Below are 142681 nucleotides of genomic sequence, written 5' to 3' on the forward strand. Positions count from 1 at the left end.
GACTGTGAATGAGGGAGGTGGAGAGAGGTGCTGAGGCCAAGAGGGAGGCAACAGTAAGAGTGGAACAGGAGGCTTTGCTCCTCTCCTGTGGGGGAGATGGGGTGCATGTGGGAACATGAAGACAGGGAGGTGGGAGAACCAGGCGTAGGACTTTCTGTCAGCAGCAAAGGAAGGCACAGCTGACCAGGCTGCATGGTGCCTTGCTGGGGCCTGGGTGACAGTAGAACACTGGGAAGAGGTCCTAGGTGTCTGATGCCCAGCACAAAGCAGTCAGGACAGAGTTAGGCCACATGTTCCAGGCCCTTCTTCAGCCTACTGCCACTAGGCCCTATCTCCTTGACCCAAATCCCAGCCATTCTTGCGGTTCTGCAGGGCCTGGTTGAGAGCGTTGGCAGGTATCATTGAGGGAGGAATCCTTGGAGGATATACCTCGGACCTCAGTGGGAGGGGTAGGAGGACAACATGTTCCCCACAGGCTCTCCACAGCTCATTCTGCCAGGAGAGTCTGCTTTACACAGACGAGGTCTGGAGGATGGAACCATGTGGTCTTCGGGGGACAGTACTTGGCAGGCTAATCCCCGTCCCTGGAGCCCCAACCCCAGAGAGGACCCAGGAAGGGTCCCGGGTTTCACTCCAGGACAGGGAAGAACTCTATGCCACTCAACAGCCTCAACCCTGTCCTACCATAAAGGACCCTGCCCCGCTCCAGGGGCTCTACCTCACAGCCCCGCCTCCGCCCCGCCTCCGGAGGAGCTCTACCTCAGAGCCCCGCCTCCGCCCCGCCCACGGAGTAGCTCTACCTTAGAGCCCCGCCCCGCCCCGCCCCGCCCCGTCCCCGGAGGAGCTCTACCTCAGAGCCCCGCCCCCGCCCCGCCCCCGGAGGAGCTCTACCTCAGAGCCCCGCCTCCGCCCCGCCCACGGAGGAGCTCTACCTCAGAGCCCCGCTTCCGCCCTGCCCCCGGAGGAGCTCTATCTCAGAGCCCCGCCTCCGCCCCGCCCCCGGAGGAGCTCTACCTCAGAGCCCCGCCCCCGCCCCGCCCACGGAGGAGCCCCGCCCCCTCCAGGTGGAGCTCTAACCCGCGGGCGCCGGCACCGGCGCCCTCTACTTGCAGGTGTGCACGTCGTAGACGCGCGCGCACTCCTGGCAGCTCACGTAGCAGCACCAGTGGAAAACGCAGTGGCACTTCTCCCGCCGCTGCTCGGTGCGCGCGTTGTGGCCGCGGCCGCAGCACAGCAGGTCGCAGCCGTCTATGCCGTGCGAGCTCACGTTGCAGGTGCGGTCTCGCGTGCCGAAAGATCCCGTCTCGGGGTTGGGCTCACAGAAGTTGGGTGACGCCTCGTAGTAGACCAGGTCGCGCTCTGTGGGCACCTTGAAGTAGGTGTAGCGTGGCCGCAGGGTCTCCACCCAGCCGCGCGACTCGCGGTGCTTCTCCACCACCATCTCTGAGGCGCTGTCATACTTATCCTTGAGGAAGTCACCAATGGCGCGGAAGTCAGGCTGCGACCACCAGCAGGTCTTCACTTCACAGCTGCCCGAGAGCCCATGGCACTTGCATTTGAGGTGCATGTGACTGGCGATGGCCTACAGAAGCGGGCAAGCGGTGGAATCAGGGCAGGCCCTCAACCTCCCCACCTCCCCGGAGACTGGCTGTGCTCCTTGCCTTAGTCTTCCTTCCACTCATCTGTCAAACAATCCCCTAACCTGCTCCAAAAAGCGCTGGGACTCCCGGGCGGAGCAGACACCCTCTCCCAATGCCACCCTTGATGTGGTTCCCCTGGCAGACCCAAGATCCCTGGAGGGCAGGGACTGGGAAGCCCCCTTCTGGGCTGAGTCTACTTCTAGGCCATCTATGTTCAGTGAAGGAAAGAAGGGGCTGTAACATGTGACATGTAAGTGCAGGGGTGGAAAAGGGGAATGGTTCCTTCTAAGGGAAATACAAGACTTTGGTCTAAAGGATATGCACATAAGCTGGGTGGCAAGCCTGGGGGCTGACCTGAGCATGAATAATGCGAGTGGCTTGAGCACAGTATCTTCAGGGCCCAGAAAACTGGGTTTATTGCATTGTAGGGGACTGCTGAGAATTACATTATGTTTCTCCTGTGGGCATCCCAGCAGCAGGTTCTCTTCCCTTCTCTTTTTGGGGGAAGGAGTGGGGCTGGGGGTGAAAGGTCCTGTGATGTAATCAGAAATAGTCACCTGTGAGATCGTGAGATGTGGATGGTGGTCCAAACTGAGAAGTGCTGTTAAGTGCACACTGCATGCTGGGTCACACTAAATCCCCAGATTTCATAAGAGGATGTAAAATATCTCATTGAAAAATTTAATATTGATTGCATTACTGTCATGGTAACATGTTGGTTATATTGGGCTCAATAAAATGTATTATTTAAAACAAATTTCACCTGTTTCCTTTTAAAGTGTGGCTACTAGAAATTGATACATACTGTGTGGTTTTCATTACACTTCTATTGAACAGTGCTGGTCCAAGACTTCAGGTGGGCTCTGTGCCCAGATGCTTCCTCCACCCTGTTCCCCTCTCCTTGCTGTTTCTTCAACCCTTCCTTCTCATCCTGGAACTTTTTTAGGGGCTTCGTAAATTACACTCCCTCACCAAAGTCCAGTTCTGTCTAATCTTCATTTTCTTCTCTTTTGTGACCAAGCTTTTCCAAAGAGGAGCTGCCACTTCCCCATCTCTGCCTCCTAAGTCTTTAGTTTTAATTTTACTTTTGATCAAAGTTATATATGCATATTGGAGAAGGCAATGGCACCCCACTCCAGTACTCTTGCCTGGAAAATCCCATGGACGAAGGAGCCTGGTAGGCTACAGTCCATGGGGTCGCTAAGAGTCGGACACGACTGAGCGACTTCACTTTCACTTTTCCCTTTCATGCACTGGAGAAGGAAATGGCAACCCACTCCAGTATTCTTGTCTGGAGAATCCTAGGGACGGCGGAGCCTGGTGAGCTGCCGTCTATGGGGTTGCACAGAGTCGGACACGACTGAAGCGGCTTAGCAGCAACAGCAGCAGCATATATGCATATACTTTAAAGAGTCCAAGAGTTCCTAAGACCTGTTAAGAAAAACAGGAATTCTGCTCTCACAGTCTCATTAACAGCACTTTCCTGACCTGCTAGGGGCAGCACCTTGCACCTCTGCACTTCTAATAAGATGCTTGTCTTGACCCAGGTTTGATCCCTAGGTTGGGAAGATCCCCTGGAGAAGTGAATGGCTACCCACTCTAGTATCCTTGCCTGGAGAATCTAATGGACAGAGGAACCTGGTGGGCTACAGTCCATTGGATTGCAAACAGTTGGACACAACTGAGCAACTAACACTTTCACTTGTTACTTCTTGATATTTCAGTGTTTGGCATTGTCTTATGGACCTATCACCATGGAGGTACCATGGGGGGACCTTATGCCACAACTCTGATGCACAGTTTTCGCAAACCCCCTCCCTACCCTAAAAACTATAGATAGTTCCAGTTAGATCAAAACTTAGTGCTGACAGTGCTGAAAGTGAAAGTCACTCAGTTGTGTTTGATTCTTTGTGACCCCATGGACTATACAGTCCCTGGAACTCTCCAGGCCAGAATACTGGAGTGGGTAGCCTTTCCTTTCTCCAAGGGATCTTCCCAACCCAGGGATCAAACCCAGGTCTCCAGCATTGCAAGTGGACTCTTTACCAGCTTAGCCACCAGGGAAGCCCAAGAATACTGGACTGGGTAGCCTATCCCTTCTCCAGTGGATCTTCCCCACCCAGGAATCAAACTGGGGTCACCTGCCTTGCAGGCATATTCTTTATCAGTTGAGCTACCAGGGAAGCTGACAGTGTTGGGGCTGTGTTAAATGTTATACTTGGTTGAGCCACACGATGTGATTGCTTTTCTTTTTCTACAAAATGTTTTGTTGTTGCTGTTTTTAATGTGACAGATGAGACAGATTCAGTCTCATACACTCTCTAGTCATGTAAATATTCTCTTCAAGACTTTCAAACACACCAGATGTTCCATGGATTTCATTTTCTTGGAGACATCTTTTTCAAAGCCCTTCTGGTAAATTTTGTGAAATGTGCATGTCTGCAAACAAACCTTTTCTGCTTGAAAAGTTGAAAAGATGATTTAGCTTGGTATAAAAGTCTTGGCTTAAAATATTTCCCCCTTTCAGGATTCTGAAAGTATTGCTCTATTTTATTCTAGCTTTCACTGTTGTTCTTAGAAACACTGATGATATTTTGATTCCTGATCCTTTGCGTGAAATTAAATCTTTTTCTGGGAAGTTTGGAAGGCTTCTTTGTGTCATAGGCTGTGATTTTCACAATAAGTTTTCTTTTAAAATTTTTATTTATTTATTTTTGGCTGTGCTGGGTCTTTGTTGCTGTGAGTGGGGGCTACTCTTCATTGACATGTGTGGACTTTTTCATCGTGGTGGCTTCTCTTGTTGCAGCTCACGGGCTCTAGAGCACAGGCTCAGTAGTTGTGGTGCATGGGCTTAGTTGTACTGCATGTGGAATCTTCTCAGACCAGAGACTGAACCCATGTCCCTTGCACTGGCAGGCAGACTCAACCACTGCACCACCAAGAAAGCCCTCACAGTGAGTTTGGACATGGGTCTTCCCCTTTCTTGTGCTAATCACTTACGTGGCCTGTTTGGTCTGAACTTCTGGTCATCAGCTCTGGGAAACTTCTCGTCTTACTTCTTTACCAAATTTTCTCATCTTCATGTTCATCATTGTCTTTCTTGGACAGATCTTCTATATTTTCTATTCTTTCCTATTTTCCAGGTCTTTGTCTTTCTTCCTCTACTTTGTGGGAAGGCTGTCTCAACTGTCTTCCAACTTTTCTGCTGACATTTTTGCCATTCTATTTAAATTTCTAAGAGCCTCCTTTCCCCCCTAAATATTCTTTTAAGTTAACAGTTTATTCCAGTTTTATGGATTCAATGTATTAACTCTCTGGGGATAGTGATGGTTTTTTTGAAGTTTTCATCTCTCTTTATAACGTCTCTTTCCCATAAGTTTGGTTTTTGTTTATTTATTTTGGTCTTTATCTTTGTGGTTGTAGGAAGGCATCATGTTCAATGATCCCTAACTACCTGCTATATTTAAAAGTGGGGCACCAAAAACTTATTGGAACCTCCTGTATGCAGGGGAGACTCATGTACTTGGATCCTCACTGTAGAGTGATCTGGCCATGTTGCTTTTAGGGGAAACCTCACATCAATATCTTCAAGTCTCTTCTCTTGGATTGGTCTGATTTTCAGGGGAGAATCTTCAATTTTCCCGCCTAGAGCATACAAGATTCGCTGTGACACTAGGAGATTAAGAAGAGAAATGTGTATATAGACAGACTCCTTTCACTTGGGCAGCCTCACCCTCAGCAGTCCAGACATCTTCTGCTTTACCCTCATTAGGGAATAAGCCTCCAGGCTTCTGCCATGGTGATGGAGGGGTGTTGCAAGAGGTTGGACAGACTAACTGATAGGTTTAAAAGTACATTTAAAATAGATTTCAACCAATCTTTCTGTTTCCAAGCCCTATATCTATCTCTACTTCCCAAGATATCGGATACTAGAAATTCCTAGGTTGATTGCTTTAAGATTGGCTTTAGGTTAAAGTCAATCTAGTTTAAGAGTTTCTATTGGGGCAGGAGGAGAAGGGGACGACAGAGGATGAGATGGTTGGATGGCATCACCAACTCGATGGACATGGGTTTGGGTAAACTCCGGGAGTTGGTGATGGACAGGGAGGCCTGGCGTGCTATGATTCATGTGGTCGCAAAGAGTCGGACACGACTGAGCGACTGAACTGAACTGAACTGAACTGATTGGCTTAAGATTCAGCTTTCTTGACTGTACTGAGATATTGCTTTTTGCTTTCAAAGTTTTATTGCCTTTGTCCCCTTTTCTGTTTTCCATGTTCTCTATAGTTTATTTATGTATTTTAAAATTAATTCATTGTCATTTTAGTGATGTTCTAGGAGACTGAAGACAAAAATCCCTCGTATTTAGTTTGTCATTTTTTTAACTGGAAGCTCCCATTCAATTTTCGGGTCTACAATTTGTTTGTGATTCTTTCCCAAATCTATTATATTACATTTTAGCTTTGTGAACATAAGTAAGCATATTTTTTTCTCATAATCTGTGTCTAATAACTTCAGTATACGACTCTTGTTTCTGTTTTTGTTGTTGTTCTTGTTTTGCTTTATTTTGTTTGGCTGGTTATCACTCATTATGTCACCAGCTCATTTAATAGGTTATATTTGGTCATGTGTTGAACATTGTGTTTGAACAATTGTTTGTAGAAAAAAATATCAGTCTATCATAAGGTTATCATTCTCCGAAAAGGATTTGTCTTCTTTTTCCAGGTGCATGGGGATACCAGCAATTTGGGATCACCTTAATCCAGTTTTGAGATTTTGCTAGCCTGCACATGTGCACAAGGGCTTGTCTACTTCTGGTTTTCTTTTACTCCTCAGGAGCCCGCCTAAACTGAGGAATTATTTCCCAGACATAGAACCTCTGATGGTCCCTTTTAGCTCGGTGAGGCTGTTGAAAGTGCAGCTCAGCATATATACTTTTTTCTCAGACCAGCAAATGACCCCTGGATAAAAGCGGCCCTAGGCACCAGGCTTGGAGTCTATAGTCTCCCTCTGAACTTTGAACTGCTAATTCCTCACTATATGGTTAGCTATCTGACACTTAACAATTATTTTTTTTGGAAGTGTAGTATACATGTAAAAGTTTATATGTCATAAGCATGAAATATGACAAAATTTCACAAATTACCAGCCTCAGAACACCAGCTCCACCAGCCTCAGACACTAGCTCCTCAGAAACTCCCTTCATGCTCTCTTCCAGTTGTTGCTGTCTTTCCTGCCAGGGCATGTATTCCAACAGCATTTCCTTGATGACTAGTGATATTGATCACCTTTTCACATATTCACACATATTGGTCATTTCTAGATTTTCTTTTGTGAAGTGGCCAACTTTCTATTGGGTTATCAGTCTTTTTCTTATTACTTTGTAGAGTTCTTTTTATACTATAATTTTAATATACAGGTTGAGTGTATATATTGTGAATCTCTCCTCCTGTATGGATTGCCTTTTCAGTTTCATGGTGGTGCAGTTTTATAAATTTTAATACATTCTGCATTATCACATTTTTCTTTCATTATGAGTGCCTTTTTGGCCTCTTTAGGAAATCTTTGCCTACTCCAAGGTCACAAAGATATTTTCTTATATTTTCTTCTAAACATTCTTTGTATACTCTTTCCTATTGGAAATGGGAAATTGATTTTTTTTTAAGTATGGTGTGAAGTAGGGGTCAAGATTAATTCTTTACCATATTGTTATCCAATTGACTGAGCATACTTTATTGAAAAGACCATTTCCCCCTTTGCACTGCACTGTCTTCTTCCCTGTGATAAGTCAAGTAACCGTATCAGGTGCGTATTCTATACTTGTAAAGGGTGCTTTTTAGTTTCATCCTACATTTGTACTTGTCTTTAGTCAGAAGATTAATGTGAGTCACCAAGTTCCCTGTTGTCGGAAATTAAATGTTCACTCTTCAGCCCTTTGCAATGCCCCAGTTTCACTGGCCAAGGTCAGAGCCAGCTCTACTGGACATTTTTCAGCCCCTACACACATCACTTCCTATCAGCAGTTTCCCACTGACCCTCTAATCAAGTTCTTTTTTTTTTTTTTTTTTTAAAAAAGGCTCACAAAGCCTTTTACAGCTTGGTCTCTGGCAGCCTCTCCATTCCCCACATCTTTCTTTCTCTCTTCTCCGTATTCTGCCTGAACTAACTCATGTGCCTTCTTTCACTATGGGTTACCCAGCGGCTCTCCTGGCTTCCCCTCATCTCACTTCAGTTCAGTTCAGTCGCTCAATCGTGTCCGACTCTTTGCGAATCCAGGCTTTGCGAACTGCAGCACGCCAGGCTTCCCTGTCTGCCAATGATTCTGCTTGTCTCCACTCACCACCTCTGTCAGTAGAAGTCTTTTTGGAAACTGCAGTCTGGGTCTGACCTCTCCTCTATGCCCAGATCACCTTGCGTGTGTGTGTGTATGTGCATTTCTTCATTGGAGGACTTACCACACTGTGGTGTAGCAGCCTGGCTGTCTCCCTCCTGGAATGTGCAGGAGCAGGCCTTTCTCCCGTCCCTCCTTCCTTGTGACCCCCAACATCACAGGCAGACCTGCCATCCTGTGAGAATGCCCTAGACCTCGTGGAGCAACTGGACAGCCCTGTGTTTCAGACACTCCTGGGCAGGAGGTGAGCAGACCTCCAGTTTGGCCATCAGATACATCCCTCCCACGGCCCACCACTCTGCCTCCAGCAGGCCCCAGCCCTCACGGGGCCAGGGCACACATCCTACTCAGAGAGCTTCTGTTTCCCAGAGACCCGCAGGGGTGTGGTCTCAGGGATTTCTGCTTCACCCCAGGACTGAAGTGGCCACAGACGTACCTGGCGCCCAGCCTCATTGTTGTGTCGGTTCATCGCGGAGCGAGCGTCCGGGCGGTTCTCCCGCGCATCTGCGAACTCCCGAGACACCATCCCGCCGAACTCGATGTCTTCGCTGCAGCCGCCCCACTTCCAGCCCTCACCGGGCGAGCCCTGATGGCGGCCGCTGCAGCCGCAGATGGCAGCGGAGCCCTCGGCGCAAGAGCGCGTCACCGCGAAGGCAACGCCGGCAGAGGCGATGGCGTGCACGAAGGCGGACTCCCGAGTAGCTGCGAAAAGAGATGACTTGCTTGGCAGGACCCGGCATGGCTGGGTGGGGCTGGCCGTGGGGGGCGTGGCTGCCTCTTCCCGGGCTGGGCCCTGGGCAGCCACAGTGGGCGTGGGGTGCTAGACTCGCAGCGCGGTAACCGCGGTACAGTGATGGGGAGGCAGGGCTGGTGGGACAGGAGCGCGCGTCCCCGAGTAAGGACTCAAGAAGGGGAGAGAGCTTCCCCAAAGAAAGTATACGGAGAGCTGAGGAGCCAAGGTAAGATGCTGGACATCACTTGTCATGGAGAACCGCAGGGACGGTTGAAACCAGAATAGTCAGATCATAACCAGTTTTGGTAAGGATGTAGAGAAATCAGAACTTTGTAGACTGCTGGCTGGAAGGAAACTGGTGCCTCCCGCTTGGAAATCGATTTGGCAGCTTCTTGAAAACATATACCTACCCTATGACCTGGTCATTCGCCTCTAAAGCATTAACCCTGGAGAAAACCTGTGTGCATGTAAAGACCAGGAAGCAAATGTCACTGCAACTTTATTTGTAATAGTCCTAAACTGAGTTCTAACGGAGAAGGCAATGGCACCCCATTCCAGTACTCTTGCCTGGAAAATCCCATGGACGGAGGAGCCTGGTAGGCTACAGTCCATGGGGTCGCTAAGAGTCGGACACGACTGAGTGACTTCACTTTCACTTTTCCCTTTCATGCACTGGAGAAGGAAATGGCAATCCACTCCAGTATTCTTGCCTGGAGAATCCCAGGGACGGTGGAGCCTGATGGACTGCCGTCTATGGGGTCGCACAGAGTCGGACACGACTGAAGCGACTTAGCAGCAGCAGCAGCAGCAGCAAACTGAGTTCTAAAATGTCTATCAATAGGTGAATGGATGAAAAATAGTGGCATAAGGTAAATAAGTCATGGGTTACAGATGGCAACTAGAATTAACATTGTATATTTGGAAGTTGTTAAGAACATAGATCTTAAAGTTCTCATCATAAGAAAATGTCTTGTAACCATGTGGGGTCATGGATGTTAAACTTATTGTGGTGATCACGTCACAGTGTGTACAAACACTAAATCATTATGTTGTAGTTGTAGTAGCAGTAGTGTTAGTCATTCAGTTGTGTCTGACTCTTTGCAACTCCATGGACTGTAGCCCACCAGGCTCCTCTGTCTATGGGATTTTCCAGACAAGAATACTGGGGTGGGTAGCCATTCCCTTCTCCAGGGGATCTTCCCGATTCAGGGAATGAATCAGGGTCTCCTGCATTTCAGGCAGATTCTTTACCATCTGAGCCACCAGGGAAGCCCATTACTATTTTGTACACCTAAACTAATATAATGTTATATGTCAATTATATTTCAATTAAAACCTGTGGCATATTTATGAAGTGGAATTCTATTTAGCATACCAGGAAAGACAGATTGGATGAATCTCAAAATAATTATGTGGATTGATTAAAAGGGAGACAAAAAGGCAGATACTCCTTCTAGTGTCCTCCTAACCCATGGTGGAGCCCTCCTACCCAGATGTCCTTGTTGGAAGCTTCCAGCAGCCCTGCTCAGGGTGCGGCTCCTGGTTCACATGCTGCCCACTTGTGCCTCTTTTACTGCCTGCACACCCTTCCCTTCTTCCACTTCAGACACTAGGTACTGAGAGACCCAGCAGAAGGGTCACCTCTTCTGGAACCGTCTGAAGGTCAGTGCCTTCATGTGTACTTTGCCCTGTGCTGGCCCCTCATGTTTGGGTCTGGAACGGAATGCCTCTCAGGAACTGGCAGACTGCTTCTGACCTGATATTGGAGCTGCTGGGCCCCTGAATGCTGCCTTCTCCTTCTCTACATGGAGGAACTGAGTCAGGGGATGTGGCATTTGTTTTTAGAAGGCCACTGGGGGATGGCTGAAGCTTAGGAAGAAAAAGCCAGTGGGGCTGAACTGGATCAGACAGGCATGTGAGGGAGTCAGCAGAGGCCTGCCTTGGAGAGGCCAGCTGCAGGGGGTTGCTGAGTGTGGGAGGGCTCGCCTCACCCTGCAGACAGAACCCTAGAGGAGCTGGTCTCAAAGGACAGGCAGGAAGTCAGCAGAGGAAAAACAGGAGGCAGGGGTATTCTGCATGGGGGCTCACGAAGTCAGGGCCCCAGGTGGGGAGGGGCTGGGCTGGCAGGACCCGAGGGAAATACAGGGCATGTGGGGGACAGCCTGGACTTTGCAGAGGCTGGATCCTCAGCCAGGCTTTCCCAGACGATATGAATGAATGCATCAATGCATCATGCCTCCTGAGTGTGTGCAAACATTTCTTCAAGGCACCAAGCCATGATCTGCTCCAGGTGGAGGACAAGGTCCTGGGGGTACCCTGGGTCCTGTATGAACTCATATAACTCACTCACTCCTCAAATCACCACTCCACACGTGTGTGGAGCACCTGCTGTTTGCCAAACCCTACTGGAGAAACAGCAGGGAGCAAGATAACCTCATGAAGCTTACCTGCTGATTACCAAGAATTTTAAAATCCCAGGTAAAAAATTGCTATGGACTGAGGAGTGAGCTGGAGAGACACAGGAACAGGACCAACCAGGGCCTTCTGTGTCTGTCAGGGGGTATATGCCCCACTTTCTCCCTGAGCTCTTCCTGGGCAGAGGCCCCACCGCAGGCCTGGACAGTGCAAGGGCTCGAAATGGCTACAGGAGAGTCGTCCCAAGGGGCTGCTATCTCCTCACCCCACATCAGTGCTCAGGAGGCTTTTTCCTGGGAGGGGGATGGAGAGGGGCTCCACCCTGGGGAGCAAGCAGAGGTTTGGGGTTTCTCCCCACACTTCCTCCAACTGCATGGTCTTACCTGCTCCCAGGTTTACAGCCAAGGATGTGTGTCCCAAAACTCAGGCAGCAGAGTCAGGGAAGTGGTAAGATAGGGTTCCAGCCAGCAGTGTGCACACACTCAGACTCACCCACACATCTTGGTACACATCCACACACACCTGCCACTGAGAAAAGCACATTGACTCCTATACTAGGAACACACAGGGTGGGATGTGTCTGAGAAAGCACCCTAGGCACCAGCCTATTGATAGCTGCGAGGCTCCACCCTGCTTTTGGTGACTTTTTTCTGTGGATTTGCCAACACTTCTGAATGGTCCTCTGCAGACCACAACCAACCTATGTACTCCCCATGTTTTCCCAGAGCAGGCCTGGACACCTGCTTCTTTCTGGAAACGCCCAGGTGGCAAGCACCCAGTCACAAACCTAGAAAGGGACTCCCCATTTCTCCCCCATCAGCCTCCCACTGACAGCTTGGTTGGGATCTGCCCAAGTCTGAAGGCTGCTCTGGTCTCTTGAAATGGCCGTGGCCCATCTTGCCTCTCCTGGTTCTCAACCATGAGTCCAGACCTCAGAATCTCCCACTTGCATCAGAAGAGGATCCTAGTTGGGACAGGCGCCTCCAGCTTCCAGCTTCCCCTCACCCCCATACACACACACAAACACACACACACACACACAAACACACGCACATATATATATATATATATAGACACTCTCACCTCTCATACCCATATATGCATGCACACACAGACACACACATATATGCACACACTCACACAAGTATGCACATCCCCCTATACATACTGTAGGAAGAACGCTCTGTCCAGAGCCCATCGGGCCCTGCCAAGCCCCTTCTCCAGTCCTTGCCACTGTGTCCTTGCTTGACTCACACACAGGCTGACTCTGCTCCACCTGCTGCCCTTTCAGCCCCGATCACCACTTCCTGGCCTCCAGCCACACTCAGCCCTCGTCCTTCCCCTGGGTTCTTTCCAGCTGCTTCTCTGCTGATGTGCGTCTGCTGTGTCCCCATCCCTGCTCTTTGGGGATCCTAGGATGCAGTCTGGGCTTGGGCCACGCCTGGCCCTGGAGCCCTAGGGCTCCCCAAGGACTTCAGGAGGACCCTCTCATACCCATTCTGCCCGAAAGCTCCCTGAGGTGGGGGCTGTGTCCTGTTCACCTTTTGTTTCTAATCTGTAGCCCCAGGCCTCCCACAGATGGTTATTGGTGAGCGAGGGCCTGGTCAGAGGAGAGGGCAGAGGCCCTGGGCTGGGGCAGGGAGTCCAGGAGGGTCTGAGCACACCTGGACAGGCCCACCTCATGGGACTTGGCTCTCTGCCCCTCCCTACTCAGCTTGTCCTGGAACAAATTCAGGACAGCTCCCCTCACTGTCCTCTTTCCCAAACATCAGCCAGGCAGCTGCCTCTCAAGCCCCTGTCCTGTTACCCTTTTATAATACAACTGATTAGTTTCAGGGCGGCCTGGAGCCGCTTCCTGCTGACTCAAGGCACACATGACATGGACATAGACCCCCTTCTTTCCTGTTCTTCCACTCAGCAGAGCCCCCACCCTTATTTTGTCTTCTCAAGGCCTCAGGTTGTCCCTCAACTCCAACTCTTTGGAGGCTGGGCTAACCTGATTCTCACCCCTCCAGGGTCCTGGTCTGGTGTCTCCCCTCCTGCCCATCCAGTGACCCTGGGTTAAGGGCTGTGAGCTGGAGGTCTGGGGGTTCCTAACCACCCCTCCCAGGGCACGGTAGAGCCAGTATGTCCTGGGCATTCCTGGAACCCACTGCACACAGCCTGATGCCTCCCCTACCACGTGCTCTCTGGTGGCCCTTCTCAAGGGCCAAGTCTCCAAGTCCTGAATATGCTCCCCCAGGTCCCTCTGAGCCTGTCCCCAGAGGGCCCACAGGGTGAGCCCTGTAGGAGGATCCTGCCTTCTGTCTCTGCCTCTGCTCTGCACCCTCTACTAGCCCCTGTTCCCCTCCCCTCTCCAGCTACTGAGATAAGGAGAGAGAAAGTGGGCCTGGGGCTTTGCCCTGCCCTGAAAGGGCTTGGAGATCTCTGCTTATCAAGCTCAGGCAAACAGTCCAGGGCTTCCAGAGAACTTGAGGGGAAGGGTGTGCGGGGATTGGGAGGGGTGTTCCCCCTTGAACTTAGAGGAAAAATCTCATTCCTGCCCTGCTCTGTCACCAACTAGCTGTGTGAGCCCGCACACTTCTCTCTCCTCTGGGTACCTCTGTTTCCTTTTCTGTCAAATGAGGAGAGGGTCTCCTCACAAATAAAGATCTGAGGACCAAGGACACTTTGGAGCAGGCCTTCAAATTGCTCATGAGGGAAAGAAGCCTTACGAAGACCATAAGCCAAAAAAAAAAAAAGTAAGATGGTTCTTTCTGGCAAAGAAAATCCTTTTAAAATTGATGATGACACAGGTCTTTAAGCAGTTACCAGAGAAACTGATCAGTCACAAAGGGAAAACCTGAAACTTTGCATTGGGGAACTATGATAGGTCCCTCCTCACCAGAGAAATTGGGGTTGCCATCACCAGCAACGGGACAGAAAACAGACGGATGGATGCCATGTGCCTCCTAAGACGATGTCCCAAGGAAATTCCACCCTCTTTGAGGCGTTTTAAAGATCTAATTATCAGGAAACATCAGACACCCCCAAAGGCCTAACCAAATTCCTCCTGGTTTCAAGGGCATGAAGGGCAAGGCCTGGGCTGAAGAGCCCATGGACCTGGGCTGGGACCCTGGACAGGTAAGGGACATTAGTGGAAAAATGGATGAGATCTGGGAAAAGCCTAGAGTTTAGTTAGTAGTGACGGATCTTGGTTTTGATGGATCTAGCTGGATTTGTGTCATGTCAGCAATGGGGAGGCCTGGGAGGAGATCTGGATTCCTGTAATGTTTCTGTAAGTCTACACAATTATTTTCAAAGAAAAAGTTAAAACACATTCTGATGCTGTGCAGAAGACCCCTAGAATGCCCAGATGACATCCCACAGCTGTGGGGCTTTTAACCCAGGAAACCACGAAGGAAACACTCAGGGTGTTCATTCTTGTTTGTTGTTTTAGTTGCTCAGTTGTGTCTAACTCTTTGCGATCCCATCGACTGTAGCCTGCCAGGCTCCTCTGTCCATGGGATTCTCCAAGCAAGAACACTGGAGTGGGTTGCCATTCCCTTCTTCGGGGGATCTTCCAGACCCAGGGATCAAACCTGAGTCTTCTGCTTTGGCAGGCAGGTTCTTTCCCACTGAGCCACCAGGGAAGCCCACGTGTTTGTTTACTCTATCCCTAAAACGAGGTTTATTGTAGACTTATAGAAGTCTTTCAACCTAAAGTTCTTGTCAATATGTAACAGTAATATACCAACAAAGTCCAGAACATAACCCTCCCAAAATCATGAGCTGAATTTGGGGGTGTCTGATGTTTCCAGAGCATGTCTGAAAACTCGTGTGTTTTTCTGGATAGATTGTTTTTATCAGATTTCCACAGGGGTTTGAACCAAGAAAGTCATGACCTTCTGGAGAAGCCTCAGTTTAGAGAGGAAGGGGCAGAGGGCTCCCCTGAGGTCATGGGCTGGGAGGGCACAGGAGCAACTCCAGTTACAGCAAAATTTTAGCCACAAACAGCAGACACACAGATAGGGAGAGAGAATCATTCTGCCTGTGGGAAGAGAAATTGCTTCTTGGAGATGAGACTGGAAATATCCCATCACCAGCAAAATGCTTTCTTTTGAATGGACTATGGCAGGTCAAGAGAGGAGGAAGGGACACAAGCTATGGGAGGGGGGTGCATTGCTAGAATAGAGGCTACATGAGCTGTTAGGGCTCCTCAAGCCTGCTATGTGCCAGCTTAGGACTCTCATTCCCACACTGCAGTCTGGGATTGGGAAAAGGAAGAAGAAAGGGAATCTCCTAAAAGAGTCTTTTTGTAAGACAAGTGTCTTCCATCAAGAAAATCATATTCCCCAGAAGCTTGATATTTTTTCATTGTTGTTCAGTTGCCCAGTCATGTCCGACTCTTTGCGACCCCATGGACTGTAGCACGTCAGGCCCCCCTGTCCCTCACCATGTCCCAAAGTTTGTCCAAGTTCGTGGCCATTGCATCGGTGATGCCATCCAGCCATCTCATTCTCTGACACCCTCTTCTGCTTCTGCCCTCAATCTTTTCCAGCATCAGGGACTTTTCCAATGAGTAAGCTATTTGCAATCAGATGACCAACATACTGGAGCTTCAGCACCTAACGAGTATTCAGGCTTGATTTCCCTTAAGATTGACTGGTTTGATCTCCTTGCTGTTCAAGGGACTCTCAGGAGTCTTCTCTAGCACCACAGTTTGAAGGCATCAATTCTTTGGCACTCTGCCTTCTTTATGGTCCAGCTCTCACAACTGTATGTGACCACTGGAAAGACCATAGCCTTGACTATATGGACCTTTGTCGGCAGAGTAATGTCTCTGCTTTTCAATACACTGTCTAGGTTTGTCATAGCTTTCCTGCCAAGAAGCAATCATCTTCTGAATTCATGGGTGCAGTCACCATCCTCAGTGATTTTAGAGCCCAAGAAGAGGAAATATGTCACTACTTCCACATTTTCCCCTTCTATTTGCTGTTAAGTAACAGGGCTGGATGCCATGATCTTAGTTTTTTAATATTTAGCTTTAAGCCGGCCTTTTCACTCTCTTCCTTTACCTCATCAAGAGGCTCTTTAGTTCCTAATTGCTAATAGTTGTTTCATTAGCAATTATTTATTCAGCTCATTCAAAGGATCAATGAGCTACCCTTTTTTCATTTATCCACAATTCATCCATCTACAATCAACCCATCCATCCATCTATTCATCTACCATCCCTCCACGATCTATCCATCCATCCATCCATCATCCATTCATTCATTCACCACCCAACATCCATCTATCAATACAGTCATCCACCCATTCAGGACCCAAGAGTCTATAATGAGCCATACACTAGGCTCACAACTAGAAATACAAGATAAGTAAGATGAAAGGTGCCCATTCTCAAAAACCAAAGTAAGAAATCTATAAGAAAGTAGATTGCTGCTCTGATGAAATTTCTAACAACCTAGACTTTCTGAAAGTTGAAGGAGCTACCTGTTCTGGTGATAATTAAGCATAAACTGAATGACCCACTGTTAGTTGGAGGGAATCTCTGCACTGGGGAGGAGAAGGGTGAACCAGAGGAATCTTTGCATTCCTTTAGTGGGAGGCCCTGCTATTGCAAGTCAGGTTCTTTGCTTTGGGCTGTACTGGGTCACTTGCCTTTGGGAGATTACAGTTTATGATGAAGAGAGTAGGGGGAAAGGACACACAATAGGCTTGGCAATGTAAGCTCTGGGGCAGGTTTTGGATGGAGGGGTGGCTGAATGAATGGACGGTGGATGGATGAATGAATGGGTGGATGGTGGAGACTGGGTGCATGAATGAATGAATGGATGAGTGGGTGGTGGATAACAGGTGGATGATGGCTGAATGATGGATTGATGGATGGATGGATGAATGGTGGATGGATGGATGGGCAGAGGTAAAATCTGGGGCAGGTTACTATGTTGTAAGAGCTTGGAGTCCTGGTGGGGGTGAGGGGGGAGGGACATGCAGGGAGAGTTGCCTGGCATGGCTGCGTCATCACTGAGACCAGTGCAGCCTTGGGTACCAGGGTCGAGTGTCACATGTGAGATGGGCTTTGGCGGTCACTTTACTTCCCTGGGTCTCAGAAATTTAGAACACTAGTTCTAAACTCTAGAGGGATTTTGATAAATCCTGTTTCCAGATTTGGGTTTCATAGGCTTGGAAAGTACTAAAAATTACTTGGGGACTGACATAGGACTGTGAAATTTTGTTACTTTTTTGAGAGAATAAGATACATAAGAAATGACAATCATAATTTCAGAAAAGGACCTTTTTTACATCAAAGAAGGATTTATTTCCAAAGTCCTATATGCTGAAGAAAGTTGAAAAAAATATCCCAAGGTCCTTGTCTTTAACATTTCCCCAGGGGTTAGCAACTACGTATTAAGTGTTGACTGTGGTCTGAGTGGACAAAAAGACTGTGGCCTCTGTCCCAGAGATGATTTTCCCTCTGGGAGATTACCCAGAAGGCCCTTTTATTAGGGATTGATAGGAAAGCACCACCCAGACGCTTCCTTGTCCTAAGCCTTGCATATCCTTTTATAACTGGTCCAGACCAAAAGAGGGGCCTCCCCTCTGCTGAGCCACCATCACGGGTCCTGCAGGCCCTCTCAGCCCCAGAGGTGTGTAGAGGCTCAGGAGAGTCAGCCCAGGTCCCAGACTGCCCAGCCGTGAGCACTGAACCCAGACAGAGGCTCCTGCGTCTCCCAGCAGTGGGCTCCATCACCACCAGGCTGTTTCCATAGTTGCAGCTTTCAGGAGGTGGAGGGCCCACCTGCCCTGCTAGGCTGGCCCCATACGTCGCGGCCACAGGGCCTGGGGAGAGACCTACCAGTCCTCTCCTGGGAGGGGAAAGCTGTAGGGGGCTGGTCCTGGATGAGAAGGAGGGGATGGCCCAGGGTTCCTGGGATGGACCCATTGACCTGAAGGGGCCATGGATCCCTTTTTTGAGGAATGAGTGTAACTTCTCAGGCAGTGGAAGTTCCTGGAAGGGGACTGTGGTTCAAATTTGACCACTGACCAATGAAATCAAGCTCCTGGGGCATTCTGTCTATGGGGTCCACACAATGGGCCCTTTGAGAAGCTCTGCAGGTAACTAGATGCCTCAGCAATGGTCACTGCAGACCTACCAATGGACCCAGGGCTGCAGTTCTGGGAGGGGGGCATGTATATCTGTGAAGAATCCTTGGGTGATTCTGATACATTCCTGAGCTGAACTCAAGCTCCATTATGGTCTCAGATTCCTAAGCCCCTCCTCTGGAAGGTGGCCAGACCCAAGAGGCAGCTGGAAAGGAGGTCCCAGGACAGGGTTCTGAAGGGAGAGGGTTTACCATGGCAAGGGTGTCTCTGACATACTCCCTGCCTTTGGAGGGACATGGAAAGGGCTAATACAGAGGGTGTCACCTACTCCCCCTTACTCCAGGCTCCTGCAGTGGGCTATGCATCTCTGGCCTGGCTTCTATGTGAAGTGAGGCCCTGGGTCCCTGGGGCTTGGCTGCTATCATCTGGTAGCTGGGTGGGGACTCAGCCTGGGGCAGGGTGGGATGTGACTCCTCCTTTAGAGCTGTAGGACCTGCCTGTCAAAGCCTCCTGGCTGAGTTCTGGTCTGAGAGACAGCCCTCTCTCACCTGGGCATGCCTCCCCTGTGGTCCCTTGAGACCTGGGGCTCTACTTCTTCCATGGGCAATGTTGACTTCTGGGTCAGACCTCCTGTCTTGATGCTGGAGTGGATCAGCAGAGGAGTTGCAGGTATGAGGCAGGCTTCCTTGCCTCCATGGAGACCCCTTCCCCCTGCCAGGACCATGGCTGCAACCACAGTCACCTGCTCAGGGTGGGGAGTCCTGGACCCTCACCCCACCACTCCACTATGCTGCAGGGAAGCTTCTCTCTCACCAGCTACGTGAGGCAAATCCCCCCATCCCACAGGCTTGCCCTTACTCAGCTAGGGGCCCCTTTGAGTCTGCCCTGGTGTTCCAGGTGAGGAGTTCTTTGTGGAAGGTGATGGTGCTCAGTGGGAGAGGCCTGCAGAGAGGCCAGCTTGGGGCAAACAGCTCCTGTGGACACTGAGACTCCACGGGAGCTTCTGTGGGGGCATTTCTCTGCCCCCACCTGCCTACAGAGCATCCCTGGCAAGACACAGAAAGAACTCAGTGCCCTCACTCATGCCACATACCCAGCACACACTCAAAGGCAGTGACCGTGGCTCCCTCTCAGCCTCCCTGGGCCTCTGCATACCTGGCAGGTGAGAGGCTGCAGGAGGGGAGGGGTGCAGAGAGGCAGGTCCAGGGAAAACCAACCCCCCGCGTAGACAAGCAAGTCCTACAGGGCCTGTGCAGGTGCAGAGAGGTCAGCAAATGCTCCGTGTCTGTCTCCCTGGCCCACCAAGGCCTCAAGAGCACTTTTAGAGCATCCAGAGGTTGTTCCCTCTTCCCCCTAGCAATGCTCCAACATGAGGAAAGGAGAGACGACAGACTGGCAAGAGCCCCTAGCCTTCAGTCTGCCCCCTTCCCACACAGCCCACCTTCCTTGGTCTCAGAGCTAGCGGGGTGGCTAGGAGGGGGTGTCGCAATGGGCAATGGCATTTGGTAATCCTGTTGGCCCGTCCTGCACAAAGGATGGAGCCACCTGAGAGCGGAATGCGGCTTGTGCCCCACTGTAGCTGCGGCCCCTGACACTGCCCGGCCGCCAGCACGGCCGGCGTCCTGATTACCTGCTGGGGCTAATGAATCTGGCTTTGTGAGCCACTGTCACGCCGTGTTAGGCCCACAATGGCCCTCGATATTTTATATGAATTTCCCCCTCGTTGGCGATTAGGCCATAGCAAGCCAGTCATAGCAACCGGGAGGTATGCGCGGCCCAGGAGCCTGGGGCACGAGGGGAGCTCACTATTCACACGCTTTAACACAGCGCTCCTGAGGGCGTGTGAATCGCCAGCAGCATTTTCACTTTTCTCTTGTGCTTAATCTTGTCGTCTTCGTGGGGACATTGTTTTCAGAGCTGGGCACGGCAGGGTGTCACCGGGGTCTCTCCTGGCCCCTTTACACACACCCCCAACTGGGGAGAGTTAATGATATACAGGGGCGGCCGCAGAGACGGTCGGAGCCCCCCAACCACCATGAACCGAAACACTTTCCGATGGGGGTCAGGGGTTGCAACCTGGATTCAGGGATGCCGGTTCTCTGGAGGCCCCCCTTCTCTCTGGCCCCTCCTGAGCCCCGTGGTTTGTGCCGGCCCGGCTGTCCTGTCCTGGCCCCGTGCCTGCACTACGGCCCTCCGAGGATCAGGCCAGGACACACAGCGAGGTGGACAGACCACCCCCTGGAGCCTGGCCAAGGGAAGGGGCTCTGCCTGGGAGGGGACAGGCTGTGCCATCCCCCCACGGTTCTCTCCAGCCCAGCCCCGCAAGGAAAAGGGGGTAGAAGGGAGGCAAATGTGGGTGCTTGTCCCAGGGCTGCGCAAGGGCATGGACAGAGGGCTACGAGGGGATAGTTGGGCCAGAGCAGGCCTCAGGCACCCAGAACACACTTTCTGAGACTTCAACTGACACCACAGCCTATACCTCAAGTAACCATCCAGGATTCTGACATGATGTGCTTTGAGAGGGTCAGCCAGGGCCCGCAGCTCAGCTGTCACTGGGTGAGGTCCAGTGGCTGAGGACTCAGGTGAGAATTGGCCCACCTCTACCAGCAGCGAGGCCCCCTTTGCCAAAGAGGATGCCCCACCAGAGTGCAGATGTTCAGGAACTATGTCCTCCAGGTCCTGAGACCCCTAAGGGACCCTTAGAGGCACATAGGCTGGAATCAGAGGCAGGGTTGAGCAGCTCCTCCAGTCTCTTCACTAGGGAAGCCTCTGAGGCCCGGGCTTAGGGGTGCCTGGGAAAGCCACTGGCAAGGACACTATACCAAGGGCACTAAACTAGTGGATGGACCCAGGCTGAGGCTCAGCTTCTTAGGAGTCATGGATGATGAAACTGGGGCCCTGCCCCACCTGTTCACGCTGACGTGCTGGGACACCAGTGGGAAAGACATCAAGGGTCCTACTTCCCACCATGGATGATGTACCTCTTTACGGCCCCCTCCATTTCTCTAAGGTGCAAATGCCCCACCTAGCTGAAACATAGGCCCCTCAAAGTATGCGCCACCCACAAACCCACTGGCCTGCACCTAGGACTGGCTATCGCACTTCCTGAGGGGCGTGGTCCCGGTGGGGCTTCCTCTAGAATGTCTGCGAAAGCGCTGAAGTCTGGGACCTGCCTTCCCTGCCTTTTGGCCTCCTTTCCCTTCACCTCATTGGAGGTCAAGAGTGGGTGTTGGCCAGCTCTCCGGGAAAGCTGGTGCTCCAGGTGTCCAGGAGGGACAGATAAGCCGCATCGTGTGCCAGCCTCCATGCACTCAAAATTCTTCAAATACTTTCTGCCCAGTGCAGGTTAAATTGTCCTGCTACTGTGCAAATGAGAGTGGAGGGCACTTCTTCCAAGCCCAGGCTCGTCTCTGCTGCCCAACCTCACGTTCCTTGGTGGCAGCTTCTCAGGGGTCCACCTGGCCAACGAGTCTCCAGTCCCAGGCCAGGCAGGCAGGTAGTGGTGTGTGTGGTGTGTGTGGTGTGTGTGGTGTGTGTGTGTGAGAGAGAGAGACAGAGAGAGAGTGAGCGCGCTGGAAGCGGGACATATGAACACACTCTTTCCCTCTTATCCTCCCCCCCACACACATGCTCACACATGCACACACTCGCACACCTCCACATGGGGCTGGGCCCCACTCCTCAGCTGGCAGTGTTAAGCTTTGTTCAACTAGGCCGCCTCAGCAGGGGTGGTCAAGCGCCCCATGGACCCTGCCACAAAGCCTGAGTGACCTCTGACACGATTAGGGTCGCCCTGACCCTAATCCAATCAGATTGATTACTGTGAGTGTGGCCTGGTGGGCAGGCAGGGGCCTCCACAATGGCCTCCCAGAGCTGGCCTCTCTCTGGGGCCCCTGGCAGGCTCCTTCCTCCTGGGCCATTCAGCTCTGCGCCACAATGCATCCGGCCATTTCTCAGCCCCGTGGCGACTGACGGGGGGAGAGGTCTTCCCTTTCCCGTTAGACCAAGTGAGGAGGACGAATGGAGCTGAGGTGACTTTCATCCAGCTGAAAATGGAGGCAGAAAGAGGGAGAGCGACTGAGGGGAGGAGGGAGGAGAGAGAGAAGAGGGAGGAGCACAGAGATGGGGGAGTGAACATGAAGGGCAGAACACGGGGGACGGTGGACCTGAGGGGGAGAGGACAAGAGGGGAGAGTGGACATGGGAAGGATGGATGAGGGGGAGAAGGGGTGGGGACACCAAGGCCACACGAGGGGCCAGGAGGTCTGCTGGAGACTAGAGTCCCTCTGAGAGGTTTTCGAGGAAGGGAGGGAGTGCAGAGGAGGGGGCACTTCCTGGGCCTCCAGCCCTGAAGCTGGTGGCTCATCTGTTCCTCGAGGCAGGCCCTGGGCACCTTCAGGGCTGCTCTCACCTGAATAGCCTCTACAGAACCCCCCAGCCCCGCTCAGGCTGGTGCTTTCTGAGGAGTCCTGGCCCAGCCCATCCTTTGTATCTCAGTTTCCTTAACTTATAACCGTAGTGCTGGCTCATGAGATGGGTGTTAGGATTCCATTTACTGCTGTGTGTAAAACACTTTAACACATGGCTTCAAAAGCACTGTATACACATTTTAAATAAAAAGAAAGCTCTATAAGATCTAGCTTAGGTTCCCCCTCCCCAGAGAAGCCTGCCTGCATGGGCACCCTCAAGCCTACGTGCTCATCCTTCAGTCATTCACTCAGCATGTCCTAATGAAGGAACCATTCTGTGCCACAGCAAACGTTGGTATTGCCCTATGTGCCCGCCACGTGAACCTGCTGTGCATGGCAGAGAGCCCCACACCAGACTGGAGAGCACCCTGCAGGGCTCAGCTCTTGTCCTGGGAGAGTGATGTTGAGGGTGGAGCCAGGAAACTAGGAGCTGCCCTGGAGGATAGGAGCTGTCCCCTAGGTGGGCCCCATGGACTGAGAGCTAAAGAGAAGATGGATGTGGACAGGATGGAGGTTGCAACAATGGGGGCCACAAAGACTGATCCCATTTCAGACTGTGGGGCCCAGGAAGCAGCAGGTGCAGGCAGCTCTGGACTGGCAGGGTAGGTCCGTCTACAATGGAGACTTGGAAAAGTCGCCAGGGAGAGGGCATGGGTGCTGTGGGCACCCTGGTGTGAGTAACACAGAAGGGAGTGAGGGTCCTGACTGTCACCACAACTGTCCTGACTAAGGTGTTTGTGTGTTTGATCATGGCTGGAAGATTGCAATTTGGGGTCGAGTATGACAGGATCCTTTGTCTGAATATACAGAAAAGGGACAAAGCCTGTAGGCCAGTGAGGGTGATGCTGTGCCCCAAAGGTCTCCAAGACAGGTTCACATATCCCTAGGGGTACATAGGGGTACATAGGATGGCATGGGTCATTCTAAGGCATCCTGACTGTCATTCTTGCCTGCATCATTGCTTTTTCTCTTGCCTTCCCTTCCAGGACCACCCATCTGCCACTTGACCCATGAAGACACTCCCAGTTTTCCTGGTACATGTCCAGCCCTGGTGTCAGCTATAAAGACTGGGACACCAAGACCTGTGTAAATCAGGTGTTTCCAATTTCTTGTTTCAGAATGAAAGAGGACCCAATAGAATGATGAGCTGACAAATTTTAAACATGTTTTGATAATACATCCCTGTGAGATTTTTGGCATATATAACTCAGAAAATATTCAAAGAATCGAGACACATTCTATCAAAACTCTCCCCCTTTTATCTATTTATTTTTGTGAGGGATAATTCTCATATCTAGATCTTTAAATCTTAAGAACACAATGGGCCCTGAAAGCCTCTAAGATCAGGAGGAAATCAGGGGCACCTGCTCTGCTCACTGCTTTTCAACATTGTCCTGGAGGCTCCAGCCAGGGCAACTGACCAAGAAAAACATAAATAAATAAAAAGGGTCCAGATTGGAGTAAACTGTCTCTATTAGCAAATGACATGAAAATTCTAAGTAATGCATGAAACATCTATTAGAATTGATAAACTTTCATCATAGAGTATGAGATCTATATTTGAAAATCAACCATAGAGTTCGAGAGGTCAATATCTGAAAATCAACCATATTGCAATACACCAGCAATGAGCAATGCAAAAATGAGATTAAGAAAACAACTCCATTTATAATAGCATCAAAAGGAAAAAAAATGCTTAGGAATGAATCTGACAAAATAAATATAAGATTTGTACGCTATGAGCTGCAAAATGTCATTGAAAGACATTAAAGACCTAAATAAATGAAAATATTCTATGTTCTTGAATCAGAAGACTTAAAACTGCTAAGGTGGCAATATTCCTCTAAGTGATCTGCAGATTCAGTGTAACCTCTAAAAAAGCAAGTTTCCCCCCCCCCCCAGGAGTTGACTAGCTGACCTTAAAAGCCAAATAAGGGGCCCTGAAGAGTTGAAACAAGCTTGGAAAAGCAGACAAAGTTGGACTCACACTTTCCTGTTTTCAAACTTATTGCAGGGCTGCAGATATCAGGACAGTGTAGTCTGGGCATAGGACAGACATGTGAACCAATGGGGTAGAATAGAGCCCAGAAATAAACCCACACTTCCTTCTCTGGCTTCCAGCAGAGCCTGACCCCACGTGACACAGCCTTCCTACACTATCAGGATGACAGCCTTTCCAGATGGGACAGGCTTCTGCCTTTTTCCTGAAATCTCTGATATTTCTTCTTATACGAGAGCATGGGAACCTTAGACATCCACATTAGGTTCTGGAGCCAGGAACCCAGATGGCACCATGCTCCTGCCTGGACCCTCCTGGGCATGGTGAAATTGATGATCATACCTTCCTGCATTACAACACCACTGACCATGGCACAGCATAAAACCCTGCACCACACACACGTACATAAATGCACATGCACAGTTCAGTTCAGTCATTCAGTCATGTCCGATTCTGCAACTCCATGGATTCCAGCATGCCAGGCCTCCCTGTCCATCACCAACTCCTGGAGTTTACTCAAACTCATGTCCATGGAGTCGGTGATGCCATCCAACCATCTCATCCTCAGTTGTCCCCTTCTCCTCCCGCCTTCAATCTTTCCCAGCATCAGGGTCTTTTCAAATGAGTCAGTTCTTCGCATCAGGTGGCCAAAGTATTGGAGTTTCAGCTTAAGCATCAGTCCTTCCAGTGAATATTCAGGACTGATTTCCTTTAGGATGGACTGCTTGGATCTCTTTGCAGTCCAAGGGACTCTCAAGAGTCTTCTCCAACACCACAGTTCAAAAGCATCAATTCTTCGGCGCTCAGCTTTCTTTGTAGTTCAACTCTCACATGCATACATGACTACTGGAAAAACAATAGCTTTGACTAGATGGACCTTTGCTGGCAAAGTAGTGTCTCTGCTTTTTAATATGCTATCTAAGTTGGTCATAGCTTTTCTTCCAAGGAGCAAGAATCTTTTAATTTCATGGCTGCAGTCACTGACTGCAGTGATTTGGAGCCCCCCAAAATAAAGTCTGCCACTATTTCCAGTGTTTCCCCATCTATTTCCCATGAAGTGATGGGACCAGATGCCATGATCTTAGTTTTCTGAATGTTGAGTTTTAAGCCAACTTTTTTCACTCTCTTCTTTCAATTTCATCAAGAGGCTCTTTAGTTCTTCTTTGCTTTCTGCCATGAGGGTGGTGTCATTTGCATAGCTGAGGTTATTGATATTTCTCCCAGCAATCTTGATTCCAGCTTGTGCTTCATCCAGCCCAGCATTTCTCATGATGTACTCTGCATATAAGTCAAATAAGCAGGGTGACAATATACAGCCTTGACGTACTCCTTTCTCTATTTGGAACCAGTCTGTTGTTCCATGTCCAGTTCTAACTGTTGCTTCCTGACCTGCATACAGATTTCTTAAGAGGCAGGTCAGGTGGTCTGGTATTCCCATCTCTTGAAGAATTTTCCACAGTTTGTTGTGATCCACACAGTCAAAGGCTTTAGTGTAGTCAATGAAGCAGAAGTTGATGTTTTCCTGTAATTCTCTTGCTTTTTCGATGATCCAACAGATGTTGACAATTTGATCTCTGGTTCCTCTGCCTTTTCTAAATCCAGCTTGAACATCTGGAAGTTCACAGTTCACATGCTGTTGAAGCTTGGCTTGGAGAATTTTGAGCATTACTTTGCTAGCGTGTGAGATGAGTGCAATTGTGTGGTAGTTTGAGCATTCTTTGGCATTGCCTTTCTTTGGGATTGGAATCACATGCACACTACACACAACTTTGCACATGCACAAATGTGAACACATACACACTTATGCATATGCGCACACATGACTCCACATGTACATGCACCACACATCACAATCATACATATTTATATGCATGCACACACACATTTGCACACACTCACACACACATGCCCCCACACCCAATGTGTCACATCACCCAGTGGCCCTAACTTCTCCCACTCATGGCAGTGGCCATCCCCACAGGACCTGCTGTGTAATTACCCCAGCCAGTGGCTCTGTGAAGTTGGCTGACTGGCAATTATTCTCCCATTTTATAGATGGGGACGCTAATGCTTCAGGAAGTGAGTTGACTTGCTGGTCAAGGTCACACGGTGTGACTCTCCCCTGCCCCTTCCTGACTCTAGAGAACATAGGCCAAGCTGGAGGGGCGTGACCATAATTGTCTGATGTCGAGGAGCCCTGACCCCTTGAACAAACACCATCGAGCCCCACCTGCTGTCCATGCAATGCTCAGTTGCACTCTCAGGACCTCTGTGCACATGCATGCCATCAGTCTCAGAGCCTGGTATGTCCTCCTCCCAGATATCTTTTGTTCTTCCTTTCTCTGCATTCCAGCTACCAGGGCTGAGCAAGGCCATTTGTTCCTCCCAAACATAGTGGCCATGTGCTGGCAAGACAGAAAGGGCAGCTGGGGAGGGTCTCACAGTGCTCTTGGGGAGGCTGATGGATGTGATGGTAAAGGACTGAGGACTGTGAGAAGCAAGATGTGATGCCACGTGATCGGGAGAGAGAGGCCAGCATGAGGCTATGTGATATGGAGACAAGGTGACATTTAGAAGGAGACAGAGGGAAATGGACAGGGAAAATCATACAGAAGCAGAGAAAAGAGCAATGGCAGGGGATCTGCAAGAGCAAAGGTGGAGCTAGAACTGTCCTCAGTGTTTGGAAGCAGCCAAGAGGCCAGTGGGATGGAGAGGGGCACAGGAAAGATGAAGAGGAGGAGGGAAAAGAGGCAGCAGGGCCAGAGAGTTCAAGAGAGCTGGGAGCCCTGGAGGGCCCAAGTGAAGGAAGAGTGTGCTTGACACAGCTCTTTTGGCTTTAGGGACATTGGAAATGGCTCTGAGCAGTTGTATAGGAGCCACTTTGATCATACAGGCTGTCAGGGTGTCTGGGCTTGTTGGTAGATGGCTGGATTCAGGATTGAATCTGAGGGTATTGCTGATTGCACTTGTGATGGAGAGGAATCACAAGTAAGTCAAAGTAACAGAAGGATGGGGCTGCCCTTTACAAAGATGGGAAAGTGGGTGTGCGGGAGAGGTACATGGCCTTGGCCATCCTATCACCAATGCCCCTTGGGACTTCAGCAGGAGCCCCCAGCAGATCTTCGCTGATGTGACCCACCTTATCTCTGTCCTAGTGGCCTTTCTTTGGCATCACTCTCTTCTTAGGTCTTCCATGGCCTAGTCTAGCTACTGACAGCATGCTCAGCTATGGCCTCTGGGGACCCATCTCAGCCATCAAATCTCTGTTGGCCCATCCTAGAGTGGATGGTATGTTCCAGAGGTGGCCACATGAGGGGATGTCCCATTTTCTAATGTGACCTTGATGTGCCATCAAGGGTGGAACGTGTCGCTACCCTAGAATCTGGGGGTGGGGAGGTCTTTGTATCTACCTCAACAAACAGAATGTGGGACTGCACAGCCTTTGAGGCTAGGTCTCAAAAGATGATACAAAGCAGTATCAGCAAAACGGCAGAGTGGGAGGGTTTTTCTTGTTGTTATTCCAGGATATTAAGGAAATCTCTGCTAAATCATTAGCTGATTCTAAGCTAAAGAAACAGAGACTTTGGAGAACCATATATAATGTAGAATACAGTAATTAAACATAGTTTGGAAAAGTTACTGAACAAACATACAGTAACAACCCATAGCAACAACAACAACTAACCCTGCAGAGGAAGAAGAATCTAATTTCCCAAGTTACCGTATGATAATATTCAAAAGGTACATGTTTCCACAAAAAAATTACTAGGCATGCAAAGAAACAAGAAAGTATGGACCATCCATAGGAAAAAGAAAACTAAATTAACAGAAACTATCTCTGAGGAAGCACAAATACTGAAAATTCTAGACAATCACTCTAAATTAATTGTCCTAAATATTCTCAAAGAGATAGAGGAAACCAGAAGAAAAATGTCTCAAGAAAGAGAGAAAATCAGTAAAGAGATAGACATTATAAATAGTATCCAAATAAAATTTGTGGAGCTGAAAAGTACAATAACTGAAACAAAATGTTCGCTTGAAGTTTTCAACAGCAGAGTTGAGCAGGCAGAAGAAAGAATCAGCGAACCTGTGGTGCTTTTCAGGTACACTACACCCTTCTACTTTTCTGTATATTCATTCTATTAATTTTTGAGAGTTTGTTATTGAAACTCCAACCAAAAATCTTAATTTATCTACTTAAAAAATAATTGTAATATATAGTGAAACTGTATGTAACTTTGTTCTGTATTTTCCAAGTCTCCTGTGAATGTGTTATCATATTTTCATAATTTTAAAAAAAAGGAATAAAAAAAAGAATCAATGAACCTGAAGACAGTTCAACTCAAATTATACAGTCTGAAGAGAAGGAAGAAAAAAGAATGAAGAAAAGTGAAGAGATCTGTGGGATACCATCAAATGTAGCAACAAACATATTATGACAGTCCCAGAAGAAGACAATAGAGAGAAAGGAGCAGAAAGAATATATTTCAGGAAATAATGGCCAAAGTTCCAAATTTCACTTAAGAAGATTCAAGATACTCCCAAGAAGCTCAACAAGCTTCAAGTTGGATAAGCATAGAGAGCTCCAAACTAAGACATTTTAATCAAACTATCAAAAGATGGAGATAGAAGGAAGGAGCCAAGATGACAGAGAAGGAAGACTAAGAGTCCATGTCTCCCCACAACTAGGACATTGAATAGATGCTGGTGGGGGACCTCAGATACCCAGGTAGAAGGGAAGAACCCCCAAGCAACTGGCTAGGAGTTTGGGGGGAGCAAGGGAGCAGGAGAAGCAAGACCTCACAGGACCAGGACAGCTGAGGGGTAACTTGGGGAGGGGAGGGTTTCATATGCTTGGAGAAGTACACTTACCTTAACTCCTGGGAATTCAGGGGACAGGAAGGGAACCTCCAGGGTTGGAGGATGAAGGAAGCACCTGGAGTTCTCCACCCACTCAACCCCTGGGAAGCCTCCTAAGGTCCCAGGCCTGATCTTACACACTCTGTCCTGGGCTGGGCTAAGCCTGGACACCACCCTGTACCTCCACCCAGGGCCTTTCCCAGAGCTGTGGGTCCTGAGCTGAGACCCCCACCCCAATCTGAGCCCTGTTCTGCCTAAGCCCCACCCCTCCAACCAAGGCTTCTGCCTTTTTCTTCTTCTTCTGTTCTTTGCTATTGGAGTTCTGTTTTACCTTCCAGTGGTTGTTTCACATATATTTTTATTTTCTCTAAAACATCTGTTAGTTTTCTAAATTTATTTTATTTTTTATTCTTTGTTATTGCTCTGCTTCTTTTTTCTTTTGCCATACTCTGTGGCCTGTGGGATCTTGGTTCATGGGCTGGAGATCAGGCCTGAGCTCCTGTGGTTGGAGCAATGAGTCAGAATCACTGGACTAACAGAGACGGTTAGGCCTCAGGGAATATTAATTGGAATGAGGTCTCCCAAAGGTCCACATCTCAACACCAGGACCTGGCTCTACTCAACTGCCTACAAACTCCATTGCTGGAAACCTCAGGCCAAACAACTAGTAAAACAGAAACAGTCCCACCTATCAATTAAAACAAAAATTGAGAAAACAAAAAAATATCTTACAGATGAAGGACCAGGGTAAAAATCTACAAGATCAAATAAATGAAGAGGAAATAGGCACTCTATCTGAAAAAGAATTTAGAGAAAGGATAGCAAAGATATTCCAAAATCTTGAAACTAGAATGGAGAAAATGCAAGAACCATTTAATAATGACCTAGAAGAACTAAAGAATAAACAAACAGTGATGAACAACACAATAACTGAAATTAAAAATATTCTACAAGGAATCAACAGTTGAGTAACAGAGAGAATGAATAATAAGTGAGCTGGAAGAGAGAATGCCAAGGAGAAGAATAACGAAAAAGAATGAAAAGAATTGAGGACAGAATCAGAGACTTCTGGGACAGTATTAAACTCACCAACATTCAAATTTTAGGCGTCCCAGAAGAAGAAGAGAAAGAGGTCTGAGAAAATATTTGAAGGAATTACAGTAAAAAACTTGCCTGGTATGGGAAAGGAATAGCCACCCAAGTACAGGAAGTGCAGAGAATCCCACACAGGGTAAACCCAATGAGAAACATGCCAAGACACACGTCAATCAAACTAATAAAAATTAAATACAAAGAAAAAGTGTTACAAGCAAGTGAAAAGCAAAAAATAACACACAAGTGAATCCCCATAAGGCTATCAGCTGATTTTTCAGCAGAAACTCTGTAGGCCAGAAGGAAGTGGTAGGATATATTTTAAGTGATGAAAGGGAAAAATCTACAACCAAGATTACTCTACCCAGAAAGAATCTCATTTGAATTTGATGGAGAAATCAAAAGCTTTATAGACAAGCAAAGACTAACAGAATTCAGTACCATCAAACCAGCCTTGAAACAAATGCCAAGGGAATTTCTCAAGGCAGGAAACAAGAAAAGAAAAAGACTCACAAAAACAAACCCAAATCAATTAATAAAATGGTAATAGGAGCATACATATCAATAATTACTTCAAATGTAAGTAGATTAAATGTTCCAACCAAAAGACACAGACTAGCTGAATGAATAAAAAAACAAGTCCCATGTATATGCTGCCTACAGGAGACCCACTTCAGACCTACGGACACATACAGAATAAAAGTGAAGGACTGGAAAAAATATTCCATGCAAATGGAAATCAAAAGAAAGCTAGAGTAGCAATACTCATATCAGACAAAACAGACTTTAAAATGAAAACTATTGGGCTTCCCCGGTGGCTCAGTGGTAGAGTCCAGCTGTCAATGCAGGAGATACGGGTTTGATCTCTGGTCTGGGAGGATGCCATATGCCACAGAGCAACTAAGCCCATGCACCACAACTATTGAGCCTGTGCTCTAGAGCCTGTGAATTGCAACCATTGAGCCCACACACCACAGCTGCTGAAGCCTGCATGCCCTACAGCCTGAGGTCTGCAACAAGAGAAGCCACAGCAGTGAGAAGCCTACACATTGCAATGAAGATTAGCCCCTGCTCACCACAACTAGAGGAAGACCTGCACAGCAACAAAAACCCAGCACAGTCAAAAATAAACAAATAAATAAAATTATTTAAAAACCTATTGTATGAGATAAGGAAGGACACTACATAATGATTAAGGGATCAATATAAGAAGAAGATAAAACAATCAAAAATATTTATGCACCCAACATAGGAACACCTCAATGCATAAGACAAATGCCAACAGACATACAAGGGAAAATTGATGGTAACTCAATAATAGTAGGGGATTTTAACATCCCATTTACGCCAATGGGCAGATCATCCAGGCAGAAAATAAATAAGGAAACACAAGCTTTAAATGACACAACAGGCTAGATAGATTTAATTGATATTTATAGGACATTCCACCTGACAGCAGCAGAATACACTTTCTTCTCAAGTGCACATGGAATATTCTCCAGGATAGACCACATCTTGAGTCACAAATCAAGCCTCAGTACATTTAAGAAAGTTGAAATGGAAAAAAAAAAAAGAAAGTTGAAATTGTACTAAGCATCTTTTCTGACCACAACACTATGAGATTAGAAATCAATTATAGGGAAAAAAAACCCCGTAAAAACCCACAAACACATGGAGGCTAAAGAGTGCACTGCTAAATAACCAAGAGATCACTGAAGAAATTAAAGAGAAAATAAAAAACGACATAGAAACAAATGACAATAAAAACATGATGACCCAAAACCTATGGGACACATCAAATTCTAAGAGGGAAGTTTATAGCAATTCATTTATACCTCAAGAAACAAGAAAAATCACAAATAAACAACATAACCCTACATCAAAAGCAACCACAGGAAGAAGAACAAAGAAAATCCAAAGCCAGTAGGAGGAAAAAAAATTAATAAAGATCAGGTTAGAAATAAATGAAATAGAAGTGAAGAAAACAATAGCAATAATAAATAAAAGCAAAAATTGGTTCTTTGAGAAGATAAACAAAATCGATAAATCTTTAGTCAGATTCCTCAAGAGAAAAAGGGAGAGGACACAAATCAATAAAACTAATAATGAAAAAGCAGAAATCACAACTGACACCATAGAAATACAAAGGATCATAAGAGACTACTAAAAGCAACTATATGCCAATAAATTGGACAACCTAAAAGAAAAGGACAAATTCTAGAAAGGTACAACCTTCCAAGACTGAACCAGGAAGCCTGAGAAAATATTAGCAGACCAGTCACATGGAATGAAGTTGAAACTGTAATTTAAAATCTTCTAACAGATAAAAGTCCATGACCAGATGGCTTCATAGGCAAATTCTATCAAACATTTGGAGAACAGCTAACACTGTACCTTCTCAAACTCTTTCAAAAAATTGCAGAGGGACAAACATTCCCAAATTTGTTCTGTGAGGCCACCATCATCATTCTGATGCCAAAATCAGACAAAGAGATCTCACAAAATAAGAAAATTACAGACCAATATCACTGATGAACATAGATGCAAAAAATCCTCAACAAAATACTAGCCAACATTATGAAGGTTGGCCACCAAAGGCTCAGATCAAATTCAATTCTTTCTTACTACTGGTTAGAGAAAATACTGAGGAAAGAATGGGTGAAGGAGATCAAGAGGTACAAACTTCCAGTTGCACAATAAGTGGGTTACAGGTAAGAAATATACAGAGTGGGGAATATATACAGTCAAAAGCTATGTAATATCTTCGTATACTGACAGATGGTAACTAGACTTACTCTAAGGATCATTTTGAAATATATAGAAATACCAAATCACTATGCCAGGTAACAGGAACTAAATTTTTAAATTGTTTTTACCTTTTTCTCCTTAAAGTATTTATAATGAAAAGGAAAATACATTTTAAAATTGGCCTTCCCTGAGAAATTGTGGAAATTAAGGGAAATATGGAAATTAACTATTTGAGTCAACAATTATTTTTAAATTCCAAACTGCCTGCATTCACATCAATACCAAGAAAAGCTCATTGCCTCCTGTTTAACTATTATTAGAATCATTTTATGTAAATGTACTGTAGTTTGAAAATTCTTTGGCATTGCCCTTCTCTGGGATTGGAATGGAAACTGATATTTTTCAGTCCTGAGGTCACTGCTGAGTTTTCCAAATTTGATGGCATATTGAGTGCAGCACTTTAACAGCATCATCTTTTAGGATTTGAAATAGTTCAGCTGGAATACCATCACCTCCACTATCTTTGTTTGTAGTTATGCTTCCTAAGGCCCACTTGACTTCACACTCCAGGATGTCTGGCTCTAGGTGAGTGACCACCCCATCGTGGTTATCCCAGTCATTAAGAAAATAACTTTTTGTATATTTCTTCAGTGTATTCTTACCTCTTCCAACAACACAAGAGATGACTCTACACATGGAAAACACCCGATGGTCAATACCAAAATCAGATTGATTATATTCTTTGCAGCCAAAGATGGAGAAGCTCTATACAGTCAGCAAAAACAAGACTGGGAGGTGAGTGTGGCTCAGGTCATGAACTCCTTATTGCAAAATTCAGAATTAAATTGAAGAAAGTAGGGAAAACCACTAGCCCATTCAGGTATGACCTATAATCAAATCCCTTATGATTATACAGCAGAAGTGACAAATAGATTCAAGGGATTAGATCTGATAGACAGAATGCCTGAAGAACTATGGATGGAAGTTCGTGACATTGTATAGGAGGTGGTAATCAAAACCATCCCCAAGAAAAAGAAATGCAAAAAGCCAAAATGGTTGTCTGAGGAGGCCTTATGAATAGCTGAGAAAACAAGGAAAAGGCAAAGGAGAAAAGAAAAGATATACCCATCTGAATGCAGAGTTCCAAAGAATAGCAAGGAGAGATAAGAAAGTCTTCTAAAGTGAACAGTGCAAAGAAATAGAGAAAAACAATAGAATAGGAAAGACTAGAGATCTCCTCAAGAAAATTAGAGATACCAAGGGAACATTTCATCCAAAGATGGACATAATAAAGGACAGAAACAGTATGTACCTAACAGAAGCAGAAGATACTAAGAAGAGGTGGCAAGAATTCACAGAAGAACAAAAGAGATCTTAATGACCAAAATAACTAGAGCCAGAGTGTGAAATCAAGTGGGCCTTAGGAAGCATCACTACAAACAAAAATAGTGGAGGTGATGGAATTCCTGCTGAACTGTTTCAAATCCTAAAAGATGATGCTGTGAAAGTGCTGCACTCAATATGTCAGGAAATTTGGAAAACCCAGCAGTGAGCACAGACTGGAAAAGATCAGTTTTCATTATAATCCCAAAGAAAGGCAATCCCAAAGAATGTTCAAACTACTGCACAACTGCACCCATTTCACATGCTAGCAAAGTAATGCTCAAAATTCTCCAAGCTAGGCTTCAACAGTATGTGAACTGAGAGCTTCCAGATGTTCAAGCTGGATTTAGAAAAGGCAGAGGAACCAGAGATCAAATGGCCAACATCCGCTGGATCATTGAAAAAGCAAGAGAGTTCCTGAAAAACATCAACTTCTGCTTCATTGACTACACTAAAGCCTTTAACTGTGTGGATCACAACAAACTGTGGAAAATTCTTCAAGAGATGGGAATACTAGACCACCTGACCTGCCTCTTGAGAAATCTGTATGTAGGTCAAGAAGCAACAGTTAGAACTGGTCATGGAGCAACAGACTGGTTCCAATTGGGAAAGGAGTACATCAAGGCTGTATATTGTCACCCTACTTATTTAACTTGTATGAAGAGTACATCATGCAAAGTGCCAGGCTGGATGAAGCACAAGCTGGAATCAAGATGGCTGGGAGAAATATCAATAACCTCAGATATGCAGATGACCCTTATGGCAGAAAGCAAAGAACTAAAGAGCCTCTTGATGAAGGTGAAGAGAGTGAAAAAGTTGGCTTAAAACTCATCATTCAGAAAACTAAGATCATGGCATCTGGTCCCATCACTTCATGGCAAATAGATGGGGAAACAATGGAAACAGTGACAGATTTTATTTTCTTGGGCTCCAAAATCACTGCAGAGAGTGACTGCAGCCTTGAAATTAAAAGATTCTTGCTTCTTGGAAGAAAAGCTATGACCAAACTAGACAGCATATTAAAAAGCAGACATCACTTTGCCAGCAAAGGTCCATATAGTCAAAGCTATGGTTTTTCTAGTAGTCATGTATGGGTGTGAGAGTTGGACCGTAAAGAAGGCTCAGTGCAGAAGAACTGATGCTTTTGAACTGTGGTGTTTTAGAAGACTCTTGAAAGTCCCTTGGACTGCAAAGAGATCAAAACAGTCAATCCTGAAGGAAATCAGTCCTGAATATTCATCAGAAGGACTGATGCTGAAGCTGAAACTCCAATACTTTGGCTACCTGATAGGAAGAGCCGATTCATTAGGAAAGAGTTTGATGCTGGGAAAGATTGAAGGCAGGAGGAGAAGGAGACGACAGAGGATGAGATGGTTGGATGGTATCACCGACTCAATGGACATGATTTTGAGCCTACTCCAAGAGATAGTGAGGGACAGAGAAGCCTGGCATGCTACAGCTCATGGGGTTGCAAAGAGCTGGACATGGCTGAGTGACTGAACAAAAGCAACAAAACTCTTGCCACCTCTTCTTAATCTCTTCTGCTTTTATTAGGTCTTTACCGTTTCTGTCCTTTATTGTGCCCATCTTTGCATGAAATTTTCCCTTGATATCCCCAATTCTCTTAAAGAGATTTCTAGTCTTTGCCATTCTATTGTTTTCCTCTTTTTTTTTTTTTTTGCATTGTTCACTTAAGGAGGCCTTCTTATCTCTCCTTGCTATTCTCTGAAACTCTGCATTCAGTTGGGTATCTTTTCCTTTCTCCCTTGACTTTCGCTTCTCTTCGTTTCTCAGCTATTTGTACAGCCTCCTCAGACAACTACTTTGCCTTCTTGCATTTCTTTTTCTTTCAGATGGTTTTGGTCCCTGCTTCCTGTACAATGTTACGAATCTCTGTCCATAGTTCTTCAGGCACTCTGTTGACTAGATCTAAGCCTTTGAATCTGTTGGTTGCCTCTATGGTATAATTATAAGGGATTTGATTTAGGTCAAACCTGAATGGCCTGATGGTTTTCCCTATTTTCTTCCATTCATGCCTGAATTTTGCGATAAGGGGCTGATGATCTGAGCTGCAGTGAGCTCCAGGTCTTGTTTTTGCTGACTGTATAGAGCTTCTCCATCTTCAGCTGTAAAGAATATAATCAATCTAATTTTGGTATTGACTATCTGGTGATGTCCACGTGTAGAGCCAAAGACTGTTCAAACTACCTTACAACTGTGCTCATTTTGCATGCTAGAAAGGTTATGTTCAAAATTCTTCAAGCTAGCTTCAGCAGTACATGAACCGAGAACTTCCAGATGTATAAACTGGATTTAGAAAAGGCAAAGGAACCAGAGATTAAATTGCCAATATTTCTTGGATCATAGAGAAAGCAAGGGAATTTCAGGAAAACATCTAGTTATGCTTTATTGAGTATGCTAAAGTCTTTGATTATGTGGTTCACAACAAACTGTGGAAAATTCTTAAAGTGATGGGAATACCAGACCACCTTACTTGTCTCCTAAGAAACCTGTATGCAGGTCAAGAGGTAACAGTTAGAAGCAGACATAGAACAACAGACTGGTTCAAAATGGTAAAGGAGTACGCCAAGGCTGTATATTGTCACCCTGCTTATTTAATGTATATGTAGGGTACATCATGGGAAATGCCAGCCTGGATAACTCAAGCTGGAATCAAGATTGCCAGGAGAAATATCAGCAACCTCAGATATGCAGATAATACCACTGTAATGGCAGAAAGTGAAGAGGAACTAAAGAGCATCTTGATGAAGGTGAAATAGGAGGGTAAAAAGGCTAGATTAAAATTCAACATTCAAAAAACTAAGATCATGGCATCCAGTCCCATCACTTCATGGCATATAGAAGAGGAAAAAGTGGAAGCAGTGACATATTATATTTTATTGGAGTTCAAAATCACTGGATGGTGATTGTAGCCATGATAATAAAAGATGCTTGCTCCTGAGAGGGAAAGCTGTGACAAACCTAGACAGAGTATTAAAAAGCAGAGACATCATTTTGCTGACAAAGGTCCATATAGTCAAAGCTATGGTTTTTCCAGTAGTCATGTATGGATGTGAAAGTTGGACCATAAAGAAGGCTGTTGTTGTTGTTTAGTTGCTGAGTCATAGCTGACTCTTTGCAACTCCATAGTCTGTAGCCATCCAGGCTCTTCTTTTCATGGGATTCTTCAGATAAGAACACTGGAGTGGGTTGCCATTTCATTCTCCAAAAAGAAGGCTGAGCACTGAAGAACTGATGCTTTCGAATTTTGGTGCTGGAGAAGACTCTTGAAAGTCCCTTGGACTGCAAAGAGATCAAACCAGTCAATTCCAAAAGAAATCAACTCTGAATAGTCATTGAAAGGACTGATGCTGAATCTGAAGTTCCAATACTTTGACCACCTGGTGTGAAGTACTGACCTATTGGAAAAGACCTTGATGCTGGGAAAGATTGTAGGCAAAAGGAGAAGAGGGTGGCAGAGGACAAAATGGTTAGATAGCATCACTGACTCAATGGACATGTATCTGAGTAAACTCTGGGAGATAGTGAAGGACAAGGAAGTCTGGCTGCTGCAGTCCATGTGGTCACAGAATTGGACATGACTTAGCAAGTGAACGCACATACTTATCTACCTACTATGTGTTTTTAAGTTATTAATGTCTTAGCAACTGTATTGACTGTACTACTGTTAATGGTTTTATTTATTTCTTTCCTTTTCCTGTTTTTACAAATAAATTGATTTAAAATCATTGGGAAATGCTTAAAAACATACTAGCCAACAGAATCCAATAATACATTAAAAGGATCATACACCATGATCAAGTGGGATTTATCCCAGAAATATACACAAATCTTTCAATGTACACAAGTCAATCAGTGTGATAGTCTATGCAGTGATAGACCATATTAACAAATTAAAGAATAAAAGCCATATGATCATCTCAATAGATGCAGAGAAAGCTTTTGACAAAATTCAACAACCATCTATGATACTCTCCAGAAAATGAGCATAGAGGGAACCTCAACATAACAAAGGCAATATATAACAAACATAATTTTCAATGGTGAAAAACTGAAAGCATTTCCCCTAATAACAGGAACAAGACAAGGATGTCCATTCTCATCACTCTTATTCAACATTGTTTTGGAAGTGCTTGCCATGGATATTAGAGATGAAAAAGAAATAAAAAGAATCCAAGTTGGAAAAGAATTAAAACTGTCATTGTTTGCAGATGACATGATATTATATGTAGAAAATCCTAAGATGCTGCCAGAAAACTACTAGACATAGTCAGTGAACTGGTAAAGTTGTAGGATACAAAATTAATGCATAGAAATCTCTTGCATTCCTACACACTAACAACAAAAGAGCAGAAAGGGAAATTAAGGAAATAATCACACTAACCATCACAACAAAAATAATAAAATACCTAGGAATAAACCAACCTAAGCAGGCAAAAAACCTGTATTCAGAAAACTATAAAACACTGATGAAAATCAAGGAGGACACAAACAGATGGAGAGAAATATGATGTTCTTGGATTGAAAGAATCAATATAATGAAAAGGAGTATATTGCCTAAAGCAAACTATGGATTCCATGGAATTCCTAGCAAATTACCAATGGCATTCTTCATAGAATTAGAACAAAAATTTTTACAATCTGTTTGAAAACACCCCAAAGAGTCAAAGAAATCTTGAGAAAGAAAAATGGAGCTAGAGGATTCAGGCATCCCAACTTCAAAGTATACTGCAAAGCTACAGTAATCAACACAGTATGGTACTGGTACAAAAACAGAGAAATAGATCCATGGTACAGGATAGAAAGCCCATAAGTTAACCCACACACCTATGGTCACCTAATCTATGACAAAGGAGGCAAAAATATACAATGGAGAAAAGATAGCCTCTTCAATAAGTGGTGCTGGGAAATCTAGACAGCCACATGTAAAATAATGAAATTAGAATACTCCCTAACATTATACACAAAATAAACTCAAAATGGATTAAAGACCTAAATGTAAGTCCAGACACTATAAAACTTTTAGAGGAAAACATAGAAAAAACACTCTTTGACATAAATCACAGCAAGATATTTTTGCAAAGCAGTTCTTGTACCTTCTAGAATAATGAAAATATAAAAAGAAAAATAAACAAATGGGACCTAATTAAAGCTAAAAGTTTTTGCACAGGAAAGGAAACCATGAACAAAATGAAAAGACAAGCCTCAGAATGGGTAAAGGAAAAAAAGTGTTAGTCACTCAGTCATTTTCAACTGTTTGTGATCCCATGGACTGTACTGCCAGGCTCCTCTGTCCATGGGATTTTCCAGGCAAGAATACTGGAGTGGGTTGCCATTTTCTTCTCTAGGGGATCTTCCCAACCCAGCGATTGAACCCAGGTCTCCTGCATTGCTGGTGGATTCTTTACCAGCTGAGCCACAAGGGAAGCCCAAGAATACTGGAGTTGGTAGCCTATCTCTTCTCCAGTGGATCTCCCTGACCCAGGAATCAAACTGGGGTCTCCTGCATTGCAGATGGATTCTTTACCAACTGAGCTATCAGGAAAACCCTCCTGCATTGCAGGCAGATTCTTTATCATCTGAGCCACCAGGGAAACTCCAGCAGAATGGGTAAAAATATTTGCAAATTAAGCAACAGACAAAGGATTAATATATACAAATAGAGCAGAAAGGGAAATTAATATATACAAATATATTAATATATACAAATATTATCTATATATAATAATTAATATATAAAAATAATATCTCCAAAATATAGTCCTGGGTGTTCATTGGAAGGACTGATGTTGAAGCTGAAACTCCAATACTTTGACCACCTCATACAAAGAGTTGACTCATTGGAAAAGACCCTAATGCTGGGAAGGATTGGGGACAGGAGAAGGCGACGACAGAGGATGAGATGGTTGGATGGCATCACCGACTCAATGGACGTGGGTTTGGGTAAACTCTGGGAGTTGGTGATGGACAGCGAGGCCTGGCGTGCCGTGATTCATGGGGTAGCAAAGAGTCGGACACAACTGAGCGACTGAACTTAACTGAACTGAACTGATACAAACAGCTCATGGAGCTCAACATCAAAAAACCAAAAAATCCAATCAAAAAATGAGTAGAAGACTTAAATAGACATCTCTCCAAAGAAGACATATAGATGGCCAAAAGACACATGAAAAGATGCTGAATATCACTAATTATTAGAGAAATACTAAATCAAAACTACAAGGAGGTATCAACGCACACCAGTCAGAATTGTCACCATCAAAAAGTCCATAAGTAATAAATGCTGGAGAGAGTGTGGAGAAAAAAGAAGAACTGGTATAGCCACTATGGAGAACAGTGTGGAGTTTCCTTAAAAAATTAAACATAGAACTACCATATGACCCAGCAATCCCACCACTGGTTATATACCCTAAGAAAACCATAACTGGAAAAGACACATGTACCCCAATGTTCATTGTAGCACTATTTACAATAGCCAGGTCATGGAAGCAATCTAGATGGCTATCAACAGATGAATGAACAAGAAGATGTGGTCATATTATACAATGGCCTATTACTCAGCCATAAAAAGGAATGAATTTGAGTCAGCTGAATTGAGATGACGAACCTAGAGCCTGTTATACAGAGTGAAGTAAGTTAAAAGAGAAAAACAAATACTGTATATTAGTGTGTATATATATAAAATCTTGCATACATATATATATATATGTGAGAAAAGTAGAAGAATGTGCACTCAGTTTCCAGATAGAACACCAAAATTGCAACTAGCTGCTGAGCAACCATCAACAGGAGAATGTTGGAACCCACCAAAAAAAGATACCCCACGTCCAAGGACAAAAGAGAAGCCACAATAAGATGGTAGGAAGGGTGCAATCATGTTTAAAATCAAACCTCATACCTGCCAAAGACCCTTGGAGGGCACAAACAAAACCTTGTGTGCACCAGGACTCAGGGAAAGGAGCAGTGGCCCCCACAAGAGACTAAGCCAGACCTGCCTGTTAGTGTTTGAGGGTCCCCTGTGGAAGCATGGGTCAGCAGTGGCCAGTCGCAGGGACAGGGGTACTGGCAGCAGCAGTCCTGGGAGGCATGGCATGTGGCATAAATCCTCTTGGAGGAGGTTGCCATTAATCTTACCAAAGAGCCAATGGGTGGGCAATCTACAAACTGGAGAACAATTATACCATAGAAGTTCTTGCACTGTTATGAAAGCTCTAGGCCCTACAACAGACTTCCCCAACCTGGGGATTCAGCAAAGGGGCTGAATATTCCCAGGGAATTTGAAGGTCAATGGGATTTGATTACAGAACTTCCAAAGAACAGGGGAAACAAACTCTTGGAGGGCACAAACAAAACCTTGTGTGTACCAGGACTGAAGAGAAAGGAGCAGTGACCCCACAAGAGACTCAGCCAGACTTGCCTGCGAGAGAGTTTGGGAGTCTCCAGCAGAGGCATGGGTCGACAGTGGCCAGCCTCAGGATTGGGGCATTGGCAGCAGTAGTCCTGGGAGGTGCAGCATGCTGGCATAAGTCCTCTTGAAGGGGGTCACCATTACCCCTACCATAGAGCCTAGAGCCTACCATAGATCCTAGAGCCGACCATAGAGACTACGGACTCTAGGACTGGACTGTCTCAGGCCAAACCACAGGGAAGGAGCACAGCCTCACCCATCAGCAGAAAATTGCATTAAAGATTTACTGAGCATCACCTTACCCACCAGAGCAAGACCCAGTTTTTCCCACAAGTCCCTCCCATTAGGAAGCTTTCACAAGCCTTTTGTCCTCATCCATCAGAGGGCAGACAGAATGAAAACTGCAGTCATAGAAAACTAACCAAAATGATCACATGGATCACAGCCTCCTTGGGTAACTCAGTGAAACTATGTGAGTCAGGCCGTGTTGGGCCACCCAAGACATATAGGTCATGGTAGAGAGTTCTGATAAAATGTGGTCCACTGGAGAAGGGAATTGCAAACCACTTCAGAATTCTTGCCTTGAGAACCCCATGAACAGTGTGAAAAGGCAAAAAGATATGACACTGAAGGATGGGACCCCGCCCCGCCAGGTCGGTAGGAGTCCAATGTACTACTGGAGGAGAGTGGAGAAATAGCTCCAGCACTCAGGAATGAAGAGGCTGAGCGAAAGCAAAAATGACACCCAGGTGTGGATGTGTCTGGTGGTGAAAGTAAAGTCCGATGCTGTAAAGAACAATACTGCATAGGAACCTGGAATGTTAGGTCCATGAATCAAGGTAAGTTGGAAATGGTCAAACAGGAGATGGCAAGAGTGAATATCAACTTGTTAGGAATCAGTGAACTAAAATGGACAGAATGGTCAAATTTAATTCAGATGACCATTATATCTACTACTGTGGGCAAGAATTCCTTAAAAGAAATGCCATGTGAACAGAATGAAAGCAAAACCACATGATCATCTTAATCGATTCAGAAAGAGCATTTGATGTAATCTAGTACCCTTTTCCCGAGAAGGCAAGGGCACCCCACTCCAGTACTCTTGCCTGGAAAATCCCATGGACAGAGGAGCCTGGTAGGCTACAGTCCATGGGGTCGCACAGAGTCAGACACGACTGAAGCGACTTAGCAGCAGCAGCAGCAACAGCAGTAGTACCGTTTTCATGATACAAACACTCAACAGATTAGGAATAGAAGATAATCTCCTTAACCCGATAAAGGGAAGTTATGAAAAATTCACAACTAGCACCATATACTCTATGGTGAAAGACTAAAAGCTTTCCCTCTAAGATCAGGAAGAAGACAAGGGTGCCCACTCTCATTGCTCATACTCAACATAGCTCTGGAAGGGCTAGCCAGAGCAATTAGGCAAAAAAAAAAAAAAAAGAAAAGAAAAGGCATCCACATTGGAAAGCAAGTAGCAAAAACATTTCTATTCACAGATGACTTGATCTCATATATAGAAATTCTAAAGAATCTACACAAACTCTCACAGCTAATGAAAAAATTGATCAAATTTGCAGGATACAGGATCAAAACACAAAAATCAATTGTACTTCTATACATAGGCAGTGAACAATTTGAAAAGGAAGTGAATGAAACGATTTCATTTATAATAGCATCAAAAGAATAAAATACTTAGGAATGCATTAACCAAAGATGCCTAAGACTCGTTCATTGAAAACTATAAAACACTGCTGAAAAATTAAGGAAGACCTAAATAAATGGAAAAATCCCATGTTCATGGAGTAGAAGACAATAGTGTTAAGATGGCAATACTTCTCAAATTAATATACAGATTCAATGCAATCTCCATCAAAATTCAAAAAATCTTTTTTTGCAGAAATGAAAAATCAACCCTAAAATTCATATGGAATTGTAAGGGATTCTCCAAAAGCCAAAACAATCAAAGCCAAAGCAACTGTAAAATAAAAATAAGTTGGAGAACATATACATCCCAACTCTAAAGCATACTATAAAACTATAGAAATCAAAATAGTGTCATATTGGAAGAATGGTAGACATACAGATCAATGGAATAGAATTGAAAGTCCAGAAATAAACCCAGACATCCATGAACAATTGATTTTTAACCAAGGTGCCAATACTATTCAATGGGGGAAAGACTAGTCTTTTGAACCAATGGTGCTGAAATAATTGGTTTCCCACATGCAAAAGAATTAAGCTGGACCCTTACTTCTCACTATATACAAAAATTCACTAAAAATAGACCCGAGACCTAAATGTAAGAAGTAAAACTATAAAACTCTTAGGAGAAAACACAAGTGTAAAACTTTATAACTGTAGATTAGGCAATGTTTACTTTGATATGATATCTAAATAGGTAAATTGAATGTCATCAAAATTTAAAACTTCAGTACATCAAAGGACCCTGTCATAAAAGTGAAAAGACAATCTATAAAGGGAGAAGATATTTGAAAATTATATTTCTGATAAGTGTCTAGTGTTGGGTATATAAAGAACTCTGACAACTCAACAATAGAAACACAAACAACCCAATTAAAAACTGGGCAAAGGACTTGCATAGACATTTCTCCAAAGAAGACATTCAGATGTTCAACAATCCCGTGAAAAGATGCTCAGCATCATTAGTCATCAGAGATGTGCAAATAAAAATTACAATGAGATATCACTTCAGATCCACAGGGATGGCTAAAGGCAAAAAAAAGAAAAAGACAGAGAATAACAAACATTGGAAATAATGTGGAGAAACTGGAACCCTCTTGTGTTGCTGGTGGGAGAGCAAAATGGTGCAGTTGCTGTGGAAAAAGAGTTTGGTAATTCCTCAAAACACAGAATTACCATGCAATTCTACTCCTAGGAATATAGCTAGAAGAATTGAAAAACAGGTATTCAGACACTTGAAATATCAGCATTATTCACAACAGCCAAAAAAAAGGCTTGAAACAACCTAATTGTCCATCAACAGATGAATGGATAAATAAAATGTGATCCATCCGCACAATGGAATATAATTCAGCCATAAAAAGGAATCAAGTACCCAAACATACTACAGGAGGATGCATCTTGAAAACATTATGCTCAGTGAAAGAAGACTCTCTCTCTCTTTCTCTTTTTCTTTCTCCCTTCCTCTTTCCTCACTTGCTGGAGAGCCCAGCCACTACATTTAAGGGAACCCAGGTCATGTGTAGAAGCAGCAGTGGCCACCAGGCATGTAAGAGAGATGAGGACCAGCTCATCTCTCTCTCTCTTTAGCAGAGACCAGCCCTGCCTACTGCATCTCCCTACATCTGCAGATGTTGGGACCGACAACACATGATTATTATTGTTTAAACTACTATGTCTTGTGTAAATTTGCTCTTCACCAAGAGTTAACCAACACCCAGCCTGCCAGATCTTCCTCTTCTTCCTTGGCTCCAGGACCCTGGATAACTTCTGCTGTGTGCCTCTGTGATTCCCAGCCCTCACCCTTTTTTGTGTGTTTTCTGTTTGTTTTTGTATTTTCTAAGACCTGCCTGAAGTCCTGGTTCCTTCAGGAAGACTGCAGTGGTTAATCCTGTCCCCATGGAACTGTGTAAATGTTTTTTGGGAAAGGGGAAGAAGGAGGAATCTCTGTGTGATCTTATACCCTTCCCAAACTCCAGGAGCACCCTCCAGAGTGGGTGAGTATTGGAAAGGACCCACATGGGAGATCCCTATAGTAATGAGCACTGCCCCCTTACTGGAAGTGCTGCTCCTATGCTTGAGCACAAGTGAGAGACAGAGGCAGAAAATAAATGAACTGGCTTGTGCCCACTCCCACTGAGGAGGAAGCTGGTTTGAACCCTGCTGCGTCCACATCCCCGGGCTGCCACCTCTGCCTGGTTAGCCATGATGGGTACCATGTGTACCTTTGTCCAGCACGGGGCCAAAGATGGCCAGGCTGTTGTTGATAGTGGTGCAATTCCAACGGCGGCCACGGAACTGGTGTTGGCACTCCTGGATGCTGATTTTGATGCCCTCTGCCACGCTGGGCATGATCTCCACGTAGTTCCGGCAGAAACGCAGCTGCTTGGGTACTAAGCCTGGGATGCTGGCGCAGAGGATGGGCTGTGTCCCCAGGGATGAGTACTGGGGCCCAACAGCCAGGGACCTGGGGGAGGAGGACAAGGAGGCCTGGTTAGTAGGGGAAGTGCTCTTCTCACCCATGAACCAGGAGCAGGAATCAGGCCTGTCCTAGGGTAAACTTTCTTTGGAGGATGCACACAGGCCCTTTCCTTCCAGATATTTGTGCATTCCAGGGCAAGATGTGCTTCTACCATGGAGGAAGCCTGTCCCTATCCTGTACCTGAGACTTAGCACAAAACATTGTGATGTGCACATGGATTGACAGAAAAGAAATCAAGGAAGTGGTGGAGGCCTCCCTGCTTCTCTGTACAACTGCAGGGGTCTTGGCTCCAACGGGGTGGAGATAGCAGCACCCTAAAACTGTTCAGGAACACAGAGAACAGAACTCAAGGATACAGGTGATGCTGAGTCAGTACAGGGGCTACCCAGAGGAGGTGCTGCTGGGTCTGTGGCAGGAGGACAATCACTTCTAGAGCAGTGTGAGATAGGGCATGTTGTTGTTGTTCAGTAGCTGAGTCATGTCCAACTCAGGACCTGCAGCATGCTGGGCCCCCCTGTCCTTCACTATCTCCTGGAGTTGCTCAAGTTCATGTCCATTGAGTCAGTGATGCTATCTAGCCATCTTATCATCTTCTTCTCCTCCTACCCTCAAATTTTCCCAGCATCAGGGTCTTTTCCAGTGAGTCAGCTCTTCACATCAGGTGGCCAAAGTATTGGAGCTTCAGCATCAGTCCTTCTGATAAATATTTATGGTTGATTTCCTTTAGGATTGACTGGTTTGATCTCCTTGAAGTCCAAGGGACTCTAAAGAGGTTTCTCCAGCACCACAATTTGAAGGCATCAGTTCTTCAGTGCTCAGCTTTTTTTATGGTCCAACTCTCACATCTGTACATAACTACTGGAAAAACCATAGCTTTGACTATATGGATGATTGTCAACAAGGTGACGTCTTTGTTCTTTAATATGCTGTCTAGGTTTGTCATAGCTTTCCTTTCAAGGAGTAAGTGTCTTCAATTTCATGGCTGCAGTCCCTGTCCGCAGTGATTTGGGAGCCCAAGAAAGGAAAATCTGTTACTGCTTCCACTTCTCCCCCTTCTGTATGCCATGAAGTGATGGGACCGGATGCCATGATCTTAGTTTTTTGAATGTTGAATTTCAAGCCAGTTTTTTCACTCTCCTCTTTCATCTTCATCAAGAGGCTCTTTAGTCCCTCTCTGCTTTCTGCCGTTAGAGTGGAGTTAGAGATGGGGCACCCTAGAGGAGGGCATGGCAACCCACTTGAGTATTCTTGCTTGGAGAATCCCACGGACAGAGAGGCCTGGTGGGCTACCGTCCATGGGGTCACCAAGAGTCAGACACGACTTAGCACGCACGCACACACATAGAGATGGGGCACAGCAGTGGGTAAATAAATCATACAGGTGAAAATCACTGCTGAACTCATACCCACCATTCCAGCAGGGTTTTGGCTATTTATTCAACAGATATAAAAGCATATGTACACAATAAGATGTGCTCAAGAATATTCACAGGGCTGTGATCATTAGAGAAAAACTTGGAAACCACCAAAGTATGCATCCACAGAAGCGTGGATGAACAGACAGTGTTTACTCTTGCAGTGGAATGCTACATGGAAATAGAGAGGAGTGGCCTGCTGGTGCAAAGACAGGGAGGGAGCTTAAGAGAGACCTGATACAGTGTGGGTGGCCATGATTCCTCTGATGGAGACCAAGGTGCAGCAACACTGGATAGATACAGAAATCAGGACAGTTTGTTTCTTCATTCTCATGGGAGGTCTGGCCTGACCAAAAGGCAGCATGAGAAAATGTATCTCAGGCTGTGCTTTGCAAAATGGTTCCCACTCACCACATGTGCCTATTTAATTTAAGTAATATGACAAACAATGCGAGAAAAATTTGGTTTCTTAGTTACACTAGTTATACATGATCTGCGGTTACCATGTTGGATGGTTAGATATAAGAACATTTCGGTCACTGTGGCAAGTTCTACTGGACCACTAGGGTCTAGGGTGAAGGAAGTGCTCTGTGTTTGATGGGGCTGTTGGTTACACACATGTTTATGTGTCACAACTAATTGAAATGTGGTCATGTTACTATTCATGATTGTTGTTCAGTCACTCAGTTGTGTCCGACTCTTTGCAACCCCATAGACTGCAGCATGTCAGGCTTCCCTGTCCTTCACTATCTCCTGGAGTTTGCTCAAACTCATGTCCATTGAGTCAATGATGCCATCCAACCATCTCATCCTGTGTCATCCTCTTCTCCTCCTGCCCTCAATCTTTCCCAGCACCAGGGTCTTTTCTAATGAGTCAGCTCTTCACATCAGGTGGCCAAAGTATTGGAGCTTCAGCTTCACCATCAGTCCTTCCAATGAATATTCAGAGTTGATTTCCTTTAGGATTGACAGGTTTGATTACCCCTTGATTTCAGAGGAAGAACCATCAGGCCCTTTTCAGGGCAGAGGGAAACGTGTCACCAATCCCACTGTGACACATTGTTATATCTGCCCAATCTGATGGACAACCCATGGTTCTGTCACCGTGGAAGCATCTGTCTTTGTAGTGGGGTGATGGGCTCTTGTCGGCAGAGCTCTGCTTGGTTCCTGTGTCTCAATGCTTCCTTCACCCCTGGGTGGAAGCTCCATGATAATGATTGTGTGGCTGCTGCTACTTTTCGGGGCCATCTGTTGAAGCCTGCCTCCCATCAACCACGGATATCACAAAGGCTCTTCAGGGTCTCTCAGAAAGGGCCATGTCTAGGATCGTAGGAGAAGACCAATGTGTGGGAGGCCCTGTGGACCCAGCAGGACCACTGGGTGTGGGGTGGCTCCATGCTTTCTTACTTGGTCCCCAGCTCCCTCTCTTGGCACAGAGTGGCACAGGTGCTGCCCATGCTCACCCAGCCTTTAGCCTCAGCGCTCTCTCCTCCTCCTCTGAGAGCCCCATCTCCTCCCGCCACTGGGGTTTCTGGTGTGGTGTGTCCCGGACCCAGACTGACTCCTCTGCCTGGCAAGATGGTCCCTGCTTATCTGGTAGGTTTCTCTGGTGGGATCCAGGTGGAAATGTCTGTTTCCCTTTCCTTTATTTGGTGGGTGACTTTGTAAACGTTTCAGCTGGGCCCCCAGAGTTTCCTCTTGTTCAGCATCTCCCCTCTCCTGGACGGTTAGGCACCCCTAAGAACATTGAACAAAGGTTTCTGTGCTCCTCAGCAAGCCACACACGTGCACTATGATGCTTTCAGTAAATCCTACTCTGAGTCTAACCCAGATCCATCCAGCTGTGGCGAGAATGAGAGGAAACAGGAATCACCATCTCTCAGAGAAACAAACCTACCCTCTGGAAATACAAATCAGATCTTAACATCTTTCCCTCTTTGTCTCCAAAATCTCCCGAGGCCACCTTGCCTCTAGGCACACAGCCCACGCCCTTCAGCACCTGGAGACTCCTCGTTGGATGACCCAGAGAGAACATTTCCTTATTGCACAGTCCTGTGAGATCTGCCCTGGGAGACCTGTCCAGCTCCATCCCCTCATGCTCTGCGAGCCCCCTGCTCCTGCTGTGACAGGCTCTGGGCACAGTTCCTGTCTCCACCCATCTCCCAGTCAGTGTGGCACTTTGTCCAGCGCATCTCTGTGGCCACAGTTCACTTCAGTTCAGTCACTCAGTCGTGTCCGGCTCTGCAACCCCATGGACTGCAGCATGCCAGGCCTCCCTGTCCATCACCAACTCCCGGAGTTTACTCAAACTCATGTCCATTGAGTCAGTGATGCCATCCAACCATCTCATCCTCTGTCGTCCCCTTCTCCTCCTGCCCTCAATCTTTCCTGGCATCAGGATCTTTTCAAATGAGTCAGTTCTCCACATCAGGTGGCCAAAGTATTGCAGTTTCAGCTTCAACATTAGTCCTTCCAATGAACACCCAGAACTGGTTTCCTTTAAGATGGACTGGTTGGATCTCCTTGCAGTCCAAGGGACTTTCAAGAGTCTTCTCCAACACCACAGTTCAAAAGCATCAATTCTTCTGTGCTCAGCTTTCTTTATGGTCTAACTCTCACATCCATGCATGACTACTGGGAAAGCCATACCTTTGACTAGATGGACCTTTGTTGGAAAAGTAATGTCTCTGCTTTTTAATATCCTGTCTAGGTTGGTCATAGCTTTTTTTCCAAGGAGTAAGCGTCTTTTAATTTCATGGCTGCAGTCACCATCTGCAGTGAGTTTGGAGCCAGAAAAATAAAGTCTGCTACTGTTTCCACTATTTCCCCATCTATCTGCCATGAGGTGATGGGACCAGATGCCATGATCTTTGTTTTCTGAATATTGAGCTTTAAGCCAACTTTTTCACTCTCCTCTTTCACTTTCATCAAGAGGCTCTTTAGTTCTTCTTCACTTTCTGCCATAAGAGTGGTGTTATCTGCATATCTGAGGTTATTGATATTTCTCCCGGCAATCTTGATTCCAGCTTGTGCTTCATCCAGCCCAGCGTTTCTCATGATGTACTCTGCATATGAGTTAAATAAGCAGGGTGACAATATACAGCCTTGACGTACTCTTTTTCCTATTTGGAACCAGTCTATTGTTCCATGTTCAGTTCTAACTGTTGCTTCCTGACCTGCATACAGATTTCTCAAGAGGCAGGTCAGGTGGTCTGGTATTCCCATTTCTTTGAGAATTTCCCACAGTTTGTGGTGACCCACATAGTCAAAGGCTTTGGCATAGTCAATAAAGCAGAAATAGATGTTTTTCTGGAACTCTCTTGCTTTTTCAATAATCCAACAGATGTTGACAATTTGATCTCTGGTTCCTCTGCCTTTTCTAAAACCAGCTTGAACATCTGGAAGTTCACGGTTCACATACTGTTGAAGCCTGGCTTGGAGAATTTTGAAAATTACTTTACTAGCGTGTGAATGAGTACAATTGTGTGGTAGTTTGAGCATTCTTTGGCATTGCCTTTCTTTGGGACTGGAATGAAATCTGACCTTTTCCAGTCCTGTGGACACTGCTGAGTTTTCCACATTTGCTGGCATATTGAATGCAGCACTTTCACAGCATCATCTTTTAGGATTTGAAATCGCTCAACTGGAATTCCATCACCTCCACTAGCTTTGTTCATAGGGATGCTTCCTAAGGCCCAGTTGACTTCACATTCCAGGATGTCTGGCTCTAGGTGAGTGATCACACCATCGTCGTTATTTGGATTGTGAAGATCTTTTTTGTACAGTTCTTTTGTGTATTCTTGAAGGAGAATATCCCACGTGGGATAGGAGATACCCCACGCCCAAGGGCAAAGGAGAAGCCCCAGTAAGATGGCAGGAGGGGCGAATTCATGTTTAGAATCAAACCCCATTCCCACCAGAGACGCTCAGAGGGCTCAAACAAAGCTTGTGCACACCGGGACCAGGGACCCAGCAGAAACTGAGACAGAGCTCAGTGTCCACACAGAGCCCCTTTGATCTCCCACAATCCCCCTCCCATGTGAGGGCCACCCTCCACGCCTCCCCACTGCAGCACTCATGTGGTCCCATGTGAGGGCCACCCTCCACGCATCCCCACTACAGCGCTCATGTGGTCCCCTGTGAGGGCCACCCTCCACACCTCCCCACTGCAGCACCTATGTAGTTCTGTATTCAGTCAGCTGGCTAAGGAGAGGGCGGCCTCCTGAAGCCCTGAACACAGGGTTCCCCAAGTTTAGTATCCTCTCACCCTGTGCCCATTCTGCCCACCATTTCTGGGCAACCTCTGTCCTCGGCTTCCTCTTCCTTCCTGATCCAGTGCATCTCTCATGAGTTAAAACCTATCTTTCCCCGGGGAGTGTCCATGACACCATGCATCCATGTGCTCAAGTGGAGCTGAGCCTTCTTTTCACGGGTGGCCATCTCTAGCACCCCCATTTCTAGGGAAGACCTGAAGCCTCCACACCAGACTCTTGGTCTCCTGGGTCCCTCTTGCGTCTGTGCCCTAATATCTGACACTCCTCCCTGGGTGCAGTCTCCATCCTATACATCCTCATGCCTTGATGAGCCAAAACCCAGCCATGACCTCACAGCACATATCACAGACATCCCCATGGCCCTGCCTGAGTCTGTATTCCTGGAGTGGCATTCCAACTGTGGGGCTGGCTTGTTCCCTCACTTGTTCATTCATTACCTGCAGAGCCTATTGAATCCTGGGTGCCTGGCCAGGCCTGACCCTCCCCAGCTTTCTCCCATCCCCACCCCAGAGTCTGGGACCTCAAGGTTTTCAGGAAGGGCAGCCCTCTTCTTTCCCCCAGCTGTGAGGTCTCTTCTCTCTAGGAATTATTCTGTGATCTGAGCCTCACTGTCCTGCACCCTGTCTTGCACAGTGGAGACTGCAGGGGCTGCTGTTGTCTCTCTGGGACCCCTGTGCTGACTGAGGTGTTTAGCTTCCTGATGGACCAGCATGGGCCGAATGCACAGATGGGAGGATGGGGGGAAGCTGGCACTTGGACTGAGAGGTGGCATGCAGGCCAGGGTCAGCAGTCTCTGCTCTTGAGGGCACCCAGTGGGCAGGGGGAAGACTTCAGGGTGGAGATGATGGGCCAGCTCTGTGCACTCCAGGCTGAGTTCAGATGTCCCGGATGGGTTGGTGAGGGTCAGCGGGTGAGGTAGACTGTGTCTAACCTGCATGTCTTCTGCCACTCTCAGTCTGAGCTTCCGTGGATAACCTCCCACTTCCCTGGTGGCTTAGGTGGTAAAGAATCCACCTGCAATGCAGGAGACCTGGGTTTGATTCCTGGGTTGGGAAGATCCCCCAGAGAAGGGAATGGCAACCCACTCCAGTATTCTTGTTTGGAGACCCCTGGACAGAGGAGCCTGGTGAGCTAGAGTCCATGGGATCGCAAAGAGTCGGACACGACTGAGCAACTAACAGTTCACTTCACTTCCCACTTATAAATCAGAGAGCAGAACTCCCTGGACCTCAGTCTCCTTCAGAACATTGTCACCTCCACTACCTGCCCGACTTACTTCAGCCGACCTCTATGCCCTCTCACCCACTGAGACATCCCTGTCTTGGCCCCAGTGGCCACTCTGCCTATATCGGCGTATGTGGCTGGCTCCGACTGCTGCTGGCTCAGGCTAGCCATCCGTTTCCACCATGTGGCATCTCTCACAGCGACCCTGACTGTCCTTGCCTCCCACCTTTGCCCAGCATCATTCTCCGACTCCACTCAGCACAAGCAGGGGGTAACTTGGAACCAGCAACATAAGTCTCAGATGACAACCTCTGTAAAGAGTGGAGAGACTCATGGGGAGGGGACCATGAGAACTGAATAGCCAGGTGGCCTTGTGAAGATAGCAGGTGGAACACAGGTCAAGAGCTAGGTTGGGGAAGAATCAGGACTCTGGCTCAGGACCCTCCAGCACCTGCTACTGTGCTTCCCATAGCTCGGAGTCCACCTCTGGCTAGCCTGGCTGGTCACTCACCTCAGGCAAAGAAAGGGCTGCTGTGGCCAGTTCTGGAGGCCTCGATGGAGTACCAGGCCAGAGAGATTGCTGCGGGGGCCAGGCTGGTGGTTTTCAGTGTTCCTCAGAGCACCCAGGACGCGCACCAGGGATGCCTCAGAGGCCAGCAGGTCAGGTGGGGCTGGGACCAACTGCCCTGTTTGCCTGGGGCTGAAGGGGCTTTCATTTTTGAAAAAAAGGACTTATTTATCTTTGGTTGCACTGGGTCTTCGTTGTTCTGAGCGGGCTTTCTCTAGTTGCAGCAAGTGGGGGCTCCTGTCTAGTTACAGTGCATGGGTTTCCTGTTGCAGAAGCATGGGCTCCAGGGTGAGCAGGCTTCCTTAGCTGTGGCTCGTGGGCTCTAGAGTGCTGGCTCAGTAGCTGTGTGCAACAGTCTATCTGTTCTGCGGCATGTGGGATCTTCCCGGACCAGGGATTGAATTGGTGTCACGTGCATTGCAAGGTGGATTTTTAACCACTGGACTACCAGGGATTTTTTAAGCAGGAATGAGCTGTCACTCCAGGTGAGGCTGCCCTGATCAGCTCTGGCTCTTCCACTGTGTGATTCAGGATGTTTTGCACCCGTCTGTTCCACATTTTGACACTCCACATGGGATGTGATTTGCAAACAAATGTTGAACTCTAGTTAATGATGAGCCAGCCAAAGTGTTCAGGGAAAGAGTGGATTGAAGCCACATAAAAGCACACAATGAATAGATGGGTGAATAGAAGGGATGGTGAGGTATGGAATACACTGGGTCAAGCAAAATGCGCATTGTGGGTACATAGATGTTCTTTGTTCAAGTCCTGCATCTTTTTGGATGTTTGAACATTTCCTGATGGAACATTAGGGTAGGGTTTGCCCTTCATGGCTCTGGTCTTGGAGCCTTTCTGAAGGAGGCTGACTCCTGAGGTTTGTGGGGTTCTCTCCTTCTCTTCTGTTGCTGGCAGCTGGGCTCAAACTGGAGAAGGGATGAAGAGGGTCTGTCAGAAGGAAAATCCACTCAACTGATTTCTGAGTGGATTTCTTTTTACTGGATGAATGTACTTGGAGACTCAGAACAAGTGGAAAAACAAAGGGCCACTTAATTCAGACAGAAAAAAAAAAAAGCCGACTCCATCTCTCTCTGTCCTCACCAGTCCCAGGGTGTTGTCCCCCTTCCAGATGCCAGATTCTGGGACTCACCATGGGTGGGGGCTGAGTTGCCCATCCCCAGGACCCCACAGCCTGTCCCCACCTTGGGCCCTCCGGCCGCTTCTCACACTGCCAGGCCACAGCTCCAGGGAAAGCAGAGTGGGGCTCCCGCACTCACGGCTTCTCCCCAGGCTCGTCCCAGGTTGCAGTGCTGAGTCAGTGCCCCTGCCCCTGCCCCTGCCTTCTCCTGGCCCTCTTCCCAGTCAGGTCCCGTATTCCACTCCCCCAGCAAGGCCAGAGTACTGGCAGCCAGCTCCCAGCCCAGAGGCCACTCCAGCTGTTCTGGCCTCCACCAATCCCAACTGGATCCCTCTTCCACCCACGCTAGACCTAATGGCCCCTTAAGTTCCTTGAATTATTTCCAGAGAGGTTCCTCTGTCCCAGAGCTGGGCAACCAAGAGGATCCTGGTGATTCAGACCCTGCCCATGTAGAGCAGAAAGTTGGGGGGACCTGTCAGACATGGGAGGAGTTGTGTGTGGGAGAAAGGGGGCAGAAGAGGGTCACAGGGGCCCAACTGATGTCACTGAATTTTGGTTGAGCCTTCAAGGATAAATTGGTTCATAAAAATTTATATTGAATATCCAAAGTGTGTTCACCAACCTTACTGTGGTAATCATTTTGCAATATATACATCATAATTACATGGACATACATCAAATAATTGCATTGTACACCTTAATCTTACACAATGTTATATGCCAACTATATCTCCATAAACCCGGAAGAAAACTCCAAACTGGACATGTGCTATCTTCTCACCACTCCCAAGATTCAAGTTTCTAATCCGAGGAGGAAGTAGGTAGCCTCAGTCAATTAATACTTGGAAGATGAAGATTTGTAACTCCTTCCTCCCATGGTCTTCTGGGAGGAGGTGGAGGGTGCATTGACCTGGGGCTGGGGGCTGGACAGGCTGGTGGGGAGCAGCATCCACCAGGACTCTGAGCCCCAGACCCAAGGAACAACCATGCACTGTCCTGTTTAAGGGTATCTCCAGGAACCAGAGGCAGCTTAGTGGGAGAGGGATGCTGTAAACGGAAAAGTGCTGCAACTGCAGGGCACTGCCCCCTTGGTGCTCTGTGCTCCCCAAGTTCTCAGAGCACATAAGATGCAATAACACCAAATGCAACCTGGACTCCTGAGTCAGATCCTGGAATAGAGAAGGATGCCCATGGAGGGACTGCCAAAGTCAGCCGATGTTTGGCTGTGCACTAGCAAGGTCTCTATCCTGATAAACAGACCAACTCTGTAAGGTGTGAGCACTAGGGGAAGCAGGTTTGGCCTCAGAAACTCTCTGCTGTATAGTCAAGTCATCATCCCAGATCCAAGTGGAGAAGAAAGAAACAGTTACAAGCAAACAAGCAGACTGACATTGGGTTACAACAACAGGGAACAAGCTTGTGATTCAGGACCATGAGTTTCTTTCCTGAGCCTATGAGGTGGGCTGAGGGCTCAATGACATTTTGTAATCTCTGCACAAACTGCCATCACCTTCTGAGATGAAAGTATCTGCTTTCCCCTGGTGAGAGCATCTCAGAAAACCACAAAGGCTGCTGCAGTTTTGAATGTTATGCTGTCACCTCCATTCATAACTGAAGGTGAGTTCGACTGCATTTAGTGGTGGGTACAAATAAAGATGTCATTTTCTTGTCCCAGGGGACTGGCACCCAGAGGGAGATGGCTCAGGAGCACTTGGGAAGGGACATGTGGTTTGAGCTTCCCAGGTGGTGTCAGTGGTAAAGAATCTGTCTGCAAACGCAGAAGACATAAGAGACATGGGTTCTATCCCTGGGTCAGGAAGATTCCCTGGAGAGGGGCATGGCAACCCACTCCAGTATTCTTGCCTGGAGAATCCCCTGGACAGAGGAGCCTGGTGGGCTCCTCCTTGAAGGAGGTGGCTGCTCTCCTGCTCTCCTACCCACCAAGTCCAGATTCTCACTGGGCCTCAAGAGTGCCCATCTTCCTGTCTGGGACTCTGAATACAGACAGATTGCACTTGCTATATCTGCAGGACATGCAGTGGAAAGCAGACACAAATCAGGGCCACCAATCTGGGTTAATCTAACCAAGAGTATGCTTTCAAAGCAGAGTCTTCACCTGGTAGCAGAAGTCAGAGACATCAACAGTGCCTGAAGCTGTTGCTGGCTCTGAGATGAAGGTGCTGCATTCGGAGACCAGAAAGTAGCCTCGAGGAGCTGAGACCCACCCTGGCAGACAGCTGCAAGAACATGGAGACCACAAGGACCAGAATTTGACAGCTGGGTGAGGTTGGGAGTACATTTGTTGCCAGATTGGCCAACACTTTGATTTTGGCCTCTAGACACCATGAGCAGGAAACCCAGGCAAACCACCAAGATCTCTGAGCTGCAGAGCTGTGAACTAACGCATAGGTGCTGTTTGAAGCCATAACTCTGGTCGTTTGTTACTCAGCAAAGACTAAATATTCCCCGACTCTCTCCTCTGCTCATGCTGGCTCTTTTCTCTCGGCCTCAAAGCTGCTTGGGCCTGGAGGGACAGAACCTCACAGGGAGGCAGCCCCTCTGGGCCCAAGCCACTGCCACCTTCGAGGGCTGGTCACCACAACCTGCAGACAGCTCTTCCCTTCCTCTGCCTCTGTCCCCAACGCCACTCCTCCTCAGGGACCCAATACCACTCTCTCGGAGGCTGGTTACTTCCTCTTCTCAAGCCCCTGAAATCTTTTCTTCCTCCATCTGCCATTAGCCACTGCCGAGCTGCTTATCTGGCCCACCTGCCCCACCATCGTCACCTGTGTGGTCCTGCACCTGGCCCTGCTGACTATATGACTCTCTCCAACCCATGAAACCTGGTAGGTGGAACCCCAGGGAACCTCTTGGACCAAGAAGCTGGGGATAGAGAAAGACACCTGACCAACATCAGTGAGTTAACATGGCAGGATGGGGTTTTGGCATGTTGGCTCCCCCTTTCCAGCATGCTATTATGCTCTTAAAACATATTAAATACCAGTACATACAAGATAACATTTATGAACAGTTATCTTGGTGAGCGTGGGCCACCACAACAAAGAGCAGAGATTGGGTGGCTGAAACAACAAACATTCATTTCTCACAATCCTGAGATGAGGGTGTGGACAGGATAGGGTTCTGGTGAAGGGTTCCTGGCTTACAGATGGCCAGCTTCTTGCTGTGCCCTCGTATGGCAGACAGAGAGCTCTAATGCCTTGTCTTCTTCTTTTAAGGAAACTATTCCCATCATGGGGACTCCACCTTCATGACGTCATCTAACCCCAATTACCTCCCAGAGGCCCCACCTCCTAATACCATCACACTGAGGAGTTGGGGGATCAATGTAGAAATCTAGGGGAACATGAACATGCAGTTTATGGCAGAGAGTAAGGTAAATGTCATATTTATGAACAAACCCCACACAGAAACCACTAAACCCAGAGACAAGGAACACTATGGGTCCCCTGCATTTGATATGACACTGTTTCTAGCACAAAACTATCGCTGAGGGGCAATGTGTGTGGTGGCTCCCGTCTGCCCCTTGGCTGGTCCACTCTGCCTATCGCTGTGCCCTTTGCACCTTGGTTTCCCCAGCCAACACACTAGGTAGCTGGAGGGAGAGCTGGGCACTCTTAGGGTGGCCCCTGGGTTGGCAGCATGTGTACCACAGAACCTGTCAGAAATGCAAGTTCCCCAGCAGTGCTGCCCCAGACCTGCTGAATCAGAACCTCGGGGCTAGCACCTGCTTTGACAGGCCCTTCAGAAGTTTCTGGTTCTTGCTCGTGTTTGAAAACCACTGATTCTGGGATCACTGAAGGTGAGCCTAACTTTGAGTCCCAGGACTTTGAGTCCAGGAAGCCTCCTGAGGCTTCAAGTCCAAACCCTTTGGTCTGGCAGTCAAGGTTTCCTTTGATTTCTGCTTCTGAATCCCAAGGCTTCCAGAAACTTCTGGTGCTGCTCTCCGAGAACATGAGTTCCATTATAGTGGCAGGGGAGAGCATGCTCAGCCAGACTCAGGAGTGGGGCCAGGAAGTGTGTCCTCGCCCTCCACAGCCCCATCTGTCTCCATGGGGCTGGCCACTTGCTTCTCTCCAGCCTAGTATCTCAGAGCCAGCAATAAGCGAGATCACCAGGAGCCAGACCCCAACTCTCATCTGAGGGTGGTGAGGATCCTAAAAAATGCCAGGTGGTGAGAGAAGAAGGAAGCAACAATGGTGAACATTCCAGAAGTGTTGTGGTGGGAAGGATGATGTTGAGGCAGGGCACTGACCACCCATTTCCAAACCCAGTTCAGTTCAGTTCAGTTCAGTCGCTCAGTCATGTCCAGCTCTTTGTGACCATATGAACCACAACACACCAGGTCTCCCTGTCCATCACCAACTCCCGGAGTTTACCCAAACTCATGTCCATTGAGTCAATGATGCCATCCAACCATCTCACCCTCTGTCATCCCCTTCTCCTCCTGCCCTCAATCTTTCCCAGCCTCAGGGTCTTTTCAAATGAGTCAGCTCTTCACATCAGGTGGCCAAAATATTGGAGTTTCAGCTTCAACATCAGTCCTTCCAATGAACACCCAGGACTGATCTCCCTTAGGATGGACTGGTTGGATCTCCTTGCAGTCCAAGGGACTTTCAAGAGTGTTCTCCAACACTACAGTTCAAAAGCATCAATTCTTCGGTGCTCAGCTTTCTTTATAGTCCAACTCTCACAACCATACATGACTACTGGAAAAACCATAGCCTTGACTAGACAAACCTTTGTTGGAAAAGTAATGTCTCTGCTTTTTAATATCCTGTCTAGGTTGGTCATAATTTTCTTCCAAGGAGTAAGTGTCTTTTTATTTTATGGCTGCAGTCACCATCTGCAGTGATTTTGGAGCCCAAAAAAATAAAGTCTGACACTGTTTCCACTGTTTCCCCATCTATTTCCCATGGAGTGATGGGACCAAATGCCATGATCTTTGTTTTCTGAATGTTGAGCTTTAAGCCAACTTTTTCACTCTCCTCTTTCACTTTCATCAAGAGGCTCTTTAGTTCTTCACTTTCTGCCATAAGAGTGGTGTTATCTGCATATCTGAGGTTATTGATATTTCTCCCAGCAATCTTGATTCCAGCTTGTGCTTCATCCAGCCCAGCGTTTCTCATGATGTACTCTGCATATAAGTTAAATAAGCGGGTGACAATATACAGTCTTGACGTACTCCTTTTCCTATTTGGAACCAGTCTGGTGTTCCATGTCCAGTTCTACCTGTTGCTTCCTGACCTGCATACAGATTTTTCAAGAGGCGGGTCTGGTATTTCCATCTCTTTCAGAATTTTCCAAACCCAGAGGAGGCAAACTCAGGGTATTGCTGAGAGGGGCTCTCTGGAGGGGTCACAAGCATAGATGAGATCTCATTAATCTCGCAGGAACCCACTCTGAGTTCTTACCTGGTGTCTGAGGCTACAGGTTAATTTTTCAGTCTCCCCCTCAGCCTCTCACATGTTTTACAGGGGCGCAAACTGAGGTCCAGATGGAGATGGTAGGGGCCTGACTTAGGGCCACAAACAGGAAGTGGTGTTCAGGTGAGCCCTGGGTGTGGGAACCCTATAACCAGTCACTCCTCATTTACCCTCCGGCCCATGGATCTAGGTCATTATGAGGTCTTGACCTTTTCTAGCGATCTCTTCCTCCTCACGGCCATTGCCAACGCAGGATGTTCTAGCCACTGATGACTTCAGGTGTCAACGGCCCTGCCCTGATGGACAAAACTATGTCCTGCGGCCCCAGGGAAAGGCAGGCAGGAGGGGGTGTGCTGGTCTTCTTTTGGGAACCACCAGGGCATGAGGGCCCTGCTTATCTGCCCTCACTGCACCCATTTCCTTCACCCTGCACCTGGCCACCATGACTCACCCAGTGAGGAATTTGTTCCATTTCCCTTCTTACTGCCAACCCTGAAGTGCAGCATGGCAACCCAGGAAGTGCCTGCATCCCCACTATCAGCCACCCCCTGGCTGGGAGCTAAAATCTTAAAAGCCCAGCTGGATGTCACATCTGCTGTCCCAAAGGCCCCTGAAAATCAGACTGTCCCAAACTGAATTCATCCTTTCCCCGCAGATATGAGGAGGGTCCCTCTCTGAGCCCTGAGCCTTTACCCTAGGTTCTAGCTCTGGAGAGATGCTCCTTGCAGGGCCATCCATACAGCAGAAAGGGGCAATGGTCAGGCAAGGAGATTACAGCACACCCACACCACAAGCCTGAGTAGCTGCTAGCACCATCGCTGAGAAGGTCCCACAGGTGCAAAATATTTAGTGGAAGACAGTAAGCCTTAAAAAACAGACGGTAGTCTTCTTTGCACACTGTTATTATGATCATGAAATATGTGTAAGTGAAATGAGAAGAACCTAAAGTGAGGAAATGCCTGTATTAAGTTGGTAAGATGAAGAGCTTGTTTGTTTTCCAGGGTTTTGTGAATGCTATTGTTTGGTTAATTTTTAGTAATAATTTGTTTGGGGGTGAGGGCATCATTTTCAACCCAGAGCACACACTTGTACAGTTTGCAAAGTGGCCCCTAGACTCCAGTCCCAACCTATGGCTGGGGCCACGTGAGCCACGCCTGCCGCCCAAAAGCACTAATGGTTTTTCTCCCTCTGCCCCTGTTCGCTTCTGCTGAGTACTGCACAGTCGCACTGTTGAAAGGCCAGGCGCCTTGCCAGACGGTCTTACTCAAGATAGAGGAGAGGCGCTGGCTGTGACACGTAGGGGAAGGAGGCTACTCAGGACCCCGTCTGGGCCAGCTTTGCTCCCCTGGGCTGATGGCCTTCACTCCAGCAGAGTTTGCTGTAAACGTGCGGTGAAAGCTGAGGACAGAAGCCACATCTCATGGACAGAGGCTGGGGGCAAAGGCAGGACCTGGAGCAGAGCTCCTCTGCCCCTGTCCCTGCCTGGGTCCTTTGGGGTGGGCCCTCAGTCAAACAGCCTTAATACTTGTGCTCCGTTACCTGACAGATCAGAATGGAGTCACAGGCTCTTAGGTCTCTTGAGTTCTGGTTTGATTTCTTTTTGCAAGATCAGCAAACACAGGGTACCTGTGCACTGTGGGCACAGCTCTGCTCTTGCTTATGGCTGTGTGCTGAGGGCTGGGACCTCACAGCAATTCTCAAAGAGAGAAGGGCTCTGTGGGGAGGAGGGCTTGGCCGGGTCTAGGGGAGAGGATGTGATCACCACCTCTTGTTATTCACTGAATTAACTGTTCTTGCTCTTCTTTCCTGGGCCTCAGTTTCTCCATCTGTCCAAGGAGGTGGCAGGCCACATTCTATCAGAGGCTCCTGGAGGGGGAGTGAGTCACAGGCATGGCAGGTTCATCCGCCCCTTGGGGAGTGGGTGGGACACATTCTATCCACACATCATCCAGGGTCACCTCTCCAGGAAGTGCTCTGTGCTCTCAGCGCTCCTGGCTGCCCTCTCTGTACCCTGCTGAAGCTTGCCACTCCTCCTGCCCATCCTCCCACATGGGGGCCACCAGAGGCCACCCCCAGAGAGCAAGGTCTCATTTTCTCTTGTCCTTCAAGGGCACAGATCTCTGCTCATTCCTCCTCTGGGGGCCCCTGTTGCCCACTCTGCCTGTAGGGCCTCTGCGGAGGAGGACCGTGGTTGGTCCCATGGACCTTCCTCGTAACACCTGAGGATTCCAGAGTGCCTGTCCCATTTTAAACTGCTGTCTTCTAAGGTCAGGGCCTCTCCACAGCTGGACCAGGTTCCTATCCTCAGCCTGGAGGCCTTGAGTATGGGCTGGTTGCCTTATGGGTTGATGGCTACCCAGCATGATGGGTAGGCTCTGTCATTTCTGGATGGAGCTGTTCAGGAGGCTCATAGGACCCAGACTCCCCCAAGAGTGCTCATTTGCCCCAAGGCATTCCAGACTTTGCCTTCTCTCCCTACCCACTATGACATCTCCAAGAGGGACCTACATGCCTCCTTGCTCTCTCTATCACCTGGAAGACCCCTCCCCAGCAGCTGGAGCACTTTTGGCAATGGGAGAGCCCATGAGGAGGGGCGTCCCAAGACCTGGATCCCTGGTGTTGGGGGCCACCTCTTCCCAGCTCCTGGGCTGCGTGGCCCTGCCTGCAGCCCTCCCAGCACCCTCTCCTGCCCCACCGGGCCGAGCCGGGATTACTGACACATACTTTGCGCAAGTCCCAGCAGGCGGGCAGAGGCTCCCGTGCCCGCGGCCATGCATTTGCCCGCTTCCCTGGGCGGCAGCAGCACGTTTCGTCGGGGAAGGAATGTGGAAGCACCAAAGTGTGAGACACCTCCAGGGTGTCACCTGGAGAGACTGGGAGGGAGACCGAGGCAGAGCTGGCCTGGTACATGGTGGGGACCCAGCCCCAGAGCCAGGGGTTCCGTCAAGGGGGGTGTAAAAACAGTCAGCTATGTTTTCATGTCACCAAGCACAGGCTACCCAATACAGTTTCTGTTTTTCATAGGAAATATTCCACCCATTTATTCCTTCATTCACTTGTTCAACAAAGTCTTATCTAACAGCTACAGGGGGCGAAGGGCCAAGGTTGGGGAAAGGATAACACATACCCAGTAGGATGTCACAGCCTGATGATATAATGCTGTTCTTATGACAATTCCACAAAGCAGGGGGACAGGTTTCACAGGGATCAGGCAGCCTGGCTGGAGTCAGGGCCTTATTCTCCACCTCTTCATGTTACCCTACACCATCCAGCCCAGTCTGGTGAGGAGTGAGGAGTCATGGTCAGATCTGGGATCAGCTGAGCAAGGCTGGAGAAAGTGTGATGGGATGTAGGGGCACTAGGAGGGGAGGGCATGCTGTTGGGGTGTAGGGGGCAAAGGCATGCCAGGATGGGCTCACTGATCACTGTGTAACTGTGAACTATCTCAACTGTGCCTAGTGGAGTTTAGGGAACTTACCAGGAGGACTATGCAGTGCTGAGCTGGGAGACGGTGAGGGAGGAGCTGGGTCTTGTAAATCTGGGATTCTCAGCTGCTGTAGTGTCTGTGGGAAGCCCCCCCCAACCCCTCCACCAAGGGGGCTGTTCCTTCCTCAGCCTCTGCTTCTACCGCTTCATGGATGGGCAGCTCACTACCGCCACTCTCAGATTTAGGAAGCCTTTCCTATACTGACCCAAAATCTGCCTTCTGGCTACCTATAGCCTCTGCTCCCAGGGTTGCTGGAGCCACACAGAAGTCCAGTCCTCCTTGCCCAACAGCTTCTCACACACCAAACTGCAGTGGGGTGTTCCCCCAACACTTCTCAACAACAGGAGGCTCCAGTCTTTCAATTGCACTTGAAAGGGGTAGATATAAACTCTAAGACTTGGCTCAAAGATGCAAATGACAAGTGCTAGGTGATGGAGCCTCAAGGGGAATGATCCTTGACTTGGGCATGGCAGAAGTTGCCCATTGTGGGGGCTTCGGCTTCTCAAACTAGCTACAGAACTTGGGTTTGGGGTTTTTTAAATTCCTAATTCATTATTATAAATTACATTAAAAGTCTGCTAAAATAATACATAATACATTTTTAAAACTGCCATAATTCTTCCTGAACACCTATTTTCAACTTCTGTTCTTATTTCTTCATGAACAACCATCCATGGATGGGTTCTGGTCTGTGGACTACAGTTTGAATATAACCGATACTTTCAGGGACGGGAGGTATACCCAAACCCTGCCTTCCCTGTCCTGGCCTGCACGATGGTGGCAGAGCCCCTCTGGAACAAGGCAACTTCCATCCTTACATGCTGGAGATTTGTAAGTGAGACCCACCATGAAAAGTATGATTTTATAGCCTCTCCAGACTGTATTCCTCCTTGATTGTATTTACTCACCCTCTTCACTGTCACAAAGAATTCTAGGAGATTTGTGCAAATAAAACAGAATCATTTAAAAAGATGACAAGAAGCCCAGTGAAATGCAGGGTTAGCTAGCATGGGAGAAGCTGCCCCATCTGAGTCCCAGATAGAGTCCCGAGTGTGTAGGTGGCCAAGTCATATCAAGTTGGATGTGAGAGGTGGGTGATGCTTTTGCATTCTGGATGGAGTGAGTACCATGGTGAGCTTTCAAGGGATCAAGATGATGCATATTCAACTTGGTGATATAAAACAAGATTTCTGGTCATACATATTTTACCTACGGTCATTTCTAACATTGTTCTTCAATAAAAGGATATCCATTGGTGGTTCTGTGGAGGAACATCATTCCCAGTACCCTGAGATCCTACAAGAAACACCAAGAGTGTCGAACTGGCATCTGGATTTCTCTAGTTTCATAGGGTAGGTGGTACCATCACCAGCTTCAGGGCTGCAGGGAGAGGCAGAGAGAGAGAGAGGACAGACAGACACACAGAGAGACAGAGAGACAGAGAGGTAGAGAGGCGCACGCACACACACACACAGAGGGACAAACAAACAAGTTAAAGTGAGAAGGAAGAATTGGAAGGAGGGACAGGGCTGCCCTGGGGAGGGACTCGCAGTGGGCCAGGCTCACAGAGGAACAGCAGCTCAGGAAGTCTGGCTTGCTTGGGCCCTTCCTGCTTGAGAAGCCTCAGAGCCTTGCTCAGCCCTCCCAGGTCCCGGGTCATCTGACACAAGCAACCTCTTCCTCTGTGTGACCGCTCATCTCTCCCTTCCTCCTCCTCCTCACTATCCCCCCATACACCCTTTGAGGCTGCGGGTCCTGCACAGTGCCTTTAGAGCTCTCTTTCATTCTCCCTGAATTCTACATGCACCTCTGCCCCACAAATATCAGGGTCCACTGGGGGAAGCCTGTGTTCCACCTGGGACAGAGAAAACCCCTGTGTGTGAAGAACCAATAGAGCCAACACCAGGGAAGGTTGTGCAGAGAGAAAGTTCTAGATTGTGTGGTGATGGCCAAGCTGGCCTTCCTTAGAGTCTGGATACATGCTCAGAGCAGGGTGTCTGCATACAAATGCGTGTGGGGTGCAGTTGGCTGGGGAGGAGGGTGGAGAAGCAGTGAAAGTGGGGAGAACCGAGAAGCCTGCACTGGGAGTCTGTCTCAGGCTGCTGAGCTGGCTCAGGGGTGGGAGAAGACCGGACATGGCCTCACAGGGAATTTCCTGGGTCAGCTGGAGTGACATCCACTCCAGGTACCACTCAGTGCTGGGGAGCTCTAGGTACAGCAGAAACTTGTGAGGTGCTGAGTGGCAGGAAAGGGGTATCGACAGGGAAAGGACGGCCAGGCTCTCTGTGCAGGTAAAGACACTGCTGCTGGGACTCCAGGAGGGTTAGAGGGGAAGGTGGAAGGGAGGTGAGAACAGAGGCAGAAGGTGGTGGGATGAGGCATGGCAGTCTGGTGCAGGAGATGAAGGGGTCTGGCTTTGTGGGGAGGGGGCAGGGGAGAAAACAGGCTGACCTCCAGGGTCAGCCCCAGGGAAGGGGAGGGGATCACAAGATGCCATCAGCCCAGACACGCGAAGTGGGCGGCAGGTGCCTGTAGCACATCATCAGCTGTGTACTGAGTATAGTTCTTCAAGGTTTCTATGTGTTCCCCTTGACCATGCTGCCTCTTCTGCGTTCACATAGATCTTTCTGATCAATTCTAATTAAACAAGAATTCAGTCTGGATCAGGGGCGTGAGGGGGAAGGGGCTAGCGCCTCCTCGCAGGTCTGCAGTACATGGCCCCGTGGGATGCTGGTGGCTGGCCTCTGGGATCTGTCACCTCCCCGGTCCCTTCTCTGGACCCCTCTGTCACACGAGGAGACCAGAACACGTGTTCTTGGAGGTCTCTGCAACTTTCAACGTTCTGGTCTTAGGGCTGTCTCTCCGTGCCTCTGCTGGGACCTGTCTTTGGACCTTGAACATCTAGGGTGAAGGACACTTCCAAGATGGTCCTGGGGAGGCGGGTTGGCTCTTTAAATCCCCACAGGATGCGGCACCACCTCCTCCTCTCCTTCCACCCTCCCACCAAGACTACACCAACTTCAAAGCCTAATTACTCCCAATTTGGGCTGTTTCCTTGTTTCTCCAGGTGAGGAAGTCCCTGTCACTTTCACTTTCATATGCAAGGAGTTGGGGGTGGGGTGGGGAGAAGTGATGAGAGCAGGGGCTTCATTCTGGGGAGGGAAGGTGAAACAGAATACCAATTAGGGAGGCTGAGTGTGAAGGTGAGAAGTTATAAAGAGAAGGCCCCCCCCCCACCTCCAAGGCCTCACTGAGGGGTGGGGAAGCAGGAGAGGGGGTTGGCAAGAAAAAAGAAGGAGCCACCTGTGGGAAACTCCATCAGGTTGGATATGAAGACAGAGAGCCTTCCTCCTGCTCTTAAAGGCCATTTCTTTCTTTGTGAGCCCTCCTTTTCATTACGCTCATGTGCACCGTGGAGAGACCACATGCTTGCTGTGTCCAGATGGCCTGGGGCAGAGGGAAGGAAGAGAGAAAAGTGCTGGTCCTCAATGAGCCCTGGGGTTGTGGCCACCAAAGATGCTTCTTCTCAAGAAACAAGAGAGCCACTGAGTGTGAGAATCCTATGGAAAGCAAAGGGGGGGGGGCGGACGGCGGTTCCGCGGCACCCTCTTCCCTTTGGGGTTAAAGAGTTGCTCTACACTCTTGATTGGGTGGGTCATTGAAGGGGAGAGGGTGGGGACAGGACGCCCCTCCCCACTCACTTGGAGAATGCCGGAAGCACCAAGCACGCCCCAGGATCTTTCAGATGGAACACGTATGGCCCTGGTGGAAAGGGTGGCATAGGTGTGTTGAGGGGAGCAAGGCCAGGGACGCTCAGGGCTGAGAGGAAAAAGATTCAACGGCGTTGGGTGGCCAGAGGCTGGTGACAGGGCCCTTCTTTATGGAAGAAGCGCGGGGGCGAAGGCGCTTCCTCTAGCGCCCAGGAATGCAGCGGCGGCGGGTTCTAATTAGAGGCCCGCGCGGCAGCAGGCGGCCGAGGGCTCTCTCCGACGCGCTCCCCTGGCTCCCCGGGAGTCCGTGTGCCCGCGTTCGTAGGCACGCCCGCTGCAGCCAGGAGCTGCAGGTGCCGCGCGAGTGCGGGGCGCGCTGGGGTCTCCGTAACACTTCCCCGCCGCCCCGCCACCTCTCCCAAGCCCTCGTACCCGCCGGTGCCTCCTTCTTGAGCCCCGCCCCGTCCCGCCAGGCTGCGCCTGGACCCGCGCCCCACACCTAGGGCGCCCCCGCTCCTGAACAATCTCGAAGAGAAAAATTATTATCGGATTAGATGTACTTCGGCTCACTCAGTCTCCCCCCGCCCCAACTTCCCCTCGGCATAATTATTATAATTCCAGGCAAGCCGTCGGAGAGAGTTCCTGGTGTGTGTGTGTGTGTGTGTGTGTGTGTGTGTGTGTGTGTGTGTTCGTGCGCGCGCATGTGTATGTGAAGGCTTGTCTCTGATCTGGGTCTCCTCCAGTGGCGCGTTCAGGCCCCTGGGCTCCCCCCGCTGTGTTCGTCAAATCTTGGCTATCTCTGAGCGCTCCTGCCCTCTGCCCTGGGGAGCTGGAGTGACCCTTGCCTGTGGGGGCTCTACCGAAGTAGCTTCCCTCCTCCCCTCAGGATTTGTGCTGTAGACGCTCAGGACCTTCTCTTGGTTCATCTGCACTTCCATCACCAGGTTTAGGAGGGTTTCACGGTAATGTGTCTTGTCTGGGGTGGAAGACGTCTCCGATGTGGGTTTGCGGAGCCTCTCACTAAGGAGCCCTCAAACTCGATGCTTTCTCCCTCTTTATCTCTCCCGAAGCCCCTTCTTCCCATCTCGGTCGGGACCGCAGCAGGAAGACACAGCAGGGCCAGGTGCTGGCCCCGGTGCGCCCGCCACTCCCGGCCGGGTCCCCGCAGTCTTTACGTAACTACGCTGCTTCGAGCTGTTCGGTCTTGTCTCACTGACTTTGCTTTAAGGTGTGTGTGTGCGTGTGTGGTGTGTAAGACATGTCCTTAAGGAAAGTCTCAGGCGGATCTCCCTCTCCCAGCTCGCCCTGCTGGCTTCTCTTGACCTCGGGCTGCCCAAGCGTTCGTGCCACCCGTGTGGATCCAGTTTCTGCCTCTCGCAGCTCACTGCTCGCCCCGTCCGACGCCGTGAGCTCCTCTATGCCCGAGAGATCAATGTCCCCGGAAACTCCGCCACCCGCGTCCCAGCCCCGGCCCGAACAGGTCGAAAGTAGCCGCCAAGGCAAACAAACCACCCGCGGAACAGGAGGGCAGGGCAGAGCGCGGGCTCCGGGCCACCGCGGGGCCCTGCCCGAGGGGATAGTGACTGGGGGACGCACACAGGCCGGGGAGAAAGTGAGGAAGGCTCACTCACCACCAGATCGGGTAGCTGCCCAGCGCTTGCTTCAGGCCGTAGAGGAATATGAAATATCCGAGCGGGGCCATCGCCGGGCGGGAGATCTCGGAGGGCCAGGAGTCCGCCCCGAGAGCGCGGGCGCCGGAGCGGGCCGGGCCCTGGGAGCTCGCGGGCGGCGGCGCTGGGCCCTCCTGCGGCCGCGGGGTGCGCGGGGTGCGCGGGTGAGCGCGGGTGCGCGGGCTCCGAGGGCGGCGCTGAGCCAGGTGGGCCGGCAGCCGGGCGGCGGGCCGGGGCCCGGGGCAGCGCGGGACGGCGGGGGCGGGGCAGCGCCGCGGGGGGCGCCCGCCGGGGCCGGGGCCGGGGCGGGGCAGGCAGGGGGCGGGCGGGGCCCTGGGAGCCAGCTCGGAGGCGGCTGCGGCGCTGGCCCCTCCCGTGGCCGCGGGGAGCGCGGGGGTGCCAGGGGTGTGCGGGGGTGCGCGGGTGCGCCGGCTGCAAGGGTTGCGTTGTGCCGGACGGGCAGCTGGCCAGGCGGCGGCCGGACAGAGGTTACATAGTCCGCAGGTATCCCCTCCGAGCTGCCGGGCCGCGCCCCCTCGGGGCTCATGGACGGTTCCTGAGGTTTGGGGCCTCGCGCTCCCTGCGCTCATTGTGCGACGCGCTATGCCGCTGTCGCTCCTGCTCCTGTGTCGTCGCGCGCTCTGCCCCTTGCCCTTAGGTGGTTAGGCTGCGGCTCCATTTCGTCCATCCCCTTACTGGGGGTCCGTTCGTCCGAGGCTTGGCTCCTTGAGCGGCGCCTTGCGGCTCTGCTGGGAGCTGGGCCAATGGCGAGCGGCCAGGACAGGGGGAGGCCTGCCTGGGGACAGCTGCTGGGTGGGCATCTAGAGTGCAGCCACGTTTCTGAAGGTCACTATTGGGAAACAGTCCAGCTCTGTTTAGGGCCCAGGTATTGATGGCTCCAAGTTCTCCCCCACACCCCACTAGGGAAGAGAACAGCAGTCCTGGCGCTTCTGGGCCCCAGGAACAGTGTAGCCGATTGGTGCCCAGGCTCTGGGGCCACTGACTGTGGAGTCTTCCCAGGGCTGCTGACTTCTTCAGCCAGAAGGGATTTCTGACAACACGGGTTAGCCTTATGATTTTTGCTGATGGGGAAAGGGAAGACCAGAGAGGGTAAGTGACTTATCCAAGGTCACGAAGAGTGGCTAGCCAGTTCTCTAGCTCCTAGTCCACTGCAAAGCTCTGTTTGCATATTCATCTGTAGCCCAGGGAGACAGGAGCCAGAGTTTTTGGGGAGAGGAAGATCCAAGTCAAGAGGTCTTCCCAGTTTCCCTTCCCTCCCCCACTTTGTGTATTAGCAGGAGACCCAGTCAGTCTCAATGACTGTGAAGAAAGGGGAGCAGGAATCCATGCTACTGTTTTGCAGTTGAGAGGAGAATTGTGAATAAAAATCCCAACTCCAGGCTCTTCTGTGTTGTCTCTTCGTGTGGACCATCTGCCTCTCCAGAGCCCCTGAGCCTTGCCTTACCATGTGATCTGCAGAGTGTGTGGCTCCACTGAGAGGCCTCTGGCTGGCATGTGGCTGCTTCTCAGGGCAGGGAGTGAATTAGTGACCCTACAGGTTTAGCGCTGGCTGGAGAACTAGAGGCAAGCCATACCCCATGACATGCTGGCCCATCCACCTTGGTTTTCCCATCTGTAAAGGGTGCTTGTGGGGTCCTGTGGATGTGGAGCTAGAGCCATTCTATTTCAAGGAATGTTGCCTTTTCCCGGCACTGCCAGTGGGATCCAGTTGAGTCTATGCATGCCTGGTCCTTCTACCCCTCCTCTGAGTCACTGTGCCCCCTCACCCGCAGAGGGAAGGAGGGAAGAATTTTGGAATGAGACAGGTTGGGGAGTTAGCTCGTCCTCTTCTGGACTTCCCCTCTCTCTCAGTGAAAATCCCACCCAATTATCGCATTACTGGGGACCTGGGCTGTGGGAGTAGGGTGGGGCCAATCCTGATGCAGCAGGCTCCCACTCCCCTCCCCGACTGTGGGGCCCTGGGATTAGAGGCTGCTGGCTCCTCACACACAAGGGGAGTGGATAGCTGTGTCCTATCCAAAGACTGACTGTCCCACTGTGACGGGCTCTGTAGAGTGGGTGATGGTGGGTGCTGTCTCCGGAGTCCTGCCTCCTGCCTCCTCATCTGCCACGCCCCTCCTAACTTCCTTTGCTTGGTCCCTGCTTGCTGCTGTTGCTCTTTAGTTGCTAAGTCATGTCTGATTCTTGTGACCCCGTGGACTGTAGCCCACCAGGCTCCTCTGTCCATGGGATTTCTCAGGCAAGAATACTGGAGTGAGTTGCCATTTCCTTCTCCAGGGGATCTTCCTGACCCGGGGATCGAACCCATATTTCCTCCATTGCAGGTGGATTCATTACTGCTAAGCCACTGGGGAATGAATCAGCCCATTCATTTGGTCCCTGCTCTCTGCCTAAGCTATGTGGTAGAGAGGAAGAGAGAGTTGGGCACCCTGAGCTTGGGAAGCCTCCTATGGTGCAGGGAGAGAGAGAGAGATAACTGCTCTGATTCCTCTCCCACATGAAGACTCCCAGGTCTTTAGAGTTCCCTGACAAATGTTCATCACAGCATGCCTTTGGGAGAGCTGCAGCCAGGGCAGATTGCATGGTGGTGCCGCGCTTTGGGCTTCCAGAGCTGGCCCTTCCCACATGCTGATCTTGCAGAGTGCTTTTCCTTTGCTGCCATTCTGTAGTTTTTTAGAGACTTGGACCTCAAACAGCCCATGTAAGTGTAGAGAAGAGGGGGAACAGCGATCCCTAGTTGGGTGGCAGGACCTCAGAGAGAAGTCTGGAGAGCAGTGCTACCTGAGTCCAGATGGCGAGGGCCACCAGCCCTCCACAGACCCCGTGAGGCTCTCATGGGGGTTGTGGCATGTGGAAACGGGGACCGCACTGCTTTCTCTGGGCATCATAGAAGGCCCTTGAGGAGCCCAGGATCGTGGGGATGGGGGCCATCTCCAGGTTGGGGTAGTGAAGAATACAGGGGCAGGAAGAGGATGTTTCTATCATAGCTGAGTCAGTGGGATTCTTTCCTGCCCCCTGATGTTCAACTGGAAATTCTGCAACCTGACTTGAGGACAGAGTCAACGTTGTGGTGTGGCATGTCTGCTCTGCGCTGCTGCTCGCTGCTCACGCTGGCCATGGCGTCTGGGTTCCTTCCCTGAAGGTGAAGGGGAGGATGCCTTCCTGGCAGCGCCCTCTGCTGTCACACAGAGGGAGCTTCTCGTACTGGCCCATGGTCACAGGTCTAATACAACATTCTGAAGAATTATGGATGCCCTTGGAGAAAAGATTTTTTTTTTTTTCTCACCACAGATCTTCCGGAGGCCCCTTGGGGCTGCGTTCCTTCCAGAGTCGTCCCAGAGGGGAAGGAAGGTATAATCCCAGGAGCTTTGGAGGTCCCTGCTAGGAATGGGGAAGGGAGGGCAAGGACCCAGAGTGGGGGAAGGGGCCCAGATGAAAGGGCAGCTTGCCTTCTGAGCCAGTGAACCCTCCTCCGTGGTAGCATTTGAATCCCAGTCTGGTAGGTATCAGGTAGAAATCCTTCCGGTACTGGGGAGAGGGGAGCCAGGCTTTCAGACACTAAATACCTAATCATTCTCTTTCTTCTTTTTCAAAAAGTTCAGGGATTAAAAAATAAAGTGGCAAAAAAATTTTTTAAAAAGTTGAGGGGAGGCAGGAGAGGCTTTGGGTAGCTGAGAAGCCCTACAGCTGTGACTTCAGAGGGGCTACAAGAGGACAGGGTGAAGGTCTAAAGTCAGAGGAGGGGTGCTCTTTCTACCTCCAGGTAGGTACCTCCGTTTGGTTCTAAGCTCTTTCTGGCAGCTTCCCTGGCTTGCCATGGGGCTGTTATTACTGGGACACCTGCTCTTCAGAGGTGGATGCTTACACTCAAAGGCAGAATTTCTCTCCATTTTCTGTCATTTGTTTTTTTGCTTCAGGCCAAAAACTGCATAATAGTTGTGTTTAGCAAGTAGTTAGGTCCAAATAATGTATTAGTTAGTAGCTCTTGGGAAAAGAAATTTATGTAAGTTAAAAGAAAAAAATGCTATATTTATTTCATCCTCACATGACTGCAGTCACTTACCCATGGGAAGTGTGTGCCTTCAGCCTCAGGTAAGACACTTTGCTTCCTGTTTTTCATCAGTTTTCACTTGGTACTTGCTTTTTAATCACAGCAAAAGCCAGAAACTGAGCTTCACAAAGGAAGATGCCGCCGTCCAAGCTGAAACAGAATTACCAGGAGCTAGTAATTACCTACCGGAGAAGGCAATGGCACCCCACTCCAGTACTCTTGCCTGGAAAATCCCATGGACGGAGGAGCCTGGCAGGCTACAGTCCATGGGGTCTCTAAGAGTCAGACACGACTGAGCGACTTCACTTTCACTTTTCCCTTTCATGCACTGGAGAAGGAAATGGCAACCCACTCCAGTGTTCTTGCCTGGAGAATCCCAGGGAAGGGGGAGCCTGATGGGCTGCCGTCCATGGGGTCGCACAGAGTCGGACATGACTGAAGCGACTTAGCAGCAGCAGCAGTAATTACCTACAGATGACCATGTTGCTTTAAAATAAAGAAATGACCATTTAAAATATCCTGCAATGCCCTGGGAATTTGCTGTGGCACTCCACGGTGCCTTGGCACACACTTTGGGAACTAGGATTCTTAAGTGAGCAGCTCATGAGATGCATGAGTCAGCTTGGCTTTTCTGCTGCCTCCATCCCTCTCCTTGCTGCAGGTACACCTCTTCACATGTCCTGCCTCGTGTCTAATCCTGCTGTGTGTTTGTGCATTGGCCCTTACGATTGGCCCACATCTTTTCAACTTAGTTTGTAGTTCTGTTAGTGTTCTAAGAACCTCTCCTCTACAGTTCAAACCTAGTGAATTTTTCACCTCCTCTTGTCCCTCTGGAAGATTCTCCTGGTAAAGGCAGACAGGCAGATCAGATGACTTCCCAAATGCTCTTTAAGATAGTGACAACACCACATGCTCTGGGTGCCCAGGGCTCTGCCCAGTGCTGTGGGGCCGTGGTCTCATCCAGTGCCCCCTGGAAACATCTGTCTCTGAAGGAGACAAGGAGGCAAGGAGGCTCAGTGACACTTATAACACAGCTCTCCCCAGATCCCCAGAAGGAGTCAAGGCAGGACTGGGGTCTCAATCTCTCTGAAACTTGCCTATCTGCAGATAATGTAAGTCCTTCTGAGATTCGATTCCTAGTGGAGGGACTCATAATTCTGAAGGCTGCATGGCAGAAGCCTGAAAAGTTTATGGCTGGGATGGAGAGGGGGTCCCAGGTGGTAGCTCAGCAGGTAAAGAACCTGCCTGCAATGCAGGAGACACAGGAGATGCTGATTCAGTCCCGGGGTCGGGAAGACCCCCCGGAGGAGGGCATGGCAACCGACTCCAGTATGCTTGCCTGGAGAATCCCATGGAGAGAGAGGCCTGGCAGGCTACAGTCCACAGGATCACAAAGAATCGGACACGACTGAAGTGACTGAGCACACACGCGCGAGATGGAAAGGGCACGCATGGGGGCGTGTGCCCACAGGAGAGCAAACTTGGTCTGTGCCTCTTCATCTCTCTGAGCTGATTCCTGTGAATGAAGGGTGGTGGGCTGGGTTCCCTGCCTTCTGGAGTCCCTGGAGAGAGCATTTGCAGAAGTTTACTGCAGTCTCTTTGAGAACAAATCCATCTGTCTCAAGATAGCATACCATAGCTGGCTCTCCCCTCACATGGTTACCTCTTCTAAATTCCCCCGAGAGTTCCATTTTGATTTTGATCAGAGGCTCTGATCTGTGACCAGAACCTTAGGTCAGCTCCCTCCTTGTACAGAGCAAGTAGGCTCAGAGTGAGTGGCAGAGGGTGAGCGCAAATGGATTCTGATTTCTAGACCTCATACCCCAAGGATTCTTCATGCCTTTCAGGACATCTGCTCCTGGATCACCAAGAGCCAAGGCTCTGGATGTTGTATGGGAAGCTGTCATCAAAGGCTGGCAAACATCCCCAGTAATGTAGACTTCCGTGTGCAGCCCTCCCTCATGTGTCTTTCTGTGTGGGGACCCTAACTTTCCACCCCCTCCATTTAGGACTTGGAGTGCAGGAGACATGGCTGAGCCTGTTCTGGTTGCAGGTTGCACTCTTTCATTTTTGACCACACCTTGCAGCTTGCAGAGTCTTAGTTCCCTCCTTGACCCAGGGATTGAACCTGGGCCACTATAGTAAAAGTGGTGAGTCCTAACCACTGCACTTCCAGGGAATTCCCAGGCTGTATTATCCTTGAGCTTGCCCTCCTTGGGTGGCAGAGGTGGCCTGGTGACGTGGGAATTGTGGATCTCTGCAGAGGGATGCGGGGAGGAGGAGGATGGAATCCAAGAGTCAAAAAGTAGGGCCACTGAGTTTGCTAACTCCCTAAGTAGCCACATGGTAAAGAACCTGTCTGCCAACGCAGGAGGCTTAAGAGACACAGGTTCGATCCCTGGGTTGGGAAGATCCTTTGGAGGAGGGTATGGCAACCCACTCCAGTATTCTTGCCTGGAGAATTAAATGGACAGAGGAGCCTGGAGGGCTCCATTGCATAGCACCGCAAAGAGCTGGACACAACTGAATCGACTTAAAATGCAGGCAAGTAGCCACATGCTGAATTCTGCTTAACAGAATGAATGAACACTGGCATCACTCAGTCACAGAATCATGGGACCCAGAGCTGAGCCATCGGATCTTGGCATCACTTGATTCTCAAAGCAGGGAGCCACATATGGAGTCTTAGAACCATAAGAAAAAAGAATTTTAAAATCAACACCTTGGACTTTCTGGAATCCTAGACGCTCATCATGACCATTAGGATCTGCACGTTAATTGTCCCGGAATCTTGGCTTTCTGTGAGGCCTAGAATCCTGACTCTGAGGTTTGCTCACTTGTAAAGTGAGGGTGTTATGTTACCCCAGCCATTCTAACGTGCTAAGTTTTGCTGTGATAGCTTCCCTATGGTGCCATTAGTGTTCGAGTAGCCACCTGCCAAAAATCCTCTTCTGGGACAACACTGCCACCGTGTGGAGATGTCTAGCGAGGTGGCCTGGGTAGGACACTTGGGGCCACTTTTAGGTCTATCACCCAGAGGCAGTGAGGCTTGGGCTCAGCTGTGGATGGAACAAGCCTCAGCACCTGCCCAGCCTTTGGCGCCCCCAAGACTGAGTGCAGCTGATCCTCCTCCTGGGAATGGCAGTGACCTCAGTCCCGGCTGGTCTGAGTTAGGCAGGTTGTGAGAGTCACCTGATCCCAAAACCACTTGAGACACGGTGTAACTCTCCTCAGGACGTGAGTCAGAACTGAGGCCCAGAGGAGCTGAGTGCAGGATCCATAGGGCTGGCATTCAGAGGCTCAGACTCAGGGTCTGGATGCCTCCTCCATGGCATCCTTGCTGCCTCCCTGTCACTCAGCCTCTAGCTCCTTCTGCACTAAGATTGCCTTTTCCTTTGGTGCACTGAATCCTCTGCATCATCTCCAGCATGTCCACCGGTGTTGAGGGGGGAAGCATGCTACCGTTGGTCTCCATCTCCCTGGGTCAAGAGAGGCTGGGTTGTTGCCTTCACACACCTCCAAGTCAGGGTTAGCGGGTCAGAAAGGGTGAGGCATGGTCACAGGAGAGTGTGAGTAGGGAGGGCAGAGGGGCTGAAGCTGTCCAAGGTCCTCACTGAGCACTCCCTTCCCCTTTTGCTATTCTCCGGCCCCAGTGAGACTTGCCAATGTGTCTCCCACGAGTCCACCAGCCTCTTGGTAGGCCTTCTCCCTGTCTCCCTGCTCTGCTGAGACTCTCCACCTAGCATCCCCACCTCCCCCACCAGCACAGCTCCTTCTTCCTACTTTCAAAAGGCATCCCCCTTCTCTCGTGTTGTATAGCAGGTTTTACAAGGAAATTGATGCCATCAGCTTTCCCAATACAACCTGCTATGGGGCCTTCATCTTCCCTGCCTCGGAGGACGAAATTTCCACCAACCTAGTTCATCCAGAAGATTCAGCAAGCATTTGCTCTCATTGTCTCCAGGCTAAGCCATCATCTCTCCTCTCTCCTAAGTCTTCAACTTGCCCTCTAGACCAGCTGTTTCTTTTTAGTCTAAGAGATAGATGCTGTTTTAAATGATATTGTTTCTTTCATTTTCCATTTCCATTATCCATTACTAGTATGTAGAAGTACTACTGATTTTAGTACACTGATCTTGTATCCTTCCTAAACTCACTTGTTAGTTCTAGCAGTTTTTTTTCCCCATAGATTCTGTAGGATTTTCTCCATAGACGTTGGTGTTATCTATGAATAAAAACATTTTTGCATCTTTCTTTCAACTCCAGATAACTTTCTTTTTTTTTTTTTTTTTGCCTGTCACATTGGCTAGGAGCTCTAAGACAATGTTGAATAAAAGTGGTGAAAGTAGATATTCTTGCTTTGTTCTTGATAAGGGGGAACAGACACACAGCGTTGCATTCAATGTTGGTAGATTTTTCATAGATGCCTTTTAAGGACTGAGGAAGTTCCCTTGTGTTCCTAGTTTGCTGAAAGTTTTTATCCAAATGTCAGAATTTGTTAATTCTTTTGCATCTATTGAGACAATTATATGGTTTTTATTTTCCAGTCTGTTAATATACTGAATTATATGACTTGATGTTCAAATGTCTTTACCTTCGATGTTCAATCCTCTTTACTTTGCATTTCCAGGCTAGATCCTACTTGGTCATGATGTATTGTTTCTTTACATACTGCTGAATTGGATAGCTGAAACTTAGCTAAGAACTTTTGCATTTATGTTCATGAGGGATATTGGTCTGGTATTTTCTTTTTTGATATCTTTGTCTGATTTTGGCATCAGGATAATGCTGACCTCATACACTACTCATGAGTATTTCCAGTTTTAATTATCTAGAAGAGTTTGTGGATTATTTCTGTCATTTTTCCTTGACTGTCTGGTAGAACTTAACCAATGAAGCTATTTGGGCCTAAAGTGTTCTTAGAAATAAAAGTTTTCTCTAGGAAGATTGGTAACTATACATTTAATTTCTTTAATAAATGTAGGGCTATTTTGGTTACCTATTTCTTATTGAGTAAGCATTGATAGTCTATGTCTTTTAAGGATTTTGTCTGTTTCATAGATCTTGTAGAATTTATTGGCATATAAGTGTTAAACATATTTTTTATTTTTGTCTGGCTGTTCAACTACATATATGAACTCTGCATGCATGCTCAGTAAAAATATTTTTTATTTTTAATATCCGTAATATGTGTAGAGATGTAACCTTTCTAACACTTGATACTATCAATCTCTCTCTCTTTTTCCTGATTAGTCTGGCTAGAGTGATCTTTTCAAAGAGCCCATGGTTTGAACCTGCCTGTGATCTTCTTTTCCTGAATTTCTGTGGCTTTTGGATGTGCTCAGCCTCTACAAATGTATAAGCAATTTCTACCTTCTGGGACTCCAGTTATACAAGTATTAGTCTGCCTGAAGCTCTCCCACAACTCACTGACTCTCTGTTAATATTTTCAGCCTTTTCTTCTGTGCTGTGTCTTCTAGTTCACTAATATTCTTTTCTGCTATAACTGACCTGCACATCCAGTGTCTGTGTCATCTCAAATATTGTAGTCTTCCATCACCGAATCAATGCACATGAGTTTCAGCAAGCTCTGGGAGTTGGGGATGGACAGGGAAGCCTGGCATCCTGCAGTCCTTGGTGTCACTCACAAAGAGTTAGACATATCTGACTGACTGAACTGAATTGAACATTTCCCAAAGGAGAACCTTAGGAAAATATTCTGGTGAATTAAATAACACACCCTTTTATTTTCCTTAAAAAAAAAAAATATTGTAGTCTTCAACTTTAGAAGTGTCATTACCTTAATATACTCCTTGTCACCACACAACCTGTTCAGCTTTTCCTCTACCTTCACAAATATGTGCAATCCTTATGGTCATTGTGTTGATGTGCTTGTCTGCTACTTTTCTGATCTGCCTCATCTTTGTGTAGCTTGATTGCTTTTTCTCTTCACTATGGGTCCTTTTTCTACTTACTTGCAGGTCTGATAATTTTCAATTGAGAGTCGGCCATTGTGAATTTTACCTTATTTGGCTGAATACTTATATATATATATTTTTAAATTCTTAAGCTTTATTCTGAATACAACTAAATTACTTGAAAACTTCTTCTGAGGCTTTCTTTTAAACTTTGTCAGGACCTGAGCAGGATTTAGTCTAGGGCTAACTTTTCCCTGGCATCAAGGCCGTGTACTTCTGATGACGCTGTTTGATGTTCTCTGAATTATGAGGCTCTTGGAAATAGAAACTGTTGCTGCCCTGTATAAGCTGTGGAGACCATTTCTCTAATTCTTTCAGGTGTTTCATCACACGCATGTGCTGGTCAGCACTCGTGGCTGGCTTGAGGGAGCACTCTGCAAGTCTTGGGGACCCTCTGCATGCAGCTCTCCCCTCTCCAGTGCTCTGTTCTGTGAACTCCATCCAGTCTGGATCGTTAGACTCCTGACTTTGCATCCTCAGCTCTGGAAGACACCAGGAAGATCCTCCTCCTTGCCTCAGTGTGAAATCTCCCCAGACAGCCCACTGGAGATGACCTTGCTTGCTTTCCCTTGTTTAGGAATCACTGAACTGTACTGTTTGGACACTCACTATTTGTTGTTTTATGTATTTTGCCCATTTCTTCTCTTTTCCATTCTTTGATGCTGTTGTTTTAGATCGGAAGGTAAATCCATTCCCTGTTACCCCTTGGAAACAAAAATGCTGATGTTATTCACTCATTTAAGCTTTTGTTCTGGTAGTGGGTGTGAAGTGGTAGCTCACTATGGTTTTACTTTGCATTTTTCTAATAACACTTGTCTATCTTTTCACTTTGAGGTATCTATTTGAGTGTTTAACATGTTTTACTGAGATCATTGTCTTTTTACTTTTGATTTGTTGTTGTTTAGTTGCTCAGCTGTGTCCAACTCTTGGCAACCCCATGGGCTGAAGCACGCCAGGCTTCCCTGTCCTTCATCATCTCCTGGAGTTTGCTAGAACTCATGTACATTGAGTCAGTGATGCCATCCAACCACCTCGTCCTCTGTCATCCCCCTCTCCTCCTGCCTTCAATCTTTCCCAGCATTAGGGTCTTTTCTAATGAGTCAGCTCTTTGCATCAGGTGGCCAAATTATTGTAGCTTTAGCATTAGTCCTTTCTTTTTTTTTTTTTTTTTTATAAATTTATTTATTTTAGTTGGGGGCTAATTACTTTACAATATTGTAATAGTTTTTGCCATACATTGACATGAATCAGCCATGGGTTTACATGTGTTCCCCTTCCTGGACCCCCCACCCACCTCCCTCCCCATCCCATCCTTCTGGATCATCCCATTGCCCCGGCCCTGAGCCCTTGTCACATGCATCGAACATGGAATGGTGTTCTGTTTCACATATGATAATATACATGTTTCAGTGCTATTCTCCCAGAACGTCCCACCCTCACCTTCTCCCTCAGAGTCCATAAAATTGTTCCATGCATCTGTGTCTCTTATTCTGTCTCGCATATAGCATTAGTCCTTTCAATATTCAGGACTAATTTCCTTTTAGTATTGACTGGTTTGATCTCCTTGCTTCCCAAGGGACTCTCAGAAGTCTTCAACATCACAGTTCAAAAGTATCAATTCATTGGCACTCAGCCTTTTTACTGTCCATTTCTCACATCTGTACATGACTACTGGAAAAACCATAGCTTTGTCTATGTGAACCTTTGTCAGCAAAGTGATGTCTCTGCTTTTTAATATGCTGTCTACATTTGTCATAGCTTTTCTTCCAAGGAGCAAGAATCTTTTAATTTCATGGCTCTAGTTACTGCCCACAGTGATTTTAGAGCCCAAGAAAATAAGTCTGTCACTGTTTCCATTGCTTCCTCATCTATTTGCCATGAAATGATGGGACCAGATACCATGATTTTAGTTTTCTGAATGTTGAGTTTTAAGCCAACTTTTTCACTCTCCTCTTTCACTTTCATCAAGAGGCTCTTTAGCTCCTCTTTGCTTTCTGCCATAAGGGTGGTGTCATCTGCATATCTGAGGTTGTTGATATTTATCCTGGCCGTCTTGATTCTAGCTTGTGCTTCATCCAGCTCAGCATTTTGCATGATGTATTCTGCATGTAAGTTAAATAGGTGTTTATACAGCCTGGATGAAAGACCTTTGTCACACACACACACACACACACATATAATTGTGAACATTTTTTTCTTTCAGTCTAATGCTTTGCATTTTTATTTTCTCAGTACTGTCTTTAGGAAGACAAAAGTTTTTATCTTTTAAATTAATTTTTTTGGAGTATAGCTGCTTTACAAAGCAAAGTGAACCAGTTATACATATACATAAATCCACTCTTTTTAAGATTCTTTTCCCATTTAGGTCACCACAGAGCACTGAACAGCATTTCTGTGTAGGTTCTCTCAGTAGGTTCTCATTAGTTATCTGTTTTATATATAGTAGTGTACAGATGTCAATCACAATCTCCAGATTAATCCTGCCTCCTTCTCATGGTAAATATAAGCTTGTTTTCTACATCTATGACTCTATTTCTGCTTTGCAAATAAATTCATCTGTACTATTTTTCTAGTCTTCCCATATAAATGATATCATAAGATATTTATCTTTTTCCGACTTATTTCACTCTGTATAACAATCTCTAGGTTCATTCATGTTGGTGCAAGTGGTATTTTTTCATTCCTTTTTATGGCTTAGTAATATTCCATTGTACTTGGGCAAATTCTGGGAGATGGTGAGGGACAGGGGGCCTGGTGTGCTGCAGTCCATGGGGTCACAAAGAGTTGGACACTACTTGTTGACTAAACAACAACAATATTCCATTGTATACATGTACCACACCTTCTTCATCCATTCTTCTGTTGTGGCGTTTAGGTTTTCCCCATGTTCTGGCTACTGTAAATAGTGCTGCAATGAACACGAGGGTGTGTGCATCCTTTCAACTTAAGGTTTTCTCTGGATATATGCCCAGGAGTTGGATAGCTGGATCACCTTGTAGCTCTATTTTTAGTTTTTAAAGGAGCCTCCATACTATTCTCCATAGTGGTTTTACCAACTTACATTCCCACCAACAGTGTAGGAGGTTTCCCTTTTCTCCACATCCTCTCCAACATTTGCTGTTTTTAGATTTTTTTTTTTGTAGATTTTTTTATAATGGCCATTCTAACTGGTGTAAGGTGATATCTCACTGTAGCATTGATTTGCATTTCTCTAAGGCCTTACAGATAGCTGGGAAGAGAAGAGAAGTGAAAAGCAAAGCAGAAAAGGAAAGATATTCCCATCTGAATGCAGAGTTCCAAAGAATAGCAAGGAGAGATAAGAAAGTCTTCCTCAGGGATCAATGCAAAGAAATAGAGGAAAACAACAGATTGGGAAAGACTAGAGATCTCTTCAAGAAAATTAGATACCAAAGGAACATTTCATGCAAAGATAGGCTCGATAAAGGACAGAAATGGCATGGACCTAACAGAAGCAGAAGATATTAAGAAGAGGTGGCAAGAATACACAGAAGAACTGTACAAAAAAGATCTTCACGACCCAGATAATCACAATGGTGTGATCACTCACCTAGAGCCAGACATCCTGGAGTGTGAAGTCAAGTGGGCCTTAGAAAGCATCACTACGAACAAAGCTAGTGGAGGTGATGGAATTCCAGTTGAGCTATTTCAAATCCTCAAAGATGATGCTGTGAAAGTGCTGCACTTGATATGCCAGCAAATTTGGAAAAGTCAGCAGTGGCCACAGGACTGGAAAAGGTCAGTTTTCGTTCCAATCCCAAAGAAACGCAATGCCAGAGAATGCTCAAACTACCGCACAATTGCACTCATCTCACATGCTAGTAAAGTAATGCTCTAAATTCTCCAAGCCAGGCTTCAGCAATATGTGAACCGTGAACTTCCAGATGTTCAAGCTGGTTTTAGAAAAGGCAGAGGAACCAGAGATCAAATTGCCAACATCTGCTGGATCATTGAAAAAGCAAGAGAGTTCCAGAAAAACATCTACTTCTGCTTTATTGACTATGCCAAAGCCTTTAACTGTGTGGATCACAATAAACTGTGGAAAATTCTGAAAGAGATGGGAATACCAGACCATCTGACCTGTCTCTTGAGAAAGCTGTATGCAGGTCAGGAAGCAACAGTTAGAACTGGACATGGAACAACAGACTGGTTCCAAGTAGGAAAAGGAGTACATCAAGGCTGTATATTGTCACCCTGTTTGTTTAACGTATATGCAGAGTACATCATGAGAAACGCTGGGCTGGAGGAAACACAAGCTGGAATCAAGATTGCTGGGAGAAATATCAATAACCTCAGATATGCAGATGACAGCACCCTTATGGCAGAAAGTGAAGAAGAACTAAAGAGCCTCTTGATGAAAGTGAAAGAGGATGGGGAGGGAGGTGGGAGGGGGGTTCAGGATGGGGAACACATGTAAACCCATGGCTGATTCATGTCAATGTATGGCAAAAACCACTGCAATATTGTAAAGTAATTAGCCCCCAACTAAAATAAATAAATTTATTAAAAAAAAAAAAAAGAAAGTGAAAGAGGAGAGTGAAAAAGTTGGCTTAAAGCTCAACGTTCAGAAAACTAAAATCATGGCATCTGGTCCCATAACTTCATGGGAAATAGATGGGGAAACAGTGGAAACAGTGTCAGATTTTATTTTGGGGGGGCTCCAAAATCACTGCTGATGGTGATTGCAGCCATGAAATTAAAAGACGTTTACTCCTTGGAAGGAGGGTTATGGCCAACCTAGGTAGCATATTTAAAAGCAGAGACATTACTTTGCCAACAAAAGCCTGTCTAGTCAAGGCTATGGTTTTTCCAGTGGTCATGTATGGATGTGAGAGTTGGACGGTGAAGAAAGCTGAGAGCCGCAGAATTGATGCTTTTGAACTGTGGTGTTGGAGAAGACTCTTGAGAGTCCCTTGGACTGCAAGGAGATGCAATCAATCCATCCTAAAGGAGATCAATTCTGGGTGTTCATTGGAAGGACTGATGTTGAAGCTGAAACTCCAATACTTTGGCCACCTCATGCAAAGAGTTGACTCATTGGAAAAGACCCTAATGCTGGGTAGGATTGGGGGCAAGAGGAGAAGGGGATGACAGAGGATGAGATGGTTGGATGGCATCACTGACTCGATGGACATGGGTTTGGGTAAACTCCAGGAGTTGGTGATGGACAGAGAGGCCTGGCGCGCTGCAATTCATGGGGTTGCAAAGAGTCGGACACGACTGAGCGACTGAACTGAACTGAACTGAACTGAATAACTAATGTTCAGCCTTTTTTCATGTGTTTTTTGCCATCTGTATGTCTTCTTTGGAAAAAATGTATGTTTAGATCTTCTTTCCATTTTTTTTTATTGTATTATATTGTATTTTTTTTTTTTTTTGTATTGATCAGTGTGAGTCTGTTTCTGTACTTTGGAGATTAATCCCTCATCTGTTGATTTGTTTGAAAATATTTTTTCTCATTCTGAGAGTTGTCTTTTCATTTTGTTTATTTTTCCTTTGCTGTGCAAAAGCTTTTTAAGTTTACTTAGGTCTCATTTGCTAATTTTTATTTTCATTTCTGTAAGTGGTGGATCAAAAAAGATCTTCCTGCAATTTATGTCAAAGAGTGTTCTGCTTATGTTCTGCCCATATGTATTGGGCTATACATTTAGGTATTTAATTCATTTTAAGTTTATTTTTGTGTATGATGTTAGGGAATATTCTAATTTCATTCTTTTCATATACCTGTCCAGATTTCCCACAGTGCTTATTGAAGAAGCTGTCTTTTCTCCATTGTGTATTCTTGTCTCCTTTGCCATGATTAGGTAGCCACAAGTGCATAGGTTTATCTCTGGACTTTCTGTCCTATTCCATTAAGATATATTTCCCTTTTTGTGCCGTTTCCATGCTATTTTGATTGCTGTAGCTTTGTAGTATAGTCTGAAGTCAGGGAGCCTGAATCCTTAAGCTCTGTTTTTCTTTCTCAAGATTTCTTCGGCTGTTTGGGGTCTTTTGTGTTTCCATACAAGTTGTACAATTTTTTTTCTAATTCTCTGAAAAATTCCATTGGTAATTTAATAGGGATTGATTGAATGTATTGATTTTTGTGTGTAGTATAGTCATTTTGACAAGACTGATCTTTCCAGTCTAAGAGCATTTTTCCATCTATCTTTGTGAGTTTCTGTTTCCTCCATCATCATCTTATAGTTTTCTGACTGCAGGTCTTTGCCTCTTTAGGTAGGTTTATTCCTAGATATTTTATTCTTTTTGATGCAATGGTAAATGAAATTGTTTCCTTAATCTCTCTTCCTGGTCTTTCATTGTTACTGTATAGGAACGTAAGAGATTTCTGTGTATTAATTTTTTTGCCACGCAACCTTATCAAATTCATTGATGATCTCAATTAATAGTTTTCTGGCAGCTTCTTTAGGATTTTCTATGTATAGTATCTGCAAACAGTGACAGTTTTACTTCCTCTTTTCCAATTTGGATTCCTTTTATTTCCTTTTCTTCTCTAATAACTGTGGCTAGGACTTCCAAAACTATGTTGAATAAAACTAGTGTGAGTGGACATCCTTACTTTATTTCTGATCTCAGAGGAAATGCTTTCAGCTTTTCACCTTTCAATATGATGTTAGCTATAAGTTTGTCATATACGGCCTTTAATACATTGAGGTAGGTTCCCTCTAAGTTCATCTTCTGGGGAGTTTTTTTTTCCATTATAAATGGGTTTTGAATTCTGTTAAAAGCTTTTTCTGCATCTATTAAGATGATCATATGGTTTTTATTCTACAGTTTGTTAATGTGGTTGTTGGTGTTATTTAGTCACTAAGTTGTGTCCAACTCTTTGAGACCCCATGGACTGCAGCTTGCCAGGCTTCCCTGTCCTTCACTATCTCCCAGAGTCTGCTCAAACTCATGTCCATTGAGTTAGTGATGCTATCCAACCATCTTATCCTCTGCCACCTCCTTCTTCTCCTGCCTTCAATCTTTCCCAGCATCAGGGTCTTTTCCATTGAATAGGCTCTTCTCACCAAGTGGCCAAAGTATTGGAGCTTCAACTTTAACATAAGTCCTTCCAATAAATATTCAGGGTTGATTTCCTTTAGGATTGACTAGTTTGATCTCCTTGCAGTTCAAGGGACTCTCAAGAGTCTTTTCCAGTACCACAAGTTGAAGGCATCATTTCTTCAGTGCTCAGCCTTCTTCATGGTCCAACTCTCACATCCATACGTGACTACTGAAAAAATTATAGCTGTGACTATATGGACCTAGGTAATAGCATCATGCTACTTCTGCTTCAGATGGTGAATGGTGTCCAGTAGCCTTTATCCCATTCCTTGATTCTCACTTCCATAAATAAACTAATCTCAGGGCCATGCAAAAGCCATGCAGGGGAGGATTAAGCCCAGATTACATCTCTAGGCAGGTAGAGGTGGCTTCTCCCAGCCCCAGGTTCCATGAGTGTCGAGTGCCTTCCATACCACCAGAGCATGGAATGACAGCGAGTATAAATGGTTCACAGCGGCTTTTGGGGGTCTGGAGCCTTCGTTCTGGAGCTCATCCTATGCTATCTTCTTAAAATCATGAATTGACCCAGACCAGTGTTGCCTCTGACCTTTTCATTCTGAGATGGGTGGCATTTTCAACTCTTTGTCCTCTGGGGATTCCAGCTTTCTGCCAAGGAATCAAGATTGCAGGAGAAATATCAACAACCTCAGATATATGGATGATACCACCATAATGGCAGAAAGTGAAGAGGAACTAAAGAGCCTCCTGATGAAGGTGAAAGAGGAGAATGAAAAAAATTGGCTTAAAATCCAACATTCAAAAAACTAAGATCATGGCATGTTGTCCCATCCCTTCATGGCAAATAAAAGGGGAAAAAGTGGAAGCAGTGACAGACTTTATTTTTGGGGAGGGGCTCCAAAATCACTGCAGACTGTGACTGAAGCCATGAAATTAAAAGACACTTGCTTCTTGGAAAAACAGTTATGACAAACCTAGACAGTGTATTAAAAAGCAGAGACATCACTTTGCTGACAAAGGTCCCTATAGGCAAAGCTGTGGTTTTTCCAGTAATCATGTATTGATGTGAGACTTGAACCATAAAGAAGGCTGAGCACTGAAGAACTGTTGCTTTCAAATTGTGGTGCTGGAGAAGACGCTTGAGAGTCCCTTGGACTGCATAGAGATCAAACCAGGCAATCCTAAAGGAAATCAGTCCTGAATATTCATTGGAAGGACTTATGCTGAAGCTCCAATACTTTGGTCACCTGATGTGAAGAGATGACTCATTGGAAAAGCCCCTGATGCTAGGAAAGATTGAAGGCAAAAAGAGAAGCGGGTAGCAGAGGGTGAGATGGTTAGATATCATCACTGACTCCATGGACATGAATTTGAGCAAACTGTGGGAGATAGTGAAGGACAGGGGATCCTGGCGTGCTGCAGTCCATGGGATCACAAAGAGTTGAATATGATTAAGTGACTAAGTCACAACAACGAAGTATAAGTTGAGAAGGGTCAAAGGCAGTATTTGTTAAGGCAGTATTTGTTGTTGTTCAGTCACTCAATCGTGTTCGACTTTTTGCAGTCCTATGGACTGCAGCATGCCAGTCTTCCGTGTCCATTACCAGGGAAGTGAAGGACAGCAAAGACAGCATTGGTCTGGGTCAATTCATGATTTTAAGAAGATGCTTAAAGAATGTTTGCACATGTGGAAGATGCTTTAAGAAGATTCTCCAGAACAAAGGGCCCAGACCCATAAAAGCCACTGTGAGCCATTTGCACTTTCTGTCATTCCATGCTCTGGTGGCATGGAAGACACCCAACTCTCAAGGAACAGAGGACTGGGAGGAGTTGCCTCTACCTGTCTAGAGATGTAATCTTAATCCTCCCCCTGCATGGCTTTTGCATGGCCCTGGGATTAATTTATCTATGCATGTGAGAATCAAAGAAGGGATCCATCACTGATCTCTGTGTCCAAGAGGCAGGTTTAGGAGGTGGGAGAAGATAAGTTCAGAACATTCAAAATGCTCCTTCTACCTGGTGATAAAGTCTGGTAGATAAAGACCACCAGGGGCAGCCTCATAATGGAGCCACTTTGGGTGCATTGACTTGCCAGGGAGGCCTCTTGCCAAGGGAAATCTTGAAGTGTCCTAGGGAAGAGGAGGGTCCTTTTAAAGGGCCTGGTGTAGTGTTGAGCAATTCTGAGAGGGTTTGGAATATTAGGGTCAGCTCTGCGTGCTGTCAGCAATTGGGGTTCCCAACATCTTTGTGGGGTTGGGGCAAGATAGGGACTGGAGGGAAGGAATAATGGTCACTTGAGAATGGATGGCACTGTCTGGGGTGAAATATTGCTTATACAGCCTTCACCTGCTGGAACCCATAAGTTTGGATTGATGTGGAAAGTCGTGTCTGAAGAAACCCTTTGATCTAAGCTTTGTAACAGATGAGTTAGTTTTCTTTTGCCACATAACAAATTAGCACAGGGTCAGCACTTAAAACTTGTGCATCATCTCATTCTGCAGATGGCATCCGGATGCATGTGGCCTCCGATCAGGGTCTCATCAAGCTGAAACCAAGGGGTGGGCAGGCTACGTTCTCACTTGGGGGATGGGCTGGGGACGAGCTACTCCAACACCCCAGGGGCCACTGGCAGAAACTTTGCCCTTGTGGGTCTAGGGCTGAGGCTCCTATTGTTTTACTGCTGTGACTGGGGACTGCTTTCAGAAGCCAGTGAGCATTCTCATATCCTGGCCCTCCCTGGGCCCCTTGCACCTCCAATCTATGTGACCTCAAAGAGGAACAAGTCCATCTACAGGTTCACCTGATTAGGTCAAGCCCACCTAGATAGTCAGGCTTCCCAGGTGGCACTAGTGGTAAAGAACCCACCTGCCAATGCAGAGGCATGAGATTCAGGGTCAATCCTTGGGTCAGGAAGATTCCCTGGAGGAGGGCATGGCAACCCATCCCAGTGTTTTTGCCTGGAGAATCTCATGGACAGTGGAGCCTGGTGGGCTATCATCCATAGCGACGCAAACAGCTGGACACAAGTACAGTGACTTAGCACGCATGCATGCACTTAGGTCCTCAGCCTTTTCAATGCCAACTGGTCAGTAACCTGACCCCATCACAATCGTGGGTTCATTCCCATTCAAGGGTTGAGGCTTATGCAAGGTGTGAACACCCGTGAGTGGGAATTGTGGGGGGTACCCTAGATTTCTGCTTGCCATACCAGGTTTGGAACCCAACTGCTTGTCCATGTCAGTTCAGTTCAGTTCAGTTGCTCAGTCTTTATGACCCCATGGACTGCAGCACACTAGGCTTCCCTGTCTGGAGCTTGCTCAAACTCATGTCCATCGAGTCGGTGATGCCATCCAACCATCTGTCATCCCCCTCTCCTTCTGTCTTCAATCTTTCCCAGCATCAGGGTCTTTTTCAATGAGTCAGTTCTTCACATCAGTCCTTTCAATGAATATTCAGGACTGATTTCCTTTAGGATTGTCTAGTTTGATCTCCTTGCAGTACAAGGGACTTTCAAGAGAATTCTCCAACACTACAGTTCAAAAGCATCAATTCTTCAGCGCTCAACTTTCTTTATAGTCCAACTCTCACATCCGTACATGACTACTGGAAAAACCATAGCTTTGACTAGATGCACTTTTGTTGGCAAAGTAATATGCTTTTCAATATGCTGTCTAAGTTGGTCACAGTTTTTCTCCCAAGGAGCAAGCATCTTCTAATTTAACGGCTGCAGTCACAACCTGCAGTGATTTTGGAGCCCAAAAAACTAGTCTGTCACTGTTTCCATTGTTTCCCCATCTATTTGCCACGAAGTGATGGGACTGGAGGCCATGATCTTAGTTTTTCAAATGCTGAGTTTTAAGCCAGTTTCTTCACTCTCCTCTTTCACTTTCATCAAGAGGCTCTTTAGTTCCTCTTCACTTTCTGCCATAATGTGGTGTCATCTGTGTATCTGAGGTTATTGATATTTCTCCCAGCAATCTTGATTCCAGCTTGTGCTTCATCCAGCCCGGCATTTCACATGATGTACTCTGAATATAAGTTAAATAAGCAGGGTGACAATATACAGCCTTGACATACTCCTTTCCCAATTTGGAACCAGTCTGTTGTTCCATGTCCAGTTCTAACTGTTGCTTCTTGACCTGCATACTGGAGAAGGGAATGGCAAACCACTTCAGTATCCTAGCCTTGAGAACTCCATTAACTGTATGAAAAGGCAAAAAAGATATGTCCACGTCAGAGTGATCCATGAGGCTCCTGTCTCTCAGGCAAGAATGGGTTGTATGACTCTTACCAGTGTGATTTCAGATAGCAAAGTTCCTGTTGTCTATGAGTTTTGGGACAAGGTTTCTCAAAGCATGTCCTTATGCTGATGGACATGCAGGGTCCCCAGGCTCACAATGGCCTTTCCCTCCCACCCTGGACTTGCTTTCCCAAGTGCCAGTTCAAAACTGTTTTCAGGTGTCCAGAATGCTGGTAGGGGTTCTGTGCCCACGATGCATTTTGCTACTGATTGCTTTGTTGCAATTGTCTGTGGTCCCCAGAATACAGGGTTAAATTTGTAAGAAGGGCAAACGCAGCTTTTTTTATTTGGCAGTGTAGCAGGAATCTCAAAAGTGTTCCCTCAAATGCCTTTGACACTGTGTTGGCCATCTTTCCTCAATTCCAACCTTGATGTTGACAGTCAACATCAGGTGTTCGAAACTGCTGGTCCCTTAGTCCTTCCATCTGAGCTGACAGCAGTCCAGTTTTGGAGCTGTCTGGCTGTTCTTATCCTCTATACTGACAGGAGTGTTGAGAGGCCTGTCAGCTCTCCCTGTAGGGATGGCCAGAGCTACTACCAGCCACCCACCACTACCAGCTCTCTGCTCTAAGCATGTGCTCTCTTCACCTTGTTCCTGCTTATTTGCTCCATTCAGTTCAGTTCAGTCGCTCAGTCTTGTCCAACTCTTTATGACCCCATGGACAGCAGCATTCCAGGCTTCCCTGTCTATCACCAACTCCCAGAGCCTGCTCAAACCCATGTACATTAAGTCAGTGATGCCAACCAACCGTCTCATCCTCTGTCATCCCCTTCTCCTCCTGCCTTCAATCTTTCCCACTATCAGGGTCTTTTCCAATATGTCAGTTCTTCGCATAGGGTGGCCAAAGTATTGGAGCTTCAGCTTCAGCATCAGTCCTTCTGATGAATATTCAGGACTGATTTCCTTTAGGATGGACTGGTTGGATCTCCTTGCAGTTCAAGGGACTTTCAAGAGTCTTCTCCAACACCACTGTTCAAAAGCATCAATTCTTTGGCACTCAGCTTTCTTTATGGTCCAACTCTCACATCCATACATTGTTCGTCCCATAGTCTGATCTTAGTGCAGAAGCCCAAGGGACTCTGCCCTGGTCTCCAGACTGTGTGACCACCTGTTCAGTGCAAGACCCTACATGATTTACTTCTCTGCTGTGTGTCTGACTCACTCTCTCCCCACCCCGGGCCCTCACTCACTGACCTCCAGGCACTAATAACCGCACTCAACTTGCTGTGGTCAGACAGGAAAACCACAGTGGGGAGCTTGGCTACCTGGGATGGGCTTCACACTGGCCTGGTTGAGGAAGACCCTGAAGTTAGCTGGGCAGGGCAGCCAGGCCCTGGTCCCTAGGGACCATGTTCTGTCAGAGGATTGACTCAGACGGCATCAGTCTGCATCTGTTGCTGATTCTGATAAAAAAAAATCATGCCTTAGAAGACAGATGCCAATTCCTTACCTCCCACCTTTGGGTATTACTCTCCTAGGCAGTGACATGTAACAGAGAATGGCAGAATGTCGGTTCAAACACCCAGCCCTCAAACCTCCCAGGTGGACAAACAGGCCTGGCAAGGCTGGGACTTGCCTACAGGTGTAGCAAAGTGGTATGGCCTGGACAGGACCCTCCATCCCACCCTGTCCCCCTCCTCCTTTCTCATCCTGTGTGCGCTCTGGTCTCATCCCCATTTCCTCCCTTGGATTGGGGACACTCTGATGGCTTCATTTTACTCTTATCACTTCTTTAAAGATCTTGCCTCCAAATATATTAATTCTGAGGTCCTGGGGGTTGGGGCACCCACATTTAAACATGGGCACAGTTTAGCTCATAAGTCTCCTTGGACTTCAGCTATCTTCTCAATCAGGGGTTTCCCGAACCCCGTCCAGACTTACCCATCTGTTTTCTTTCCTTTAAAAATTTGTTGTAATCTCTCATTGTCTCCTCTGGATCACTTTGTCACATGGGTCTCATATCTTTTAATCAATTTATTATGATTTTTGTGAAGTCTTAGGAAGAAGAAGGGAGAAGGCAATGGCAACCCACTCCAGTACTCTTGCCTGGAAAATCCCATGGACGGAGGAGCCTGGTAGGCTGCAGTCCATGGGGTGGCAAAGAGTCAGACACGACTGAGCGACTTCACGTTCACTTTCACTTTCATGCATTGGAGAAGGGCATGGAAACCCACTCCAGTGTTCTTGCCTGGAGAATCCCAGGGATGGCAGAGCCTGGTGGGCTGCTCTCTATGGGGTCGTACAGAGTCGGACACGACTGAAGTAACTTAGCAGCAGCAGCAGGAGGAAGAAGAAATTAATGTGTGGGATAAACGTCCGTCTTTAACCAGAAATTTTTTTGTATCTTTTAGCAATTAAAACTTTCCTGGAAATGTTACTTGATAAAAGATCTCCTCTGGAGGACATTTATCATGTTTGCAATTTTGTACTATTAAAAATAGTGATTTGATCCCTAGGCTTTCCCAGATTGTTTGCTCATCTCTGTTCTTTTTCTAGCATAAAGGCCTAGAGACTGGGTCAAAGTTTTGACAAAGTTAAAACTTTGCAGGTATATTGCCAGGTGGCCTAGAAATGAGCATCATCTTATCAGTGTTTTGTGCTTACAAAAGGCATTCTAATCTGTCAATGGAAAGCTGTCCTAGAGTTTCATTATTTTAAAGTCTCTTTGATCCCTCTGAAAATCATTTATAGAAAAGCTAGGGTGTGACTTTCCTTTTCTTTTTCAGATAGTTCATTAGTTCTTATTAAATCAGTTTTCAACCCTGCTGGACATTTATGTTTCATTCCCTCCTCACACTGGGCTTAGGGCTGGCCCTGGTACCTGGGAGGGACACAGACAGGGTGGGACCAGCTTCTGAGCCTGAGCTCGAAAGGATGACTATCGTATCCTGGTGGCCCTACCACAGAAGAGCCTCCTTCACTGACACTAAAAGAGCACCTTTACCAGCCACCACGCTAACTTGCATCTCTCTGTGAAGTCCATGTAGGCAAGAAGGAATGGAAACAGATGGAGGTGTCCTAAGAAGAGGGGCTGTGGTCCTCTGTACTGCAGTAGGCACATCCTGGCCAATCCAGGAGGTCCAGCATGAGCTGGGTGGCCTCACTGACCACAGAGGGTATCCAGGTCTGGCATCCACCTCTTGGGCACAAAAGCACATGACTCTTGCACTTACTTTTTCCAAATGTCACATGAAATGTTCCTGGAGGGATCCAGGCTACCTGAGTCTTCAGGAAGAAGCCACAGGACATGCTGGTCCAACTCGGCAGCAGTGAGATTTGGCACTCAGGGCTCCCAGAGAGGAAGGGCAGCTGGCAGAATCGACCCTGTTGCTAAGCCTAACAGCCGTCCCTCCTGGCTTCAAAGGAACCTGAAAATGTTGGGGTGAGTTCCTAACTCTGGGGCCAGCCACTGGGAAACGTGCTGACCTCTAGGGGAGGCCAGTGAGCCCCATGGAACAGGAACACCTTTCCGGGGCCTCTTGTCTGGGTACCTGGTTGAATATGGTGGTCGTGGAGTCAGAACTCCACCCAGGCCTGGTTGGGAGAGACAGGCTGCTCCCTGGGAGGATAGGAAGGCATGGGCTCAATGGGCCAGGAAGAGTCTGGATGCAAGATTTGTGCTCCCTAGTCCCAAAAGGGAGTCGTCCATGAGGTTGGGACTTTGAAAATGGGACACCAGCCCGCACCTAGCATACTCCTGCACAACCTCTAAGTGCAAATAGCACCCCTTCTACCAAGTCCCAATCTGTGGGTCCAGGTGGAATGGTGTCTCAGTCTGAGTGTCTGCCCACTTTCTCTGCTGGCCCTACAGATGTGGGGAGTCTCTGGAGTGACACTGTCCCTTTTAGCTGTGGATAAACCAAGGGAGGAAAAGAGACCATTCAGAAAACTGGTTTGGTGTAGATTATAGAAGTGAAATCTTTTCTCCAAATAAGGGATAGATTGTTTCTGCTTTAATTAAAAACTAAAAATTTGAAAAACATGTTAAAAAATTTTCCTTGAGATTCTCGTTGACCCATAGATTATTTATAAGTGTGTTGTCTAGTTTCAGAGTATTTAGAGGTTCTCCAGATGTCTTTTGTGGTATTGATTTCTAGTTTGATGCCATTGTGGTTAGAGAACACACTCAGTATGATTTCAATTCCTTTAAATTTGTTGGGGTTTATTTTGCATATGAGATAGAATATCTATCTCAGCAAATGTTCCATGGGTATTTACAAAGAATCTATGTTAGGTGGTGTCAAACTTTCTCAGTCAATGGGTTGTTGAGTTCTTAAATGTCTTTGATGATTTTCTGTCTAGTAACGGGTGTTGATGTCTCCAACTGTAACTGTGAGTTTATCTACATGTCCTTTCAGCTCTATCAGTTTCCAATTCATAGATTTTGAGACTCTGTTGTTTGGTGCATACATATTTGGAAATTAAAATAAAAGTGCGACATGTCACAATATGTGGGATGCAGCTAAAGCAGTGCAGGTAGGAAAATTTATAGCACTGAATGCTTACACTAGAAAAGAGGGCAGGACTCAAGTTAATATTCTAAGTTCCTGTCTCAAGAGACTAGAAAGAGGAGAAAAATAAAACCAAAGAAAGCAGGAGAAAAATAGTAATTTAAGAGCAGTCATCAATGAAATTAAACAGGAAAACAATAAGGAAATCATTTAAAAATATTTATTTATTTATCTGACTGTGTCTGGTCTTAGCTGTGGCACATGGGATCTTTCCTTGTGGTGCATAGACAGGACCCTCTAGTTGCAGTCCCTGGGCTCCAGAGTGTGCGGGCTTAGTAGTTGTGGCATGTGGGCTTAGTTGCTCTGTGGGATATTAGTTCCCTGACCAGGGATGGAAGCCATGTCCCTTGAATTGCAAGGCAGATTCTTAACCACTAGACCACTAGAGAAGTCTCCAAGAATTCAATTTTAAAAGCTAGTCCTAAAAAATGTTTATAAACTCTAGTAAGACTGAAGAATGTAAAAAGAGAGAAGACACAAATCATCAAGATCAGGGTGAAACAAGGGACATCACTACAGATCCTGGGACATTACAAAGATAATAAGGCAAGCTATGAACAACTTTACATTCATAAATCCAACAACTTAGATGAAATGAATAAATTCCTCAAAAACCATAAACTACCAAAACTCAACCAAGATGAAATAAATTACCTGAATAGTCCTATAACTATTTCAAAAATTGGTGTAAATAAAAGCCCCTTTCTCCCAAAGAAATCCTCATGATCAGAAGAAGTAGCATCAGTTTTATACAATTTCTTCTAGGAAATAGAAGAGATAGGAATATATCCCAGCTCATGTTAGGAAGTTAGTATTACCCTGTGTGATACCCAAACCCAGGAAAGACAGTACCAAAGAGAAAGAGAGAGAGAACTACAGACTAATATTCCTTAAGAACTCAGGGGGAAAAAATCTCAGCAAAATATTAGAAAAATGAATTTATAAATATATAAAAAGAATTATATAATATGGCCAAGTGAGAGTCAATGGTCAACCCTTGAAAATCAATCAATGTAATCTATCACATCAACTGGCTAGAGAAGAAAAATCATATGCTTATACTAATGCAGAAAAAGCATTTGAAAAAATCCATCCATTCATGAAGAAAGCGCTATCAAACTAGGAATTGAAGAGAATTTTCCCTAATGATAAATAACATCTGAAAAAAAACAAAAAACCTACCATCACACTTAATGGGGAAAAATGAAAGTTTTCCCTCTATTGTTTGAGAACAAGACAATGATATCTGCCCTCACCACCTTTTTTCAACATAGTATTTGAAGTTCTAGTCAGTGTAGTAAGATAAGGAACGAAAGGTAGACCGATAGGAAAGGAAGAACTAAAACCATTCCTACTGGCAGATGACATAGGAGGAAATCCCAATGGACCTTTTATTTTTACTTTTTTTAAGAATGTTTTTTGGTTGCCGTTCTTTTTTAAACAAATAATTCTGTTGATTTATTTTTGGCTATGCTGGGTCTTTGTTGCCATGCAGGCTTCTCTCTAGTTGTGGAAGTGGGGGATACTCTCTGGTTGCAGGGCACGGGCTTCTCACCGTGGTGGCTTCTGTTGTCGTACAGAATGCGCTCCGGCCTCTCTGGCTTCAGTACTTGCAGCACACGGGCTCAGTAGTCTTGAGCTTCTGGGCTCTAGAGCAAAGGCTCAATAGTTGAGGTGCATGGGCTTAGTTACTCTGAGGCATGTGGGATCTTCTTGGTCCAGGGTCAAATCCATGTCTCCTGCCTTTGGGATTCGACCCCTGGATTCTTTACCACTGAGCCACCAGGGAAGTCCCCCAGTGAACCTTTTAAAAGAAAAAAATCCAAACCTTCCAACACTAAGTAAGCTCTGCATGATTGTGTGTAAGATCAACACAAAAAAATCAATTACATTTCCATATACTTACAATAAACATGTGGAAGTGGAAATGTAAAATGCAATACCATTTATAATCACTCTGAAGAAAATGAAATATTCAGTTATGAACTTGACAAAATGTGCAGAATCTGTATGTTGAAATTACAAAATGATTTTAAAAAGTCAAAGAAAACCTAAATAAATAGAGACATTTTGTGTTCATGAATTGAAAGACCTAACATAGCAAAGATGTCAGTTCTCTAAATTGATCTATAGGTTTAGCATAATTCTTATCAGAATCCCAGTAAGGATTTTTTTTTTGGTAGGCATAGACAAGCTTATTCTAAAACTATGGAAAGGTACAAGCCTTTGAATAGCTAAAATGATCTTGAAAAAAGAAGACTGAAGTGAAAGAATAACCCTATGCAATGTTGGCTTGCTATATAGTTCCAGAAATCAGTGTGATCCAGAAATCAGACAGTGTGGTATCGGCAGAAGGTTGGACACATACACAAACAGAACACCACAGTGAATCCAGAAATAGCTCCACTCAAATATACACAACTGATTTCTAACGAATAAGGCACAAAAGCAATTGAGTGGAGGAAAAAGCCTTTATAACAAATGGTGCTAAAGCAATTGGACATCCATAGACAGAAAAATGAACCTCAACCTAAACCTTGTTGCTGCTGCTGCTGCTGCTGCTGCTGCTAAGTCGCTTCAGTCGTGTCCAACTCTGTGCGACCCCATAGACGGCAGCCCACCAGGCGCCCCCATCCCTGGGATTCTCCAGGCAAGAACACTGGAGTGGGCTGCCATTTCCTTCTCCAAACCTAAACCTTACACTTTATATAAAAATTAACTCAAAATGTGTCATGGACTTAAATGTAAACTGTAAGACTATAAAACTTTTATTAAAAAAACAAATAGGAAACATCTTCAGAATGTTGGCCTAGGTAAAGAACTCAGGCATAACCCCAAAAGCATGACAATAAAAGGAAATATTAAAAAGTTTTGCTTTGCAAAAGCCCAGGTGAGGAAGATGAAATGACAAACTGCAGAGTGGGAGAAAACATTTGCAAACTAGCATCTGACAAAAGAATCATACCTATAATATATAAAGAGCATTCAAAGCTCAACATTAAAAAATTCAATTAGAAAATGGGCAAAAGATGAACAGACATTTTATCAAAGAGGCAATAAAATCCATTAATGTTCAACATTATTAGCCATTAGGGAGATGCAAATTAAAGCCACAATGAGATACCACTGCATGACTAAAATAAAAAAACAGTGACAACCCCAAATACTGATGAGGATGTAAAAAAACTGGATTTCTTGTACGTTGCTGGTGGGAATGTAAAACAGTGCAGCCACTCTGAAAAATAGTTTGGTAGTTTCTTACAAAACTAAACATGCAACTACCATATGACCCAGCCATTGCTCTCCTAAGCATTTATCTCAGATGAATAAAACTTGTGTTCACATAAAACCTGTACACAAATGTTAACAGCAGTTTTATTCATAATAACCAGAAGCTGGACACATCCCAGATGTTCTTCAATGACCAAATGGTATATCCACATGGTAGAATCCTATGAAGCAACCAAAAGGAAGGAACTACTGATACACTTGGGTTTCCTAGGTGGCACTAGTGGTAAAGAATCTGCCTGCCAATGCAGGAGATGTGAGATAAGCAGGTTCGACCCCTGGGTCAGAAAGATCCCCTGGAGGAGGAAATGGCACCTCACTCCAGGATCCTTGCCTGGAAAATTCCATGGGAAGAAGAGCCTGGTGGGCTATAGTCCATGGGCTTCCAAGAGTTGGACACAACTGAGGGACTGAGCACACACACATTGATACATTCGACAACCTGGATAGATCTCCAGGAAATTATTCTCAGTGCAAAAGCCAATCTTTAAAGGTTACATACTGTATGATTACATGCATATAGCATTCCTGAGCTGACAAAATGATAGATAGAGAGCAGATTAGTAGATGCTAGGGGGTGTGTGGCATGAGTGATGGAGATGTTCAGTGTAACTGTGGTAGACAAGTGAACCTCCACATTTAATAAAAGTACATAGAACAAAACACACATGTACACAGATGAGTGCATGCAGCAAGGTCAATGGATTTTGACAATGCCAGTTTCCTGGCTTGTCATACTGTCCTATAGTTTGCAAGATATTATCATTGGGAGACACCAGGTGAAGGGTACAAGGAGTCTCTTTATTATTTTTCACAGTTGCATGTGAATCTACCATTCTTTCAAAATAAGTTTTAAACATTTGAATAAACATGTTAAAATGTTTATTATGCATCCATCTCCAACACACATCTCACAGAGGGTGAAGTGGTGTGAACAGATGGTGTCCCGCTGAAGAAGACACTCCGTGTCCATTTGGCATATATCCCAGAACAGGTCCTATGCTGGGCACTACAGAGAAGGTATGTTCATGCTGGCCTGAATGCTGGCCAGGAAGCTGGCTGGGATGCTGGATGAGGATGCTAAACGAAGATGCTGGCTGGATTGCTGAACCACGATGTTGACTGAGATACTGGGCCCTTCCCTCGCCGACCTGCAGGGGGCAGTCTGCCCATGCAGTAATGTGGCCCACAGTGGAGGCTCCACACCTAGTGGAGAGCTGGGCTCAGCTTCTGAGTCCCAGTTGTGTTGACTACCAGCTTTTTCTCTCTTCTCTTCTTTTCCTCCCCTCCCTTCCTTCCCTCTCTCCACCTCTCTTATGCACACACACACACACACACACACACACACACACTCTCATGTGTGCCCCAGAATCCATGAGCTCATTCTACCTATGGCTGGCAGACTGGGTGGGATCATTTCTCCTTAAGCTCTTTGTCCGGCTCAGTTTCAAATGACTCATGAGTGGCTTTCACCATCCCCCACAGGGAGCCCCCCTGCCTGGCCCCATAAACCTTCCCAGTTAGGCCCCAATTAGGCAATGTTTTCTGATAAGCAGCTGTTCACCCACTCCTTCCAGACCACCTGAGAGAACTGTGCCTGGTTCTGGGCAGCATCTGGGCAGTGAAACCTCCCCCGCCTGGCCCCTCTAGATCCTCCCCAAACTTCATTCTCATCTTGCTGTTGGCTCGGCAACTCAGGCCTGAAGAGTAGCTGAGGAATAGGTGGGCATTAGCTGGGAAGGTGGGCCTCCTCCTGTCTTCTATCCCTTCTCTTTGGCTCTGGCCCTGGGAGGAGGTGACTGAGGAGGTCACTGAATTGACAATTGAGGCCTTGCTGCTGCATCCAAACCTGGCCTTGAAGATGTCAGGTGGGCCTGGCCTAGGGAGGTACGCTGCTCGTGCCCAGCCTGGGGTCATGGTGAGCACTCTAGCTCTGCAGGAGTTTGCTGTCGTGCTGAGACCTGGGCAGCCCCCTCTGTCAGCTCGGCATCAGCGTGCTCAGCACCTATTGCTGTGAGTGATTCTGGCAGTTCATAGGGCTAGGGTCTCCACGAAGTTGGATGTTTGCAAAAGGGTCAGTGAGCCTTCAGAGCTTACCACCCTTGTTTTTCCCCTCCTGGGGTGAGCTTTGTTTCAGAGCGGTGTATCCGCCCCCTGCTGCTGACATAGTCGTCTTGGAGCTGTGCCCATCAGCCCCTTGGAGACCAGAACTCTGGTTAGGAACATGTACAGGGAAGGGACCATGCAGGCAGCCTGGACCACTCTGTGCTCTCCCTCACGCTGCACAGGGTGGCTGCAGCCTCTGCACTAGTGACAGCTTGTCCTGCCTGGTCCTCTGGATGTCCTTTCCCAGACAGCATGCCAAGCAGACCTAGGTGGTAGTGGCAGGGGAATAAGGAAGCCTCAAGCCCAGGCTTCTCCAAGAGAAATATGGGACCACTTTTCCATTGGCCAGAGCACGCTGTGCTGCAAGAAAAAGCTCTGACCTCCTGGGATAACACGGCCTTCTCATGCTGTGCTGAGGCCAGCAAGATTATCTGTGAGGTGGCTCAGCTGGTAAAAGCATGAGACTGGGGTCAGACGTTCCTTCTCCCACCCCCAGGTTGCTTTGTGTCCTTTGGGCTAATTGGCTGGGTTCTCTGGGCCTCATCCAGTGTCAATTGAACCATATGCTTGTCTGTTAATGACTGTTCTCCACACTGGGCATAGAGAGGCCAGGCCAATGCGGAATGGCTAGGGGAGGTATTGCAGCTGACCAGAACCTGCAAAGGTGGGTTGGGGCTTCTGTGTGCGGAGGCAGGAGATGTGGACACAGAAGTGGGAAGCACCTGGCCCCCTCTGAAGAGGTCTAGACTGCATGGCTGCCTTGAGGTCCATAAGGAGTAGGGCCACCTCTGTTTTTGTCTGCAGTATAGGAAGGCCCACCAGTGGTCATGGCGGAGGTATGAATGCAGGCAAGGGCAGGGCAAAGTGGTCAGACCTGATGGAGAGGTCTAAGGTCTCGGAGACTCCTGGGGGAGGCAGCCAGTGTCCCCGGGTCCAGCTGGAGTGGTAGCTGGTGGCACCACCTCAGTTGCTGCCATCACTCCAGGGGCGGCTCCCCCAGACCCTCAAGTGTATTCCCAATGTTAATATGCACCAGGCACTGCCACCCACCTCACCCTTCTCCCATGTTGCACGGCCTAGCAAAGCCTGGTCCTCCTATTCCCTGGACTGAAGGTGTCTCTCAGAATCCCTTCCCTGCTGATACGTAGGGGAAGCTTAGCACTCAAAAATAGGTGCTTTGGGGCCGCCTCTCAGGCTGGCTGCGATAGCCCCCCAAGCTGCTATGAGTTGGCAGCCCCTGATGAAAAGGGGAATGAGGATTCCCCTTCCACAGATGGCACTCGTCTTTCCAGCCCCTACTGCACCAACTGTGCCCCCACCCCCAAGTTGTTGGCTGGAACCTCAGCTAGCTGCCTCTTTCTTTGGGTCTTGCTGGGTGGCCAAAAGAGAACCCTCCAGTCCCCATGGAAAGAAACCCTATTAAGGCCTGCAGCGCCTTCCAGACACATTTTACAATCTCACATTTCACTTTTTTTGGACGCAATCTCTGTGCCTTTAAAGATGTTATCAGTCTGCATCCCCTCGGCTCATGCCTCACGCTTCCCGCTTCCTGGGTGTGGGAGCCAGGACTTCAGGTGGAGGCCTTGGGGGTTGAACTCAGGCACTTGGAGGTGGGGCATGACAGGGTGTCCCCTAGTCCTCCAGCCTGGGTGGGCTGGAGCTGCTTTGGTGTTCTCTTTGCTGTGCCAGCCCTGTTGAAGTGGCTGAGTGTGATGTGAGCAGATGACGGTGTTGGAGAGCCCCCTCCTACATGAGGAGTCCCTGGGGTGGGGATGACGTGAGGCTGGTCACACCCACAGAAGCAAAACCATGGGCGGAGGTTTCTGACATTACAACTTAGAAAAAGACATTATGATTCCCTAGAGTTGGATGCGTCTCAGATGGGGAAATTAAGGCCCAGAGAGGAAGTGATTTGCCCACACCCCATCTCCTCTCTGCCCTCTTTTCACCAGCCCAGCACTTGGAGGCCCCTAGGGAGGATGGGGTATGCTCACCTGGGTGGCCTTCTAAGAGAGGTGGGAGCCCAAGAATATGTCGCGCTCCATGCGCCACTATCAGGGTACCTTTTTTTGCACTCCTGTTTTGCCTTTCAGTTCTTGTCCTGAGACATGTCACCAAGCAGGAGATCTTCAGAACCCATTAACCCAGCCTTTGGAGGTGCTCAGACCTCCAGACTCTGGGTCACTGTGCCCAGAAGCAGCAACTCAGTCCGGATGGCTGATAGAAAGCTGTGCTTTCCCCTGCAGGCCCAGGACTCGAGGGGCCCCACAGTACTGGCCAAGCGGACCCATGGAGCCTCTAGTGTAACCTGGAGGCTGGCATTTCGTGGACACTTTTCCCACATCCTGAACCTCAGGGCTCTCCCCGCTGTGGCTGTTGACATGGAGAACCCCTGGCCCAGGGGGTCTCTAAGGGTTCTCCTTGAACCCATCCTGTTTTCTGTTAATTTGTGTTATGTTTTAATCTGGTGTTTGGGTTCTTGGACCCTGACTTACTTCAGCAGTGACTCTGCATCGTTTCTCCTCCCTGTCAGCTCCTATTGCCTCTACGCGTGCCAAGCGCCCTTCGTCCAGCCCTCACAGTAGAGGTTCTGAGGAGGTCACCCGAGGATCAGCGCTGGCAGTGACCTCAGCCAGCTTCTCCTTCGATTTAAGAATAGGGAGACAGAGGTCCCAACAAGTTCATCGACCTGGCCGCACCATTCCTGATCAGGTCGCCTCATTCCCAAGACAACAAAACAGGGAGCAGGGCCCGTCTGGCCTCGCAAAGGCAGGGGCATCACCTGCTGGCTTGTCTCCCCTTTCACGCAAACTCCTCTGGGAGCCGACAAGCTAGCTCCAGCTCGGGGCTGACACCCGAGTCCCCCCGGCACCACCCGCTTGAGTGCTGGCCAAGAGCTCCGCCCCGGCCCCGCCCCAGGTCACACCCCGCCCCCGCAGCTGCACCAAACCTCCCACTTCCAGATTCCCCAGCGTTCCCACTCGCTCGCTCCCACCCGGCTAGCCGCCCAGCGCAGCCTCGCCGTCTTGCCCCAGGCCACCAACACTCCGACTTGGCTCCACCCACGCCCACAGCCGTTCGGGGGCTTGCTCCCTTCTCCGGGCCCCCGCCGCGCTCCCGCCCCTTCCGGCTGCCCCGGTTCCCACCCGCCCCTCGCGTGCCTCGCTTCCCACGCGCGAGGCGCGCCCTGAGACCCGAGTGGCCCGGAGGTACCAGGGCTGGGCGGTGCGCTGGCTCGGATTTCGGCCCGCCCCCGGCGCCGGCGTGACCCCTCCCCGGGCGCGGGCGGGGCCGGGCCAGCTGGCCGGCGCCCCGCCCCCGGCCTGGCGCTCCGGGCGCTATAAGAGGGCGGCGGCCGCGGGGCGCCCAGCGCGGGGCCGGGAGCGCGATGGTCAGCCGCCGCGGCGCGGCAAGATGCTGGATGGGCCCCTGCTGGCGCGCTGGCTGGCCGCGGCCTTCGCGCTGACGCTGCTGCTCGCCGCGCTGCGCCCCTCGGCCGCCTACTTCGGGTAGGTGCCTCGGCGGCCCGGCGGGCGGGGCGGGCGGGCGGGCCGGGCCCGAGGCCGGCGCGGGCGCGAGGGCGGGGGCGATCCAGGTGCGCGGGGCGCGGTGCCCGGGCTAGCGAGGGGCGCCGGGTTGCCTGGAGCTGTTTGTTTGCGGCGCCCGCGGCGCTGGGTTCGGGAGTCAGTGTCCCTGTGGCACGGCTCACGGAGAGGGGCTGGCGTGCCCGACGGGCTGGCGTGAGGCCCCGGTCCTCCGTGACCCCGGAGCCGTAGTCCCTGTGGCCGCGCCCGCGGCGGTGCGCGAGGCTCCCAAGCTCTGGTTATCGGCTGCCTTTGGCTGGGATTTCTTGCCAAACGTCTGGAGCCTCCCTGGCCCCTGCACACCCACCCGCCTTGCAGTTTCCCCCTCCTTTCTCTCCCCGAGAAGTTAATTTAACAACAACAAAAAAATACGTACAAAATCCAGATGTTCCTTGCACTGAGCCCCAAAGGGGGAAAAAACTCCAGGCTGGAGGAATTTTATTTTTCTTGCGCTTTGCTTCTGACGTTCGCTCGGGCCGCGACCCGCGGGAGCGCGTCTGTGGGACCTCTCTGGTGCGCTGGGCCCGGGCGGGCTGTTAATGCTGCCTCCAGCCGCCTCCCGGGTCGCTGCCCCGCGCGCTTCTCCGCAGCAGCAGTTTTTGTGGTTTGGGCTCGTCTCTCTCCATCGTTCTTTCCTGCCCTTCTTGGTTCCTCTCTCCCGGATCTGGGATGTCCAGCCAGGCGAGCTCTGGGGACCCTCGCTGTACTCCGCAGATGGGCCCCCGAGGTTTGTGTGGCATCGTGTAGGCAGCCCTCCGGCTCTCCCCAGACGCCCCGCCTCCTGCCCCTGTGCCACTCCTGGAGCTGAGGCCACCCTCAAGTCATGCCCAGACCCCGTCCTGGGTGCCTTATGCCCGTTCCGGGCTGCCGCCCTGCACCCGTAGTCACCTGTTCCCTCTCCCGTGGACCAGGCACCGGCGCGCAGCGGCCTGGCCGGCAGAGGGCCCCGTTGGTCCAGAAATGTGGCACTGCCAGGGCGGGGAGAGGCAGACTGGGCGAGAAGCCCTGCAGGTGTATCCTGTTCTCAAAGAAAATAAAATATTTTCATGGGAAACTTTCCCTTTGTGTTTTTCTCCCCCCGCCCACTTCTCCTGTTCCTTTCTCCTGGGTTGTCTTCCAGGGTCAGCTCCTTGTCTTCTTACCCAGGAGACCCCACCCCGCAGCCAGGGCTGTGTCTCTGAGTTTGGCCCGCCTGGGGCTCAGGCTGTGCAGAGGCTGGCACGCCCCTGCATGCCATCTGTGCAGCCTTTGCCTCACCCTCTCGGGCAAAGGGAGGGTCAGAGGCTGGCTGTCTGGCTGCAGGTCCACGGTGAGTCACGATGGCCTGTCAGCCAGCTGTGCCTTTGCGCTGTCCAGGCGCAGCCATGGGTCTGCTCACCAGGCTTCAGACACACCCTGGGCTTGTCTGCGCCACTCTGTGCTCTGCTTGGAGTCCCTGCTGCCAGCTTTTACTCTCCGGGCAGATCGGATCCACAGGGTGGTTTTCAGGTCCTGGCTCCCTCCTTCACCCCCACCCCTGTAGCATCCCTCTCTTTCTCCATGTTTTCTCTGCGCTTTGTACCTCTAGGGAAGTCTTCTTAGCTCCCTTGAAGAGAATGAGCCCCAGGGGCTGTGTGGCAAGTTGAGAGGGCTTGGCGCCCCTGCGGCTTCTCCAGCTAGCCCTTTTGGCCCTGCTCTTAAATCCCAGAAGTCACATCAAGTGGGCTTCTCAAGTCCTGCCCCATGGAAGACTGTCCCAGAGGAAGAAGTTGTGCTTCTTCTGCTGGGGGGTACTCCCCCTCTGTCTCCTCCACACCAGGCAAGAGAGGCAAGACTCGGCTTGGTGGACGAAAGTCCTGGAGGGTGGCGGGCTCTGCACCAGCTGAACAGGCAAAGGAGGGAAGGGACCTGGTGCTGAAGTCCACTCAGGAGAGCACAAGGCGTAAAAACCCAGCCTCTGGCTGGCAGTGACCGGCTGAACCTGGGTCTGGGGCTCTTTCTCCTGGCCTAGTAAAGGGACAGGAGCCAGAGGGTAGGGGGAGGAGGAGATGGCCCAAGGCAGGCAGGGCTAGGCAGGGCTGGGCCAGAGCCAGGGGGCCTCTCTGTGCCTTGTGCTGGGGCTCCCCTCCCCACCCCAAGTACAGAGGGAACAGGGCGAAGGAGCTGGGATCCAGCCCTCCTCTCCCTTCCCCCACTCTGAAAGCTCTGCCTGGCACAGAGGCGCACAGGCAGGGCAGCTCCAGTTACAGCCCAGAAACCCGGAGAGGCTGGCCTGGGGGAGGATCACGTGGGCGGTGGGAGCCCTCCCTGCCCCCCCCCCCCCCCCGCAGCCTGCAACCCAACCCGCCCTGCCTCTGCTGTCCTCCTCAGCCTCTGGCCACCAGGCAGGGCCCTCCAGGTCACCTGCCTGTCATGGAAAAGGGGCTCCTCTCTCTTCCTCCCAGTTCTGACCCTGCTTTTTGGTGTGATTAGCAGGTGGTGTTTCCATCTGATTCTCCTGGGGCTACCGAGATGTCTGTGCTCTGGGGGCCTAGACAGCTTGGCCTGATGCCCTCTTGGAAGAAAGTGGAGCCTGGCTCTAAGCAGGAAGAGGCTGTCCCAAGGTCTTGTGGCAAGTTTGAGATATAAACTTGGGCCTCCCTCCCTGCCACCAACAACCCCCACCCCCGCCCTGTCCCACTCCATAGACCTGGGTGGGCTCTCCGGTACTCAGCTTCTCTCTTGGTGTTATCCTCAGGTGAGAATATGGAGGTAAAGGGTGGGCCATGTATGCTGAAATCTGCCCAGGAAGGGATGCCCCAGACCCTGGGGCAAGCCACTCTTGTGCTTCTCTGAGTCTGGAGTTAGGGGCTGGGGCTGGGATTTGGGGATCTGTGCCAGCCAAAGCATTGCCTGGGCTCCCTGGAACTTTATTGCCTTTTTCTTAGCGGTCCCATGTGCTGAGCCAGCCCCCAGCAGAGGCCCCTAGGGAAGCTGCGAGACAGGCATCCAGGAGCTGCCCAGGCGAGTGGAGGCCTGAGGCTTCCAAGGTGATTAATCTTCAAAAGAAGCAAGAAGGGGCACAGTGGGCTCTGAGGCTCTTCCAGGTGTTGGCCTCAGCACTCCACATTATACTGGAAGCATTTGCAGGTTAAGGAGGGGGAGCAGGGCACTGCTGTGAGGTCTGTGGGTTTGTCCCAACTTTCTGTTCCAGGCAGTCTGGAGGACTGCATGGATGAGGCAGCACGAGGCACGGCATTGAGGGCTTCCCTAGTCTATGAGAGGTGCTGGCGGTCAATTTAATTAGCAGCTGAGGTGTTCTGGACTGTTGCAAATGTTGGGGGGTAGCAAGTGCTTTTTGTTGTTGAGATGTAACACATCCTCTAAATGTGTTAGTTGATGCATACAGTTCAGTGGTTTTTAATACATCCACAAGGCTGTGCAACCAGCACTGCTATCTAATTCCAGAACATTTTCATCACCCCAGAAACCTTATATCTCACCTCCCCCTCCCCCAGCCCCTGGCAACCACTAATCCACTTTCTGTCTCTGTGGATTTGCCTGTTCTGGACGTTTCATATAAACGGAATCATACCGTATGTGGCCTTTTGCATCTGGCTTTTTTCACTGAGCATACTGTTTTCAAGATTTATTCACATTTGTAGGATGATTCAGCGTATCGTTCCTTTCTGTGATTAAATAATATTCGACTGGATGGGCATATGACAGTTCTCTTCTATCTATTCATCTGTTGATAGGTACTTGGATAGTTTCAACTTTTTGGGTATTGTGGATAATGCTGGATAATGCTCCCGTGAAAATTGGTTTACAGTTTTATTTTGTGGATGTATGTTTTCAGTTTTTCTGGGTATATACCTAAAACTAGAATTGTTGGATCATATAGTAATGCTGTGTTTAACTTTTTGAGGAACCACCAAACTCTTTTCCACAGCATCATTTTACATTCCCACCAGTAATACATGAGGGTTCCAATTTCTCCACATCCTTGCCAATGCTTAATTCTCTGATTTTAAAAAAACATTAAAAAAAAAAATTCTGGCCATCCTGATAGCTTTGAGGTAGTATCTCGTTGTAGTTTTCATTCACATTTTCCTGATGCCTGGCTTCCACAGTGTCTCAGAAGGTAAAGAATCTGCCTGCAATGCCAGAGACCCAGGTTCAATTCCTGGGTTGGGAAGATCCCCTGAAGTAAAGGAATGGCTACTTACTCCAGTATTCTTGCCTGGAGAATTCCATGGACAGAGGAGCCTGGCTACATAGTCCACAGGGTTGCAAAGAGTCAGACATGACTGAGCAATTAACACTTCCCTGATAGCTAGTGATATTGAGTATCTTTTCATGTGCATAGTGGCTATTTGCAATGTCTACTTTTGGGGAAATGTCTATTCAGTTTCTTTGCCTAATTTTTAGCACAGTTGTTTGTCTTTCTGTTGAGATGTAAAAGCTCTTTAAATGTTCTAGATCTATTCTTGGATTGAGGAGAACCTGTTTTCTTGACCTGTGAACCAGCATGCTGCCTCTCACCCCTTCAGAAAGGATTTGCCTCCATAGGCCTTCACAACAGATCTTCCTGCTTGGCCAGTGGACTCTGTGGGGGCAAGGGGGAAGGTGGCTGTTCATTTGCTGGGGTCTGGTCTGGGATGAGGGCTTTGCTACTGATTGGGGCTAGCTGGGGGCCCTGGCACTGTGCTTAGGGGCTGCTGGAGGGGCTGCTGTCATGGGGTGGGGGTGGTCTCTGAATCCGGGGTCAGAGAGGGTCAACCTCCTCTGCTTCTCTGAATACTGAGTCTTGGGTTCAACTGGGGGTCCTGTGTGGCCACATGCCTGCTGGCTGCTTCAAGGAGAGGCTTCCAGCTGGTCCCTGGAGTAGAAAGAAAGAGAGAAGGTTTCCAGGGCTGGAGGAGCCGGCCTGATGGTAGAATGGCGAGGCTGTATGGTGAACCAGTGAGTGGGCAGGGGATAAGGTGGAGACCTGCTGAGAGAATGAGACAGCCCTCGCAGGGGCTTGGGGGGGTCTATCTCGGGGGCTCGGGAGACCGAGAGTCCACGGGGGTTAGGGAGGGGCTGGCAGAGTGAGAGATGTCCCAAGTGATGTGATTCCCTGGCCAGGAGCGGTGGTGCTGTAAGGTAAGTAGGAATTTGAGGAGTCACATAGGCTTGGGTGACAGGGCAGGTGCTGCCCCCAGAGACCCACCTCAGGACAGACATGCCTAAAGAAGGCCGGCAAGGCAGATGGCCTTTGGGGGAGAGACCACGGAGCGCAGCGTGCTTCAGAGGGTCAGGAGAGAGCAGGCCTCCACTGTGAGCTGAGGCTCAGGCGACGGGGCTGTATCCACAGTGTCCAGGGCAGCTGAGGAGCTGGCAAAGAGATTGCTGACGCCCCTTGGAAGTCGCCCTATGGGTTACTTTAAGCGTTCTAGGTCTGTTCTTGGACCGAGGAGAACCTGTTTTCTTCACCTGTGAGGCAGCATGCTGTCTCTCACCCTTTCATAAAGGAGCTCTTACAACTCAACAGGTAAACAAATAACTGAGCCAGAAATTAGGCAAAGAAACAGAATAGACATTTCCCCCAAAGAAGGCATTACAGATAGCCGGAACAGCGGGTGATGCGGGCCGGGGTGGAGGCAGCAGGCTGGTGGACGGGCCTGGCACTGTGGGGAGGGCTTCCAGGGACAGGAGAGGATGGAGGGATGTTGTGGACGGGCCTGGCCTCCTGCCTGCAGAGGAAGGGAGATTCTTTCTGGATTTGTGGTCTCGGACCTCGGTGGCCAGCAGAGGGACCAAGATGTTCCAGTTCCCCAGCCTACGGGCCTAGGGCAGACATGGGGAGGCAGGTGGGAAGAGCAGGTGGGGGAGGCCGAGGGGATCCCTTGGTGGGCTGTCTGCCTGTTGCATCTCTCATCTCCAGAGTCCTCCTTCTCCTGTCCCGTCTTCTCTGGGGGTCTGTGGACTCCCAAATCATTGGCCCCTGCCTCCCTCATTGTCCCCTTCTGTAGGCTTCTGTAGGGGCTCCACCCCAGCCCCCTAACACAGAGGCAGGTGGGAGCATCAGGGCAGGCCTTGGCCTCGGGGCTAGGAACCCCATGTGCACAGGCGGTGGGGTCTGAAGCCTCCTGGTGGGGCCTGAGGTGAGGAGGAAGCCGCCGCCATCTGGCTGCCCTCAGCTGTGTGAGCAGGTGTCCCACCACAGCTGGCGGCAGTCTGGACGGGAGGACAGCTGGCCTAATCTCAGCCTGTCCTTGCCACTGTGGTCCGGGACCTGAGTCCAGGGCCATAGCACTAGCATGATCCTGCCTAGGCTTCCAGGGTGGCCCCAGACTGAGGGTGGAGCCCACTGCCCACCCTAGGGGCCTTGTGGTATCGAGGACGATAGAAACGTGTGGGTATTTTTTTCTCCTGGAAAAGCATGCATGCACATGATTCCTCCTGGGGGGCAGTGGGCCCTAAATTTGGGGAAGAGCGATGAGCTGATAAGGGGCCTGGCTTGGCTTTCCTGGCTGTAGAAAAATGACACCTGTCAGCAGGGCCGGCCCTCAGTCCCCTTAATCCCAGCCTGGGGGGCACCAGGCTCCCATTGTGTATTGTCCCAGTGTAGGGGTGCCCCTGCAATGCCCACCCTGGCTTAGCAGGCTGCAGGAAGTTTCAGAGGAGGTGCAGTTGTCAGGGTAGTGTGTGAGGCCAGGTCCCTGCTTGGAGGTCAGCCTCTGGTGGGTGGGGAGCAGGGCCACTGTCCTCACAGGCCTGCCCATCCTCCAGGGTTGCCTCAGCTGTTGCCTCTTTCAGGAAGCCACAGGACAGCCCAGCAGTATCACCTGTACCTGTGGTGCACCTCTGGGGAGGCCAGGAGGCTCCCCTGTGGCGTGTTCTCCAAACTGCTCTGGGCTGGCTCTTCGAAGTCCTATGGGGGATCCTGTCTCCCTTCCGCTTCCTGTCTCTGCACCCAGGAGTCTGGTGTGGGGTCTGAGGTGCTCGTTCACCAGGTGGCCTGGCTCTCTGCTCACTGCGGCCCTGACCTCCACCACGCCACACCCATACTTGCGGGCTGGACCACTACACCCTCCAGTACACAGATGGTGGGCTGAGTGTCGCAGACTTGAAACACTGGGTCCTGAATGTTGGACAGAGGCTGTGGGTGCTGTGCTGCGGGCAGAGGGCTCTGTTGGAGCTCCCAGGGGGCAAGAGGGAAGCGGAAAGTCCTGTTGAGCAAGGGTTGGGGAGGCCGGGGCATGTGGTTGCCCAGGTCACATAGCAGGTCTGAGCAGGTATGTGGAGTGGGGCTTGGTGGCACGGTCTGGGTGATGACCAACCTGTTTTCCTGCAGGGGCTAATGATTAAGGGACATTCGTGGGCTGGGCCAGGGTCTCCAGAGGAGGACAGCCCCACTCTGGACAGCGTCGACCTGGGTGGTTTGCTGGCCATCTGGCTCCGCGACCTGCAGGCACAGTCTGCCATGCTCCCCTGCTCCTCCCAGTGAGGTTCCTGGCTGGCCTGGTGCCCCTAGCCACAGGAGGAAACCCGGCCGCCCAGCTGGCAGGCCCTGTACCTCGAGACCAGCAGCCGGACGAGGGAATGGAAAAAGGCAAGCCTCAAGCTGCGTTTGTTTTTCTTCGCGATACCTGAGGTAGACGTGGCCAGGGAAGTGGTCTGGCCCGAGAGGAGAGGCCGCCGGGGCTCCCAGACCGGAGCACAGCAGCTTGGCTTCCGCTCGGACAGAGGGGGCAGCAGTGGCTGCCCCAGGCCACCCCAGGGCAGGGTGTTGATGACGGCTGTCCCAGTGTCCTTCCTTTGTGTCTGGCATGGTGCTGGGCCCCGGGGAAGCCAGCTCCAGGAAGAAAACCGGTCTTCACGTTGATGCTGGGAATGGTGGGGGGGGGGCACCCTGTGACTCTGCAAGTACCTGCCCTGAGTCTCCCCTGTCCTTTGTGGCAACCTCACCATGAGTCCACAGCTGTCTCTGAAGCCTGGGGATGTGGTGGCCAGGAGAGAGAGGGGGGCTGGCCCCTCTAGGCCCTGCATGGAGCCACTGTAGCCTGTTTTCTCCTTGCGGCGGTCAGTGTATCTGGGGGGTTGCAGGCGGCCTTAGTCACTCTCCTGGGGGCCTGCAGGCCGCCACTCTCCAAAGTGGGCTCCATCATCTTAGTCTGGGAAGGGAACAGTTATCTGGTGACCCTTAGAGTCTGGGTTGCGGAGGGGGGGGTCCCATGAGTTCTGCTCACTTCAGGAGCTAAGTGTGGGTGGGGACATTTCTGTGAAGCTTGTGGATGCCAGGCCTGGTGGGCAGTGCTGCGGGTCCCAGGTAGCAGAGTGTGCTGGGTCCTGGGTCTGCCAGCTGACTCCCAGAGGGCCAGGCAGTTCCCTGGAGTAGCCGGTCAGTGATGGCGCTGGGGACCAGCCAAGAGCTCTTTGTGCCCTGGAATGCTAGGGCCCCCTGAGATTGGGGAATCGGGGCCGGATGCATCTCTCAGCTGACAGAGGTGACAGCCATCATAGACACAAAGTCACTGTCACGGTGTGACCTGTACGCAGGGGGCTTCCCCCTGTTCTGCTCAGCCCTGCCCCTTAGCAGGGCACCAAATCAGGATGGCTTCTCGGGGAGCCCCGTGCTCTGATGGGGTCTGTGTTCACTCAACCTCCACGTGCTTGGGTGGGAGGCGGCAGGCCACGGGTAGATGGAGGGTTAATCACAGAACCGGTTCTCAGTGCTGGAATTTGTTTTGAATTTGATTCACACAGAAATTAAACGCTGTCTGGTGGGGCTGAGGTTTCCTTGGCAGGGTGCTGTGGCTTCTGGAACTCTGGCCTGCTCTCCTTCCGTCCGCCCAGCCCAGGGTCTAAGCTCCCCATGCCCCAGGAGCTAGGTTTGCGGGCAGGGTGGCCCTTGGAGTGGCTGGGCCTGCTGGCAGGAGGAAGGGCAGTCAAAATCTGTGCCCCCCCCAGCCGTGAGTGGGCAGGAGTGAGGTGTTCTCGTGGCTGAGTGCTGTAGGACCAGGGGGGCCCCAGTGCCTGCGTGGGCCTAACCTGCACACCCCCTCTTCCAACAGTGCCCATCCTGCTACCTGGCTGCCCTTGAGGGCAGATGTGAGGCTATGTGACTGGTGGGGAGCTCAGAGGGGCTGCCCTGGTAGTCTCCAGGGCATAGTCTGTCATGACAGCCCCAGGCCTGGTCCAGAGGGTGTTGGGCATCCCCAGCTTGGCACTGTCTGTTCTAGGTTCTTTCCTGTTCCCCCAGGGCTGGAGTGGGGGTCTCTGCAGAGCTGGTTGGGATTGGAGAGTGGGCCCTCAGCAATGTGGGAACTAGTCCAGGATGATCTGGTCTCAAGATCCTTACCTTGATTACTTCTACCAAGACCCTTATTCCAAATAAGGCACATTCTGAAGTTACAGGTGGGTGTGAATTTTGGGAACCTTTATCCTCTGCTTCAGGTTATTCCTACAGACAGTTCCCAAATATGGTGACCAGCATATGGACAGAGATAACTTGGTGTGCGAGGAAATGCAGCCAGGGACTTGCGGAACTGATGGCAGCAGACCAGTAAACAGAGCATCCCACACTGGATAAAATAATTCTCGCTGTGCTTTCAGGAGCAAGATAAGCTAGGGATATCTGTAAGGAATGAGAAGCCACAAAAACTGACCCAGCAAGTTTGGAAAAACCAAAGAAAACTGGGGAAAAATTTAAGTAATAGACTGATTTGAAAGCAGGTTAGAAACAGTTGAAGAGAATTAGAAAATTGTAAGATAGGTCAAGAGAAATTACACAGAGTGTGGCATGGAAAGGCAGATATGTGGAAAACAGAGAGGATGAGAAACCTGAGGACACAGTGAGGAGGTTCTGCACGCTCCAGCAGAGGCCCAGAGGTTGAGGAGAAGGGGAAATTAGCAGGGTGAGGTCTGGAGAGAATGGCTGAAAAATTTCTGAAACTGATCAGAACAATTAAGATTCAAGAGGTGCAGTGTCTTTCTAAGCAGGAAAAAAAAAATCATGCCATAACATAACAGATTGCAACTGCAAAACACCAAAGCAGTCTCCAAAAACAAAATATAGATCACTATCCAAGGATTATCAGGCTGACAGCTGACTTCAGAACTGAGAGCAAAACCAGAAGACAGTGGGACCATCCACTTGGTGTGTGAAAAGAAAATGACTGCCAGTCAAGAGCACCACGCTCGGTGAAGATTACTGTAAAATGATGGTGAAATAAAGACGTTTTCAGGCAAATTGAGAGCTGCTCTGAAGGGAATATTGACAGTGCAGTGTAGGCATCGGAAATGGCCCTGCGTGCTCCAGACATAGAAAGGAATGAAGAGCAAAGAGAAAGCCAAAAAGAAGGAAGGGATAAGGGAGCATTGAACAGCTTCCTGTTGGGTCCTGAGTGTAGAACTAACATACCCAACAGCATATAATTCCAGGGAGTCAACAAGATTGACTCAGGGCTCATGTTACTGAGAAGGGGACAGTCCTGACCAACATGGAACATGGGTAACTTACAGACTCAAGTTGTAATTTTGAGGGTAACCATGAAAATAATGGAAATATGACTTCAGGTTAACAAAAGGAAAAGCAGGGTAATAAAAATAACCCAAAAGAAGGCGAGAGAGGAGGTGAAAAGAGATGGAAGAGGCATGGCCAGCAGAAAGGATAAACAGACCCAGGACCGCAGTGGATGAAATGCTCCAGGCATAATGCTGAGGTGATTGGTGTTGTGGTAAGGTCCTTAGTCTCATTATGGGATCTGGGTAAGAGATACATAATGTAAGGGTAGAGAACATAGGAGGATGGGGGGAGAACGCACCAGCTCAATGGGCCAGACGGGAAAGAGGGAAATGAGAGAGAGAAGGATGCGCTGTGACTCAGGCTCAGCACAGTGATCTCAGCTGGTCACTGGAAGCGCTGTATCAGCCTAGTCTGGTGACCTGAAGCTGCCATGGTGGTAACTTAAACGCATATTTTAGAAGTGGAAAGATACTTGAAAGGACTCAGCAAGTGCCCATCACCAAAGTGAAGGAAAGTGAGAGAAAATTAAAGTAGTGCAGAAATTGACAAACAAATGTGCACTACAGATGAACAGATCCCTTTTTGGGACAAAGGTCTCAGAAACATCTGAGGAGACTAACCCAGTGAAGAGGAAACTCTGAGTGCCAGTGTTCGGCGAGGGGAACGTTATCACGGATTCTGCAAGCAAAAACAAGGGAATGTAATGAGCAGTTCCACGCTGATAAATACCCAAATGCAGAGGAAATGGAGAAAACAAAAAAAGTAACAGAAACAGATTCAAGATTTTAAGATATTGACTAATGTTATAGTAAGCAAAAAAATTGGGTCATTGGGATTGTAAAATGGTATATAGCCACTGTGGAAAACAATCTGACTGTTTCTTAAACAGTTAAACATGGGATTGCTCTATGACCCTGCAGTTCCACTCCTGGGTGTATACCCTTAAGAAATGAAAACATACATTCTTGAGAAGATGTGTACTTGAATGGTCATAGTGGCATTGTGAACAGTAGCTAAAGAGCGAAAGCTTGCAAGTCCATCATTTGAGGAGCAGGAAAATAGAATGTCATATGTCCATACAATGGGATATGATTATGAGCTACAGCATGCATGGACCTTGAAAACATTGTGATAAGTGAAAGGAGCCAGTCACAAAAGGCCACGCATTGATTGCATTTTTAGGAAATGTCCAGATCAGGCAGACCACAGAGACATGAAGGTAGATTAGTGGTTGCCTGGAGCTGGGAGAGGGGAATAGGGAGTTGATAGCTAAAGAGTACGTTATGGAGTTTCTTCTTTTTAAAAATACTTTTATTATGCGTTTATTATTTTTGGCTGTGCTGAGTGTTCCTTGCTTTGCATGGGCTTTCTCTAGCTGTGGTCAGCAGGGGCTACTCTCACATTTCCGAGCACGTGGATCTCGTTGCAGCGGCCTCTCTTGTTGCAGAGCACAGGCTCTAGGGCACTTGGGCTTCAGTAGTTGGGGCACATAAGCTGAGGTGCTCCATGGCATGTGGAATCTTCCTTGACCTGGGATTGAACCTGTGTCCTCTGTATTGTAGGAGGATTCCCAACCACTAGACCACCAGGAAAATCCTATAGAGTTTCTTTTTAAAACAATGAAAATATCCTAAAATGGACATGGTGGTGTTTGCACATATCTGCAAATGTACTACAAATGTTGAATTGTATACTTTAAATGAGCAAGTGTTATGGTGGGTGAATTATATCTCAATCAGGCTGTTTTTAAAAAAGAGAAAAAAGAAATTGGATCAGAAAGAAAATCTTTCCACCAAGAAAACATCAGCCTGCATGGCTTCATGGCAAGTTTCACCAAGCAGTCAAAAGGGCATGATTCTAATATAACAGAACTCTTCTAGGAAATTAAAAAAAGGACAACTCTTGCTAAGGCACCAAAACTCAGCAGGAAGAACATGGGAGAAGAAAATTACAAGCACGGATGCAAATATCCTAGACAAAACATGATCAAGTTACATAGCGATACAGAGAAAGTATAAAACCCATCATGGCCAACTGAGTTTATTCCAAGAATGCTTAATGTCTGACATTAGAAATATTAATTAGTGAAATTCCTCAGTTTAACAGATTAAAGGAGAAAAATCACACATCAAAAGATGCAGAGATGACATTTAATAAAGTTCAACATCCATTTGTGATTTTTAAAAACACTCATAGCAAACTAAAAGCAGAAGGGAAGTCTATAACTTACTACAGGGTGTCCAGAAAAACAACTGACTTCATGCTTAGTGGTGAAATGGCAAAACCTTCCCTTTTATGACGAAGAGTCAGACAAGGATGCCTATCATCAGCATTGTCTGAATCTGAACGATGCCAACTGTCTTAACAGACCCTGAAGTGTGATGGGAGTTGTTTCTCTCTTGTAGCAATCGTGTTCTGGCTCTGTGAGTGCACTGATTCCTGGTCTCTCGCCTGGTAGTACCAGCTGTTAGGGTGCTCTTATGTCCGGAGTAGGGGTCTGGGTGGAAGAGACATGAGTTTGGGCTTGTGGAGGGGAGATGAGCAAGGGTGGGGGTCCCCACTTCCTGGTGGTGTTGCCCAGGATTCTCTCCTTCATCTCATGGCCACACGTGCTGGTAAGGGCACTGGATAGACTGTGCTGGCTGCCGGCTCTGGAGCTTGGGGTCAGGAGGCTAGGCCCCAGAGGGTAGTTGGCAGATTCTACACAGTTGTGCTGATGGCCCTAGCCAGCGTAGAAGGCAGGAAGAATTGCATAGTAAGAAAACAGACTGGTGTCTCTGCAGACTGCATGATTATACAAGGAGCATCTGAAAATCATCAGAAATGAATTTCAGCACGTAGCAGGGTCACCAAATACTAAATCAGCATAGGGTCAGTTGGATTTTTTAGGTCAGCAACAGAGAAGACTGACTTTATAAAGATATTTTATTTTTACACAAATGGTACTAGTGGTAAAGAACCCGCCTGCCAATGCAAGAAACATGGGTTCGATCCCTGGGCTGGGAAGATCCCTTGGAGGAGGGAATGGCAACCCACTCCAGTATTCTTGCCTGGAGAATCCCATGGACAGGGGAGCCTGACGGGCTACAGTTCATAGGGTCGCAAAGAGTTGGACACGACTGAGCAACTACGCACACACGCAGTCTGGAAAACAGGCTGAGCCTAATACAGGGTCGCCCTTTGGGGGACTGTAAGACTTCAGACTTCAGTCAGGGAAACTGTAAGACTTCAGAGAGAGGCAGGAAGGATTCTGAGTAAATGGAGAGACACAGTTCTCACCAGTGGAGAGTCTCAGAATTACACACACAGCAGTCACAACTGCCCCAGCAAACCCTGTCATGTGTGTGCAGATGCAGAGGCAACATGTGACCTTGGAGTCTATTGGAAGGAGCTCCTGAAGGAATACCAGTAAAATGTCAGTCTGTGGACAACTAGCCCAGCAGGGGGGAGTCTGGGAATGAGCCATATGTGAGGCTGCTGTGAGGTCCTAGAGCACTGAGGAGACAGGACCTTTAGGATCCTGAGGAAGGGACACTGGCCCCACCAAATTTTGGGGGGCAGATGTTGGCACAGCTGGACAGAGAGCTGAATGTGTACAGCAAGTTGGGGAGCTGTTGGGGGATGTTTGGGAGATTGTTTATGACACTGGTGGTGGGAGCCGGGAGTGCCCGTGCACAGGGCTATTGTTTGAGCTGCGTGAGAGCTGTTTTCCACAGTTGTGCTACTCACTCCCACGTGTTTACTGTGTCTCTTGAAAATACTCGAGTGTTGTGAAGTGCCAGACCAACATTTATATCTCGTTGTTTCTTCCTGAGAAGTAGGTCCAGCGTTGAAAGAGGCCAGTTGGATGGAGCAAGGGCAGCCAGCCTTGGCTCAAGTCCTCCATGGGCCGCCCGGGCAGGCTTATGTGCCCATCCACTCACCTGTTTCAGCCAGACATCCACGGGTGGGAGGGGCAGCTATGTTGAGCACAGTGGCGGGTGTACTGTTATGAACAGCTGGGTGTTGGGAGGAGCTGTGCTGTGCCAAGTGGCCTGGGTGCTTTCTGGGCTGGAGATAGGCTGTGTGGGCAGAGGCTTACTGCCCCAGGCTGGGCTGCAGGGCTGAGAGCCTGTCGGGGGGCTTCTCCAGGCCACTGGTTGTATGCTGGACTCTGTCATTTTGAATAGGCCACATGTGCATGGGACAGCATGCGAGTGGCTCACAGCCCATGGGGAGAAGGATGAGTTTCCTCTGCCCTGGGCCATCTTTGTCTTGGGTTGCCCCGTGCACCCACATGTGTACACACAGGTCCTCTGCAGATTGAGGCCTGTACCTGTGCACTAAGTGTACACAGCAGTGGGCTGTGGCTTCTCCGAGGGCTGCTGAACATTGGAGTGGAGGGATCCCATTTCTTCAGCCTGTCTCCAGTCTTTGTGAATAACAGACAGTGCTTTCAGTGTTTCTGCACGACAGCATGGGCTTCCCTGGTAGCTCAGTGGGTAAAGTATCCACTTGCCATGCAGGAGACCCTGGTTCGATTCCTGGGTCAGGAAGATCCCCTGGAGAAGGAATAGGCTACCCACTCCAGTATTCTTGGGCTTCCCTTGTGGCTCAGACAGTAAAGAATCTGCCTACGATGTGGGAGACCTGGGTTTGATCCCTGGGTTGGGAAGATCCCCTGGAGGAGGGCATGGCAACCCACTCCAGTATTCTTGCCTGGAGAATCCCATGGACAGAGGAGCCTGGCGGGCTGCAGTCAATGGGGTCGCAGAGTCGAACACAACTGAGCGACTGAGCAGCATTGCATTGGGTAACACATGAGTGACATGTGCTTCTATGTTTCTTTCTTCTTGCTGGTATTAAATTTTTTGTTGACTTGTGCTTTTAAAAAATGTGGACCATTTTTAAAGTCCCTTATTGAATTTGTTGCAATATTGCTTCTGGATTTTTGGCCACAAGGCATACTGGATCTTAGCTCCCTGATCAAGGATTGAACCCACAACCCCCTGCATTGGAAGGTGAAGTCTTAACCACTGGGATACCAGGGAAGTCCCTGCTTGTATATTTTAAGATAACATATTAATATATGGAGGCTGTATTTCTAGAAGGAGGTTGGTGGTGAATTTTTGTAGGTGTGTCAGTCCAGAATTCCAGCCAAGGAGGAACACCTCTTTCCCTGTGTCCTTGACATTATCTTATCAGATACTGATTTGTACTTCTCTGATGAATGAAAAATAACTGATCAATATAGTTTTATTTTGTGTTTTCTTGAGTGAAATGCAAATGTTTTTAATAGCTAGCTGTATTTCCTTCCCTTGAACTGTATGTTCATATCCTGTATTCAGTTAACAGTTAATACTTTAGTTACTGATCTAGAGGAAAAGATACACCTGTCTCCACATATGTACACGCACACATGCACATACCCACATACCCACATACAAGCAAAGAAATTTGGCCCTTGGCCTGGGATCTGAATGCAACATTTCCCTTGATCTTTGTCTGTTGGTCTTTGGACTCTACACTACTTTTTTCTGTGCAGAGATTCTTGTATATTTAGTCAAATGTATTAAATTTTCAAGGCATTTTGGATCCTGAGTCACTCTGATAAAGGCCTTCCTGATTCTAAGAATGTTTTATGAGCCTCTCATTTTTCCTCCAGCACTTCTGTGGGTTCCTCTTTGTGTTGGGCTTTCTGTCCTGCTAGACCTGTCCCTTGTCCCTGCTGCCTTCTCCGCTGAGCCCAGGCTCACCTGATGGCCACTTCCTTGTACCTCACGCATTGTCCCCGCACCCCTAGTCCAGCACCTCCATGAGGGTTTGTCCTCTGTTGCTGCTCTCCAGGCTGTAAGCTCACAGGCTGGCCACACTGTGTCCACCCTGATTGTTAGGGGCCCTGGAGCCCTCATAGAAGAGGTGGGGACAGGCCACCTTGGGACGAGGGGTGCCAGGGGATGGCGCGGTGTTGCCCCATTGGGTTCTAGCCTCATGCCTACCATGGGAACTGGGTAGTGGCTCAGAGGAAAGGCCTGGCCCTGGGGCCTCCGGCCTCAGCCATGTGGCTGCATGGCTGTCAGATGGACATTCCTGGACCTGGGCATCCTTCTTCCCAGAACAGATGTAGATACCACCTGGCCTCAGGAAAGGGTCAGCTTGCCTGTGGCTGTGTTTATGGAGCTGCCTCTGATCCCCTGATGGACATGCTGAGGTTAGATGAGAGTGAAGCTTCCTGTAGCTATGCAGGCTGATCCTGGGTGTGGGGGAGCCCTGAGTTAGCTCCCCATGTGCATTGTGGACACCGGCTAGCACTGAGTTGGTGGGCGGCCCTGACTTCCGTCCCCTTGTGCAGAATTTGGACACAGCTGCTCCCACTGTGTCCTGGAGAACTGGAAGGCAGCATCGCCTGCCACTTGCCTCCCTCTCCTCGTCCACACCCACAGCTACCCTTCCCACCTCTGCCCTAAGTTCCCCCAGGATGGCTTTGGCAGTAGGGGTCCTCTTGGATGCCGAATGTTTTGGCAGTGGTGGGAGCTCGGTTAATCTGGGAGAATCCAGCCTGGGGGATGTGCTGGTGGGAGGCTACAGTGCTTTAGCTGTGTGGCACGCAATTCTGGGCACAGCTGTTAGCATTCCTGTCTGGGGACAAGTCTCCACCGTGTGCGCTGTCTTTGTGTGAGGAGTGTGGCTGTCCCGGCCTCCAGCCCTGGGTCCTCAGGCCCCTGCCTGCTCCGTGCCCTGGTGTGGCAGCTGTCCTCAGGCAGGGGCCTGGGCGTCCCCAGAGCCGTCCCCCGACGTCAGCTTCTGCCCCAGCCCCGTTTTCTAGGCATGACGTCCTAACGCTCAGTGAGGGGTGCGGGTGACCAGAGCCTGGGGCTGGCACGGGCTGCCGTCCCTCCGCTGCACCATCCCAGCTCCCGGCTCGTGTGTCCTCTCCCTGAAGGCCTCACTGCGTCTGCTTCCCACTGCTGCTGAGTGGTCCACGAAGGGTCTGTCCGCGGGTCAGGGACCTTTGGAGCTTCTCTGCTAGCCAGCACCCACACTGGCCTCCCACCACATACCCAGGAGCCTCCTGATTCTGAGTGTTGCTTACAGAGACAGGAACAGGCTCTTCGGCACGGACTCGAGCAGGCAGGGATGCTGCTCACCCACACCCTCAGTCACAGGGCTGGGAGCAGGTGCCACCTCTACTCACTGGTGCAGTAGTTCTCAGCACTGTGGGGAGCAGTGCCAAGGCCTGGGGTGGGTCTTCTCAGGGTGCCCACCATGGCCTCGCTCATGCTGCACCTAAGTGTGCAGAGGTGGGGGATAGCGGTCCTTCCTGCTGCACACCCCTAGACCTGACCAGTCTGCTGTGGCGTTCTGGTGGCTTCCTTGCCCAGCTGCTGCCTGGGCCTCAGCACCCCGCTTTCCTATTCTCAGGGAGCTGATCAGCAAGGCTGAGACGGGCAACTCCTTCAGTGCCTGGGGTCCAGGGGTCTCAGAGTACGGCCAGTTCCGCTTTGCACAGACCCCGCCCTTACCGTAAGGGTACATGCAGCGATGCCCCTCTCCATGAGGCAGGGCAGGGCTTGCTGAGGTGTGTGTGCGCAACTACAAAATGTGGTACCCCAGGCTGTCCCCAGAGGAGCCTCAGCCTGCAGCGTGAGTGCTGGTGTCTGCTCAAGGGTGGAGTCTTGGGGGCCCCGCCCACCTCCCTGCCCCTGCAGCTGGAGACCCCACCCACACCCTGTCCCCTGCAGAAAGCTGCAGCTCTCTTTGTAAGCCCAGGGCCAGCATTCCCCTGAGGGAGTTTTGGAAGGACAGCAGCAGTGGGGATGGGGCCAGGTGTGGGGCTCCAGTATCTGTGGACTCCTGCCACCCCTGTTTCCTGGGTTTGGCTGGCGTGAGAGATGGGGGTGGACTTGTTTCTCATGATGCTCTAGTAGGGGACGCTGAGCCCCATCCCCATCCAGGTGGGCACTTTTCCCTCCCAAGGGCTGAAGGTCTGAGTGGGACTGGCTTGGACGTATCTGGATCTCAGATGGACAGTTGTCTGTCTGGGGACACTGAGACCCGTGCCTCTGAGCACAGAGCAGGCAGAAGGCCAGGGCCCGTCAGTCCCTGGATGGAGCTGGTGGGAAGGAGTTAGGGCAGGAAGGCCAGACAGCAGAGACCAGCTCTGGCCTTGGCTCAGCCAGGAGCGGGGATGGAGGTGCCCAAGAACCAGCAGCTACCTCCTGAGTGCCACTCAGGTCCTGGGCTGGGAGGCCGCTTCTGGTGCACATGTTCCAGGAGACTTGGCTGGAACCATGGGGGCCACCTGCACAGGCTGCAGGGGGACAGAGAGGGAGCAGGGCCTTCCCCCAGGGTCTGCAGGGCCCCGGGGGCACCCCTAGCTGGAGATGGCAGAGGCTGGAGGGCCTGGAGCAAGCTGCGTAAGCAGACGTGGGAGTGGGTGGCGGAGGGTGTGGTAGATGTCCATCTCACGCGGTCTGTGCCTACCGTGTCCCCTCCCTGCCTTGGTTGTCTGTGCCTCTGGCCAATACCCTGGGCTGGGCAGTCCTCCCAGGTGTGTGTGTATGAGTTTCTAGCTCTCTGTTCCTCTCTGTTGCTTCCCCTGTCATCAGACCTGGGCAGGAGGCTGGTGCAAGCTGGGGTGTTACTTTGTGACAAGCGTTGTTGGGGAGGGGTCAGCAGCCATGTGGGTGCCTGGGGTCTGCTCACGGGACAGCCCGAGTGGGAACTCAGTGCACACAGGTGGCTAGGCAAGGGTCCCTAAGCCATCGGCAGGGCAGGTTGTGAATGATACGCAGAGATGATGCCTGGTGGGCAGGGGTCCTACAGGCTCGCCCCACTCCCCTGCTGGTTCTCTGTGGGCTTCCTGTCCTTGTCGCTGGGCTGGCTGCTCTTTCTGCCCTCCAGGGGGGCCCCCTGGGCTCCTGTCCTGCTGCCACCATGCTTTCCAGTCGTCAGGTTCTGCTGCCGCCCCAGCATCTGCAGCAGCTCACCCAGTGCCGACTTCCTACTTCTAGAGCAGGGCTCATTTTGGCCTCTGTGTGCCCAGGCTGACGGGCAGTGAGCCCCTGACCATCCTCCCGCTGACCCTGGAGCCGGAAGCCGTTGCCCAGGCCCACTACAAGGCCTGTGACCGGCTGAAGCTGGAACGCAAGCAGCGGCGTATGTGCCGCCGGGACCCCGGGGTGGCCGAGACGCTGGTGGAGGCGGTCAGCATGAGTGCCCTCGAGTGCCAGTACCAGTTCCGCTTCGAGCGCTGGAACTGCACCTTGGAGGGCCGCTACCGGGCCAGCCTCCTCAAGCGAGGTGAGTGTGCCAGGATGCTGGGCGGGAGCAGGGAGGCAGGGCCTCCCAGCCCGGGGGGCGCCCCCCGCTGTGTTACCTCAGCCAAGTTCCAGGTGGCTGGGCGGTGGGTGGGATTTGAACCCACAGCTCCTCCGCCCCTTCTCCTGCCCTCTCTGCCATGCCTGGTCCCTTCTCACACCTGCATGGAACAGTTGCTGGTGGCACAAGGCACGTGTGGACAGCTGTGACAGGGCCCAAGGCAGCTCTGATGGCTCTTGCCACATGGCTGTGACTGAGGCCCAGTGCCTGGACGCAGGGCAGGGGTCTAGCTGGTGCCCTAGTTCTTAGCGTGGAGTTCCTCTTTTGTGTCTCCTTCCATATGAGGGTACCAAGAGGGACTCTCGTCTGAATCTCTCACCAGCTTTGTTTAAAAACTAGGAACCTGAGACGCAGGGCATGGCAAGGCTTATTGAGGCCCCTGGCCAGTCTGGTAGGTTCGAGACCCAGAGGGGTGGGGTCTCTGAGTGCTAGGCCCTGCTGTGGCTGCACTACACTCTGCGTTCTCTGCCCCTGACCAGTCCTGTGTCTGGGGCCTGAGAGAGCACCTCCTAACCCCAGGAGCACATATCTGTCCAGGCGTGTGGACTGCACCATGGAGGATGGTGGAATGTGCGCGTTGGGAGACCGTGGTTTGGCTGCACCCGAGTGAGACGGGGGCCGCTCTGGCCTACTGACCTGCCCCTGCCCTCACCCCCAGGCTTCAAGGAGACAGCCTTCCTTTACGCCATCTCCTCTGCTGGCCTGACGCACGCGCTGGCCAAGGCTTGCAGTGCAGGCCGCATGGAACGCTGCACTTGCGATGAGGCCCCTGACTTGGAGAACCGAGAGGCCTGGCAGTGGGGCGGCTGCGGAGACAATCTCAAGTACAGCAGCAAGTTCGTCAAGGAGTTCCTGGGCCGGCGGTCTAGCAAGGATCTGCGAGCCCGCGTGGACTTCCACAACAACCTCGTGGGTGTGAAGGCAAGCCGGGCGGGGAGTGGGGGTGGGAAAGGGTGCAGGGTTGGGGTGCACGAGGCACGGGACAGGGCATGGGATGGTGTGGGGTGCAGTGAGCATGGGTGGGGCTCAGAGTGGGAAAGTGCAGAGGGGTGGGCAGGGTGCCTGTGTGTTTAAGGGGTGGGGGGCAGGGGCTGAGGGGAGGGGCACTGGTCTGGGAGAGGGCTGGGGGTCTGAGAGGGGGTGAAGGTGGCTGCCATGGTGTCTCTGTTCCAGCCACTGGGGACAGCCGGGGCTTCCAGTCCTTCTGCTTATAAGGCTCATCACTTACCCAATGGGCAGGGTACTAGTTGCCATGGGGAGCTCTGTGGAGGGGGTGCGCCGTGGTCTTGCATGGTTGGGTAGAGCCAAAAGTCCTACTTGCTGCTGTAGCTGGGGAGCATGGAGGGGTGTCCTGGGTGGTCAAGGGCACAAGGAGGGTCTCCTCTACTGGGCACCATCTAACCAGGTGGAGAATGGACTAGACCCTACCTGTTGGGGCTGAGGGGTGGGTGGTCCTGTCACCAGGGACCTAGGTGAATGGCAGATGGGTCAGTGTGTGGTTCAGGGGTTCTGGGGAAAAACTAGGGGTGTGGCTGGCCCAAGCTGGGGAGGCTGCTTCTGCCTCAGGGGCCCTGTCTGTGGCCAGGACTCTGTTCTGAGGAAACTTGAAACAGAAGACTCAAGCTGAAAAGGACTGTTGCAGCTCTCTTGCTGCAGGCATGGCTGGGCCTGGGGGGACCTGGCTCTGCAGCCACTCTCTACCCCAAGCCGCCCCCAGCAGCCCCTCAGCTCCACACCCCTGGAGGAGGCATCAGGCCCTACCACCTTCACTGTGGACAGAGCACCCCACCCTCTTAGCCCCTGCACAACCTGGACAATCAAATGCCTCCCAAGGCTCAGCCTGAGCTGTGGGACCGTCAGGGGCGGGAGTGGGATCTGCGTGCTTGTGGGGCAGCCCTTGGGATTTGGAGCCCCAGCCTGGGGGCTGGAGGGGGTGATGAGGTACTTAATACCAGCCCCTTTCTGAGCCCCTCTTTATTGAGAAGCCAGGGTTCTGAGGTATGGGCTTATTAAAGAATCAATTTCCCCCTTTGCCACAGGAGCTGTGCCTGTCCTTCCACCCTCTGGGGAGGGGTGCAGGCTGATTAAATCTCCCAGGGGAGGCCCTTTCTTTTCCTCTGCACTCGCCCTTTTGTAAGCTATTAATGAAAAGTCAGAATATGAAAGTGCCCCATTAGCTCCACTGGTCCTGGGTAAGCCACATTTTAATTAAATTTGTCCGGGTTTCTCAGCAAAGTATCATTAAATGTGACTCTTCTGTTGCCTGGCTGGAGGGCAGCTATGTTTCTTAATCCCCCTTGAGTTGGCTCTCCCTGGGGGCTGTGTGGGAGCTCGGGCCTGGCTTGGGGCCCACTGGGAGAGGAGCCTCCCCTTTCCTTGCCATTCCTCTTCCCCACGTCCCTCCTGGGACCCCAGTGTGGGAAGTCAGGCAGGAGGCCCTGTGGGACAGCTGGCCTGACTCCATGGCTTTGCATGTGGGACCCAAGTCCTGCGAGGGGAAGGGCCAGACTGAGTCTTCGGCAGCTTCCCAGATGCAGAGCAGAATGTTGGTGCTGGGCCATGCCTGCCCCTGCCTGTGTGTGGGGGTGGGTGCAGCCCTCTCCTATCTGCTCCTCGCTGGAGGCTTTCTCCCTCTTTCCAAGTTACCCTTAGCAGGGTGGCAGCTGGTGCCTGCACATGCAGTTGCATCTGGTCCCTATGCCCAGGCAGAGACATGGGCAACTCAGAATGTACACTCTGGTGGCCAGTTCTGTCCACTAGGCAAGCTGACTTGCTTGTCCTTAAATTTTCAAGGAACAGACTGCTGAGAACAGACTGTGTGGTGCTGGGGGGTACTGACAGTAGGGCTGGTGGGGAGGTGTGCCCTGCCCTGGCAGGGGACATCCTGGGATGCAGGGATGGGAAGGGAGGGCCTCGGTGGTGCAGGAGGCAGATTCAGAGTGCTGTGGTGGCTCCTCTAAAGTTGTGGTGTTGGCTGTGGGATTTCTGTCCTGGGTGATCCATGGCTTGGAGAGGGAGGGATATTAGTGGGAGCCAGGAAGCCTGGGTGATAAACAGTGGTGACCTGTTTGGCCATGAGGTCTGGCAGTCCCAGCCCCTCTGAGAGTTGTCTTGGGGGCCGGTCTCCAGCCTGCTCAGGGTGACCCTCACGCCCACCTCCCTCTCTCTCACCAGGTGATCAAGGCCGGGGTGGAGACCACGTGCAAGTGCCACGGCGTGTCCGGCTCATGCACCGTGCGGACGTGCTGGCGGCAGCTGGCGCCTTTCCATGAGGTGGGCAAGCGCCTGAAGCACAAATATGAGACAGCCCTTAAGGTGGGCAGCACCACCAACGAGGCCACTGGCGAGACCGGCGCCATCTCCCCCCCGCGGGGCCGGGCCACGGGAACAGGGGGCGGCGATCCGCTGCCCCGCACGCCAGAGCTGGTGCACCTGGACGACTCCCCTAGCTTCTGCGTGGCTGGCCGCTTCTCCCCAGGCACTGCCGGCCGCAGGTGCCACCGTGAGAAGAACTGCGAGAGCATCTGCTGCGGGCGCGGTCACAACACACAGAGTCGGGTGGTGACCCGGCCTTGCCAGTGCCAGGTGCGCTGGTGCTGCTATGTGGAGTGCAGGCAGTGCACCCAGCGGGAGGAGGTCTACACCTGCAAGGGCTGAGCCCCTGGGCCTGGCCAGGCTGCTGCAGGGGCACAGGCAGTGTGTGCCAGGTGAGGGTTCTAGAGCTGCAGGGGCTGAGTCCCTGGCCTGGGCGCCCCCAGCATACTTGGCTACAAGGCAGGGGTAGAGGCCTGGGGGCTGGCTGAGTTGGCCGTCTCCAGCCCTTTGTCTCCTCCTCTCAGAGGCCCTGTCTGACCTCTGCGTCCTCCCTGCTTGTCCCTCCCCGTGACCTGAGAGCTTTGCACGGATGCTTTCTAAATTGTGTCCCCCCAAGTCACCAGCTGCCTATTGTGCGCTGGGTGCCCTCTGAGGAGCAGCGGGCACACCTTCGTGACCACACAGCCTCTGTGTGGGCTGACCTGCAGCAGCACTGGCTTAGAGAGTCAAACCACTAGGAGAGAGAGCAGATGCCTGGCCGCCCGATTGTAGGGGGTATACTGCTGGCCCCTCTGACATCAAATACTTCTCTTTGGAGTAGTATCAGTGACTTTTAAGTTATTTTTATTTAACTAATATATAATTATTATTTTCTCCGTCCCTGCAGCCTCCCAGGCTGTGGCTCCCCCTTTCAGTAGAGCCTGGTCTGGAGGAGCCCCTTCCTCCCTCCCCTCCGAACCCCCTCCTGACCTGTTTGCCTGATCTGCTTTGTAGTTTGAAACCACTAAATCAAGAGAGACATTGCTGTTGTTGTTTTTAAAGAGGTAAAGCAAGCTGTGTCTGGCCACCACCCTCAGGGTTTCTGGAAGCCAGGTCCCATGGTCCAGGTTGGCTACCCACAGCAAGGCTGCCCAGGGAGGTGGATGGGCCCTCCTCTGCACCCCAAGGGCACATGGATCCACACTCGAGACTCAATGCAGATTCTGGGACTAGGGGTGGCAGAAGGTGGCCTGTTCTCCCCCAGAGGTGGGCATGGGCAGAGTGGCAGGGCCAGCCTCTTGGAGGTTCATTTCATGAGGAAGGCACAGCTTGTTCTCTGTCACTGTAGGGGAGGCAGGGTGGGCGCAGACATGGGTGGAGAGAGTTTGGAGACAGGATTTGGCAAATGGAAAGTGTTCTCCTTGGTCATGCTGTCGGTTTTGCAGAGAAGGGAAAAGTATGGCCATCACTGACCTGATTTGGTTGAGGGTGTGTGCACACATGTGTGCATGTGTGTATGCATGCATGAGTGTGTGGTGTGTGTGCATGAGCATGTTTGTGTGAATGCATGAATGTCCATCTGTGAGTATGTGATGTGTATAAGTGCAGATGCATGCTTGTGTGAGAGCACATACATGTGTCCATATGTGTAGTGTGTATTCATGCATGAGAATGAGAGCATATCTGCATGGGTGTGCATGTACGTACATGGGTGCGTGTATGTGTGTGACCATGTGCATGTGTGTGTGCATGTGTGTGGCACTGTGCTTGTGTGTGCACACTGTTGGTGCGGTCAGTGATTGGCTCGGGTGCTGTCCTAGGTGTGGAGCTCTCCTGCCCATGTTGGCCAGGCCTCTAGCCCTGGCCCCATCCTGCTCAGCGCTGTGACTGTGCACAGAGGGTGTGCACTGGGGTTTGGGCAGGCACAGAGCTGGGGCAGGCAGTGTGGACGCGGGAACTACTGAGTGAAGGGATTCCTCGGAGTCCAGGGGGGCTTCAGGAACCCTGGAGACTGTGTTTGTAAAAGAAAACCTATTTATGTGGATGTGGGTCTCTTTGTCCCTGTTTTATAGTGTAAATAGTAGAGTTTATTCTCCTGTGGTTCAGAGAACATCCCCGTGAAGAACTGCATGCTGACAGAGTGGTGCAGCCAAAGCATGTTCCCTGGGAGGGAGCCAGGGTGGGCTCTGTGGCAGTGGGTGATGTGGGTCTGCCGCTTGGTCTCCTTCACACTTGGCTGGAGGGCGGGGAGAGGCGGGGGCGCATCCCAGTTGTCCCCAAGCATTCCCACCTGCTGGGGCCTGGAGCAGGCAGAGCTGGCCATGTTTCTATGACAAGACTGTAGCTCGGTCACTACTGGGTTGGAAGGGCAGCAAGTCAGAGGAAGGATTTTTTTAAGTCAAATACCACATTTAGCTCTATGTCATAAATATTAAGAAAAGTATTTTTTTAAACAAAGCAGATTGAAAACGTCTGCTGGCTGGTTTGTTTATACATAAATATATATCAGAATGTCTTGCTAAGCGAAGAAGCACTCCCGCAGACGGAGCCTCTTATTAACATGCTTCTTGTCTGTACAGCAGAGGATCTCTCAAAGAACATACGTCTGTGGCAGGGTCCAGACCCCCCAGCCCTGTGGCCATAGGGGCAGAGCCATGCTGAGGGGCCAGGCAGGTCCCGGCCACCTGCTCTCTGCTCAGCGTGCACAGACGCGACTCTGAGCTTGATCAGGCCAGGTGGAGGCGGGCGGGAGGAGAGGGGCATTCACACACGAGAGAAGTCTTGTGTGAGCCTATCGATTTCTCTACCTCATCTGTATAGTGAGTAGGTGTGTACTCGAGTGACTTGGAGAATGTATTTATTTAATGGCCTTGTGTAACAGAACAGAAACAAATGGAAACACTAAATAAATGTATTTTTAAATTATAGCCTCATCTCCGTGGCTGCCTTCAGAGGGGTCCCAGTGGTCCTGGGGAGAGGGGCCTGCAGGAGGAGCAGGGCCCAGGGAGGTGAGAGGGTTTATGGGGTAGAGGGGTCTCTAAAAGACCAAGTCCAGCCCAGCCCTGCCCAAGGGTGGGAGGGGGCGGTAGCTCCCCGTTCGCATCCAGGAAGGCAGCAGCTCTTACTTGCAGAGACCATATCCCAGGTCCTCAGTCACTGAGTGGCCCCACGGATCCTCTCATAGGCTGGTCCTGGAGGACCAGGTGCCCAACTGCATGTAGCTTGGCCTCTGTCCCAGCACTCCCTCAAACAGTGCTCTCAGTGAGCCCGCAGGCCCTTGTTTCTAACAAAGTGCCACACAGAGAGGGACTTTTCCACTCTCTGCCCTGGAGAAGGAGTGTGGGGACAGCTGGGGAGCTTTGTTCCCTATATTAGTCAAGGGGCAGTCATAACAAATGACCACAAGCAAGGTGAGGGACACGGCTTACAGCAGTAGGGAATTTGTTCTCTCCCAGCTCTGGAGGCCAGAAGTCTGAGATCAAGATGTGGGCAGGCCCAGCTCCTTCGGGAGGCTCCAGAGGGTGATCCTTCCTGCCTTTTCCAGCTGCTGGTGCTCCTGGCATTCCTGGACTTGTGGCCACATCATTCCTGTCTATGCCTCCATCTTCATGTGGCCATTTTCATGTCTTCTTTGTCTTTTCCCCTTCTGTCTCTTATGAGGATACATGGGATATAGGGCGTGTCTAGACAGTCCAGGATGCTCTGATCTTGAAACCATAGGGGCTTCCCAGGTGGTGCTCATGGTAAAGAACTTGCCTGCCAGTGCAGGAGGGAGACTCAGGTTCGATCCCTGTGTCTGGAAGATCCCCTGGAAGAGGGCATGGCAACCCACTCCAGTGTTCTTGCCTGGAGAATCCCCATGGACAGAGGAGCCTGGAAGGCTACAGTCCATGGGATCGCAAAGAGTCAGATATGACTGAGGTGACTTAGCACACACACACATAGGTAACTAAGTATATCTGCAAAGACCCTTTCCCAAATAAAATCATACCCTGAAGTTCCTGGGAGGAAAAGGAGTGTGTTTTGCTGGAATGGAGCAAGGGTGGGTCCAGGCACTGTGGTGTGCAGGACAGAGCACACCTCCTTCTCTTGCCTCGTTAGGAAAGGCATTCTCTTTGTTGGGTAGTTCTTCCCTCATCACCTCAAGGTCTGTGTCCTTCAGGGGGCAGTGGGCCAAGGCCTTGAGGCTGCTGGCAGCACAGCTCCCCTTGCAGTGCACGCATTAAGCTCCTGCCTTGGATGCCGTCTCTCTACCCCAGATGTGACCCCCTCCATTGTGTGCCCTTGGCCAGCTGGAGGGTGCCTCTGCTTCCTCTCAGGGAACCTGCGGGACTCCCAGGTTTCCCTCCCCCACCCTAAGCCTGCAACCTCTTCCAGAAGCAGTTTCCTTGTGCTTCAGCCCCGCGCTGAGTAATAGCACTGACATAACCTGTCCATCTGTCTGTCCACCTGCTCTGAGTTTGGGGTCCTCTGGGTCCAACACAACCCCCTCCCACTGCGTTTGTCTCCAGTACTTAGCCCTTCTATCCTCCCCACTGGCCTCTGTCTTCCCACCCCTGAGATGTGCCTGCTGGACCCCTGGTGGCCCCTCTCCTGGGAGGTCACCTTGCTGCCATCCTGGGTCTTGTCCAAGTCTCTCTGGACACCCAGGAGAGGAGCTGCCACCCGAGTAATGTGGAATCATCCGCCTAACACCGTGCTCAGGAAGGAGGGCTGCAGCACCCCCTCTCTGGCCTCCTGAGCACTGCCCCTAGAGACTGAGTGGTTCCTCCTGATGCCAAACCCTCTGTCAGGCTGAAGGTGACCTGACAGCTCTAAGAGGCCCCCTGGCCAGGCACCGGGATCCACAGATGAGAGATGGGGGTGGGTGGCAACAGGTCAGAGGGGGGTTCAAGGACATCAGGCTATGTGTGGGATGCATGGGGGTATGGGACTCATGGGACGTGGGTCCCATGTCCTCTTTGCACATTGTGAAAACTGAGACCTCCTCCCCTGGCACTGCAATGAAGTGGCAGGCAAGGGACTCAGGCCCCTGTGCCCTGGGTGGGAGAGGGTTGCAAGCTGCCTGGGTTAGAGAGCAGGCAGCCTGAATGGGGCCATTCTTCCATGGTAAAGGGTGGCTGAAACTGTAGCCGAAACCAACCCAGGTACATACTGCAGGCTGCAAGTGAGTGGGGCTCCAGAGGGGAGAAGGGGCCAGTCAGGACAGGATAGCCTCCTGCCACGGCCAATCTCCTGCTTCATGCAGCCCCCTGCAGAATACCCTTGTCTGGACACCCAGGTCTCCCCTCAATCCTAGGTTCCATATGCTGTGGATAAGCTCTGTGGCTAAGCTCTGTGGCTAATCTTGCATGCGTCTGTGTGTGTGCACATGTCCAAACATGTGGCATGTGGGGGCGCTGGGTCCACATGTCTGTGCAGGTGCATGCATGTGTGTGTGTGCCTGTGTGTCTGCCTGCACATGTGTGCACGCCCGTGCAAATGTGTACATGCTTGTGCATGCATATGCATGAATGTGCACACTGTGAGGACAAAGTGCTGGGTTATCCCTCTCCTTTCCTGCAACCTGCTTTGCCCAGTGACCACAGTCTCTCCTGCCCTGTCTCTGGCCTCCTTCAACTGAGGCAGGGGAAGTCCTGTCCTGTCAGACCACATCCTGGGGAGGCAGCCCAGGACCACAGGTGGCCAGAGGCAAGTCTGGGCTCGAGCCCAGGTTGGCCTGCTGGGTTTGGGGCAAGCACAGGAGGCAGGAGATGGCTGGAGGATTAGGTAAGAAGGTGCGGTTAGGTAACGTCTCAGACGGGCCTGCACATTGGGAAGGTATTCAGCTGGATCCCACCTGCCTTCCAGGATGACTTCAGATGAGGGGGAGAGGCGGATGAAGGGGGAGGGGAGGAGGAAGGAGCTGGAGAAAAGGGAAGGGGGAGAAAGGGAGGAAAGGGGGAGGAAGGGAGGAAAGGGGGAGGAAGAAAGGGGAGGAGACAGAGGAAGATGAAGGGGAGGAGGGAGAGGAAGACGAGGGGGAGGGGAAGGGTGGAAAAAGTGAGGCCAGTTTACCATGGCCAGATAGCCCAGACAGGCAATGGTGGGGCCCTGTTTCATCTTGCTGTGAGACCCTGGAGGCCCTGGGACCGGGACCGCAGGGACCACAGGAAATCATGCTCACTGCCCTGTCAGGGTCTGGCTGGGCCACACACAGCAGGTGCTCAGGGAGCAGCCCCAGTGAGGAGGAGTCCCCCAGGAGGGCTGAAGGTCCAGAGCACTGAGGTACTGAAAGCTGGGAGCCTGTGGGTGGGTCAGGGTGGGTGGGTCTGGACCCCAGCCCAGTGAGCACACAGCCCCCATTCCTGGCCTGGCCTGAGCCTACCCTGCCCCTCATGGGGCTGCCCCCAGCTGTGGAGGCTGTGGGCTGCTGCAAAGACCACTGGACAGATGGATGGTGGAACAGTGTGCGCTGGGCTTGTGTGCTGGTGCCCTGGACACACAGCCTGGCTTTGACTCGCCTTCCTGCTTCTCAGCTCCTCCCCCAGTTTCCCGTCTCCACGCCCCTCTTCTTAGAGCCACCTTAACCTGTGACTGCACCTTCCTGCCTCCTCCCTCTCCACCTGGGCTGCCCGTGGTGGTTTCCTCCCCAGTGCCTGGCCGCTGTGTCCTTTCTGGAAGCAACCTCACCCCCAAGCCCCTCCTTGATCACTGCCCAAGGCCTCTTCTCTTGGGACAAGACCGTCTCAGCCCCCTGTCAGCACTGCGGTCAGGGGCCTGATCCCCAGGCAGCACAGATGCCGGACAGAGCTAGAGCCCCTGCTCTGGGCAGTGGGCTGCATGCCTGGGGCCCATTTGATCTGTATTCACCTGAGCTCCCAGGCAAAGGGAGACCTCGGTCTGGGGACAAGTGTCCTGACGCTGCATGGTCTTGCCTCTGCCTGGTTCCCGAGCCTGTTTCCCTTGGAGGTGGAGCTGGGGGCTCAGGGGCAGCTTCATCCCTTACACCAGCAAACACCTCTGTGGATGGAGTGAAGGAGGTCTAGCAGGTTGCCACAGAAACAAGGCCAAACAAATAGTCCCCCCAACAAGCCTGCAGGGCCCCTGTGGCAATGACCTCATCTGCCACCAACCCTGTGCTGTGGGGGGTCCTGGGCTGGCAGTGGGGGAGCTGCAGCATCCTGTGTTTGTGTGGGCCCTCGTCCATGGAAACGGCTGGAGCTGGGGAGCAGAGCCGGGAGGCTCCTGCTGTGGTTATTAGCTGGGCAGCCAGAGGCCCACCTCCCAGAGCAGGGAGAGAAGGGGAGGGGATGGAGGGGGAGGAAGGGGAGGGGAGAAGGGAGAGGAGAACCCAAGAGGGGAGAGGAGATGGGTGGGAAGCAGGGGGAGGGAGAAGCGGGAAGAAGGCAGAGGAGGAAGAAGGTTGGGGGAAGGGTAGGGAAGGAGAGGGTGGGGGCGGGGGGGAGGGATGGGGAGGGCAGAGGAGGGCGAACATGAGGGCAGTTGGGGTTTGATGATTCTGGAGTGGGCAGCAGGAGGCCCTGCTGCCAAGGGGAGTGAGAAGACAAGAACAGCACACTAGGCAGGTGGGACAGCCTCACAGCCTGCGTGGGAAGAGCTGGGATGACCCAGACCTGGGGCAGCTGGGTCAAGGCCTAGAGTGGGCCCAGGTCCTGGGGGCAGGGCAGGCTGGGACCCGCCAGCAAGGTCTCAGCGTGGATTTTAACACAGGGGCAACCGTGCATCTCCACATGATTCTCTCCCCAGCTTTGAAAGAGAATTTGCAACCATCCTACAAAGAGCAGCCATCATCTATTGTGACACGGTAAATTATCAGGAGCTGTGGTTTAAAGCCCAGGGCCAGGGGTCCCAGGAATGTCTAGTGGTCTACCTGCCACACTCCCATGTGTCCTGCACTGGTTCAACAATTGTTAATTCAGTCACCTTTACTTTGTTTACTCTCAAGAAACATAACACATCTATTTTTACCTTTTGAAAATATGTTGGTGACATCCTGACAGTTTGCCCCTGTAATTCTCCAGTGTATCTACCCGCAACATGGACACTTACCCATGTACCTCCCTCCTGTCTTCACACTGACCATTCAACATCAGTGGGTCAGCATCATTGTGTGGCTGTGTTTGGTTTGTTTACTTGGGCTGTGCTGGGTCTATGCTGCTGCTCCGGCTTTTCTCTAGTTGCGACGAGCACGGCCTATTCTCTGTTTGCAGCCGGCTGGCTTCTCATTGCAGGGGCTTCTCTTGTTGTAGGGCAAGGGCTCTAGGCACATGGGCTCAGTAGTTCGGAACACTAAAAATGAAAGTGAACTATTGCAAATGAAAATATGGCTAGTGGAATAAAAAATCTTTTCAAATAAAAAATGAAAGATAAAGCTCAAGAAATCTAGTGAGAGAGGGTCACCTTCTTGTTGAATATCTCTCAGCCAGGGTGGTCATCTGTTTTGGCCAAGGAGATGTGGTGACAAGTTTTTGTGGAGAGGGTTCAGGGTTCTTTCTCTAATAGAAAGGAAAAGCTTGCTTAAGAGAAGGCCCATTCTTCTCATCACCTATATATCCTTCCATCCTTTTCCTTGCTCAAACACAGGCTGTGATGGAGGAATTGCAGCAGTCATACTGGGATCATGAGTATAGAAGCCACACATGAAGGATGAAGGGGCAAAAATAGAAAAGGCTTAGCTCCCCAGTGACCTGGTAAATCTCTTACTCTAAACCTGCTCTGCCTCTTCTATTTCTGTTGCATGTATGTGATTTAAAACAAATGAACTTGGGAGGGTAGGACCCTGTGCTTCTACTGCAGTGGGCACGGGTTCAATCCCTGGTCAGGGAACTAAGATTCTACATGCCATGCAGTGCAGCCAAAAGAAAAAATGAGTAAAAATAAACAGATAAATAAATAAGTAAAATAAAATAAAACAAATGAATGTCTGTTTGCTTAGGCTCCCATTGATCGGGTTTTCTTATCTGCTACCCAGGTTATTCCTCACTCACACACACATAGAGCCCAGAGGATTAAACAGATACTGGGTATCATCAGCAATGGAGGGCGCTAGATTAAAACGGAGCCATGGCTTCCAAGCTCTGAGGGATAGTCATCTCCAACCTAGACGTCCACGGCTAGCCAAGCTTACATAAAAAACCAGAACAGAGGCATTTTGGGCAGGCCAGTTCTCAGAAAGTTCACTTCTGTTACACACCCTTTCTAGCAAACTATTTGACGTGCTGCACAGAACAACTGAAGGGATGTAGAGAACCAGGCTCCACCCAAAGAGGGGGAGGACACCTTGGGATGGCTGGGGCTGGGGTGGGGGAGGGGGACCCAAGAGGCGTGAGCAGGGTGGGGTGCAAAGAAGATGGCAGGTGTCCCAGGACTGATGAAATTCAGGATGTGTGGATCCTCATGAAAAACTATACAAAACAGGTCTGCTCCTTGTGATTAGATCCAGCCACTGGATGGAGGGATCCAGTGGTGGCTTAGCAGTAAAGGACCTGCCTGCACTGCAGGAGACACAGGAGATGCAGGTTCAATCCCAGGGTCAGGAAGATCCCCTGGTGGAGGAAATGCCAATGCACTCCAGTATTCTTGCCTAAAAAACCCCATGGACAGAGGAGCCTGGTGAGCTACATTCGCTGGGGGTCACAAAGAGTTGGACATGGCTGGTGACTGAACACACACACTGGAAAGACAAACCAAAGTACAGAGCTTAGAATGGGGAGATTTGTGGTCGAAAGCATGGGTTGAGGGGAAGGTGTGAGTTTTGAGCCCATTGAAATGTAAACAAGGGAGTGCAGCAAACTGTAGAAAGCTGGCAAAGTCAGGGGACTCTGGAGGGTGCACATGGAGTGGGCCGGGCGCAGGGACAGATCCTGCTCAGACACCAGGGCTGGCTAAACGGAACCAGCCCAGTGTCCTCATTCCACACATTCTCTCTCCTAATCCTAGAAGGGTTATTCAGAGACATGCACGTATCTCGTGTTGAAGAGACATTTATCCCAAGTTCAGCAAGTAAATCTTTGCATCTCATTGCCTCACTTGGCTCTCCCTTCCTCCTTTCTCCCTCCCTCCTCCTCTCTACTTGCTCCCTCCTCCTTCCCTCTCCCTCTTTTTCCTTTCTTCCTTCCTCTTTTCTTCATTTACACAGAAAATAATTTTCACAGTTAACACTATTAATTCAATCAGGCTATAGACGGTTCTTCCTCTGTGTTGATACCCGGACCATGTGTGATGCCTGGAAATTTACTTTCTGTTAACAAGGTTTGCTTCTGAATGAAGGAGTCTGGGGTAATGATTTACTTTCACAGTACATTTTAGTTTGCTTGTTTAAAAAAGATAAATTGCTTTAACCAATCTCATCTCTTTAAAAAGACATCCTGAAAGTGAAGGCGGTGTGGACAATCTCACCAATGCTCTGAGGTGACAAGAGAAGAAAGGAAGGACAGGCAGGCGGATTTGACCCCAGCAAGGAAGTGGCCAGGCCACTTCCTTCCTGGGAAAGGCTGAGGGCCAGTGGGGCAGGAATGCAGTCCCCTTGTGGAGCCAGGCTGGGAAGAGACAGAGAGGGAAGAGGGTCGTGGAGTCCAGAAGACTTTTCTTTGAAGAATCTTCACTCACTCACGCCTCACTCACTCACTCATTCCACAAATGCCTATTGAGCACCTGATATGTGCAGATGCTGACATGAAGGATATAAACATTAGAACTGAAGCTATCAGCTTAATGGAGGAAAATGTGTGTGTGAAAGCTTTATGGACACACCACAAGAGCACAAACCATAAGGAAAAAAACAGATGGCTGATAGTATTGGGAGAAGCATTTCTGCTGGCCACTGTGAAGAGAGTAATGGGAAAAGACGTCTCCAGTCTCTGCCCACAAAGGAGCCCTTGCCAGTGTCTGAGGAAACATACCATCCAACGGGAAACAGGCTTGCAGTGCGAGATGTGGAGATGTTCGGAGGGCCCGGCAGAGTGACCTCCCCATCACTGCTCACCGTAGGGAAGGACTCACACCTGAGTGCTGGTCACAACTCAGGTGAGCAGGGAGTTGCAGGTTCTCAGAGAGTCCGCCCCACGGAGCCCAATAGCCTACACCGGAGGAAAAGTTCAGGTGTAGAGCAAGATCTGAGCTGCGGTACATGTGTCCAGGACCACGTGCGGGGCACACTCTGTGCCACAGCAGCCTCGAGACAAGAGCACAGGGAGAGAGTGCCCCCACGACCGTGCCACGTTCTGGCTGAGAAGGAAGAAGGATGCAGGATGCGAGAGAGAGCAGCTGGCCGTGCAGGAGAGAGCCCATCCTTACAGACCCAGCTGTGGGGAGGGGAGTGGGGAATAGGAGAGGGAAGTTGAGGAGGAGGGGAGGTGGAGAGGGCTGCTGCGTGAACTTGTGAATGCGTGTGAGTGTGTGTAAGAATGTGTGCGACTGTGCACATGTGAGTGTGTGAGTGAGTTGCGACTGCTCAGAGGGACCTGGGACACAGGGACATGGGGCTGAGAGGGACAGGGCATGCGGGTCTAGGGCTGCTGTTAAGTCAGTGCTTCTTAGCAGATCACCAGGGTTTGGGCCTGGAAGCTTCTGATATGCGGAGTTGGGTAGTCTCCTTCCTGTGGGCCATATACTCAGGGCTACCCATGGGCTGGATGGTGTGGACCAGCATGGGAGAGCAATGAAGACCCAGCCTTGCCAGCTCAGAGTCCTGGCCCTCAACCCACAAAGCCTCTGAAGAGTCCTTGCCCAGGGAAAGGAGCTGGTCCTGGAGGGGTGTGGCCTTGAGTATCACCTGGACCAGTTTTCCTTTGTGGCTGTGATTTAGCATCATATCCACAATCCTGGTGCTCCTACAGTGTTTGCTCCCTACCTGCCCCATGTGTCTCAGAGCTCGCTTCTGGGGTGTGCGCAGATGTGTGTGTTTGCTAAGTCACTCAGTCATGTCCAACTCTTTGCGACCCCATTGACTGTACCCCGCCAGTCTCCTCTGTCTATGCGGATTCTCCAGGCAAGAATATTGGAATGGGTTGCCGTGCCTTCCTCCAGGGGATCTTCCCCACCCAGGGATTGAACCCACATCTCTTGCATCTCTTATGCTCCCCAAAGTTCACACAGCAAATGAGGGGAGTGGATAAGCCCCTGCTCTAACCAGGAGGGACACTGGTGGTGGTTGCCACAGCCAGTGACATTTCTGTGGCCCTAAGCGGAAAGGCAATTTTCATGGCAAATAGCTTCCCATGGTCTCACCTGATGAACACATATCACTGAGGACGACACGGAGGCTGTAAAGGTTTTATTATCGGGCCATCTGGGCCCATGTGATCTTCCGCTGCGGCCTGGCTCTGATTTCTGCCAAGTATGTGATTTGTCGTGCTGGGGAATGTCTCAGCGGCTGAGGCTGGGCTAGATTCCTGTATCCCCTCAGGGCTGGGAGGTAGGTGGGGCCTTGCCTCTGTTCCCCCTGACCCTGCTGAGAGGGGCTGATAGAGTCAGTACCAGCGGTGGAGCGTGCAAGATCAAACCCTGAACGGAGTAAACTCGGATGCCAGGCAGGCCCCATGGAAACTGGTTCTCCTATTGGAAGGCCACTGTGAGGGTCCCCCAGCCCCCCACCCTCTGCCTGTTCCTGAAGGGATCGCTGAAGGCAGCTGGGAGTGTGCCAGGAGGGGCACACTTTTGTGGGCCCTCTGAGGAGACTGGCCTGCCCTGTCACACAGATGGGGGAATCCTGGTGCCACCTCTGCTGGCAGTTACACACCGTTCCAGGCTGGGTCTGTGCGTGTGGGGGGGTGGGGGGAGGTGCTGGCAGGGACTGTCCCCTACAGCTCCCCACAGTTCCTCCCCACTCTGAGCTATGGCCCAGGTGGCAGGGTTCTCCGGAGCATCAGCTCAGGCAAGGGCCCAGCCTTGGAGACTCGGGCGCAGTGTCGGGAGGGTGGGTCCTAGGCTTATGTGGGAAGTTCTGGAGTAGCTGAGGCTTGGACGGCAGCGGGGCCATGCTCCAGTGGGTGTGGGAATGCAGAGCCTGCAGACCAGCCCACAGTGCACTGGCTGAATCCAGCCCCTCCCTGGGCCCTGAGGCTGGGAGCCACCCAGGTCATGGCCAGGAAAGGGCTTGGCTTCTGGCTCAGCTGGGTCTCTGGACCAGTCTGCCATTAGGATCATCACCAGGGCCACAGATCAGATTCCAGTGCAGGGAGGGCTGTGTCCCCTAAATCAATCCCCAAGGCAGAGCTCCATCTCCCACATCCCCATCCTCAGGTGCTATATTCTCTGAGACTAGCTTTCCCTGAATTTGCAGCTCTCCCAGTTGGTGTCTGAGACCCCAGAGGTCTTGGAAAGGTGAAGGGCAGGTGGCATCGGTGGACCTCCCTTCACTCCACAATGTCTTGAGTTTCCTAGTCCCTCAGCTGGTACAGCTGTAGCTGCAGGGAGGATTTTCTTGCTCACTTAGGGTAGACCCAGCCCCTTCTGGGGGCTCACACACTCCTGAGATAGCACTCCTGTCTTGGCCCACGTAGCTGCAGCAAGGAGTTCTGGGTACGGCCCACGATGGCCCCTCGTGCTGGCGGCCTCTACCCCCTGGGAGTATTGGGCAGTGAGCACTTGAAGCCACCTGAACCTCTTTGCCCCTCCCTGCTCTTTATCCCGCCTTATCTCCATCCAGGGATCATAGCTGCCCTGATTTCCGAGGGCCTTGGGGGGACTCTTGCCCCCTGCAGTGGCTGTAATAATGGGCTCTCTTCTGTGTTGGCCCATGACTCTTGTCTTGAAGCAGTTCTGGTGGTTCCAGGACAAATAGAGCCCTCTGTCTACCTATCTGGCTTTGGGACCTGCCAGAGGGTCCTTCCAAATCTTGCATAGGGGAGAAACTCAGGCCCAGAGGACTGGAGCCCTCCCAGGTTTAAGACTGGGGATGCCTCAGCATTTTGGGCCCCAGGATCAGACAGGCCCTGATCTCCTTGAACTCTGAGTGAGTGGTGTCAGCAAAGAACACTCAGAGCTGACCCCTCCAGCATCCACATCAAATGTCATGGCAACCAGGGTGAAGAGAAACCAACTTGGAACTGATGGGAAGGAAGCTCTGAGATCCAAGGGGGATTCTGGTCTGGATGATGGCTGGGAAACGTCAACAGAGGGAAGTGACCACAGAGCAGGGGGTTCCTCCCACCATGACTCTCTTCTTCCTTTCCTTGCAGATGCTAGAGAGAGGGCTTAGTCAGCTGGGCCCTGAGGCAGCAGGGTGCCCTCGTCTGCAGCCTACACTGGGCTTCTCTTCTGGACAACCCCTTCCACACCACATCTCCCTGGTCATCCACACCTGTGAAGTGGCTGCTATGGTTGTTCAGTCGCTAAGTCGTGTCCAACTCTTTGAGACTCCATGGACCATAGCCCACCAGGTTCCTCTGTCCATGGCAAGAATACTGGAGTGGGTTGTCATCTCCTTCTCCATGGGATCTTCCTGGATCAGGGATTGAACTCATGTCTCCTGCATTGACAGGCAGATTCTTTACCACTGAACCACCAGGGAAGCCCACTTCCCACCATCTCTCCCCACCACGTCTTCTCCTCAAGGCCCCAGATGCAGAAAGCTAGGGGCTGTCACTTCCCTTGTGGGTAAGCCCAGGGCCACACCTGGCTGGAGCCTAAGGCCTGCCCTGATCCTCCGGCCCTAGTGGCCATTGTCCCCTCCTTTCCTCTGGCCCACACCCCTTTAAGGCCTCTGAACTCTGCCTGGGCCTTCCTCAGCCACTAACACAAGACTGAAGGCTGCTGCTACCTCCATCAGAGGTCTTCTTGACTGCCTGCCTCAGGCCAAGGTGTCTCCCTGAGCAAGAATGTTTCTTTTCTTAGTGGGATGGGTCCATCCTTCAAGCCCACAGGGAGAAGGGGACCTTCTGGGATCAGGGTGAGTTGACCTTAAAAGAGAATGGTGGTGGGGCAACAGAAATCCTGGCATTCTGACCATCAGGGTGCCTCTCCAGTTGGACTTGTGCACAGGGTGAAGCCTAGTTTGCCCCATTTACAGCCTGAGAAGCAGCTTCAGAGAGAGACAGAGGTTTGGGCTGGCTGGCTGGAGCTCAGAGTGGGTGAGTGGGTGATTGAACAGCCCTACAGATTGCCTGTCTGCCTTTCTGCACTCCAGTTCCAGGGGTGGGGGAATATTTATGTAAATACTGCATGCTGCTGGATTCTGGCAGGGTGAAGTCATCCTTCTCTAGCCGGGGGGAGCAGAGCTGGCCAGGCAGGCTGGGAGGGGCCAGGATTGGACCAGACCCTCCCTGAGTGGGGTCCAGAAAGGGAAGCATTGGTGCACCTGGAGTGCCAGAGGCAGAA

The 142681-nt window shown here is 49.6% G+C and overlaps 2 protein-coding genes across 3 annotated transcripts; one reads left to right on the plus strand and one right to left on the minus strand.

Moving 5' to 3' along the window:
• Positions 1–1102: 1102 nt before the first annotated feature.
• On the minus strand, positions 1103–69398 carry WNT3A (Wnt family member 3A). The gene is made up of 4 exons (XM_081497825.1): positions 69328–69398; positions 46183–46424; positions 8468–8733; positions 1103–1582 (listed from the first exon to the last, which is right to left on the minus strand). The coding sequence occupies exons 1-4, from the start codon at positions 69396–69398 to the stop codon at positions 1103–1105; spliced, it is 1059 nt and encodes a 352-aa protein (XP_081353951.1).
• Positions 69399–103930: 34532 nt separating this feature from the next.
• On the plus strand, positions 103931–130285 carry WNT9A (Wnt family member 9A). Of its 2 annotated transcripts, none has more exons than XM_081496681.1 (4): positions 103931–104157; positions 123732–123988; positions 124725–124987; positions 127241–130285. In XM_081496681.1, exons 1-4 carry the CDS (start codon positions 104063–104065, stop codon positions 127721–127723), a joined length of 1098 nt encoding a protein of 365 aa, XP_081352807.1. In that variant the 5' UTR covers positions 103931–104062; the 3' UTR covers positions 127724–130285. The 2 variants fall into 2 exon arrangements, with proteins under 2 accessions (XP_081352807.1, XP_081352808.1); XM_081496682.1 differs by having other exon boundaries at positions 103936–104157; positions 124725–124975.
• Positions 130286–142681: the final 12396 nt, after the last annotated feature.

The sequence above is a fragment of the Giraffa tippelskirchi genome, chromosome 6 (genome assembly GCF_054371585.1).
Source record: "Giraffa tippelskirchi isolate mGirTip1 chromosome 6, T2T-mGirTip1v1.2.pri, whole genome shotgun sequence".
Taxonomy (NCBI): domain Eukaryota; kingdom Metazoa; phylum Chordata; class Mammalia; order Artiodactyla; family Giraffidae; genus Giraffa; species Giraffa tippelskirchi.

Bases quoted from the DNA above. Each gene is read 5' to 3' on its own strand.
- WNT3A (XM_081497825.1), bottom strand. From the start codon at position 69,398: ATGGCCCCGCTCGGATATTTCATATTCCTCTACGGCCTGAAGCAAGCG. The intron at 8,734-46,182 runs GTACACATGGTA...CTCTTTTCGCAG, and splicing joins TGGCCCCGTGCTGGACAAAG to CTACTCGGGAGTCCGCCTTC. The intron at 1,583-8,467 runs GTACGTCTGTGG...CCGCTTCTGTAG, and splicing joins ACAATGAGGCTGGGCGCCAG to GCCATCGCCAGTCACATGCA.
- WNT9A (XM_081496681.1), top strand. From the start codon at position 104,063: ATGCTGGATGGGCCCCTGCTGGCGCGCTGGCTGGCCGCGGCCTTCGCG. The intron at 104,158-123,731 runs GTAGGTGCCTCG...CTGTGTGCCCAG, and splicing joins CCCTCGGCCGCCTACTTCGG to GCTGACGGGCAGTGAGCCCC. The intron at 124,988-127,240 runs GCAAGCCGGGCG...CTCTCTCACCAG, and splicing joins ACAACCTCGTGGGTGTGAAG to GTGATCAAGGCCGGGGTGGA.